The 141,410-nt window shown below is 47.6% G+C and overlaps 3 protein-coding genes and 1 long non-coding RNA gene across 10 annotated transcripts; 1 reads left to right on the top strand and 3 right to left on the bottom strand.

Moving 5' to 3' along the window:
- Window positions 1–23,135: 23,135 nt before the first annotated feature.
- On the bottom strand, window positions 23,136–95,418 carry vps13c (vacuolar protein sorting 13 homolog C). 7 transcript variants are annotated; one of them, XM_008402710.3, is made up of 87 exons: window positions 95,287–95,418; window positions 93,548–93,591; window positions 93,305–93,347; window positions 90,667–90,762; window positions 89,602–89,703; window positions 87,005–87,067; window positions 86,633–86,707; window positions 86,412–86,521; window positions 86,268–86,327; window positions 85,486–85,545; window positions 84,676–84,756; window positions 84,522–84,579; window positions 83,208–83,335; window positions 83,025–83,131; window positions 82,766–82,940; window positions 81,947–82,009; window positions 81,736–81,871; window positions 81,567–81,667; window positions 80,871–81,013; window positions 80,609–80,801; window positions 76,917–77,031; window positions 76,704–76,840; window positions 76,424–76,550; window positions 76,233–76,350; window positions 76,038–76,170; window positions 75,878–75,950; window positions 75,701–75,795; window positions 75,467–75,620; window positions 74,896–74,972; window positions 74,720–74,779; window positions 74,491–74,641; window positions 73,774–73,893; window positions 73,596–73,699; window positions 73,341–73,508; window positions 69,744–69,779; window positions 65,307–65,611; window positions 63,147–63,294; window positions 62,969–63,077; window positions 60,610–60,737; window positions 60,383–60,539; window positions 60,215–60,294; window positions 60,071–60,130; window positions 59,441–59,597; window positions 59,243–59,362; window positions 59,071–59,174; window positions 58,579–58,746; window positions 58,193–58,491; window positions 57,937–58,084; window positions 57,542–57,680; window positions 57,348–57,457; window positions 57,110–57,279; window positions 55,732–55,985; window positions 54,996–55,222; window positions 54,829–54,921; window positions 53,772–54,005; window positions 53,558–53,689; window positions 52,427–52,516; window positions 52,155–52,310; window positions 51,803–52,067; window positions 51,565–51,725; window positions 51,364–51,485; window positions 50,986–51,283; window positions 48,585–48,974; window positions 47,627–47,731; window positions 47,396–47,551; window positions 47,194–47,319; window positions 46,992–47,125; window positions 45,799–45,925; window positions 34,426–34,661; window positions 34,057–34,201; window positions 33,809–33,949; window positions 33,648–33,729; window positions 33,507–33,576; window positions 33,327–33,438; window positions 33,137–33,250; window positions 32,879–33,009; window positions 32,718–32,799; window positions 32,491–32,604; window positions 32,329–32,404; window positions 32,075–32,238; window positions 31,950–31,995; window positions 30,449–30,572; window positions 29,228–29,342; window positions 26,452–26,537; window positions 26,246–26,369; window positions 25,011–25,088; window positions 23,136–23,679 (listed from the first exon to the last, which is right to left on the bottom strand). In XM_008402710.3, exons 1-87 carry the CDS (start codon window positions 95,384–95,386, stop codon window positions 23,578–23,580), a joined length of 11,220 nt encoding a protein of 3,739 aa, XP_008400932.2. In that variant the 5' UTR covers window positions 95,387–95,418; the 3' UTR covers window positions 23,136–23,577. The 7 variants fall into 7 exon arrangements, 6 of the variants coding, with proteins under 6 accessions (XP_008400932.2, XP_081461845.1, XP_081461846.1 ...); XM_081605719.1 differs by having other exon boundaries at window positions 57,110–57,276; XM_081605720.1 differs by lacking the exon at window positions 69,744–69,779.
- A 5-nt stretch (window positions 95,419–95,423) lies between these two features.
- Window positions 95,424–105,273, top strand: agrp (agouti related neuropeptide). Its single transcript, XM_081605722.1, has 5 exons — window positions 95,424–95,512; window positions 100,530–100,837; window positions 103,465–103,684; window positions 103,856–103,953; window positions 104,033–105,273. The coding sequence occupies exons 3-5, from the start codon at window positions 103,546–103,548 to the stop codon at window positions 104,219–104,221; spliced, it is 426 nt and encodes a 141-aa protein (XP_081461848.1). The 5' UTR covers window positions 95,424–95,512; window positions 100,530–100,837; window positions 103,465–103,545; the 3' UTR covers window positions 104,222–105,273.
- Window positions 105,274–112,481: 7,208 nt separating this feature from the next.
- On the bottom strand, window positions 112,482–115,274 carry LOC145551217 (uncharacterized). Its single transcript, XR_014087057.1, has 3 exons — window positions 114,522–115,274; window positions 114,040–114,450; window positions 112,482–113,968 (listed from the first exon to the last, which is right to left on the bottom strand). It is a non-coding gene; the product is annotated as an uncharacterized LOC145551217 (long non-coding RNA).
- A 6,223-nt stretch (window positions 115,275–121,497) lies between these two features.
- On the bottom strand, window positions 121,498–123,361 carry LOC103460505 (chymotrypsin A-like). Its single transcript, XM_008402707.3, has 7 exons — window positions 123,264–123,361; window positions 122,977–123,080; window positions 122,533–122,612; window positions 122,390–122,468; window positions 122,138–122,318; window positions 121,814–121,947; window positions 121,498–121,723 (listed from the first exon to the last, which is right to left on the bottom strand). Exons 1-7 carry the CDS (start codon window positions 123,358–123,360, stop codon window positions 121,562–121,564), a joined length of 837 nt encoding a protein of 278 aa, XP_008400929.2. The 5' UTR covers window position 123,361; the 3' UTR covers window positions 121,498–121,561.
- Between the last annotated feature and the right edge of the window lie 18,049 nt (window positions 123,362–141,410).

Here is a 141,410-nt window from a genome sequence, read left to right as displayed (position 1 = left end):
TCCGGACCACTGGACACACGGTGAGACGCAGAACCACTGGACTCCTCCGCAGCGCAACTGGAGACCGAGCTATGCTTCGGTGGCCCGAGGCTACGCCGCGGATCGCAGCAGGAGCTCCGGTCCTCCATACCAGCGCTTCCAGAGCCAGCACCGTCCCCATAGCAACGGCGGAAGGTACCGTCCACGGCAGAGGGGCTTCCAACAAAGCCGAGGACCACATCCTTCTGGCCGAAACGGAGGATTCTGGCAACAACCTGACCGCTCACAGCCCCGCAACCAGTACCGCCAGCCACGTCCTCGCTCCCGGGGCTGGGATGGGAACGGAGGACCGCGGCAACAGAACCGGTGGCAACAACCGAGACAGCAGCAGCAGCGGAGGCAGCAGCGGGGACACCAGCACCAACAGCAACAACGTCCCGCACCGCAGAGCAGACCGAACCGCACCGACCAACAGCAGTCCAACGACCCGGACTTCACGGACAAGGTCAGAGCTCTACACAGGCTGCTCAAAGCCACCCACCACCTTAATAATGTGTCCCAGAAAGACCGTGATCCGCCGGCCATTCAGCGGATCACCACCAACCTGGCAACCTCAATCAAACCTGCCAACCCGTCCATCAAAACACGGGATTTGATTGATGGGAATGCTAGGAACTGGGCCTTCAACACGATGTGCATCTTGAGGCAGCACTACGAGGAGGTGAGAGAGGAGGAGAAACAACGTCTCCGGTCCATGGGAGGAGACATGCTACAGCCACTGGAGGTTGCTTTGAAGTGGGCCACACGCAACCTCGGCAGGAGATTTAATCTGGGAGTAGCAGACGAGGTGCAGGCCTACCTCCTAGCATCTGATGATGATGAGGATGCTCCTTCCTCCTCCAGATCTCCTGCCTCCTCCTCTTCTTCCTCCTCCTCCTCAGCCAACCCATCTCCTCAACCACCAGATGCAGATGTGGGAGGATGTCCAGAACAAGCTGCAGAGGAAGAGAGTGAGCCTGTTGAACGTGCTTCACAGGATCAAGCGGCGGGCACAGATGATGGGGACTATGACCTGACTCACCGGTCCCCCTCCCAGCCGACAACCTCTCACTCCTCGCCCCCATCTCCACTCCCTCCCCCCCAGCCTGTCATGTCAACCACAGCTACCATGACAGAACCCATCCAGAATATCTGGTCACCCTACACATCTGATGGAGATGTCAACAGTCCCCCTCATCCATCTGATGACGTCACTCCTCTGCCCCAACGTCAACAGGCTCCCCCCAGAGAGACCACCTCTGTCCCCCCGAGGGAGCCACAAGCATCTGTTTCTCCGCCACCACGAAGGAGGACCCCTTCGCTGGATGATGACATCACATTTGTGGCCGAGTTTATAGAGGAGGAACGGCAGAAATACAGGGCTGCAACTCCGGGTCTGACCACCGGACCTTCTCCTCCTCTCTCCTTGACCTCTGACCTGGCATCTCAAGGACGGCTGGCTTCACTGCGACCAAGGCAGGCTCCCATCCAAAGGAGACTTCAGGTCAGCACCCAACGCAAGCTCACCTTTGGTGTTCCGGCCTCGATCTCCTCCTCCCGCAGCACTGCAGAGCCTGCAGTGAACCAGGCCATGATGGCAGCAAGGCAGGAAGGTGTCCTGAACAAGACCAGGAACTGGGCCCTCAACCTCGACAGGAAGTACGTCATCGTGGGAGACTCCAACGTGGCGAGATTTCCCAGTGTGAGCAGCCCAGACCTGCAGGTTGTCAGCTTCTCCGGTGCCAGATGGAGACATCTGACACACCTTTTGGGGAGGATGCCGATCAACGAGGGTGTGGAACGCCTGATTCTTTCCCTGGGAATCAATCATAGATCCCAGAGGAACAAGGAAGCTTTGGTGAGAGAGATGAAGGCAGCGGTGAGAGCAGCCAGGACCAAATGTCCAAATGCGGATGTGTTTGTTCCTGAGGTCAACTTCTCACCTGCTCTGCCTCAACAAGAACAGGCAACTCTCTCTCACCTCAACACCCACATCATGCAGCTTCCCGGCTACATCCCTGCACTGAGGAAGTCGTCCTTCACGGTGGCCAGGGACCATATCCACTGGACCAAGGCCACTGCATCACGTCTGCTAAGCCACTGGGGTGAGTGGTTAAAATAGATTGCCCTGAAAGCCTTGTTGAAAAGGAAGGGCACCCTCAGATTGTACAGAATAATATTTGTAACCTTTCGAAATCATTTGTTTTGAGTGATGCACAGAGTTCTCTTTTGAGCAGAGGTCTAACTTTCATTCCTAGTCAGGTTGATAATAAACAGATAACCAAAATGCAAATGAGGTTTGAATTGCAAAGGTATCACAGACGAATAAAGTTGGCAGTATATTACAAAGATGAGGTGTCTAATGACAGCAATAAACAACTACCTTTCTTACCTGAATCCAACTGGTCTCCTCCAATCACCGCTCTTCCTCCTGAGGTGGAAAAATTAATCTCTAAGGACCTAAATTATCTAGATAATGATTTTAAATTTTATAAAACCATACCTAACCTAAGTATAGAAGAAACTCAAGCACTAAAAGAATTAATGAATAATAATAACATTATAATCAAACCTGCTGATAAAGGCAGTGCTATTGTGATTATGGACAGAGAACAGTACCTATGGGAGGGCTACAAACAATTACATAATGAAACATATTATAAGAAATTAGATACCCCAATTTATAAAGAAACTGCCCCCCTAATAACTAAAATAATAGAAAGCTTGCACAAGAAGAAGTTTATTAATGCAAAACAAAAGTCCTATTTACTTGGTCCTCCTGAACCCAGAGCAAGGAGATTTTATCTGCTCCCAAAAATACATAAAAAAAGAGAGGCCTGGAGCAAGAAAAATGAGATCCCCCACGGAAGGCCAATAGTCTCAGACTGTGGGAGTGAAACATATAATACGGCTGAATTTATTGATTATTATTTATATCCTCTGTCCATACTACACAAGAGCTACATTAAAGATACATATGACTTTATTGAAAAAATCAAATTAATTTCTCTACCTCAGGACTCTATTCTATTTACAATTGACATCGACAGTTTGTACACCAATATTGATATAGATGAAGGAATTAGTTGCATTAAAAAAATATTTTTGAAATATCCAGATTCGAGGAGGCCAGATCGTGAATTAATACAACTATTAGAGATCAACCTGAAAAGGAATGATTTTATATTTGATGGAAACTTCTTCCTGCAAATTAAGGGCACAGCCATGGGTAAGAAATTTGCACCTGCTTATGCAAATATTTTCATGGCTGACTGGGAGGAGAGTGCTCTTAACACCTGCAGAAAGACTCCCCTGTTCTACTACAGGTATCTGGATGACATCTGGGGGGTCTGGACTCACTCGGAAGCAGAATTTAATGAGTTCCTCCATCACCTAAATACACATAATCCATCCATAACGGTCAAGTCTAGCACGAGCGTTAAAGCCGTGGACTTTCTGGACACAACCACATTTAAAGGTACAAATTTTGACACAACACATAAATTGGATATTAAGGTTTTTTTCAAAGAAACAGACACACATGCCCTTTTATTTAAAACAAGTTATCATCCAAGGCACACTTATGCCGGCCTCATTAAGTCACAACTCCTCAGATTCCACAGAATATGCACGCAGAAAACAGACTTTGAGGAGGCAGTTAAGATCCTGTTTTCTGCACTTACCAAGAGAGGATACTCCAGAACCTTCCTCAGGGCATGTAGGAAGAACTTCCTGGAGTCCAGACCCCCCGATCCATCTCCAATGATTCCTCTGATTACTACTTTCACCACTTCAGCAGGTAAATTTGTGTATAACATCAAACAGAACTTTGCTAAATTCCAATCAGAAGCCTCTTTACTACAAAACTACAAAATAATTGCGGCCTACAAAAGAAACAAAAATTTGAGGGATTTCCTCGTCAAAGCTGAAGTAAAACCTCTGGAGAGGCCTAAGGTGAAAGGTCAGAGTGAATTTTTCAAACAGTTGAGTTGGGTACAAAATAAATTCAATAACACAATTTTCAAATTGGACCAATTAGGACACCCTAAATCAAAAAATTGTGTTTATTTAATCACATGTCGGATCTGTAAAATAAATTATGTGGGCGAGACGGGAAACACTCTCCTCACCCGTTTCATCCAACATAGACATAATATACAAAAACAAAAAAAGACCCATGTGCCCCTAACTCAACATTTCATCAGACACGACTGGACCTCTGTCTCGGCCCTGGTGCTGGAATGTAATCCAGCATGGTCTCCAGCCCAGAGGAGGAGAGCTGAAAGGCTCTGGATCCGCAGGCTGGACACCAGAATCCCCAAAGGTCTTAATGAGAGGTAGATTCCGATGTGGATCTTCCCGGCGGAACGTGCCAGTGCACCTGGGTGGGGAAGAGGGTGAGAGGAAGAGGGTCATGGGACCAATACTTTGGTTCCTGACCTTTGACCCTGAACCCAAACCCTGCTCCAACCCGCAACTCACGTCCTAACCCTAAGCACTGATAATGTGAAAATTCACACCATTAGTGTGAAGACTAAATTACACTGAAAAATTTGGCCGAACCTCTACTTCCACATGTCTTCACATGCACTTGCACTTAATTTAAAGGGACCACCTTCAAATTGATGTGGAGATTGTACTCCTACAACTTCACATCCACATTGTGTGGACATCAGCACATGATGGAATTTCACTCCCACACATTAGTGGTAGAATATAAGACATTAAAGGTTACAGCCAAAATGGCTGGTGACAGACCCAAGTTTGCATGGAAACATGCGAATTAAACTATATTCTGGTACAATGAAATTTTATTGCTCATTTTTGTTCAGAAATGTAAAGTCTTGTTTGATGTGATGTCTTAAATATATAATTTACTATGCTTCTTAAAATTATTTACCAATATGTGGATACAAGTACTTAGATAGTAAAAATGTTATTTCTCAACAAAATTTAACTGTTATGTTGTCTACCCAGATCCATTAATGTGTATAAAAGTGAAACCATAAAGAAGTCACCATTCAACTTCTTAATAGTTATGAATTTTATTCGAAGAATAAAGTCTGAAATCACAACAGCTAAACATGAACAAAAGCCACAAAATAAAATTTAGAAAATACAAAAATGTACCTTTAGAAACCACTGCGAATCAGTTAACAGTTCCCATCTAATCCTCCCTGCATTTTCGCAAGGCAGGAACAACAGATGTGTTCATTTTCATACAGATACATTTTACTAAAGAAAATGGGACCAGTTTATCAGCTATCCATGTTTTTAATTTCAAATTGCCTCAAACTGGTTTTTGAACCACAGAGCTTTCCTGACCACTGAAATGACCCAGTACATCAATCTGGATTTTGATTAGAAAAATTAGCACACTTCATAGAATATTTTCAAACTCTTATAAAACAGACATGAGCAGTTTCAATGCCAAAACATCTGTTACTCAATATTTTCAGATTAGTTTTCTACTTTGGTTATGAAGTAAAACATGTTCAGATGAATATATGAAATACAGATGAATATATGAAATACACTCTTAAGAATGTGATCTAAGGATTAAACTAATTTGAATTAAATTGGGATCCATCCATTTTCTTCCACTTATCCAGGGTCAGGTCACAGGGGCAACAACTTCAGAAAGGAGGCCCAGACTTGCCTTTCTCCAGCCACTTCTTCCAACTCCTCCAGGGGAACCCCAAGGTGTTTCCAGGTCAGCCGAGACAGTCCCTCAAGCGTCTCCTGGGTCTTCTCTGAGGCCTCCTCCCAGTGTGATTGAAGTGTTCTGTTGATTAAGTTATACATTGATTAAACTATGAGTAAATCCAACCTAAATTGAGGCCTATGTAGTCAAATCAGTTTAATTATGCTAGTTTTAATTCTAGCTTTAACTTTAGCACATGTTGAAATATTAGACTGATCCCATTTCAAATAATGTCCAAAGTAATGAACATTGAGAATTAGTCTTGTAGGGGTATTATAAATGTCATAAAATGTGAGAATTAAATTGTAGGGTGGTTTTATTAGTTTACTCTTCTAGAACAGCTATTGCATGATTCATAGATAAATCTACAAAGATATTTACTAGATTTAGGGTAGGGAATTTTTCTAGAGCGCTAGTCTGTGAAAAGCGATTGGGTTACTGGGATTAGATGGGGAAGATCAAAGATTGACAATATAGAATATGGGTTTGGAAGGCTTGGTGATGGGTCATTTGTCTCAGACTCTGCAGCCAAGGTTTAATGAGATTGGATCTTTAAATCGACCAAACGTGAGGAATGCATTACAATAAAATGGATGAAGGTTATTAGTGTAATAATCAGTTTGATGAAGCTACCAACTAAAGCAATGAAGAGGGTTGGGGGAGATTCCACAACACAAGTTACACCAAGTATTGATACATTTACATGGTAAAATGGTATTGTAATGTGCCACTACCAATGATATCTACTGTTCATGCAAGAGCCAGAAGACACCTAACAAAGATGTCAAACTGATACAAGTGACCATCTCACAACCAATTATTGTCTGTATATATAAAACTCCAAGATGTGTGTAACTGACCTTCTAATGAGTTTCAACCACACAAGTGGCAAGAAATGGACTTTGAGGGTACCAATTACAGATTTGGCTTTGGCCAATAGCTGGCTGCAAAGACCTCTGTGTGGCAAACAAAGAGCATCATGCAGTTTTGCATGGAAGTAGCCAAAATTGTCTTGGCTTAGCTTGATAACTGACTTTTCAGAGTGGGAATTGGACCCAGACATTTTACTCCAATAGAAGAAGCACCCAGTGAAGGCATTGCTTCATGACCAAGTCCACGGAACGGCTAATGCCCATATGCTAAAGGTGGCAAACTTGAAAAATGCAATGCAGAGTATAAGTGTGATGAATTAGATTGGGGTGCAGTGAGGAAGAAGTCATAGGACCAGGTTGAGAGATGGATGAAAAAAAGTTGATTTTAATGAAAAAGCTATAATAGATCCAACACACAGGCTACACAGTTGAGCAGAGAGTAAAGCTCTCACACTGGTAGCACTGGCTAACAAGGAACTGGAACTACATCTTAAAGAACCTGACAAGGAACAAAGAAAACATGTGGGTTTAAATACAGAGGGAGAATAATGAGGGAATGAGACAACTAGGAACAATCAAGGGGAGGACAGGAGAACATGGAGACTCACTAGAGAATTAAACAAAATAAATAAAATCCCAACAAAAAGCACATCAGAACAAATTGAGTGCAGTTTTATTTGCAAGGTGCTCTGCTTACAGGCAGATTGCAATTGTTACAAGGCTGTTTACAGATAAGTAATTATGATCTATAAGACAAAAAATAGTTTGTAGATCAAGACAATTAAATGCTTCAAGTGTCATAACATTCAGAAATTGAAATCAACTGTTAACAGCAGCAATGCAATTTACTTTGAGGGATTTAACTTTAGGGACCTATGTCTTCCCATACCCATTAGTAGTACTTTGAATGGGCCACATTGCTGAAAGTCACAACTACTGTATCATTTTGTTTCTGAACTCAGAAATAATGCTAAAGAAAAGTTTTGGATTTCATTAATTGTGAGAATGTTTTCTGCAATTTAAATTGAGTGTCCTCATATGTGGACATAATTTCTCAACTACATCATGTAAAACAAATTTTACATTTGGGCAGATTGGGACCTAATGATGGCAAAAATCAAAGGATTTAATACTACAAGAGCTCAGCTCTTAGGAGGGTAAGGCTGTTTAGCAGACCTTTAAGCTGAAGATTTCCTGAAATTAACATTCATTCCTTTTGCGGTTGGGAGTGGAATTGTAAGATTGAAGACAGAATACCAGTTGGCGTGCATGTTTGTGTGTGAGGCTATTCCTCTTAGAAGACTGGACTGCATTTAAGACTCCTGAGTCCTAGAGTCACCTTTCCCACGTGCTGTTCCTATAGGCGGAACCTGGGAAGGCTGATACGTACCGTGCCCCTGGTTTCAAAAACACGCTATCCGTTAACACCGCAAGGTGGAACTAGCATGCCCAGGAAGCAGAAGCATTCTCCGTTGATTCTCTTTTGGTCTGGTCTGGGTTGAGTGCCGACGGTCTGCTTGGTGGGGAACTGACTCACCTTTGCCACCAAGCTAGCAACCAGCAGAACTCAACCATGTTGTTACAGCTCCCCATGCTACAGTGCCACCAAGAGGAATGAACAAAAGCAAAGTGTTACCACCCAGCCATCCTCCCAAGGAAGGAGAACCTGGACCAGCCACAGCAAGCTGCTGCCTTCCAGGTCTCTAGGTACCTGCTGGGATTCATCACCCCAGTATGAGTAAAGAGTCATTCTAGTGCCATCATACACCGCAAGACCTCTAGAATGATCAGTATTATGTGATCCAAAAAGAGTACATGACCACATTAACTTACCCAAAGCTGCCACCATGGGATGTCATCTATGATCAGCAGGCAGCAGTTCAACAAAATGCACCCCATTCTGAATCATGGTGCCGATTTTCTACATGTTTCCAAGTTCATTCTAAGTCATCCAGTTCAACAGCTGAGCTCATTCTGATAACAATAGTATATGGTTTGTTAAGGTTTGCAGCAAAAACAGTTGAACTACAAGCTACAATTTGAAGTCCTACTATGCAATGCATTCTGGGAAATGCTGACAGACATTTTAAAGCCCATTTCTGATGTTCAGAATGGCATTTACAAACATTTTTGGTAAAATAGCAGAGGCTCAGAGATGGCATTTTAAAAGTAAAGAGTGATTTATTTCCAGCGTTAAAAAACAAATAAAAATGGAATAAAATCTGGTTAAGTTGAAGTAAGAGGCCACTGAGGGTTAAAACCCAGCTCTATATTCCTAGCCAGACTGACTAGAGAGAAAAATTAATGGGAGTCTTTAGCTCAGTCCACCAAATGTGGTGGGCACATGCAGAGGGGTGGACGGAGCATAGAAAACCAAGTTTGGTGAAAAGAGCACTTATATTTTTGGAGTTGTTTTGAGTGAGCAATTCTTCAAATGAATGGAGGTCAATGGCAGTTGTGTCAAGCAAAGGAGCCATACCGGCCAAACTTGGAGGGTATGTGAGGCCCCTTCCACATATTCTCTGGGCCAAGATTGTCCCCCCACCATTTTTATTTTATTTTATTTGCTGTAATGTGCAAGTGGGCTTCATCCTATATGCCTAACCCTCCACTAGATGGCAGCATATGACTGTCATTGAAAATGGAGCTCTCCAAAAAAGCCCAATCCAGATCAAAACCTAATCAAATTAAACAGACCGACAAATATTAATAATTAAAAAAACATTTATTTTACAACAAATTACAAATGTTATTATATTACAACATTGCATGATATTAAGTAAACAAGATATCCATGTATATATATTCAATCATGACATTGCAATAGGCTGTAAGGACAATAACAGCCCATCTATTTGTAAAAGTATTTTTAATTTCTGTTTTCATGTATTTGTACATTTGTCTGGAGCCCACAGTATCTCCTCTTACGTTAAAGTCTCCTAAAAGAAGTAAGATCTTTCTGATTGTTTCAAAGATTCCATCTTTCTGACGACCTCAAACACCATTTTCCTCTCACTACTCTTCAGAAAACAGACAACCCCTGTAGCCCCTCCCAAGGACCAGATTCAGATTCTCACATTCTCATCATTTTTGAAATAAACTTTATCTGATTATCTGTTCTCCTGGTGGTGTTCTGTATGTGGGTAAAGAAACTGGAACCCAACATGACATTTACAATATCTTGCAAAAGGAATCTGACCTCTTAATATGTTCCATTTTCTCAGCTCTAATCCACAAACCTCAGTGTGTTTCATTTGGGCCATCTTTATCCAACAGGAAGCAATGCTAAAGTTGAAAATGGCTGTCATGTCACAGCGATACAGATTTCACCTGAAATGGCAATGCCTGAATCTAGTGGACGATAAAAGGAACAGCAAGCTGCCCAAAGAAGAACTTTTTTGGGTTGAAATCACACAAAATGTCCTCCACTGCCATGGAGGAATTTAAAGGTCCTAAATTCATGAATTAAGAGACGATACACAAAATTCAATTCTCTCCGGCTCACAGACAACCAGGAAGACTTAATGCACATCTGCAGATTAACACATTACATTTTCATCGTCTCAGAATCCAAAATGTCTTGTCTCTTGGTTCTGACTTTGAGTATTTATATCGTTTCAGTCCTAATGTGTGTATTGGAAACTTCTGACCAATGGCGTTCTGATTCTTGCTTCTGGCTCTGTTTTACACTGGGTGTGTGTTGGAAGTTCTGAGAATTCAGAGGCTGACCTCGTGGAAGTTAAATCTGCTCCCTCAAAGGACCATTAGTCAAATTGTTAGTCTAAATAAAGATTATTTTCCTATTTTCCAGTTCAGCCCGACTTCTTCGCGCGCAAGCAGGAAGGACATTTGCCAGAAGTTTCTTGCACAACAACTTAAAACAACAGATTGACCCAGTACATTTGACACAGTACATTCCTTTTCAGTAAAAACATCTTAATGTGAATCAACATAACTTTTAACTATTAACATAATTATATTCTTCTACACAGCAAAGAAGGTCAGCTGCCTTGGCCTTTTGACCAAACATTTTACACACACTCAAAGCCAAAGTTTAAAACAAATGCAAAAGGAAAACATCCTGTACCATGGTTAGTCAACCGTCTTGTATCCAGGACCAGAAGAAAAAAAATGATCAGCAGCACAAAACAAAAACTTTAATTGCAACAACACAATTTAAAGTCATACTGAACTTTGGAGTACAGAAAAAAGAGCAATTACACTAAAACTTCAAAAACTGAACTTTTTACTACACCACAGTCAAAGAAATTAAAATTAAAATGTTAACTGATAAATTATCGAATAGAACATTGTCAACATAAGACTAAACTATTTCTCTTGGGGGGAGGTGAGCAAACCTCACCCATCCAGCTAAGATCATCCCCTGGCCGTCCAACCCAAACGAGTGCTGCCTCACCCCATAGTCCATGTAGATCTCCTCTCCCAGCTTGATGTCTCTTGTTGTTTTTATTAGGAGAAATGGGTCTGCCAGGTCTGGGAACTTCACTAAGAGTTTTGGACAGAAAGGTTTATCGGCCTGCCAAACAGAGCGTTATCTGTGGAGCTAAAGGAAATAAATACATTAAACACATCACCAAACACAAACATGGCTACCCCGAGATCAAATACACATACCCTGCTCAGCTTTAGGTCTCTGCTCTGAGCTTCCACAGGATGCAAGGTTATTGCTTGTTTCCTATTCTGGAGATTGGAATTTTGATTGTGGAGTCCTTTTTTCATCATGTTATTTTATTTCCTTTTTAATTTCTTTATTTTCTGACATGAAGCTTGATTCAGCCTTTATTCCCACTTGTGACCCCTGCCTAGCACTGGAACGGTTCAATCAGATGAGAACTACAAACATGTCCGCAAGTTTTACCCAGAATGCACTGCAGTTACTTGATTGCTCCTCTGAAGGCTGAGTGCTGTTTTTAAAACTCTGCTTTTTCACCAATCTCTTTTAATTCTTTGTTTGAAAACTCCTTTTCCTGATATGAAGCTTGATACAACTTTTAATTTCACTAATGAGCTTCTGCTGAGGACTGGAACTACTGAGGAAAATAAAATTAAAATATGCTAGTTTTAAACTTAACCATATGTACAATATATAAAACTGCGACAGACTGGCGACCTGTCCAGGGTGACCCCGCCTCTCGCCTGGAACGTTAGCTGGAGAGGCACCAGCAACCCTCCCGACCCCACTGAGGGACAAGGGTGTAAAGAAAATGGATGGATGTATAAAATCATCAGCGTTTTAAAATAAGAACATTGGGTTCCAAATTGCCTATATGTTACTTTAGGTTTAATGCAGGAATCAGTTTTTTAGTGAATCGCTCATAAAGGAAACAGATGCTCGGCAGTTCAGATAAAAAACAGGATGGAAAAGATACGTTCTGTCTGTTCAGTCAAATTCTTTGGTGATTTTCTAGGGGTAAGGAAGACACTTAAACCTGGAGAAAAACAAAACAAGGTCAAGGTGAAAAAAAAATCTTTCTGACAACTAGGGTCTTTGTTCAAATGTTTAGAAAGGGAGGAACAGGAGAGATTCCAGATGTAACCGACATGAGAAAACCCTGTTTGAAAATGACCTTTGCTCTCTCTGACTTTTACTCACTCTGGACCTTTGCTCTTTCTCTCTTCATCTTTGGTTTTGAATAGGTCTCAAAGAAGGTGACAAAATCATTTAGACCATCCCATCTAGGTAATTTGAAACTGCTTAGAGTGGAGCTCCAGGAAGAGAACCAGGCATGGAGCTAATGATCTCATCTCTCCTCAGGTGAGGAACCACAAAACAAACCGGGCGTTCGGAGCTGCCCAGCTCTTCCTGAACCATACAGAGTTCAGCTGGTTTGTCCGATGGCTGGGGATCCGCAGAACACTGAACCCATGATGCAACTTCCTGTTCTTCAGCATCAACCAGACACGGATCACGAAGCTCAGCTGGTACTCCCAGTGTGCCTGGAGCTCAATGGGACTTCCAGGACGCCCGACGGTCACTGATCTCAGGACAGCAGTAGCGACACACGTGGGTACCACATTCCTATTAACAAGTCAAAAATCACCAGTGTTTTTAAAACAATTTTATTCTGTTTTACAGGCAAGGGATGCACACAGCAGCGAGGTCAGAGGCCAATTATCCAGGGTGAAGTGTCATGACACCAGGACTGCGGACAGATTCTATGCTAACCATCTCACTGCTGAACAACTGGCGGACATCAGAAGCAAGTTTGACAGAGCCAAAGCGCCCCAATCATCTCCAGGCACTGGGACTTCAGGGACAGCAGTCCAACACCACCAAAGCCGGCGGATGATGACTCTTCTACGGACCTAGCTTCATCCAGCAGTCCTGGGGATTCAGAGAGAAACAGAGCAACACAATTAAACAGTAAAAAAAAGTTCAATAAAGAAATTAAATGTGAATCACTGCATCTATTTCATTACCTGGGTTTTGGGAACAGCTACAGGCAGAGAGAACCAGGCTGACTACCAGGCCTGGAGATCAGGGCCGTCTGGCGCTCCATGCCAGAGAACCAGGCCTTCAGGGCCATGCTGCCATCAAACCTGACCTTACGGTCATGATACAATAAATTTTAATTGCAAGAATGCAGTCATTGTTACAGCAGAATAAAGATGCAATTTTATAACAATGTCTTAAAATTACAAGTTGCTTTAATGAGAAATAAATATTCAGATTGATCTGCTGTAACCAGCTCAGTCCATGTGGTTCTGACATTTTGTCAGTAATCAAGAGGATGTACATTTCCACCTCACCTGACCAGGTAAGCATTAAGGTAAAAATAAAAAAATAGTTCAAATACTGTATACAAAACAGAAGAGCAACTGATAGAAATACTTTCTATATAAAGAAAAGCAAAAACATTAATAGCAGGAGAAAAGTTGTTGGCAACATTAGCTCAGCCAATCTCTCCCTCCAGGAAGCCACCAAGCTGAACTCCTGTCCAACTCCAACTACAATAAAGTTAAAAAAGGAAAGAAAACGGTAAGTTAAAATAACAAATAATGCCAATTTAATCATTCAGATCTAATGCGTTCTGGAATCTATTATTGACATTTTACAAATTTCACAAATCAATTAGAAGGTTTCACAAATGTTTTATCTATTCTGCTGTTAGTACAGAATAATCTAGTTTGGTTTTGTTGAGGAAAAATGACTATTTTTAGTGTTTAACACAGTTTAAACCTTTTAGAACGAATTTCTTAAGTTTGAACAGGTTTGTGTGAGTGATTTAAAACCCGAAGAACTTTTGCTGGGTTAAGCATTTAAAGTACAAAGGAGAATAAAGATCTGCAGGAGAGCTTCGGCTCAGACCCCTGGAGTCTTATCATTAAAGACAGGAGGTCATAAATTAACATATGCAGGAAGGTGGAGGACAGAATCACTTGAATTACTGTGAGAAAGGGAACTTTGGTCAGTTCATGTAACCAGGATGAGAAGTTTTATAAAACTAACATCTGACATGGTGAAAAAAACCGAACATAAAATGTTTTAATTAATTTGTAAGACATTTTTCTTAGTTATTAATAACATGTTTTGACTGAAAAATTATATTATCTTGTTTTAGAATTAATTTAGTTAATGATGAATGTATTTGAAATTGTATTATTTCTGTATTAGAATCAAAGGAAAATGTTTTGTTTAGTATTAGAAAATACTTAGGTTTATGGTGAATGAATGTCTTAATTCTTATTTGTTTCTAATTCCTAATTAGAAACAGGAATTGTACTTCATTATTTTCTGTTTATTATCTATTGCTTTTGGTTTGATATCAGGACTAAACTTTGGAGATGCTGAGTGCAGAAGAACAAATTGGGTTTCTGGAGAACTTTTCATTGAATTAAAATACAGTATTAAAGGTTTGTTCCTGGCAGAGCAGAAGAGAAACCAGAATTTCACAGCTACCTGTGAGGTTCATTCATCTGTTTCTCTTGGCCCAGATGGCTGTAGAGCTGGATAGCGTTAAGAAAATACATTTAAAATAAGTTAGTTTTAGAATTTATCATGACTTGATTGAAATAGCCTAATATAGTTGCATTGTTGTGTTTTTGTCCCCACACGTGGCCACGCGAGAGAACCCGGGATCAAAAAGGAAGAATCAGAGCCAGAGTTTTGCTAAATTTAATTGTAATATAAAAATTCTTCCTTAACAGTTTGAAATGTCTAGGTGGTGTAGTTTTTAAAGTACAACACATTACAAAAGCTCAAGATAGTGAAAAATTAAGTGTAATCGCCCTTTAGCTATTTTCCAAATTAGATGCTACATTCGGAAGCTAACTTCAGCTTCGACTGATAGCTTGGGCACAATATAGACAAATATGTTTATATAGATATATATCTTTATCTATCTATACAGCATAGATATGTAGATTGCACACTGCACAGATAATCAAAACCCTTAATATTTACATAGCACCTTTGTAAGCTTGTCTCTGTTAGCTACGTCAGACATATGAGCCATTATGGTGAATACAAACGATTAACTTACTTTCGTAGTTATTGTGAAGTTTTAACACATCCAGCTTAAATCCTTTGTTGTTGTTGGAGCGTCTGAATAATTCTATAGGCATCATTAATAGTCCTACAGGACTGAGGAGCCACTGTTAACATACTGTTGCCTGTGAACCGGAACCATTCTATGTGGCAAAAAACTGCGGAAGTGCTAAAATGGAAGTCCGTGGCATATACCCCATTCATCTCTTTGAGGCTGAGGGCTCCCCACGAATGGTTCTCAGCCCCTTTAGGTACCTCAAAGGGCATGCACTCTCACTCGAGCGATCATTCAGTTAGTGGTGGTATGTTTGTTACCGCACTAAGAAATACACGTTCAGCTTCCGGAGGAACCTTTGACTGACCGCACCCCACCGCTGTGAAGCACCGAGGTAGTTAACCCTGAAGTCTCCGACCACTTCAGCCTCGGAGCGAGAAGGAGCTGCCCTGAGTCTCTCCCACAAAGTTTGGAGGTTCAGCAGGAAAGGTTAACACATGAAAATGTGCAGCATCCAGACGAACATTAAAACACTTAATATAAGTTGCTGCTTTGACATGATCACAGAACTGACAAAACATACGTACAAAAATACTCAATAAAACATAAAATATTTGAAAATCAGACACCAGAAAAAGTGAATCACAGCAACGTCATCAGCCGGTGAAACGCTGAACTGATGCGGTGAAGCTAGGAGTAGCAGGAGCAGAGCTGCGCCAAAAGCTACAAACACTGAAGAGAAGAAGTAGAAGAAGAAGAAGAAGAAGAAGAAGAAGAAGAAGAAGAAGAAGAAGAAGATTTTTTTTTTGATTTTTAACAACGCATTTATTTTACAATAATTTTAAAGACAGAGTGCATTTTTTTTTCACATAGCCATCATTTTCCAAGGAAATTCAAAAGAAAAAAAGCAAAAAGAAAAAACAAAACAAAATAAAACAAAATAAATAAATAAATAAGTTATGTTAACATCTTGTTAAAAATTAGTTCTCTGCTATCACTGATGTTACACAACGCACCATTAAAACCCCACAGTTGTAAAAAACTATTAAAATCCCCGGTGGCTCTGTGGAAGTAAAACTCCAATCTGATCCTTGCTTTTACATTACACTTCCACAGAGCCACCACATCGATCTGAGGTCCTGCCTGCATCTTGTCTCGTCGAGTTATATAAATAGCCATTTTGGCTTCGGCGATTAAATAATTTAAAATGCGGGATTTAAAACTGGTGGCTCGGCTATGATGCACACCGTAGATAAAAACGGAATTTGTAAAAACCATGTTAAATAGGCTAAAAAATCTCATTAAAACATTAAAAAAACTGGTTAAACGTACACAATCTATAAAAACGTGAAAAACACTCTCAGGCAACTTGCAGAAAGGACACTCGTTTAAAACCTCAGAATTGAGTACTGATAAAAACGCGTTGGTGGCAATCGCTCCGTGGAGAATCCTCCACTGGAGGTCGCCGGTCCTTTTCTTAATTGGGGGTTTATATACAGTTCTCCATTGTGGTTCTTGTCCTTTGAGCTTGTTACTCCACACGTTGGTGGGTCTATTGTGAAGAGTCCTTTTGTTTATCACTTTCACACAAGATCGGTACATGATCTTTGAACCTGTTTTACACAGGTCCAGTTCCGCCATCTCCAGCAGGGGGCCGCTATCCTGCCCGAGGTTGGCCTCCATGATCGTGTCCGGGAACGGGTCGCTCGGGTCAGGTGGGTGTTCTCCTTTTGTGTGTAACCGCAGGAGCCGCCTCTCCTCGGGTGACAGTCTCTCCTTGACCCGTTCCAGGAAGCGCCTCACCAGTCTGGCGGACCGGATCCCGAGCAGTGGGCCAACCTCTTCGGAGTTTGAAAGATCCGGTCCGGCCACCCGTACCAGCCGCTGTAGAGTCACTGTCCCTGACCCGGACAGCGCCTCTGTCAGGCCTGGTGTACTGCTGTCTTGGGCATCCAGCCTTGCTCCATGCACCAGTGGTTCTGCTAAAAGCCAATGCAGAGAGTTATGCGTTTGTGCTCTTTTTAATTTAAAAAGAGCGCAGGACTTAAAAACACCCTGATAAAATTGAGGTAACCCCTTTAGCTTTAAAAGACTAAAATCGGTTAGAAACAGAGCAGCATCCAGTCCCAGGCAATTGACGCGTCTGAGGATGCAGCTGGCCACGTCTTTCCATACAGGGGATCCTGTCAGGTACTTTTGTATAAATAGAATGCGAAAAGTTGCGGTTCTGCTGGCCAGGTGGACAAGACCCTGGCCCCCCTCCTCTCTAGTTAAAAACAACACAGACTGTGGCACCCAGTGTCGACCGCTCCAGAAGAAATTTACCATCTCTCTTTGTACGTTTACCAGCATGCCCGCTGGTGGGTCCAGCACACACAGTTTGTGCCACAGTTGTGTCGCTACCAGGTTATTTAAAATCAAAACTCTGCCTCTGTACGACATTTGGGAGTGTAACCACTTCCACTTAGCCAGTCTTTCTTTGATTTTCTGTTCTATATTCTCCCAATTCTTCTTTACAATGTCCTCGTTTCCCAAAAAAACACCCAGGTATTTAAAGCCATCTTTTTTCCATGTAAGGCCTTGGGGGAGAAGCGGGAGTCCTGTAGTCCACTGGCCGATGGCCAGGGCTTCGCTTTTCCCCCAGTTTACTCTCGCTGCCGACAGTGTGGAGAACTTTGTCGTGATCGTGGTTAAAATACTGATGTCTTGCTGGTCTTTTATAAAAATAACAACATCATCCGCGTAAGCAGATAAAACAATGTTATTATTAAAACCAGGTAAAACCAAACCATGAACACACGAACGTATTTTCTGGAGGAGGGGTTCCAGGGAGAGAGTGTAGAGCATCCCTGAGAGGGCGCAGCCCTGTCGAACGCCTCTACACACCCTAAAAGGAGCACACAGGCTACCGTTGATCTTCAGCATACTCTCAATGTCACTGTACAGTACCTGGACCTTGGCAATGAGACCCTCGCTGAACCCGAACCCCCTCATGGTTTTCCAGAGGAAGCCGTGTTCAACGCGGTCAAATGCCTTTTCTTGATCTAATGAAATCAAGCCCGTTTGTAAACCCAATGAACCGGAGACTTCCAAAACGTCCCGAATCAGGTAGATGTTATCTACCATGGACCTGCTGGGGACGCAATAGGTCTGGTCCCGGTGGATGACCTGCTCCATAGCTTTCCCCAGCCTCGTGGCCAGGGCCTTGGAGAGGATCTTGTAGTCCGTGCAGAGGAGGGACACAGGGCGCCAGTTCTTTATTTCCTGCAGATTGCCTTTTTTTGGCAGCAAGGTAATGACTGCTCTGCGGCAGGACAGGTGGAGCGAACCGGTAGTGAGGCTCTCGTTGTATACTTCGAGGAGGTCCGGGGCCAGAAGGTCCCAGTAGGCCTTGTAAAACTCTACGGTGAGCCCGTCAACGCCAGGGGACCTCTGGCCCTGCATGCCGAGGAGGGCTGCGTGGAGTTCTCGAAGCTCCAGGGGGCGCTCCATCTCGGAGTTGGTCTCCTCGGAGACCTGGGGTAGTTCATCACAGAACTCCCTGAGCAGCTTTTCATCCTCCCTGTATTCGCTCCTGTACAGTGACTGGTAAAACTCCACCGCCCTCCCCCTGATCTCACCCGGTTCGCTCAACTGTCGCCCCGTGTCCGACAGCAAGGAGTGGATTTGCTTCCTCTGCCCGTGCTTCCTCTCCAAGTTAAAGAAGAAGCTAGAGGGAGCATCCATTTCCGTGATGTTCTGGACTCGGGACCTGACCAGTGCGCCCTGGACTTTGTTCTCCAGCAGGTTGGCTAATGTTAGCCTTTTGGATTTGAGAGCCTCAAAATGCTCTCGATTTCCTGTGGATACACAAAGTTGTTCTAAATCCACAATGTTTATCTCCAGATCTCTGATAGATCCGGTAATGTCACGAGTGACGTTGAGAGTATGCTGTTGGCTTAGGAGCCTGATCTGTACTTTCCCATGGTCCCACCATTGTTTTAGATTATTAAATTCGGATTTTCTCTGTCTAAAACCACACCAAAAAAACGCTAAAACCTCCTTAAAACCCCGATCTTGTGTTAATGCTGAATTAAAATGCCAGTAGGCGCTTCTGGGTAAAATGTTCCTAATAAAAACACTACCTAAAAGCAACGAGTGGTCTGTGAAAGCTACTGGTAAAATCTGACATGTTCTAAACACATTAAAATTGTGTTTAAAACAATAAAAACGATCGAGCCGGGCTAAAGAGATTCTGTCTTCACTGAGGTGGGACCATGTGTACTGCCTGGCGCCTGCGTGCATCCTTCTCCAGACGTCCACCAGGCCATTGGACGAGACCAGCCGCCGCAGAACACGTTGGGCCGCTGGATGCGGCTCTGCGTGATTGCGGTCTAAAAACTCGTTCTCAGTACAATTAAAATCTCCACCTATAAAAACATACTCTTCTGACCCACAATCATCCAGCCTTTCCCCAATTTTCTCATAAAAACGCCTCTTCTCTGCATTGGTGGTGGGAGCATAAATATTAATAAAAACTATACTAAAACCATCAAACTTTGTCTTTGCTAAAAGACACCTCCCTTGGACAATATGTTCTATTTCTATGGAGTTTGGGGTGAACGCTCTGGAAAAGAGGAAGCCCACCCCTGCACTCTGGGAGGTGCCATGACTTAGAACAACCTCCCCCCTCCACTCTCTGACCCAGTCTGTCTCTGTTACTTGATCGCTGTGCGTTTCCTGTAGATAGATTATATCGATCTTCTTCTGATTCAACATTTGATAAATCAATGCTCTCTTTTCAGCCTCTCTCGCCCCGTTTAGATTCAATGATGCTATTTTAAAAGAATCCATGTTGGGTAAAAGGAAGCTAAGAACAAGAACATAAAAGACTATAAAAAAAGATGATAGAGTGCCACTATACATCATTAAATCAGATTTGTTTTCTCACCTTGGTCATTATTTTCTTTAATCTGAATATGTCTCGGTCTGAGAAACCTGATGTTTCTTTGTTTCTAATGTGACCTTTGGCAGAGAAATAAAATATTTTGAGGTCAGGGAAGTAGCTTTCTATTTTTATCCCTCTGAACCCCTTGGTGTCCCTCAAAAAATTCTTGAACACTTCTACTGGGTACCTTGGTGCTCTGCTGTTTGTCTGGGTAGCCGATATGTCGCTACTGTCTGAGATGTAGCTCTCAGCGTCGCTGCTGTCTGACACCTCGTTTCTTTCTTCATCTAGCTTGTGAGCCTGTTTGCTGGCTTTCCCAGTCATTAACGCACTCCTCCTCTTGCTTCGCCTTTTTAAAGGGGCTGAAGCTTCCATTTCCATGTTTTCCTCTGTTTCCCCTGCCACCTTTTCCGTTTCGATTTCGCAAAGCAAACCTTCACTATTCTCACCCTTGTCTTTTCCTCCCACCTTCGCCTCTCCTTTCTCTCCCTGGTCTCCGAACCCTAACTGTTCTTTACTGCCCCTCACCTCCACCTGTTGTTTTCCCTGCACACCACCTTTCTCTCTCACTTCAATCTCACCACCACCGTTCATCCCACCACCGTTGCCATTCATCCCCTCACTGCACTCCACCGTGCTCTCATCCTCTCTCACTCCTTCATTCATTTCCACACTTTCACTTACCACTACCTCAGCTCTCCCTTTTGTTTTTCTTTCTGTAGCGGGGTCTTCCACAGCCGCGCTGGGTTCCCCCGCAGCCACGGCTGGTTCCTCCGCAGCCGCCGCGGATTTCTCCGCGACCGCTGTGGATTCCCCCACCGAGGCCGCCGCGGGTTCTTCCGCCGTAGCAGCAGATTTTCCCCCAGCTGCAGCGGACTCTCCCTCTGCCTCACCCTGCGGGTCTTCCGCCTGCACGGCGGCGGCTGGTGTTTGCTGGGCTGGAGCCGGCGGTGTTTGTTCGGCTCTTTTGGGGCACATTTTTGCAATGTGCCCTTCTTGGCCACAGCCGAAACACTTCATACTGGAAGATGTTGCAAACAGTATGTAATCGAAGTCATCGACTCTTACCTTGAAGCTTAAGTTTAACTCCTCATCTCTCCGGTTGAGTATCATGAAAAGTTGTCTCCGGTGGGAGACAACATGCTTCAGGAGAGGAGACTTGCACCCTGATGGTACTTTTTTTACAGGCGAGACCACCTTTCCGTGTCGCGACAGCTCTTTCACAAGGAACTCGTCGCTAATAAATGGGGGGACGTTCGACAGAGTTACCTTTGTTGATGGTAGCGCGAGTGGGGAGACTTGCAGGAACAACCCGTTAGCAGTCACCCCTACCTCCACCAACCGTTGGGCCTGCTCAACTTTCTCTACGAACAGCACCACCGCACCATTCATCCTGGCCGCAGATCTAATTGCGCCGTGTCCGATCAGTTCCCCGACCGCCAAACACACTTCCTCCACGCTGCACGGAGTACCGGCGCCCACCTTGACGCCGTTCTTCCGTGTCAGCGTGGAGAAAGCACCACCACCGACCACCACCATGGCGTCAGACGCCGGCCAAGCCAGGCACGCCTGACGGCCACACCCAAAACGAAAAAACCACCCAAAACCCCTAAAAACGTGACACAACAAAACCTTAAACCGAAAAACCGACTAAACACTTACCATAAACCACCAAGTGAAAAGATAACAGTATGAAGAAATACAAAGATATAAGACAAACACTCGCTCTCTCTTTCGCTCTTCTTCCGCTCTCCACTCACCCTCCTCTCACACGAAGAAGAAGAAGAAGAAGAAGAAGAAGAGCTGCCATCGATACAGTTGTAGCCAAGCATGATTTAATTTTACACAATACAGTTTTACCAAGTTGCTCAAAGTCTAAACTGGTATTGTTGTGCATTTAAGGTGTAAAGTTTACCTTCAAGCAAACTCTCCCCTTTTGTAAATATTTCTGCCAGCGCCCCCTGCCGTCCTCTGAACGCCCCCTGAGGGGCCGCTACCGCCCCGTTGAGAAACGCAACTCTAGATCAACATTTAGTGACATCTAATTTATACTTTTTTTCTCTTTCCTTAGGTTTATTGTTTTATGTCCTTCAAATTCATGTAAAGCACTTTGAACTGCCTTGTTGCTGAAAATGTGCTAAATAAATAGAATGACCTTAATGTGAAACAGAATTCGTCTACGGTTTGTTAATCGGGGTCATTCTCTGAATTCGTTGCATTTTGTGTCCAACAGGTTTCATATAATGCAAACCACATTTTTGGAGAAAATCAGGAAATGTAAATATCCATGTGTCTTGGTAATTTAACATGCAAATCTATTTTAAAAATATTTTTGAAAAATGTTATGGGTTATTGAAGCGTAGAGATCAGCCAAATGAGCATGTCCCCACTGAATACAAAACAAATAAAAATAGCCAATAACTGCAAATTATTTCTAATATAAACATTTTTATGTCTACTTTAACCCAAATAAAAGAAAAACACGCTTTATAAAATAGCACTTTTTAATCCCATCCCTTCAGTTTTGTTCAACCAATCCCTCCTTTTTATAAATAATAATAATAAATAATGGTTCAGTCCAAATTCCTCTGCACCCTGGAAGTGACATCACTAAAGAGTCTCTTCCTGCTCACACAGAGATTTAAATGTCAGGAAAGTTTCTTACCTAAATCTTCAACCCCATAATGTTCCAACCCCAAAACAGTTGAAGCCTGTAGCCGTTTTTGTACTTTAACCGTTTTGTTACCTTAGGCTGTCAAGTCAGCCAGACCGTTCAACCCCGTTAGTCTGGTCAATTTTTACAATGGGTTCAACTCCGTAAAGCAATACATTATGATTTTTTTTATAATAACAGCAAATATTAAACTAATATTTGTTGGAGTATATGCAAAGTTTAAAGAATGATTAAAAAACATTGAAAAGCCTGATTTTATGTGTATTTTCATGATTTATGAGAAGCGCTTTTACAACAAGTTGGCATATTTTACCTATCAGTCTAATTATTATGATTCAGAAACAAACAGAGCCCAAAGTAAAGTGCTTTAACCTGAGATGTTCAGGCCACTGCAGGAAAGAACATCACTGCATGTCAAAAACTCTGGACACTCGCATTAATAAATCATTTACAAGTTTATTGAGTCCTTCTTTTAAAAATTTGTGGAGAAGTTTTCTACATTTATGTTTATTTCAATGAAAATGACAAAGTAAGCATCAGTTACTGCAGTGGTGATGCAAATATCTTGGTGCAAAGCGCTTTGATGGATTCATTTTAAGGCATAAAGAACTGAAACCTGCAGGCACAAAGCAGGGAAAAATAACCCACAAGCTACAAATAAAATATATTCCACCCAAATGACTGAAAACATTTACATTATCATTTACTTCAACATAATTGTTCAATTAATTTTAACTAAGAATGTATGGAACAATTACATTTTTCAGCAACAGAAAACTTCACCCAACTTTTCCTGCTTTTATTCTGAAACAAACTGCTTAGTTTACAATAATGTCAGTAACTGTGCTCCATAGAAGAGCCACAGACAGGAAGTGACATCACTGCTTCTTGCTGAGTCTCAGGAAGCGCTGGGACTTTAGCCTGACCATGTGGTGCTGCTTCTGGGCGTCCTGAGCGTCCCAGATGGCTTCATGCAGCTTCTGTTGGTGAGACCAGACATCACACTGAAACACACACTTCCTGATCCGTCTCCATGGCAACCCCTCTGAGGACTGCACCTTTCTCTCTTACATTCACAAACTTTATTGAGATTTGATGTAAAAAATGTAAAAAAGCCCAATAATGGAACTGGAAGGAAAACTACGCATCGTTTTTTCAGAAATGAAACTAAATGTTTGTTGTGAATTTAAACACTTTATTCAGAAACGTCTCTGATTCAAGACGACTTAATAAATTACATCTTATCTGGTTACCTTATAAATTCCAGATCTATGTCTGATCTTTCTGTCTGATCTAAAATCCTTGAGGAAATGATTATGTGAGCATATAAATAGTAATAAACTGTTGAAAGTTCCTGATGTTTTTCTCTTGGCCTCACATAAAGAACCGGTTCTGGTTCTGTTTGATTTTAGTGCTTGTTCTGATCCAGTTGACCACAGTATTACCTTAGAAAGGCTCGAAGAGCTCTGTCCTAGTTTAGAACCACACGGTTCGGTCCAGAGAGCCTGGATACTTTCTAGACGAGGCTTAACCCTTCGTCTCTGATGAAGCTGAGGTTATCCTGAGCTACCTCTGTAGTCACGCTGTTACAGGCTGCTGCAGGACGAACTGACCACTTCTCTTCACTCTACTACTTTCTCCTACTACTCTAGAATTTTGTGTTATTAGATGTTATTTTAACTTATTTTCAGGTGGTTTTTTCTCTCCATAGAAGGTACACCTGGTCTGGTGTTCTGTTCAGATCTGGTACCTGAACGTTTTCCTTCTATAGATGATGCATCTGATCTCAACTCTCAAAAACTATACAGATGGAAAACTGGAACGTTTTCATCAATATTACAGAAACATCTAAGTTAGTTTAGTTTTATTTCTTTTGGACTAAAAACTAGACCAATAATACTTGGTAAGATTTTGTGTCTGGTCTGTTTTTGGTCTCTTAATGTTTCCTCGTGGATGTTGCTCTGCTTTTCTTCCACGTAGAAAGTACTCCTGGGTCAGTGATGTTTCCTGTTGTGTCTTCTCACACCTTCAGTCGGTCATGGCAGATGGCTGCTTGAGTCAGGTTCTGGTTCTGGATCTGGTTCTGCTGGAGTTTTCCTGTCCACTGTCACTACGTACATGTTTTATTAAACTGAACTAGATTCTTCATTGTTCTATGAACGTATGTTACTAACTTTAAATCTCCGATAAACTTGTTTCTGTAGATAAATTGGTTCCTGCTGTAATTGTCTTGTGATCAGCTGTTGGTAAAACGGATCAGAACTGATGGATGTTTTAAAGTTAAAGATTTCTCCTCTGGGATTAAACTGACCTGGGCAGATTTTGGGTCTTTGAACTGGATCGTTCTGACGGGCTCCGGGTTTTTAGGAAGATTCAATTTATGGATCTCCTGAAAGAAACAAGAGAGACAGGAACCAATCAGGCAATGGAACCTCCAGACAGGAAGTGATGTCACTGTGTCTATCTAACCTCTGTTTCTTAAATATTGGGACGTTTCTCTTCTCTGTAGCACAAATAACATACATGAAGCTAATAATAATAAGTGACGTCAAAGTTTATTTCTGTAGCACATTTCCATCAGCCTCAGCGACTAAAGTTCTTTACAACAAACACATCACAGGTAAATTAATGATAAAACAGAACATTTAATTTAGTAAAAATAAGAAGATTATAAAATTGGCAAAGATTCCAAAAGATACTAGTGACTAAAAACCAAACGGCATCGAGTTTTAGCTGCAGCGATGTCCTTCCCTCCTCAGCAGCCAGAGGGAGACGATCCACAGACAGACGGTACCGGCTGCAGCCGAGCTCAGGGCTCCGGGTGGCTGTGGGGCTGCTGGAGCTCACTTCAGCACCAAGGACCCAAAACACTTAAAACCATCAATAAAACCTTAATGTGACCCTAAAGCAGCCAGTGGACGGAAACCGGGTCACAGATTCACGCCTCCTAGTTTTGCTGCAGCTTTTAGTTTGCTCTGCTGAAACCCTCAGTACAAACAGTTACAATAATCTAAACGGCAAAATCAGATTTTATCTTAGCCTCAGCTGAAAGAAACTGGCTTTGATAGCAGCGCTAACATGCTAATCAAGTTTAACACAGGATCAACAATCACACCCAGATTTTTCACAAGTGGACGACAGAAGGAGGACGGAGGACCAACCAGGCCGTCACGTCCAAGAGAGGACGGCACCGACCAAACGGGCTCAGCTTTTCAGTTTGACAGGATGAGAGAAACACAGAATCAAACAGCAACACGGGCGATCCCTACCACAGTGTAAGATTTACAGATTCCATACATTTTCTCACGCTACATATCTGCTTGAGATGCTGTGAGATCAAACTTATGTTGATCTTGCATCTTTGGCCTCCTAACAAAACTGACGACCTTCAGGGCAGGACAGCTGAGAAACACTGATCTCTGAAGCTGAGCAGAAGCTGCAATGTTCAGCTGCTCTGTAAGTTCAACCAGCTTAGACTCCAGGCTTAGGAGCCACAGACATGTGCAGAGGTGAGGTTTAGCAGCAACATGCCAGCAGCACCGTTACCTTGCAGTAAATCTTGAGCTCTGATCCGGAAACCGCTGGAGGACGGTGGAAGTTCTCAAACCAGCATTCCCAGTCAGTAGTGAGGTGACCCAGCAAATCGAGCTCCTTCACACAGAACACGCGCCTACACAACGACAAGCAGAACTGCGTCACACAGCGCTACCGAGCGAGGCTCTGTGTGCTGCTGGCCGTTCGGGCGGCTCCACCTGTTGGTGACGAGGATGTTGGACTTCCTGTGGCCCGGAGTCGGACTGCAGCTTCTGAACACTTCACCGTCCAGATGTTTGATCCTCTGCAGACACAGAAACACAATCAATCCTGCAAAACGGTTCCTGTTGCTGTTCAGCAACAAGCAGAGTCACTGAAGACTCACTTACCAGGAAGGCAGCTTACCTCAACCAGTTCATCTCCCAGTAACCAACCAGTACAGCCCAGTTCACTCTGCTGCTTCCACTGAAGCAGAGAAGCGGAGCAAACAGGAGCAGTTGATCAGATCGTCAATGAACCGATCGTCAATGAACCGATCGTCAATGAACCGATCGTCAATGAACCGATCGTCAATGAACCGATCGTCAATGAACCGATCGTCAATGAACCGATCGTCAATGAACCGATCGTCAATGAACCGATCGTCAATGAACCGATCGTCAATGCTTCTCTACTAAACCAGTTTTGCTGCTCTACAGGTTGCAGGTGCTGCAACACAATGTCAGCAACTTCTGCTGCTCATCAGCCTGGGAAGGGTCAAAGTTAATTTCTGAACTACTTTGAGTCCATCATCCTCCAGAGAGGGAGACTCTCGGACATCCCAGCAGGGTCAGAGGTCAGAGGTCAGAGCATGAAGCTCAGAGAAATGACCAGAAACCAAAAGCTCCACCTCAGACTCTACAGGCCTCAGTTAGCAGGTTAAAGGTCAAAGGTCATGTCACACTGAAAGCCTCTTCTGTCTAGGCACAAGATGGCCACTGCACTGAGGTTAGCAGAGACGAGACAGAGTCCTCTGGACAGACGAGACCAGAGAGGAGACGTTGGACAAGATGGAGAAAAGCAGAAACAGCAGAGTAGTGGAGGTATTATGATCGGGGCTGCAGGTTCTGAATGGACCGGGATCTGCTCTATAGACCAACATTTTCTAGAGTCTGTCTGTAAAGCTGCTGATCAAGAAAGAAAAAAGAACCAAGATGTTGCAACGTTTAGAAGCATCCTGACCCCAACAGACCAGGGTCAGTCTGAACAGGCCGTTCTTTGGATTCAGGTGTGTTGGTGCAGGGATGCATCTGGAGGACTGGACTTGAGCACCCCTGGTCTAGTCAAAGTCCAGCCGTCATCCAAACTGAAATGCTTTGCTGGGACCTTCAGAGATCTCAGCAGAACCAGCTCAGAGTTCTGGAGCTGGAGGAGCTTCAAGACTTTATGGATTATGGGATGACAAAATGCTTGATAGAAGAAAACAAGTTTGACATATTTTTATTAAACTTTGAACACAAACTGATGACAGAGCCAGTTTCACAAGAAGGTTAACGATTCGATCCAATACGACCCCGTGGAGATTCTGACATTAACATCTAATGCTTTAAAGCGACAACATGATGAATTTATTTATATAAAAATAACTCTAGAGTTGGCTTTAAATGAAATATAAATGATTATAAACCAAAAGTAAAAAGCAAAGAGTTTAGAAAAAATAACAAGATGGGAGTAAAAGTGTTTGTTTTGCATGCATGGAAATCTGATCTCCATTTAATATTCATATTTCAACATTTATAAATATCTGTAGATTAACGAGGATTATATCAAAGAACCATGAAACTGACGGGGTTAATGTTCATCACCAGCCACGTCCTCCTCCGGCTGCAGGAAGCAAACAGAAGAAGAAGAAGAAGGTTAGGATGATTCCACCTCAAATCACAGCTGCCTGGTGAAGTGAAGCCAGTGATTCATGATGAGGACAAAGAGCAACGAGCCGAGGAAGAGGAGGGGAGATGAAGGTCACGGGAGCAGAAATGCAGAGGAAACATTGATAGGATGATTTACAGGTTCTGTCATTGTTACTACTAGTCAAAAGAGTCAAAAAAGGCTTTTGACTAATACTAGTAGTATTTTTCAGAGTTTTCTAGATTATTACTAAAGTTTCTCTGACTGTGATTCAACATGTCAAACAGATTTTTTCCAAACCAGGTCGAGGTTCTGTAGAACCGTGATGATGAACTTTTTTAGCAAGCAAATACACTGAGCAAAACTATAAAAGGCCCGTGTCAGATACTGTTGCCATGTGGAGTTAAATGAACATTTTATTGTTCAGAACTAATATTTCTCTTGGTTTGTGTATAATTTTCAGTCCAGCCTGCTGTCAGTGAGCATCAAGACTCAGTTATTTACTCAGTGCATTGTGGGACATGTCCACTGGGTGATCAGACAAGATGAGACAATAAACGGCCCCAACATGTCGCGTCACATCATAAAGCCTCAGATGTCGTGGAGCCGTTGGCCTGTTGGACGTCCAGCAGAGCAGCAGCTGCCCGGCTCAGTGCCCGTTATCGGACCGCCGGCCGTTTAGGAGCTGCTTTCCAACAGACTGCAGATCCTCGTCTGACCGACTCGCCACATCGGCTCGTCCATCGGAGGATCGGCTCAGACCAGCGACACACAGCTGATTGGTCTGAACAGACGCCTACGGGAAGCCAACTGGGTCAGAACCAGACTCCTCATCCTGACCCGGTCATGACTGTCAATCCGCTACCCTAACCTTCAGTCCTCGGGTTTCCTCTGAAGCGAACGGCTCTGTTCTGGTTTTTCTGGACCTTTAACTGAATTTTTCTTCAGATTTGTTGGTTTATTTCAAAGTTTTTAACTTTAAAAACTTTCCGGAGAAGGAACCTCTTGACCCGGTTAAAGCGTCGGTACCGTCTGCTCCTCTAGGTTCCCTCTGACCTCATGCAGGAAAACATGCCTTGTTGCTATGGAAACAGAGAAGAGTCTAACCTGGTAGAGGTCGAAACCCTGCGACTCCGTCAGGTCATAAGGTCGGATGATCCCGTCCTCCCGGATCAGACGGACCGGCCGGAGTTTGGTCACCTCCTCTGTCGCCTCGGCCGCTCTGACACACACACACGCACAAACACACACACCTGAATGAGCGGTTCAGAGTGGTGTGGAGTCGCAGCCCTGCTCTAGCGGACTGACGGTTCTGATCCTGACTGGACTCTGAGCCGAGCCCAGTCATGCTGCAGCTGCTGCTCTCAGGTAAGGGCTCACCTGGTGGGGCCTCTGCAGGGGCAGCGTGAAACTTCAACAGGTTATTTATGGGTCACATGACAGATGGACCCTCCAACCAGGAGAGGAGCCATTAATTCAGCTCCTTCTATCTGATCTCAGTGGGAATTTGTTCACTTTGACATCATCACTATTTTTATCAACATTTAAATTCATTTGCACAAAATCTCAAGATTTGCTTTGGAAACAGAAACTCCTCAGAAGCTCCAGAAACATTTATGCACCAAAACTTTTAGTAGTTCTGCAAAACGGCAACAGACAGAGCAGCTGTTAGTGAGAACCATGCAACCCAGAACCAATCAGAACCATTCAGACCCGTCGGACCGCCGTCCCCTGAGGTCAGACCAACACCGGTTCTGACTGCAGTGAACATCGGACCATCCATCGGGTCGTCCAGGAGCATTTCAGCCTCGTTTCGGTCGATGGTTTTAATTCGTAGGGAAGTCAACGAAGAAGAAAAGGTGCTGACAAGTTTTCATGCAGTTGTTGTTGTGCTCCGGCAGGCGGGACAGGAAGTTCTCCTCAGGGGGCGTGGCCAAACAACATGCTGACAGAGGGGCGGAGCCACAAGCGGCGAGTTGGACCCGGTGCACAAAACACGATGCTGACTTACCGTCAGTGTGCAGCATCACTTAACATGCAAACATCTGCAGCTGGTTAAAGCTCAGCTCCATCATCAAGTCAAACAGCAACTTGATTAACAACCTGATTGAGCGGCAGCCATGGACAGAGCTCAGCTCCAACAGTTCAGGTGGAATACTCACACCCCAAACAGCGAAGAACACAGAGAACAGAAATCCCAACAACCACAGCAGACAGAAAACAAAAGCAGAAAAATGTGAAAATTAGAGAAGAACAGAGACAACAACAACATTTAGACGCCCACAGGAAGTTCCCAGAGGAAACGCATCACGAGCCGCCGAACCTCACCTCTGGATGCCCTGCAAGGTGCTGCTGGCCATGTCCACGATGCCGCCGGTGGGCCGCGCCACCACGCCCACCAGGCCCTTCCCGATGCCCTTAAAGAAACCGGCCGCGCCCTCCTTCTTGGCTCCTGGGGACAGAAACACAGGGTGGCTTCAACCGGAAACCGGCAACAAGCAACAGGACAAAAAACACGCGGTGGGTTTTTCTGGCAACCAGGTGCGAGTCGGCAGCCAGAGGTTCTGAGCAGTTTGGTTTCGAGGATCTGCTAAAAATAAAGCAAAGAGTTTTGGATCAAAGATGTGAGAAAATCTGTTGGCTGAGTAATCGGGAGGGTTTCAGTGATGTGGACCCGATCCATGAGGTTCTGATGGGTCGACAGAACAAGGTCAGGTGGATCTGCTAAACAAGATTGATGTTGTATGTAACCCATATTTAGCCAGGTGTCTCCATCTCAAGGAGATTAAAAATCGATTTTTCAAGAGAAACCAAGACTGGCAGCAACATCCATGAATCAAAACCCAAAGAAAATACAACAAATAAGACAATAACAGCACAGGAAGCTTAGAGAGTGAAAACAAATTAGAATACTAATTCATATTAATCAAAGCATTTACCAAAAAATGCCTTATTTACAAGCTGAGGCCTTAAAAACCATCTAATTCAACTTAAAACTTTTCTGCAGGATTTTCAGTGTGAACATTAGAAATGGTTAATAAAGTTAAATCATATGGGTAATCACATGCTTGATGAACTTTTAACTGTATTGTAGCATAAAACAGTGACAACAATTAGCATTTGGGACATTTTTATCTAAACTGTTAATATAGATTATAAAAAGAAGGGGACCTGGGACAGAACCTTGGAGAACACCCCTGGATACTTAAAGGCAGGTGGAAGAATGACCTTCCACACTGTGACCTGCCGGACAATTTGTTTAAAAACCAACTGATTGGAGAGAGTCCGATGTAGAGAGACTTCTCAGTAACATTTCGTAATCAGCTGAATAAAAAGTCAATAAAAAGTGCTGCAGTGTTGAATTTTTATCTACAAAACCGATTTAATCATTTAACACTTCTAAAGTTGCCGTTTTATTTATTACTATTATTTGAAGTGACAGGGAATATTATATTTTCAGAATCTGGATCAAATAATCCAGAAGATTACATGATCTAACAGGTCGTGACCCTGGAAGTTCGGATGGTTTTAAAGAACCTGAAGGGCTTCCAGAGTCCAGATGAGTCAAAGTATTTTAGAAGAGAACATCTAAAAGATCTGGATTCTGGGTTCGAGGAATCCGGATCAGGAAGTTTGTCAGGTTGCAATCAGAAAACAAATGTTTCTGGGATTTCATGGAGAACACTTCAAAGCTTTAATTCATTCATTAATCTTTCATAAAACTTGTATTTTCTTTTATTTAGGGTCAGAAATCCTAAATTTGTTTCTGTTCTCCTGAAAATGACTTGAACTTTGTGTTTCCAACAAATAGGAGCCATCAAACACATACCTTCCACTGGTTTGGTGACAATGCCAGTAAACCCACCAACAACGCCCTGCAGAAACACGGTTTGTTACTGAGATGCATCAGATCACTGCTGGTCCAGCAGAACCAGAACCAGAACCTCTCCAGACCTTCAGCAGTCCTTTTCCTCCTTTGGCCAGACTGTCTTTGAAGTCCTTCGCCGGCCGGTTCATGTCCTCCCGGCGTTCCTGCTGGAACTCCTTGTCCATGGTCATGGCAGCCAGGCCTTTTCCCATGGAACCTGTGATCTTGGAGAACATTCCTGCAGCGCCACCTACAGGAGAAACACCCATGTTGGAAGCACCGACCACAGAGATCAGGACCCGTCACAAGTTAAATCAACATCTTCCTCCAAGGCTCTTACCAACAGTTGAACCAAAAAGGCTGCGGACCCCGATCGCCAAACCTTCAGCAAACTCCTCTGGACCCTGAACAGCTCCCTGGCAAACACACAGAACCCCCCTCCATCAGAACCTCCTCCTGGGTCGGGTTTAATGTGGATCTTGCAATAAACTAGATGTTTTACCTGGAATGGTTCATAAAAAAAGGCTTCCACGCCTTGGGACAGGCCTCGGATCACTCCGAACGGATTACCCAGCACATCCAGGCCAAGAACCAGAACATACATCTGCTTAAGAAACTGCAAAAAGAAGAGAAGTCCAGAAGTTCACAGCACACACTTTGGCAGGACCCGACCAAACATCCCAGGCTGAACAGTTAGAGGATCAGGCTAAGGAAGGGTAATGATGTTACCTCTTCAGAGTAGTGTCGGCCCACGGCCCACATCAGATTCTCTTTGCTGTAGAACTGGTACCTCACTTCAAAGAAGGCCAGTCTGACAGAAACACAGAGGAGAATCAAAATCCGGACAAAGAAACTACTTCAGCAGCCATTTCTGCACAGAGGATACTTACTTGAAGATGATATCGTCAACGTTGGTCAGAGTAGCACCGATGCTCTTCAGCACCAGGTTCAGGGACTGAGTAATGGGGTTCTTCTGGACAGAGTCACCATCACTGGAGCCCAGAGACAGACTGAGGTGGAGCTGGAAGGTAAAGCGGGACCAGTGAGGGCTTTCTGGACATCCTCCAGAAACAACTCTCAGGTTGGAGGTTCTTAACATATTAGATTAATTCAGTCTCATCCAGCAAAGAGAGCAGGACTGAAGTTACCTTGACAGGTGAGATGTGAAAATGCTCAAAGAAGCTGAGTCCTGACACGTCGGACAGAGAGGCGTCAGTCGGCTCGGCCTGAAGGCGCTTCAGATCTCCTTCGATGAGTCCCGACTGAAACACAAACAGCTCAAAGCAACATCTCATCTGCGAAGTTTAGAGAAAATATCCAGTTTCTGCTTCTCTTCACCTTCTTCCCATCATTCTGCAGGTTAGCAGCTGAGCTGAACAGGGCTGCAACAGCATCAAGGAAACCTTGGTCGATCTTCAACGCCATCTCCTGAACTAGAGCCATGAAGTACCTGAAGCACACAGGAAGGTTAGAAGACTCACCTGAATCCAGGTGTCACTCACAGAACCTGGTTCTTACTTAATCTGGGTGATGTTGCTGTGCTGGTTGAACCTTGTGATGACAGACACATCGATAAAGGGTTTCGGCTCTGAGGAGGCAGAACTCACAGTTAGACTCGCTGCAGTAAGTCTGAGGCTTAATGGGAATAGAAAGACACACCTGAGTCCAGAGCGATGGACTTTGGTGGAGGGACTGGATGGAAGATGATGGGGAAAACCGCACCAGGCAACTGGTTGTCCACCTGGAACCAATAAACCAGTGTTTGAGTCTAGGAGAGGGAGGTTCAGTCCAAGTGTGTGTCCAGGTGAGTGAACGTTTACCTGCAGCCAGTGCAGTTGGGCTCTCAGGCTGCGCTGGTGCAGTGACCTCTTGAACTCCACCTGGATCCCAGACAGGAAGTTCCTCCTCACAGGGCACGAATGGGGTTGGCGCATCATCATGATAGCTGAACTGAGGTTCACCTAGCGACCGGTGACATCACAAACTTACAGTCAGCTCGTCAGACAGAAGTCTGGGTCAGATTAACACATATGGACCCCGGACGGAGTTGCTTGTGGTGACCTCTGACCTCCAGGTTGCTGTCCAGTCTGACCCAGCCTCCCTCCGTCTTCCCACTCAGCTGACTCTGGTAAACCTTCTCCAGCAGGTTGATGTTCTTCTGACTGAAGGACTTCCAGCGATTCTTTGGCTTAAACTCCCAAACCACGCCGGAGCTGTGAGGCAGAATCGCAGCAGAGTCACTGCATCCGCAGCGCTGGACGCTCAGGACTAACTAATGACTGAAAGGGTTAAAGTGCCTGGATATTTGTTGTGGCTTTACCATATTTATTTTAAAAACGCTTCAAGAATTATCATAAAATTATTCAAAAGTTTTTCTAATGTGTTTCTGGAGGTATCTGTGCCTCCACTGTTCAGTCAATGACATCATGGAGTTTACCTGGTGATGCCGATGTACGCGATCTCCTGCCGGTTGCCGTTGTTGATGAGCGACAGGCCGAGGTTCTGCAGAGACACTTTCAGTTCCTGCTGAAATTGTTCGAGCTCCTCCGACTGCCGAGCCTTGGTCACCACGCCGGTGTCCTCGGTGAACAGCAGCACCCGCTGCCGTCCATCCAGGAAGGACACCCAGTGGATCTGAGCCTGGCCATCATAGGTAAACTGACTCACATCATCCTGAAGGAGGCAAAGCGAGACGCTCTATGAAGCGGCTGTGCTGGAGGTTTTAACGGCATCCACATTTACAGGCAGCTGGTTGTGGAACAGAAAGGACTGAAGGGGTTAGGGTTAGCTCCTGGGAGACAGGAGGAGCTGTTCCTCCTCACATCCCTGAACGGATTTTACGCAACAAACAAATCAGCAGTTGGACCTTCCAGGAACTCTCAAGACACAAAACATTTACTGTTAGCTGCATGTTGCAAACACCTCTGGGTCTTCAAGAGATTGATGGATTTTTCATTTTGCTTTGGCCATACTTTACAAAAACATGTAGCAACTTCAATAATACATACTGCCTCATGAATTGATTAGAAGTACTTTGCTCATTTTGTGGCTGCAGAAGCTTCAGGTAAGTGAAGAGACTATAATGATGTACAGTTGTGTTCACTGTTTTTGTTTGACTTTCAACTTCTACACCTCAGTACGTTTCTAGAGGTTTAGTAAACCAACAGACCCAACAGGCCTGATGTTCATGCTGCTGATTCTGTGAGACTGAATCATTTACTGAAAGGGGCGTGTTCAAAAAATAGCAGTGCTGAGTTCAATCAATGAGGTCATTGATTATAGGAAATACATAGGTGTTAAGCAGGTGACCCTTATGTAAGATTCTAGTCAACTGATGCTGCTGGATGTGCATTTGAACAAAGTAATAGGGGTCGCTCATGACACTGTTCAGAAGAAAGGTATTATTTAACTAGAAATTTTCTGAAGAAATTTAAATGGGGCCAGCAGAAGTCCATCGCTTTGGACCCAGCATTTTAGCCACAAGCTCACACATCCGTGCAGGTCTGACTTGGTTCCCCACCAGAGCGCAATAACAGAAACGCTTGCCAGGTCCATCACCATAATGCTACAGCTGACTTGGTTCAACACTACACTACAATGGCTGAACCCCGTGCTCAGTGAAATTCAGTCCCAGACTGACGACTATAACCTTCGCACATGTGGTTCTCACTCACGGTCCGAAATAAAAACATGAAGACAGTCGGTAATTGTTTATTTAAAAAAAATTTCAATCTTCATGCAAAGGATTTTAATTCACACTCAAAAATTCAGAGAAATAATTATTTTATCTAAGTATAATATGAATAGTCACAGGAAATATGTATTCTTCCCACAATGTATTGTGAGACCTGTCTCTGCGCCTGTTTGTGAGACTACTCACTGCCTCTCTGGGACCTGTTGCTATGGTAATTAATTATCTGGACCTGGGCTGGCTCTCTCTGTCAGACAGTATGCTGGAGACAGAGTTTCTATACTTGGGAGACACCCAGCATCGGTCTCAAGGACCCTGACACAAAACCAAAAGTCCTAGCAACATTTTTAAAACATTTTACGGGAGCAGGCATATGTATCTATGTCATGACCGATTTTCAGACCAATAGGCCGATATTTGTGCCTGTGAGGGGGAGTATAAGAGTTTTGGAGTCAGACCTCCACAGTGCTGTGTGTGTTTCAGAGAGAAAGATTGCCAATTCTGTGAGACACTCAGCCTCGATTTTTCTCATTGTTTCTCAATTTATGTCGTCATTTTAACTCGGAATCCCACTAAAAGTAACAGCTCCCTATTATTTTTAATAATAATAATAAAAATGGTATCAAGCTGAACGTTTTGATACCATTTTTGTGGGGTGCACGCAGCGGTACGGGTCGATTAACGGTGATGGAAGAAAAATAAATAATAAAGAGACAGAATTGTCCTTTAAGTGTTAAAGGACAATTCAAATGTTACTTCTGACATATCCTGGCATAACTATTCAAAGATGTATCACCAATAATCCGGCAAATGTGATTCCTCTGGATTGTGACGGAGAACCATATGAGTGTGTAGCGGAAACAATGAAATACACAAGACTCAGACCAGATTTGGAATCCACTCCTTTGCCTGACGCAGAAATCACATACTTCGTTGACGGGTCATGTTTCAGAGATCACCTAGGAAACCACGCAGGTTTTGCAGTGGTACAACAATTAGGTGAACATTTTGTAACCGTCAAAGCTGAAAGATGTGATCCAACCATGTTCTGCACAACTCGCAGAACTTAAAGCATTAACTGAAGCCTGTAAAATGGCTAGGTCTAAAGTCGCAAATGTGTTCACTGACTCAGCCTATGCCCCTGGCGTATGCTTTTTATTTGCCGCAATATGGAAACAAAGAGGGTTCAAAAGAGCAGACGGAACCCCAGTGCAACACGAAGCACAATTGAAAGAGTTGATTGCTGCCATGATGCTTCCTTCGAAGCTGGCGGTGATCAAGCGGGGGGATGCGATCTATGTTTTTGCATCCACCTGAATAATGTGTAGTTGCGCCACTGTCCAGTGGTTGAAATGACTGTGGTGCTTATTATAATTGGACATTAATGAAAAGGGTGCCCAGATAGCACACGATGTTAAATCAACGTTGAAAAATAGTTAGAATAGTTGATTTTTGGTTGAAGTCGACAAATGATGGTGGATCAACCATCAAACTACCATCCAGCTCTAACCAAGTAACCAAAGTTGAAACTGTGTCATTGAATCAATGTTGTTTTGTGGTTGAAATCTAATGACTGAAATGCTGATGTCTGATCAACGTCTGATCAATGTTGAATCAATGTCAGCTGTTTTGCTGCACCCCCTCCCCCCCTCTGCTCCTCATCAGAGCTCTGGGTCAGAGCATTTTATTACTGAGGGGTTGTTTTAAATTAAGCACTGCAGAGGATAGTGGGTGATGATTCATTTATGTACATTTTCTTACTTGTTCATAAAAATTCCTACCAACTGTTTGTGATATATTGACACAAAAACATCTACAACGTACTACAAGGAGTGGAGCGGTCCACCCCACCATTTACATGAGTGGGATGGCCCAAACACACAGCTGCTTCACTGTTGGCAAAATATGTTAATTTAATGTTGAATTATTATTACGAAGGTTGCATGTATGGTTGAGGTCAACAACTGACGGTGGATCAACTATAAAGAAAATAGTTGAACCAACTTAATTGAATTGCTTCTGTAGGTAACAAGCAATTCAATTAAGTTTATCCAACTGAATTTATTAAATTTATCCAACTTAATTAAGTTTAACCAATTCAATATATTATAATCATCCAACTCAATTTGTTAATTTATTTTTAACAAATTTACTAAGTATGTTTAAGATAACAGATTTAAGTCAGTCTTACTCAAATCATTTAGTTTACTTAAGAAATGGTAAATAAACTTATATAACACTTTTCCAGTCATTTTGACCACTGAAAGCACTTTACACTAGAGTCACATTCACACATTTATTTAATGCACAGATCAGTTGGGTTTAGGTGCCCAGGGGTCACAGTGACATGAGGAAGCTGGAATTGAACCGTCAACCTTCCGATCACAGGACAACTGCTCTACCCACAGAGCCACAGTGGCTTAGTAGGGAATCTGTCCCTGGTTAGCTTGAGTCATTGTGTCAGACAAGGGATACAAACATGGTATCAAACTTAATTATTTCAAGTAAAGTCAAAGTGAATCCAGTGTGTTTCAGCTCTGGTCCTCCAAGCCCTGCAAGTTTTAGGCATTTCCCTAATTCAGCACACATGATTTTAATTGATGTCTGATTAACAGGGTTTTGCTGAACTGAAAACACGCAGGTCAGTTTGATTGAGGACAAGGTTTAGGGAAGAACTCATGATCTAAATGTTCAATCAATGTAAGCTGTTTTTCACACCCCTCTACACACACCCTTTCCCCCCACCACCCACCCCTCACTTGGGTCCATCTACCCCCCACTCTCCTCCCCCTTTCCACTCTCCTCCCCTCCTCCTTGGGCTCCGGGTGACACAATTTTAATTTTAGGTGAGGGTTTTAAATTTTCCCATTTTATTTTGTTAAAGATTTTTTTGGCTCTAGTGGCCTTTATTTAATAGTTAATTGACAAGAAAGGGGGTAACGAGAAAAGTGGGAAGACATGCAGCAAAGGTTGCCAAGGCCAGGAATTGAACCTGCGACAGCTGCGTCAACGACTGAGGCAGGGGTGGGCAACTCCATGTAACTAGATGTGTCTCTACTTCAACACACCTGAGTCAAATAATAAGGTTGTTAGCAGGACTCTGGAGAACCTGCCTGAACAGAGGAGATGATTCAGCTATTGGATCCAGGTGTGTTCTACCAGGGAGACATCTAAGAGTTGCAGGACACCGGCCCTCGAGGACCAGGATTAGCCCACCCCCAAGGCCTCCATGTGTGCAATCTGTGCAGTTTGTTGCACCCCTCCTCACCTCATCTTCCCCTACTCCCTCCCAAACCTGCCCACACCCACCTGCTCCTCCCAGCCTTCCCCTCTTTACCCCCTCTCATCCCTTCTTCCCTCCCCCCATCCTTGAGCTCTGGGTCAGAACATTTTATTACTATTTGGGGGTTAATCATGTTTCAAATTATGCACTACATGTTGAGAACATTGGGTTGTGATTCCTTTATGTACATTTTCTTACTTGTCTGTAAATATTATTACTGACTGTGCATAATGTGTTGACACAAAAACATCTACAAGTCTCTACTAGTTGTACAGTCCGACTCCCCCTTTTTACACTAGTGGTTTGTCCCAACCAAACAGCCACTTTGCTGCTGGTTTGTTTGCAACCAGCTTCTGAATTGAATTCTCCTCTGAGCAGTTTTATGGTAAGTTTTTCAATATTACTTTGATCTTAAATGTGTTTATTGAAAAATAAGGGCATTGTTTTGTGCCCATAGTAATCCTGGTTATTTTGGGGCAAAACAGATATTTTTAGTAATTGAGGTCATGTCTCATTTTGTATTATTTTCATCCTGCCCACCACTCCAGGCCTAAGTATGAAATCCTGTGAGATTTTGTGGGATTTGAGTTTTTAAAATAGGGCGGGGCCTATTTGTTTGGTCTGGGAGAGCATGTGGTGGACAAGGAAGTGTAAGGCTGGCTGCTCCAGGTGGGCTTTAAATTGTTGCGATAGTAATCACTTGTTTTTAACGTTTTATTATGATGTGCTTAGGGACGTGCTTAGATGTGTCTCTGTTCCAGAACAACTGAGTTAGATGATTGCATGACCGTCTGCAGCCATCAAGAAGTGCAAAAAGTTGTTAATCATCCATAGATTAAATCCAGGTGAGGCAGAAAGGAACCCCTAACCCTGTTGCTCAAGGTGGTTCCTGATCTCGAGTGAGAGTGTATAACCCTTTGAGGTACCTAAATGCGGGCAAGGAACCAATCGTGGTGGGCCCGCAGCCTCAAAGAGTGAACCCACAAACTTAAAACATGTAAGGCAGGTGAAACACTGAACTAAACCTGCTAATGACTGATTCAGTCTGTTGATCCTTGAATTGGTAACTGGTTAAACTGAACTGGCCTATTGTTACTGGTGTGGGATCTTTATCAGCACGTGGACATTTAGTAATGAATTAAATCAACGTATTTGGAAATATTTGTAGTTGATAATTAAACCAGCTATTTGATGCAAGTTTATTCTGTATAAATTATAATTTTTCCAACTTCAGTATAAATCACCTTTTGCTCTGTTTATCTGTCTCTGGTGTGTTAAATAAACCCTGATCCTCCCTGAGTTTTATCTTTAGGTTTTCTGATGAACAGCCTTTATTTTAAATATTGATTCCCTCATTTTAACATGAGTGCAGCATCATGAATCCAACACTAGACTTCAGCTTCATAGGTAAATGTAGTTGTATAAGTAAACATTAAGATGAATATTAATTTAACAGTGAGTGTACATGGGGAACTATATGGTTTGTATTTGTTCTCAGACCTGTAACCAGTACACTGGTTAATCTTTCAATGTATTTCAGAACTTTTCAAATGTTTTGTATTTCTAACCTTCCTCACTTTTATTTTTGTTTTCCAGCCGTTGCTCTGCAGTTTGACCTAAAGCTGACTCTTGAGGACTGCAGTAAAACTGTCGAAGTGGCTTCATTACACACCAGAATGAGAGGAAGACATCACAAGGAATCAAAGTGACGCCAACCAGAGTCAAACTGGGGTTACCACAACTTGTACCGTTTCCCTGGTTCATACAGTACAAAGCTTAACCTCATGGACTCTGTTCTTCTGTGGACAATAGACTGTTATTCTGACAGTCAAAAAGGAATCAAATATGTTTAAAGATCTGTCCCTTTTCTTAAATAAAATGTTATATCAAACCCATGTTGTCATTTTTAACCTTTTGTACACAGTTTAGCCATGATCTGCCAATAATATAGTGTTTAACACCAGTGAAGAAACTTTTAGTGGTATGTTATGTTACCTATCAGACCTAAAGATGTACATAAATCCTTTCATTCAATATGAAATCAACTCAAATCTGCATGCAGATCCACATTCAGATGATGGTTGAATCAACATTGACATAATGTCAGTTATGGTTGAAACCCTGACGTTGATTCAACATTCAAGTCACCGACCACTTTCAACGTTGATTCAATCATTTTGTGCTATCTGGGTGGTGACTCACGTTGTTCAAGATATTAAGGATATTAAGTATTAAGGTTTTTTGTGGTCTTTTTGTTGTTGCTGTTGATGCATGGATGACCCTTCAGTTCCTTGTGAGTCAACCTATTGTTGGATAAGCCATAATATGTTAGTGGTAAATTTTGGAGACATAGAGAATGTCATGAGTAGTGAATTGAACTAAGTTGCTGGAGCCACCAGATGTAAAGGTTGTTTAGGAGAATTTTCTACCTATCGTTACTCTGTTATGGGTTCTTTATGGGACAGAGTTCTAGGAGGAGGGGAGGTTTTGTGTGTGTATTTTGGGGAATGTACGATCTCTCAATGAAAATTAAACCTTTACTTACACAAAGGCCCAAATTAACTACCAATATAAATATGGTGCATAATCCCAGGTGGGAAACTGGAGCCGCCATCTTGGCCAGACATCTATGCAAAGAGCTTAACCAATGGATCATTTAACATGTATTCACAGAATATTAGGGGTATTAATTCGCCAATTAAAAGGATGAAAATGCTGACATATCTAAAGAGGCAGAAAACAGATATTGCATTTATTCAAGAAAGTCATCTTACAGACATGGAACATTTAAAACTGCGTGCAGATTGGATGAGGAATGTTTTTTATTCATATTATTCACTATTTAATAATCAAAAAGCTAATATACTAACCAATAATGTTCTATCTACTACATTTTCCTTATCTAGAGGTTGTAGGCAGGGCTGTCCCAGCTCCCCTCTGCTCTTTGCACTTGCAATTGAACCTCTAGCTGCTGCTATCCGATCCAACGCTTCTGTAACTGGAATCAAATTTGGTGCAAATGAGCATAAACTCTCATTATACGCAGATGACCTTTTGTTATATATAACCAAGCCATACAGCTCAACCCCCCCTCTTTTAGAATGCCTTAAAGCAGGGGTGTCAAACTCCAGTCCTCGAGGGCCACTGTCCTGCAACTTTTAGATGTGCCTCTGCTGCACCACACCTGAATAGAATAATTAGGTCATTAGCAAGGCTCTGGAGAACTGATCTACACAAGCAAGAGGTAATTAAACCATTTCATTCCAGTGTTTTGTACCTGTGGCACATCTAAAAACTGCAGGACAGCGGCCCTCGAGGACTGGAGTTTGACACCTGTGCCTTAAAGCATACAGTGCAGCCTCAGGATACAAATGAAATTACAATAAAAGTGAGATTCTATCCTTAAATGTGCAGGATGATAATATTAGAACTCTTACTAACCCATTAAAATGGTGTAACAACGGCTTTAAATACCTGGTTATCCAAGTGGGTAAATCAGAGGATTAAATATTTAAACAAAATTATACAAAGTTAATGGAAAAAACTAAACTTGATGTTCAAAGATGGATGGATCTGCCTTTATCACTCATAGGCAGAATCAATACTATTAAAATGAATTCTTTGCCTAAATATATATATCTGTTTCAATGCCTTCCAATAACTGTTCCCAAAAAGTTTTTCAGAGAGCTTAACAAAATCATAAATTCCTTCATATGGCAAAAAAAGAACCGCAGGGTTAAGATAACTTCACTACAGGCTCAGTATTCAAGGGGTGGATTGAATCTTCCAAATTTTAGTCATTACTACATCGCCTCTCAGTACAGACCGATTTGGATCTGACTACATGCAGAGAAAAGCGAAGCCAGATGGGTCTCAATACAGCAACATGAGATGAAGCATGTGCCCTTAAAGGACATTCCATTCATAGGCGATAGAAGAAGCTTGGCAACACAATAATTCTGAACACATTTACCGCCTGGCAAAGTCTCGCTCACTTTTAGATGTAAATATTAATTTCCTTAGAAGAACACCCTTGTGGGGAAACCCTAATCTTTCAAGCCATATTGCTGATTCAACATTACAGGGTTGGAGAAATAGGAAAATTCAAGTAGTAGCTGATCTGTATATTAATTATACGCTTGCTAACTTTCAACAATTGAGTAAAAAGTTTGATCTTCCTAAAAACAATTTTTTTTAATTCTTACAGATCAGAGGTTGGATTAAAGAGAAGTCTAGTGAGACATTTCCAGCAATCCCGGTTGAAACCTGCTTTGAATCATATTAATGTCACAAGCTAGACAGTTCAACTAAAGGATTGACGTCTCTATATACGGTATACTTAATGGAACACTACCAATACGTCAGGCGGCCAAAAAGCAAAAATGGGAAATGGAAATAGGATGTGTTTATGAGGAAGAGGATTGGAGTCGATTATTAGAACAGTCACAAACCATGTTCATTTCTACAAACCACAGGCAAACTCAATTTAATATATTCCATAGGACACATTACACTCCGGGCTGCACAGTGGCGCAGTTGTTAGAGCTGTTGCCTTGCAGCAAGAAGGTTCTGGGTTTGATTCCCGGCCCCGGTCTTTCTGCATGGAGTCTCCATGTTCTCCCTGTGCATGGTGGGTTTTCTCCAGGTACTCCGGTTTCCTCCCACAGTCCAAAAACTTGACTGTCAGGTTAATTGGCCTTTCCAAATTGCCCCTAGGTGTGAGTGTGTGTGTGCATGGTTGTGTGTGTCTCTGTGTTGCCCTGTGACAGACTGGCGACCTGTCCAGGTGACCCCGCCTCTCGCCCGGAACGTTAGCTGGAGATGGGCACCAGCAGCTCCTGACCCCACTGAGGGACAAGGGTGCAAGAAAATGGATGGATGGATGGATGGATGGATGGATATTACACTCCGTATAGATTGAATAAAATGGACAAAAAATTTCTTCCAAATGTCAGAGATGCAAGGTGACCAATGGGGACCTTCTGCATATGCTATGGTATTGTCCAATAATAGGAAACTTTTTGAAACACATGATTGAGATCACATCAAGAGTTGTGGGACATCAGATTGAACAAGAACCCAAGGTGTGGATTTTAGGAGATTTAACAACTATTAGAATAAATTATTATAAGAAATACTTTATTCTTCTTGCAAGCACAGCAGCAAAAAAAATGTATTTAAAAAAATTTGAAATCTGAAAAATCGTCATTAATAAGACAATGGATTGATGAGTTGGTGTCTTACTGTAAACCGGAAAAGATTCTTTATAATGTGAGCAGAAAACAAGCAGCATTTGGGGCAACATGGGGCCCCTTCATGGAAATGTCATCCTCTATGGATGTGACTGGCCGGGATGCAGTGACTCTTATGGATTAGCTCAAACATAAGCTGGCAGTACTATGGTTGGGTAATCATACTAACTGGACCTTTACTATCCTGTAAGAGAGACGCAGGGAGTGGATGGGGAGAAAGAAAAAAAATTAATAATGACCGATTTATTGACACTTTAATAGGCACGACCAGTTGTGTTAAATAGTTGTCAGGTTATTTTGAAATCTTGCTATTGTGTTTGTTTTTTCACCCACTGTTTCGTAATAATGTACCAAATATAACTGTTTGTCATGTATTTGAAAATGAACAGAAATAAAGCTGTTAAAAAAAAGAAGGAATCCGAGGATCCGAGGTTTAAACCAGGAATTTATGATAAAAGTTTCAAACAGTGGGCAGATAAAGGTATTACAGAAATGTGTAAATTGGTTGAAAAGGGCAAACGGCTGAGTTTTAATAATTTAAAGATAAAATTTGGACTGGAGGACCAAGACCAGTATAGATACTTGCAGATAAAAGATTATTATGAGAAAGAGATTAAAACCAGCATAAGAAATTGAGATATTTCACCATGAAGGAAATAAGTTTCGAGTTATTTCAGCACTGTGTCAGGGACTGATGGCAGATAGGAAGACATCTGCTATATATTAAAGAAGAGGAACTGAAGGAACATATAAGGGATGATTTAAAATCTGTAAAACTCGGAGCACAGCCACCTGCTCCTGTGTTTGGAGGGAATTTAATTGGAAAAACCTGATTAGATTCTTTATAACCCCAAAGATCAGGAGCAGGATGGTGTCCAGTTCACAGCCATGCTGGAGACTCTGTGGCCAGACTGATGCACATATTCTGGTCCTGTCAAAAGTTAAACACATACTGGCATAATGTTTGTCTTATTTTGAAAAACATATTGGGATATGGAATACCCAGATCATGTAAAAACTCTACCTGGATGAATATCTGTTAAAAATATTAAAAAACATCACAAACAGGAACCACCGACGGCGGAGCGATGAGGAAAAGATGATGTTATTTTCATAACCAGTTAAAAATGGACATGGATGACAAACATTTGTACATGAAGGTAAATGTATTGATACCTCTCCACTGTATCTGCTCAAAGAAATGTTCAATAAAAAATAAGTAAAAAGAGAGAGAATTGTCTTGAAGCTACATGTAACGGTTGTCCTGGACTGAATCCCAGAATTGATCGACTAAATATTGGTTTATGATTCTCAGGAAGGTTAAATCTTCAAGGATTTCTTAGATTATACATTATGTCAACACCGCTATTTTTAACATTATATCTCTTGACTTTCCGTAAAATATTATGTTCAACTACTTTTTCCGATTTTCTTGTTTTGAAATAGGATGTGCAGTGTCCTCGATGCATTTGTTTATTAAAATACACTTTATTTGGTGAATTCTTCTGAAACACACTGCTCTTATTATGAACATAACTGTATGTCTACCGTCCAGACGGCACTGAAACAGTGTGCAGCACTGACCTGCAGCAGGTCCAGCTCCCCTGAATGCTCCTTGCAGCTCCAGCAGAGCTTGCGGGTTCCTGCAGGGTCGTCCCAAGCAAAGCGTCGGGCCTCGCAGGGTTCCAGCTTGTGGATCAGCTCTGAACCACTGCAGGAGTCAAAAATATAGTTTCAGGGTGAGGAGGAAAAAATTGGCTCAAGCATCAAGTTCAGTTTGGAGCTAATTTATCTGCAGTGGGGCGGGCGACGGACTCAGAGGACCTGGTTGGTGTTTAGTGGTTAAAATGTTATCAGGCGGTTAGTAGAGAAAGATTTAGAAACCAGGGGAGCATCAGTTCATCGGCCTCTTCTGCCTGAAGCACTCGGCATTCTGGACGGGAGTAAATCAAATCACACGACCTTCTTCCTTCACTCCAGACTCCAATGGTTCTCTGAAGCCTTTCCTGCAGTCAGCATCTTTCTGCTGGGTCTGAAGCTGTTCAGCCCTGATCAGCCCAGGTCCCGACACACTGAGTAGAAACATTTCCACTCAGTGTGAGTTTTGCTGCTGTTTTTTCTTCCATCTGATTTCAAAAGTTTCTGTAATAACCGATCACAACAATCATTCAGGTTGTTTTTCTGACTACATTTCTTCCTCCAAGACGACGGCTATCCTTGCAATTTTCTACCCAGTTTTAGTTTCTGCATCTCCCTATTTGTTTCCTCTGCTTGATGCCAAACATGGACATGAAGACGTCACCGGGCCGAACCTGGGAGCAGACCAGCTGGTCAATGTCTGAAGAAGATCTGTGCCTGACGGAGGGCAGCAGACGGAGGGCAGCAGACGGAGGGCAGCAGACGTCGAGGCAGCGATTCCTGGGCTGCTGCCCCCCCACCTCCCCCTTAGACTTCATTTTAATAATAAAAGCCTCTAAACGCCTTAGAACAGTTTCCTGCCTGAGCAGATGCTCAGGGTCGTAACAGTCTTATCAACAACTGTCACATGCTCACACTGGATACTAATTACACCACCCAGAAGGTTAAAGGTCACAGCGTTACGGAAGTACAGATGAGAGAAGAAACCTGTCAGATAGCATCATCTTAATCTTTTCTGATTCGCTGCAGCAACCTGGTTTCTTTGGGCCGTTGTGTCAAACCTTCCTGTGATAGGGTTAGGTGTGTGTGTGTGTGTGTGTGTGTGTGTGTGTGTGTGTGTGTGTGTGTGTGTGAGTAACCTCTGCCTGTAGCTGATGGTGGCCCAGGGCGTGTGGTTGATCAGCAGGGCGGGGGCGGCTCCGTCATAATATTCACTGAAGCTGATGATGGTGGCGTGATTGGAGACGTTGATGTCCACCATGATCCCTCCACACTGCAAAGAGTCTCAGGTCAAAGACTGGAAATGCTTTAAAGGTTAAAGGTCCAGAGACAAACACTGACCATGTCCATGCTCAGCAGGGTGCCGTTGTCTTGCTGACTGAAGAAGAAGAACTTGGAGTGGGACAGTGATCCCACCACTCGGACACAAAGCTTCTCGGAGCTTTTCTCCGGCCAGAGAGGGAGGCACTGCAAACCAACAGCAGGAGATCGAAACCAGGCCAGGTTCTGACCCAGACCGGGTTCTGCTGCCGGTTCTCCTCACCTCGGTGGACGGAACGTAGTGCCACCTGGTGGCCGTCTGGCTGAGGAGTTCTCCCACCTCCAGTTCGTATGAAGACTTGTTGACCAGCGTGTAGAACGGACTGAAGGAGACGATTCTGGTCAGGTTGAAGCTGCTCATGTGGATGCTGACGCCCACCTGCAGGGGGCGACAGGAGGAGCTTCACAGAAGAGCCACTCAGAGCTAAAACCAGTAGGAGACAATGGGACGTACCAGAAAGTCCATGTTGGTGGAGGGACAGCGGACACAACCGTAGCTTCCCACTGTGTCCAGGGAGAAGCCGTCAGAAAAGGAGCTGGTGGAGATGCAGAGCTGCAGCTGCAGAGCGACCACACAGTTTTAACGCGCTCATGCTGATTAATATGCACTGTTCCTTATGAAATAAATTCACATGCAAGAAGAAGATGCTAAAATCCAAACCCAGATGGACGCTCAGGCTGTGTAGACAGAAACGTCTTTACGGTCAGAGGAAAACCTAAACTGAGCCGAATTAGATTTAGTAAAAAGCAGATCTGATGGATCAAAACCATCCAGTGATGGAGGAATTATGTCCAGTGACTGATTGACCTGGAGCCGATCAATCTGATAAGTGAAACCGGACCGATATTGACAGCTGATTATTTCCACCTTGTTGCTGTGTGTTGATGTAGTGAAGGGTTGTGTGAATTTTAACTGAGGCAAAAAGAAAAGATCGTTGCATCACTGTGACGAAATGGTGGAGAAACACACACACACACACACACACACACACACACACACACACACACACACACACACACACACACACACACACACACACACACACACACACACCAGAGGGTGCGGGACGGTAACGTGAACCCAGGAGGCTCCATTTGTTAGCAGCGGTTCTGCACATGTTACAGTCTAATTAGCTTCTTCCAGGTTCTAATATCCTCAGGTTAGTATATTAAATGACAGATGGGCTTTAAAATAGCAGGTCAAATACAGAAAATGATCTGTAACCTGTGATGTATTCATACAGGTACATATCAGTGATCAGCCCTAACTGCAGTATAAATATTGGGTAAATAAATAAGAGAGAAAAACTTAAGAACGAATATAGAAAAGTCTTTACATTCAGCTGAACAGCGATGGGTTCGTGGCTCTTTAAGGCGGTCTGATGAAACTCCGCCTTCACGGCGACTCTCACCTTGTTTTTGGTGAACAGATTTGATTTCTTGAAGGAGAAGAGGACGACGTCTCGGTACTCGGCCGGATGCTTGAAGACGGCGTCCTCTGAGCTGTACTGAAGCACCCGGCTCGTCTTGTTGATGATCCAGTACGGACTGAAGAGCGACAGCAGGACGCGGCTCGCTGTCTTCGTCACGTGAACGCTCACGTCCACCGTCAGCGCCGTGTCCGCGTCGCAGGTCAGGCACACGGCGAAAAACTCCGGCAGTTCCCGTTTAATCTGGATGTGTCCGTGCCAGCCCCGGCCCTGGTACTGGATCAGCGCCACAGACATGATCTCGCCCGACACGCGGGCGTTCAGCAGGTCTGAGGTGCTGCCCTCCTGAATCTCAGAGACTTCAGCCGAGTTCTGCGGGACACCAGAACAAAACACAGGGCAGATTTAATGAGCCGTTTCCTTGGATGAAGTGAACCCAACATATTCCAACCCAAACATGACGGAAAAGGTAAGTAAACTTTATTGATGCAGCACCTTTCAGACATAAAGATCACAGAGTGCTTTACAAAAAGGAAACATCAGCAATAAAACAATCTAAAATGAATGAACAGAATGAACCAGCAGCCAGTCTGAAGCCTTGAGACTCTTTAAATGCGTCAGTCGCCTCGGAGCAGCCACTGAAGGAGGGAGCCGGTCCAGAGCCGGTCCAGAGCCGGTCCAGAGCCGGTCCAGAGCCTGGACGTTACTGTAGCGATTTATATCAGGCCCAGTGGGCGCAAGTACAATAGAAAGAGGAGTGGGCCCAGACCTGAACCCTGGGGCCCCCCACAGTGGGCCCAGACCTGAACCCTGGGGCCCCCCACAGTGGGCCCAGAACTGAACCCTGGGGCCCCACAGTGGGCCCAGAACCGAACCCTGGGGCCCCACAGTGGGCCCAGACCTGAACCCTGGGGCCCCCCACAGTGGGCCCAGAACTGAACCCTGGGGCCCCACAGTGGGCCCAGAACCGAACCCTGGGCCCCACAGTGGGCCCAGACCTGAACCCTGGGCCCCCCACAGTGGGCCCAGACCTGAACCCTGGGGCCCCCACAGTGGCCCAGACCTGAACCCTGGGCCCCCACAGTGGCCCAGAACTGAACCCTGGGCCCCACAGTGGGCCCAGAACTGAACCCTGGGGCCCCACAGTGGGCCCAGACCTGAACCCTGGGGCCCCCCACAGTGGGCCCAGACCTGAACCCTGGGGCCCCCCACAGTGGGCCCAGAACTGAACCCTGGGGCCCCACAGTGGGCCCAGAACCGAACCCTGGGGCCCCACAGTGGGCCCAGACCTGAACCCTGGGGCCCCCCACAGTGGGCCCAGAACTGAACCCTGGGGCCCCACAGTGGGCCCAGAACCGAACCCTGGGGCCCCACAGTGGGCCCAGAACTGAACCCTGGGGCCCCCCACAGTGGGCCCAGAACTGAACCCTGGGGCCCCACAGTGGGCCCAGAACCGAACCCTGGGGCCCCACAGTGGGCCCAGAACTGAACCCTGGGGCCCCACAGTGGGCCCAGAACTGAACCCTGGGGCCCCACAGTGGGCCCAGACCTGAACCCTGGGGCCCCACAGTGGGCCCAGAACTGAACCCTGGGGCCCCACAGTGGGCCCAGAACTGAACCCTGGGGCCCCACAGTGGGCCCAGACCTGAACCCTGGGGCCCCCCACAGTGGGCCCAGAACTGAACCCTGGGGCCCCACAGTGGCCCAGAACCGAACCCTGGGGCCCCCCACCCACAGAGGGCCCAGAACCGAACCCTGGGGCCCCCCACCCACAGAGGGCCCAGAACCGAACCCTGGGGCCCCCCACCCACAGAGGGCCCAGAACCGAACCCTGGGGCCCCCCACCCACAGTGGGCCCAGAACCGAACCCTGGGGCCCCCCCCACAGTGGGCCCAGAACTGAACCCTGGGCCCCCCCCCCACAGTGGGCCCAGAACTGAACCCTGGGCCCCCCCCCCCACAGTGGGCCCATCCAATGGACTCGATGACAGCAGCATACGCTTCAAAAGATCAGTGATCTGATGGGTAAAAGAGACCACAGGTCAGAGGTCAGAGGGTCCAGAGATACTGGCTCTGATGTTGGCAACTTTATCCGTAAAAAATGTAAAAACCCATTACAATGAGGTGTTGAAGACCTGCTGAGGTCATTGTGAAGGGGTGAGGAAAAGGTCACCTGGGATGTTATTCTTTCAACCGACGCTCTACAGATTGTTCAGGACTTAAGAAATGTTTTAATGTGGTTCAGGGAAAAGATTTAGTGAAAGGTGAAACTCTGGACTTCCTGCCCCATCGACATTTCAACCCCTAACCCAAGGAGACTAAAGGAACCGGGCCATTCATTCATTTACTCGTTGGATCGATCAACAGGCAGACAGCCGGCCTACCTCCATGATGTAGCTGACGGTGTACGGCAGCAGGTTGCACAGCGCTGCCGTTGGATGCAGGTGGAGGATGTAGGCGGGGTCCCAGTCCTCCTCACCGCGGCTGCTGATGTGCCGCAGGTCGTCAGGGACGGCCAGCGTGCTGACCATGAGCGGCAGCAGGTTGCTGTCTGACGCAGGACACTGCAGGACGGACTGGACCTCAGAGCTGCAGTGGACCTGCTCCTTCCAGGCCACGCAGCTGGAAGACGGACCGTACAGCCCGTCCAGGCGACCCGCTGGACGCACAAACAGCTGGCACCTGCCAGAAAGAGACGACAGGACACGTTCAGCTCCGTGCCGTTTGACAGAACCAGCTGAGAACCCCTCGGAGAGCCCCACCTGTATGCTTCTAGATCAACATGAAACTCCCGTTCCGGCTCCGCTGTGCCGATGCTCTGCAGGGTTCTGGATGCTGGGCAGTATTTCAGGATGGTGAAGGGTTCTGTGAAGTGGTTTATAATCTGCAGACACAGATGGAGACGGTGGGCGGCCTACAGCAAGTGTTGGTTACAATGAAGTGGGGAGAGTTTGGGTTCTGACCTGCAGGGGGGAGCGTACGGTGATGATCTTGTTGCCTTCAGCAGCATCAATCTGCAGCAGCACAGACACCGCCTCCTGCAGCATCGGACCTCGAACGTTGTAGAGACGTCTGCCAGGATTATCCACGGCGATGTTGGAGATCTCGCTGTACCCAGAAGGCACTGCAGGTTCAGACAGACAGCGTCACTACAACTGTCAGGACTTAGAGGAAAGGCAGCGATCAGAGGGAGTTTCAGACCGATGGTGAGGTTAAACAGGCCGCTCTCCTGACGCTGCAGAGCTGACAGTTTCCCTCTGATTGTGGATTCAAAGGCAGAGTGCATCAGGTCCATGCTCTGATCCACCGGCAGCTCGTGAAGTTTTCCTTGTGCCACGGATCCGACCGGCCTCAGGTTGGCGCTGTGCTGCACGATGATTGGAATGCCCAGAGCATTTCTCAGGGTGAAGGGAGGTTTCTCCTTCAGAGTGGAGTCGAAGGCTGAGGCTGCTCCTTCGCTGAATGCCTGAAGGAGAACAAACAGCATTAAAGGGTATTTCCACCTTCAAATGCAAACCTGCCAAACAGCACCCCCTGCTGGACTGAGGTGTACCTCTGCGAGCTTTTGGAAGACGCTGAGGCTGGACTTGGAGAAGGTGATGTTCAGGGTGTCTTTGGAGCAGATGCTGATGGCAGTTTGAGGTTCAGGAAGGAACACAAAGTCATCTCCATGCACAGGACTCTTGTCCATGACTGGATTATTCTTAATCTGTGCAGAAAAAAAGAGTAACCCAATCAAACTCTCAACATAGTGGACTGATCGGAGCCCCGATCAGGGCGGCGGAGCAAAACGAGTCGTGCTCAGTGTGAGGAGAGATTCGTTACCTCCAGCTGCAGGTTCCAGCGGCGCCGGCCGCTGTCCACTCGCTCTATTAGCGGTTCCCACACGGCGTGGATCTCGTTAAAATAGTTCACCTGCAAACAAACAGACTGTTAGCTTGTTTCCATCATCAAAGAAAATAACTCGAATCTGAGGGTTCCTTGTAGCAAAGCAAACTGAACATCATTGGACTGAACTACAGATTGATCAGGACTGTAGAGATGTTTTAATGTGCTTCAGGAAAACCATTTACAGAAACATGGAGCTCTGGACTTCCTGCCCATCGACATTTCAACCCCTAACCCAAGGAGAGGGTAGTGTTAGGGTTAGAACCGGGTCATTCATTCATTTACTCGTTGGATCATCATTGGAACTGAAACCCAGATCAGCAGGGATCCTTTAGGTTTCAATCTTGTTGAGATCTAGACCTTTACTCTGAAGACTCTTTTCAACTTTATTTTGAAAGGGCTGGGATTAGTCAGCCAACACAATGAGATCAAGTCTCTTCCTTGGACATTATCGTTGAGCTTTATTTTGATAGTCCAATTCTTTAGATCAGTGGTCTCCTGTGACTTCCTCTGGAATTAATCAGCCTTATTAACATTGGCTCTGCTAATATCTATATTGTTTATTGTTTGGTTCTTCTTAACCTTTACATACACAAGTAAAACCACAAAAAACACAAAGCTGAAAGAACTAATCAGCTGATAAAAGTAGTTCAGAAATAGATCAACAATATTTAAATTCCTGTCAATGACAAGAAAGCAAAGCTTAGACTGAGAAGTGTAGGTCGAAGCACACGCTCATTGTGTTATTTTCCTAAAATATTGTAATTCTAATGAGCTGATGTTGGAGTCAGGTGAAGGAGAGAGACAGATACAAGTTGTAGGACAACTGAAGCTGCTGGTTCTGAGTTTCTTCTTTTAATGTTCCAATAAAAACTCAGAAGTTCAACATTTTGGGTCAAACTTAGAAACATGTATTTTTGTGAATGTAATGAAAAAAATCAATGTTGCTAAAGTTGATTCCACTTCATTTTCCATACATGGTGTGTTTTAGTTCTCATCTCTGTCTGAACTGAATCACTGTGAAGTTTTTCATAATAAAAGTCCCTAAGCTGCATGAAGCTGCATCACCTCCAGCGTCAAGTCGGCCTGCAGCTGCAGCAGAGACGACCAGTTCTTGGCCGCTCCATTAAGGGACGTCTCAGCCAGCAGCAGCGGGACCGTCCGATGGCCCAAACCCGACTCCAGCGTCACCTGGACCACCTGGAACAGCGGAAGACTCCATGAAGAAGAACGGGCTCCGCCCTCACCTGAGCAAAGCTCCAGACGGTCCGGTGCAGTTTACCTTGACCTGCGCGGTGAAGGTTTCCCCCTCGGTGCTGCCGTCAGACTCCCGGTAGCTCTCCGTGATCTCGGTGGCCTGGTCCACCCCCAGGTACCAGAAGTTGCAGTTGTAGATGTTCATGACGGACCACAGGTCGCCGACCTCCACCGGAGACGCCCGACCCGGCTCGGCCGGCGGCTTCGCCGTCATGCCGGCCGTTATCGTCATCACCGTGTTGAGGATGACCGGAGAGATCTGAGCAGAGCATGAGGCAACACTGAGCTGGAGGACAGTTCAGCACTTCCTGTTTCGCAGTTAGCACAACACAGATGAGTCAGTCAGACAGACTTGGACTAGACCACTGCAACACTTTACCCCCACCCATCAGGTTGCTTTCACTTCTCTTTAGGATCTTTATGAAGAATCAGACCAAGTGACCCTATCAGGAATAAAAATCTTTGACTTTTGGTCAAAATGTCTGATTAGATTAAAGAAACATGAAAAACCTGTTAAATGAATTTCAATGTTTCAATGCAGCAGTGAGTGAGCCGGTCCTGACTGGACGTCCTGTCCATGAGATCCATCAGTTCAACTGGACTTTACCTGACCCAGTTCTCTCACAGATTGTTCGAATGATGGTTCTGACCCGGTTTAATCTCCGTTCATGAGCTCAGCTTCAACTCCACACCTCCAGCTCCTCCTTCTCATTGGTGCTTCCGTCTCCCACTGCTGGAGGACTTCCTGGTTTCTGACCAATCAGAGCCCAGAGAGACACGCCCACTTTCTCATTCACTTCCTGTAGATTTGGTTCTGGAGAAACTGGACCTGAAGGTTCTGTTGAACCCATCAGCACTCCTGCAGAAACAGTCTAGATGTTCTGATGACTTTTTTTCCACACAAGTCATATTTCTGTCTGATGAGAAGAGTGATGCTGTGGGCTCCCCAGAGAGGGAGGGCATCGCCATGGCAACCAGTGACCCAGTAGCTTCACTCAATGTTTCTTTAAAAATGTACAGCTTCCTACTGGAGAATCAACTGAAATGAAATAAATATTACACTGAACATCAGCAGAACCGACCTTAACGATGACTTCCTCCACCGTCACCGAGCCGCTGGCTGGCCGGGTCCGACTGGTTCTGGTTTCCAGTGTGACAGAGCAAGGCTGCAGCACCTGGTACAACGAGTCACATCTGGATCAGAGGAACCGACCCCGCACTGGTGCTGATTCTGCAGATCAGGACTTACAGTGGTCACGGCTCTGTTCTCCTTGCTCTGAATGAACGGGCCGGCCAGAACCTTCAGCTCCCTCAGGTTGGCCTTTACGCTCCGCGACCCGTCCGCCTCCTCCAGCAGGTTGAAGTCACCCTGAAACGAGGCGACGAGCGCCGGCGCGTCCGCCTTCATCAGGTCGGCTACAAACACCACCTCCGGGTCCACGACGACCGCCCGCAGCCGGGTCGTCAGCGCCGCGGCTGCAGAGACAGCACAGGGTCAGGAGGAGCTGCAGCAGAGGACGCCGCCGCTGCTTTCCGTTCGGGGAACCCAACTCACTGAGCTCGGCCCGAGAGCCCTAGTTGGCCAGGGCCCAAAGGGCTGAGGGCCCTGATGCAGGGAGGCCTCAGGGCCCCACAGGCCTGTGGGCCCAACAGGCCTCGGGGCCCCACAGGCCTCAGGGCCCCACAGGCCCCTACCTGCCAAGTTCTCCTCTAGACTTTAAGGTTCATCGGCTGTTTTTCTCTACTGGTTTGTGGCGACTGGAGTTTCCTCTCATTATAACTGACTCAAACTAAGGCTGGCCTATCGGGTCCTACTGGGGCCTATCGGGTCCTACTGGGGCCTATCGGGTCCTACTGGGGCCTATCGGGTCCTACTGGGGCCTATCGGGTCCTACTGGGGCCTATCGGGTCCTACTGGGGCCTATCGGGTCCTACTGGGTCCTATCGGGTCCTACTGGGGCCTATCGGGTCCTACTGGGTCCTACCGGGTTTGGTTTCGCTCCGTGGTTCTGCGATCTGCTTCAGCGGCAGCTTGTTGCTCGGGGCAACAGGGCCGGCTGCAGCCGGACTCGGAGGCAGAGCCTGCAGGAAGAAATCTGCGACTGCCATGAGGAACTCCACGCTGGCACACAGGTAGAGCTTCTGCAGGACGGCCACCAGGTCTCGTTCTACTGGACCCTGGCGGAGCGTCACGTCCACCATGGCCTGGGAGACGTCCTCGTCCCTCTGTCCCACCATCCTGCAGGGACACAGACCAGCAGCAATGAGGTCCAGCTAAACTTCAGCATCAAACTGTAACGTTTTCAGCAAACCAATTTTAACGAGAATCTAAGAATATAAATAACATGTACTGGACACTACAGCGAGTGTTCAGTACTGGTGTTAGACCTGAAACTTCTGGAAGTTCTACATGAGGCTCAGTGAGAGATGAGATGGACCTTTCAGAACCCCAGAATGCAGCCAAACTGCAGTTACTTTGCACATTTAAGAAAAGCTGCTACAGCAAAGTGCAAAAACACAGCGCCGCTCCGTTTCTGCTACATTTGAAGCCCGGTGGACCAGAAATGACTCTAGATGAGATTAAACACCCAAACAGCCGCAGCCCGCCGGGCCGGACCGGCATTTGGACTGACGGAAACGACAGAGCTGGACGTGGATCTGAGTCGATCCTGACAAATTAAAGCCAAAGGAAACAGTGACCCCAGAACAGATCCCTGAGGACCTCCACCAGTTCAGGGTGATTCTCCAGACATTGGACCAGAACCGGTCCAGAGCAGAACCTCCAGTGGAGAGATGCAGACGCCGAGTCCAGCCAGGTCCAATTCAGCCGACACTCCAGAACCAGCTTTAGACAGGACTGCCACTGCACTTCAGCGGACCAAACCGCTGAAGGACGGACGGGTCCAGCTGGGTCCAGCTTGGGTTCTGATTGGAGCAACTCCTGGACCGAGTCTGATGGTGAAAATGCTCCACATGTCAGAACCAAGAACCTGCAGAACTTTCCACGGACCAACCAGGTTTGGACTGACGGACGTCTTCTGACAGAACCGGACCGAAGCTCAGAATCCGGACCGGCCTCAGTTGGGTTTCAACAGCCTCCTTCTGTCTTTACGGGGAAAATGGGTTCTAGACCCTAAAGAGAAACGACGAGCCCAATCGGACCTGCAGCTTAAAAACATGTCAGGCTGTCATGCTGAGGTCCAGAAGAACCAATAGAACCTCGGTGCTGGATAAACACGACTTTCCTCCAGTCCCGTTTGGGGAGGAAAGAAAACTTACAGAACCTCCAAGGAGAGGCTCTGGACCTCTGGTGACCCGGTTCTGTCTGGGTCTCATTTGTTCAGACAGCCATGTGATCGTTACCGTGACGTGACCCGGTTCAGTCCATCTCGCAGGTCGTCCAGAGTGCACGCCGTCAGAACCGTGTTCACCTCCATGCTGCCATTGGACTGGACCCGTCCTGAAGCCTTCATCAGACGCAGAACCAGCTGACCCAGTCTGAGGTTCTGCTGGCGGCCAAGGCCCACGGGCTGCTGGGAACAGGTGGAACAGTGAGACCAACCAGACAGGAACAAGCCGGACCGGATCCAGCCTTACTCACCTGTTTCGGGTCGTCGTGGTACAGAACCAGACCCAGAGACTGGACGTTGAAGGAAAACTTCAGCGTCTCCACGGCTTCATCCTCGTCTCGCTCTCCTCTCCCAGGCTCACCTGGGCAGGTAGAACACAGGTGACTTTTAACTCCACATGCGACCCACACCGGCCCGGTTCCGGGTTCGCCTGCGGTTGTCCAACCTGCAGGGGGCGCCGCGGCCGCTGGAACCTGCAGGCGGACCTCTTTTGGGGCGGCGCCGCCATCCAGACCGCCGGCTTCTGCCAGGTTCTCCGTCAGGATCTGCAATGTGACCCTGAGGTCGTCCTGGCTGAGCTCCAGCTGCACACACAAATAGCGGGTCAGAACCAGGAGCAGAACCTGGGCCTCTTCTCACCTGCAGAGCTAGCCTGGAGTAGTTAGCCTGTTAGCTTTCAGGAGAGGGTGGGGGGAACCAGAACGGACAGAACCAGACCCACATATCAGCGGAAACACCTGATGCTGTGAAGCATGGTGGTGGAGGAGTGATTATGTGGGTCTGTTTTGGAGGCAACCCTGACCTGAACTCTGACCTCTGACCTCAAGCTTTGCCCCATACCTCCGTGGGCCTCAGGTCTCCGTCCAGCTCCACGGCCGCCATCTTGTGGTACCAGGACGCCGCCAGGTTCCTCCTGATGCTGAGCTGCAGGTTCACCGGCCTCAGCAGCTCGACGCTCGGCTTCTCGGACCCGGAGTCCAGCCAGGTTCTGGAGGACAGCGGGACAACGCGGGTCAGGCGCTTTCCACTGGCAAGTCGAGCTCTTTAGGCCTCTCTCAGGCGGAGACCCGGTCCGGTGGGACTCGAGTCGGCTCACCTGGACAGGTGCAGCTCAGACAGCTGCACAGCCATGTTGTCGACGACAGCAGGCAGGGGGCGCTCTCCCGCCGGCAGCACAGAGAAACTGTTTCCCACCGTAATGAGACCCAGGTCCATCACAAGTGCATTATGGGAAGTGGAGGACTGGGGGATGATGATGAGGGGAGCCTTCACCCAGACGTCCAAGGACAGACGGAACGTCCTCTGGGCCAAGACGCTGGACGCAGCTTTCTCTGCAGCCTGCGCCGTCGCCGAGCTCAGCGCCTCTTTGGCTGCCTGGAAGTTGTTGCTGAAGTTCTGAGGGCAAAAAGACAAAAGCTTAGAAAATGAGGCTAACTGCTCCAAGAGAAAACACGAGGACGTCCTTCTGTCCTCCAGACTCACCAGCAGAGACATGATGAACCTGTGCAGGTAGACGACCCGGATGCACCCCACCCTCAGCTTCACCTGGCCGTCCGTCTTAGAGGTGTCGGCGTAGCCGGCGCCCTCGGTGGCGTTGGGAGTCAGACTCATGCTGAAGCTGAACACCTCGTCTCCCACGATGGAGACGGCCTGCAGGACAGGGAAGACCACAGAGACATTAGGGGACACAAGGGGCCGCCTGGCGGCCGCTCTGCTGTCACCAACATGGCTGCTGAGACGGAGATGGAACATGAGAATATATAGGAGACGACTGCTCCGCCTACAGAGACGGAGGCTCTGCAGCCAGATGAGGTTCTGCTTTCTGAGTCTTCAGGATGAAAATAGATGCATGCCACACTTGTCAGATTTTCATTGGCAACTTCTTGGTATTTTGTGGCCGTAGCAGGAGAGTCCTCTATGGAGTGAATCTGGTTTTTGTTTCAATCCTTGCAACCTGAAGCGACCCGCTCTCACCTCCTTGTGGACGGACCTGGGATCTACGTCCAGGACGACGACGTCCCGCAACCGGGCCGATATCCGTGTCTGATCGCCTCGCCTCAGCAGCGAGCTGTCCAACCCTGAGGACGAAATCACAGGTCAGAGGACATGCGTGACGCAGCTGTAGCGTCAGGCTAACGGTCCTCACCTGTGACTCTGATGTCAGCCATGTTGGAGGTCTGGTCACACACCAGGATGTTGAAGGCTCCCAGCGTCATCGTCGCCTTCAGGTCCACCACCTCCGGGTCTGCATGCGAGACCGGGACACCTGTGTGACGCATCGCGGCCTCGGATTAGCTCTGAACGTGCCGCGGGTTCAGCTCAGGCTGCATGGACAGATACTGACCGGACCTGGAAGTCGCCATCTTGTCTTCCGTCTTCAGCCGGACGTCCTTCTCTGCAGGTGGCACGCTGCTGGACGACGACAGAGACATGGACAGGAAGTTGGCGGCGGACAGGAGAGCCTGGGTGTGGAGCAGGACGTCCAGAGACGAGAACATCACCTGAGGACACACCAAGACAAACCCTGAAGTCTTCAGGAGAGACTGAGGACACTCAGAGCAGAAGACCTAAGGAACACTGTAGAGCCCTGATCCAGATTTTTGAGATTTTACATTGATGGACAGACGGATGGACGGACAAATGGATGGCTGGACAGACAGACGGATGGACAGACAGACGGATGGACAGACTATCTGAGCAGCAGGATTTGGTCTAAAGTTCATTGAATCCGACACTCGGAGGTGCGCTGTGGTGGCGCAGGGGTTCAGCACAACCCAAATATGGAGGCCATAGTCCTCAACGTGGCCGTCGCCGGTTCGATTCCCAGCCTGGCGACCTTTGCTGGATGTCTTTCCCTTCTCTCATTACCAACTTTTCTGTCAATTAACTATCAATAAAGGAAACTAGAGCCAATAAAACCTTAAAAAAAAAAAAATCCGACCCTGAACGTCTCGTCAGCCCGGGTCGGACTCACCCGGATCCTTTGCTCCGTGTTCTTGTAGACGGAGCAGAACTCTGGTCCGGTGCGGTCTGCCTAGGGAAACATGGAGCAGAGAGACTCAGACCAGAACCAGAACAGAATCAGAACCAGCCCATCAGGATCGTCGGCTTCTTCTACCTTGCAGAACTCCACCTTGAGCAGCTCGGCGCCGGACTCAGCCGAGGAGCTGATGAGACACAGCGGGTCGCCGCCGGCGTCTGGAACCAGGGGGAACAGAAACCTGAAGCATGACCGGGTTCTACTGGGCAGGTACCAGTAGAACCCAGTGACCAGTTCCAGTCTGACCTTTGAACTCTAGGCTCTTCATGGAAACCTGTCTAATGTAGGTGGTGGCGCTCAAGTCGAACATGCGGACCTTGGTGTGGATTCCCAGCTGGTCGAGTTGGAACACCAGGAACGGCGCCTCCTGCTGGTCAAGGCGCTTCTTGAGGGACAGCAACACCTGCAACAGGAAGCAGAACGGTGGAGCATCGACCAGGAGCAGGTGACCTCTGACCTGGTCGATCCGTCACCTCTTTGACTTCAAAGTCAACCAGAACTTTGACGACGTCGTCTGCAGGCGGTCCTTCACTGGCAGAGGCCGCCTGACCATCAGACCGACGCGGCTCCGGTTCTGGCTGCCCGCTAAGCTCCGCCTTCCCTGTGGAGGTAAACTCAGGTTTAGGTCTTTAAGTAATTATAACTAATCTGAACCAGGAGAATTCCTCTAGTTCCCCTGAACTGCAGCTGCCCCATCAGCTGAAGACGAGCAGCGTTTCATCGAACTGCTTCGTTTTGTAGCCAACATTTCCAGATTGTCTTCTTCAGGCCTGAAGTGAGCAACAATACGAAGCTACTCCTCTCAGTCGCCTCCACTTTAGGACAGCAGCTGTTCTCCAGAACCTCTGGCCTCTAGATCAGTGGTACCCAACCTTTTTATTACCGCAGACCCGTCCAGGCTGCGGCCGGGGGGACGTCTGTAGGTTGGTGTGCCCACTAAAGCCTAGTTCACATGGCACCATTTTACATTTTTTGAACCAATTTTCCCTTTACAACAATCTCAGAACATTCCGAGTTCTAAGATTTCCACTTAATCGTAACCGATCACCTTGTAGTGTGAAGTGTTACAACTGATCGGGTCCAGTCAGTAGAACCGCTCCGATCTAAAATCAGGCATATTCAACACGTTGGATTGTCTAGGCCCGACTATCGCGGCGTGTAGTTTTCCCCGAATGGCAGACAATCAGAAAGCGTGGCAGCGTAAGCATGGAGGGGAATAAACATGCTGAATGTTTATTCATTCAAGGAATATCAACAGAAATGATAAGGAGAAGGACTGGAGCGAAACTGGTACCGCAGTTGATAAACCCGGTAACTTTTCAGCTGTCATTAACCTGCACAGTTATATCGATAAGGTTCTTCATTCAGCCAGAGCGTGGCCCTGATGAGCCACAAGGCAGTTATGGCCAGTAAAACACAACATTATTTCGCACTAAAGCCTGGCTCACATGGCAAGATTGTAAAAGTAGTGTAGGCTGCTTATCCATTACGTTGTGGCCATTGTTTTCAATGTAAACATCAAAACAGTAAAAACATAATCATTCAATTAAACGGTGAGGCTAAATGTAACCACAGAACAGAAAACAATTTAAACAGCGTAAGAAAAATGTTAACTATGAAAAAAAACATATTCACCTCCAAATCATAGAGCAGCAAATAGAGCGGCTGCTCCCGTCGTCTTTCATCCACCTCCTTTTCTTTTTGTTACGTCTTTTATTCAAATGACTCCACAAACTATCACTATTGTTTCTACATCGTCATCCGTGTTTGGTTATTCTAAATTCCCGCCATGTTGGGGGTTTTACTGGATTATCCTCTGGAATCGGGATGTTCTGACTGGAATCGGTTCGTGTTGCTCCTCCTGCCTTGGACACACGAACCGATCGAACCTGTTGGACTTTATCAGCTCTGTGGTCACAGAGGTTTGGAGAATCGGCCGACATTCTGAAATCTTTGTCTAAACCAGACTTAAGACTCACAAGCTCTACTCATCTCCTCTCGACCAAACGCTCTGACTCTGGTCGCTATGGTAACGTTTACATATCCCTTCAAAATAAGATACAGATGTGCCACAAAAACGAACATTTTACTTTGGTGAACATTTTAACTCACGATAATGACTAACGGAGCCCTGAGCTTGTTTCTCTGCAACCAGACGGTCCATCTGGGAGTGATGGGAGACAATAACACCTGAAGTGTTGCTGATATCCACAGCCTGCTTGGTCTCTACGTGGTGAAGCAGCTTGAAGCTTCATTGCCTCATTAGCAGCCGGTCGCCGCATGTTACGCAGAGCGGCTTGTAATGTGGGACTCACCTACCGGTCCGGGATGAATCCATTCTCCTGTCTCTTCTCTGGGCCTTTTCCCCTTTGCAGAGAAACTTTCCAAAGACATCTGATCTGTTTCTTACTCATTTTGCTCGTGTTGGTGTGCAAGACATAACCCGAGAGAATCCAGTTAAAGGCTTTTCAAAATAAAAGATCCTTCAGACTCAGATGATACATAAAACAGAAATATTTCATTATTTTTTGTGGACCCCAGTACCAGTAGGTCCATGGACCGGTACTGGTCCACAACCTGGGGTTTGGGGACCAGTGCTCTAGATGGCCTTGAGTCTCAACTGCTCTTTAGACCATGGAGGAAGGTTTGGCTACTGTCTGAGTTGACTTGGCTCCATGCTCTGGATCTCTGGTTAGAGATCAATTACTGACCTATTTTACTCTATCAAGGTTCCTAGGTCTCTAGAAACAGGCCCACAGCATCACAGATCCTCCACCTTACTTCACAGTGTTGTAGCTGGGCGTTGGGTGAGCCTCCTAGAGCCAAACGTACCTGCGGTTGCTGCCAACTTGACATCGGCGCCGGAGTCTTTACTTCCCTCTCCGATGTTCTCCACCAGGATCTTCATCAGCACGCCCAGCTCCTCTTCCCCTAGACTCACCTGCATGTCCAGGGGCACAGGTCAGTGTCTTAACGAGGACAACGTCCTAATTGGTGCACAGAAACTCACTCTGAGGGAGCGTAGGATGCCCTGGACCTGGACGGCAGGGATTTCGGTCAGCCAGGAAGCAGCCAGGTTTCTGGTGACCAGCAGCTCTACGTTGATTGGCTGAAGGATCTCGATGTCTTTGGGAGGAAAGTCGAGCTCCGGCGTTTTTCTGAAACCACAGGAACGTCCAATCACATTTGATTCTTCCAGGAGGCAGAACCAGAAACTTCCCTTTTCCAGCTTCATTACAGACTCAACTTAACTCAGATAGTTTGAAATATTTCAAGATGCCACTTCCCAAAGTTGCTGCACTACAGAGAAGAAAACATTGGTCTCCTCTGAAAGTCAAACATTCAGGAGAAGCTGACCCTGGAACCACACCACACGTCAAATCATGAAAGCTTCATTCTGGTTTGGAGAAGCTGCTGACTGCTTGGCGTCTGGCCCTTTAACAGAGGCAACTTGGCAACAAAACCCCTCCGTTCTTCCACTCAACTTTCACAATCAAGACTGAATTCAGTCCTGATGCAGAACTTTGAGTTCACCAAACACTGTGACTCTTCCAAGTAGGGCAGCCAGGTCAACTAGGGGAGCAAGGGTGTCAATAGACTAATTTGCAAAATTGTCCTACTTCCATCAGCTGTAGAAATATAGCAAAGACGAAGACAGTCTCCATGTCCTCAGACTATATGCTCTGCAGTGGACATATTCATGAGGTCAAGGACTTCTCCAGAGTCCCTGAACTTCAAGAAGTGTCCAGAAGTGCTTTTAAACTGACCGTTTAGCTCCTAGTCGTTAACTGACCGTTTAGCAACTAGTCGCTGACCGTTTAGCTCCTAAGTGCTAACTGACCCCTTAGCTCCTAAGTGCTAACTGACCCCTTAGCTCCTAAGTGCTAACTGACCCCTTAGCTCCTAAGTGCTAACTGACCCCTTAGCTCCTAAGCACTAACTGACCCTTTAGCTCCTAGTCGCTCACTGACCGTTTAGCTCCTAGTCGCTAACTGACCGTTTAGCTGCTAAGCGCTAACTGACAATTTAGCTCCTAGTCGCTAACTGACCGTTTAGCTCCTAGTCGCTAACTGACCCTTTAGCTCCTAGTCGTTAACTGACCGTTTAGCAACTAGTCGCTGACCGTTTAGCTCCTAAGCGCTAACTGACCCCTTAGCTCCTAAGTGCTAACTGACCCTTTAGCTCCTAAGCGCTAACTGACCCCTTAGCTCCTAAGCGCTAACTGACCCCTTAGCTCCTAGTCGCTCACTGACCGTTTAGCTCCTAGTCGCTCACTGACCGTTTAGCTCCTAGTCGCTCACTGACCGTTTAACTGACCGTTTAACTGCTAAGCGCTAACTGACAGTTTAGCTCCTAGTCGCTCACTGACCGTTTAGCTCCTAGTTGCTCACTGACCGTTTAGCTCCTAGTCGCTCACTGACCGTTTAACTGCTAAGCGCTAACTGACAGTTTAGCTCCTAGTCGCTCACTGACCCTTTAGCTCCTAAGCGCTAACTGACCCCTTAGCTCCTAAGCGCTAACTGACCCCTTAGCTCCTAGTCGCTCACTGACCGTTTAGCTCCTAGTCGCTCACTGACCGTTTAGCTCCTAGTCGCTCACTGACCGTTTAACTGCTAAGCGCTAACTGACAGTTTAGCTCCTAGTCGCTCACTGACCGTTTAGCTCCTAGTTGCTCACTGACCGTTTAGCTGCTAAGCGCTAACTGACAGTTTAGCTCCTAGTCGCTCACTGACCGTTTAGCTGCTAAGCGCTAACTGACCGTTTAGCTGTTAAGCGCTAACTGACCATTTAGCTGCTAATCCTAACTGACCGTTTAGCTCCTAGTTGCTCACTGACCGTTTAGCTGCTAAGCGCTAACTGACAGTTTAGCTCCTAGTCGCTCACTGACCGTTTAGCTGCTAAGCGCTAACTGACCATTTAGCTGCTAACCCTAACTGACCGTTTAGCTCCTAGTCGCTCACTGACCGTTTAGCTGTTAAGCGCTAACTGACCGTTTAGCTGCTAAGCGCTAACTGACAGTTTAGCTCCTAGTCGCTAACTGACCGTTTAGCTACTAGTCTGTAAAAATTGAAGGAAGAATTGAAGAAGATAACCCTTTCAGACAATAGAGTTCCTGAATGGTTTTCTGCAGATGTTTCTTGTTTGACTTCCTTGCAGATCGGATCGATACCTGCAGAGTTTCAGCTGAGTCAGCTTTATGTCCATCTTCTCCACCACGGCCGGCAGAGGTAACCCTTCACCTGGCCGCAGAGCAAAGCTGTTTTCCACCGTGATCAGGCCCAGATCCACCACCAGGGCATTCTGGGAGGTGGAGGACTGAGGGACAATGATGAGGGGAGCCTTCAGCCTGATGTCCGTGGACAGACGGAAACTCTTCTGAGCGAAGTCTCGGACGCTGGATGCAGCTCTCTCTGCGGCCTGAGAAGTGGCGGCGCTCAGAGCCTCTTTAGCCGTCTGAAAGTTGTCAATGAACATCTGGAACACAGACAGCCGAGCGTGAGGCCTTGTGTTTGGCCGAGGCGTTCACTGCATGTATGGAGTATTCAGGTTGGTTCTGTTTAATAAATATGATGACAGCAATATGAACCTTCTGAAAACAGCTAAGAAGCAATGAGTTTAAATCTCTGAAGAAAACAATAAAAAGTCACTGAGCGAAAAGATGCTAAAACTGAATGTTGGCTTTGCAATAAAAGCTGTTTGAAGGTTCATAAAGGAAGCTCCACATTTAGGAAACAGGTGAGGAACAAATTCAGGTAAGAAAGTGAGGTCATTCAGGCCGTGGTCATGTGACAGAGGGGGCATGGCAGTGAACAGGTGAGGTTAATGATGGCAGTTGAGTGAGTTGCATAGCACATGTAGAGAAATGAGGCCTTGGGGTAGTCAGGCATGGAAAACATTCAGTTAGAGCCCCATCGGTTCCTGCTGGGCTCACTACAGATTCCAGTCTGAACAACTCACGGTCCAACGGGTCTGGAGGCACCAGAACCAGTGGAGGCACCAGGACCAGTGGAGGCACCAGAACCACTGGAGGCTCCAGGACCACTGGAGGCACCAGGACCAGTGGAGGCACCAGGACCAGTGGAGGCACCAGGACCACTGGAGGCTCCAGGACCACTGGAGGCTCCAGAACCACTGGAGGCTCCAGAACCACTGGAGGCTCCAGGACCACTGGAGGCTCCAGGACCACTGGAGGCACCAGAACCAGTGGAGGCACCAGGACCACTGGAGGCACCAGAACCACTGGAGGCTCCAGGACCACTGGAGGCACCAGGACCAGTGGAGGCACCAGGACCAGTGGAGGCTCCAGGACCACTGGAGGCTCCAGAACCACTGGAGGCTCCAGGACCACTGGAGGCACCAGAACCACTGGAGGCACCAGGACCACTGGAGGCACCAGAACCAGTGGAGGCACCAGGACCAGTGGAGGCACCAGGACCAGTGGAGGCACCAGAACCACTGGAGGCTCCAGGACCACTGGAGGCTCCAGGACCAGTGGAGGCACCAGGACCAGTGGAGGCACCAGGACCACTGGAGGCACCAGGACCAGTGGAGGCACCAGGACCAGTGGAGGCACCAGAACCAGTGGAGGCACCAGGACCACTGGAGGCACCAGAACCACTGGAGGCTCCAGGACCACTGGAGGCACCAGGACCAGTGGAGGCACCAGGACCACTGGAGGCACCAGGACCACTGGAGGCACCAGGACCAGTGGAGGCACCAGGACCAGTGGAGGCACCAGGACCACTGGAGGCTCCAGGACCACTGGAGGCACCAGAACCACTGGAGGCTCCAGGACCACTGGAGGCTCCAGAACCACTGGAGGCTCCAGGACCACTGGAGGCTCCAGGACCACTGGAGGCTCCAGAACCACTGGAGGCACCAGAACCACTGGAGGCTCCAGAACCACTGGAGGCTCCAGGACCACTGGAGGCTCCAGGACCAGTGGAGGCACCAGGACCAGTGGAGGCACCAGGACCACTGGAGGCACCAGAACCACTGGAGGCTCCAGGACCAGTGGAGGCACCAGGACCAGTGGAGGCACCAGGACCACTGGAGGCACCAGGACCAGTGGAGGCACCAGAACCAGTGGAGGCACCAGGACCACTGGAGGCACCAGGACCAGTGGAGGCACCAGGACCAGTGGAGGCACCAGAACCAGTGGAGGCACCAGGACCACTGGAGGCACCAGAACCAGTGGAGGCACCAGAACCAGTGGAGGCACCAGGACCACTGGAGGCACCAGAACCAGTGGAGGCACCAGGACCACTGGAGGCACCAGGACCAGTGGAGGCACCAGAACCAGTGGAGGCACCAGGACCAGTGGAGGCACCAGGACCAGTGGAGGCACCAGGACCAGTGGAGGCACCAGGACCAGTGGAGGCACCAGGACCAGTGGAGGCACCAGGACCACTGGAGGCACCAGGACCAGTGGAGGCACCAGGACCAGTGGAGGCACCAGGACCAGTGGAGGCACCAGGACCAGTGGAGGCACCAGGACCAGTGGAGGCACCAGGACCAGTGGAGGCACCAGAACCAGTGGAGGCACCAGGACCAGTGGAGGCACCAGGACCAGTGGAGGCACCAGGACCACTGGAGGCACCAGGACCAGTGGAGGCACCAGGACCACTGGAGGCACCAGAACCAGTGGAGGCACCAGGACCAGTGGAGGCACCAGGACCACTGGAGGCACCAGGACCAGTGGAGGCACCAGGACCAGTGGAGGCACCAGGACCACTGGAGGCACCAGGACCACTGGAGGCACCAGGACCAGTGGAGGCACCAGGACCACTGGAGGCACCAGGACCAGTGGAGGCACCAGGACCACTGGAGGCACCAGGACCAGTGGAGGCACCAGGACCAGTGGAGGCACCAGGACCACTGGAGGCACCAGGACCAGTGGAGGCACCAGGACCAGTGGAGGCACCAGGACCACTGGAGGCACCAGGACCACTGGAGGTACACTCAAGGGTTAAACAAAGACGACTCTAAACTCTGCTCAATAAATCAACCCAAGCACTAGATCTGACCAAGAAGTAGAACATCTAGACTCGTTTCAGTCTGCTTTGCCCAACAGAATCCAGTTCAAGTTGAAACTTCCTCAAGCATCAGAGGTTCTGGTGGAGAACAAGTCGGGTTCAGTGCTCGGGCTGCTTTCACTAGTAAACATATGGGATTGTCCGATGTAGCCATCCAGAAATCCTAATCAATCCAATCCATTGGGTGAGCTCCAGTCTTAAAACCTGGAAGACTCTAAACTTTGCTTTTGGTTTTGGACCAGAACCTTTGAAAAAGAACCCGTTTAGTCAATCACTGATTTGAATAAATTGACCTCCCATGCTAAAGTAATGGTAAATGGACTGAACTCATTTAGCGCTTTTCCGATCATTTTGACCGCTCAAAGCGCTTTGCACTCACAAACGCTCACACATTTATACACCGATACGCAGATCGGTAGGCAACTTGGGGTTAAGTGCCTTGCCCAGGGGCACATCGACATGTGGCAGGAGGAAGCTGGAATCAAACCTGCAACCTTCCGATTGCAAGACGACTACACTTGCGATCGGGTGGAGTACTGAAGTAAGTAATGAACCTCTGTAGTATTTTTGATATTAAGAAGTTTCTAGTGATTTCTTTTGGCCTGTATATCACAAACATGGCGTCCAGCAGAGAATCTGACAACGTGATGCTAAGCGCTATCGGTTCCTTCAGGGCTCCACAAAGAGCAGCTGGTCCAAAATGCTGCAGCTACTGTTCTGATGGAAGTGAAAAAGACTGATCATAATTCTACTATTTTATCTCCAGATTATGATCTCAAATTCTAGAAAGTTCCTAATAATCAGCTCCATCAGAGATTTAGCTGGTCCAGATGTTCCTACCAGAACCCCTCGGTACCAGCCTGCTGGTTCCTAGGAATCCAGGCTTAGAATGGGAGGCAGATGCTTTAGTCTCGGTTTACGGCGGCGACACCCTGGATACTTTCTAGACTGGGATTAAAACCCGTCTGTCTGATGAAGCTGATGGACTGGCTCAGGTTTTCTGTCTCTGCAGTTATGCTGCTGGGGACAAACTGACCACTCACTCTGCTACTTTCTCCTACTACTCCCCAGTTATCTGCATTTGCTGTTAGAATTAACTTCCTGTTCTGACCAAATCAGAACCAATCGGCCCGGGTTTCTCTAACAGCAGGTTCAGGATTGTTCAGATCTCCAACCAGTTTTGGGAGTTAGAGCTTTGGATCTAACTGGCTCCACCTCCTGACCTTCAGAAAGAAACAGCAGATTGGAGTCAGATCCCTCATCAGAACCTTAGAGGTCCAATAGAACTTCTGCTTTAGTCGTGTTACGAACTGCAGGTGTTCATGACCAAGCCTGGGTGGTGCAACATCTGCACCATGCAGGTGTTGCACACAGGTTGGTTAGATGCTTCCAGTTTGCTAATGTTGGGATCTCCTTGTGAGTCCGAATGGGTCGAGGTTAACTTGAGCTCAGGACGGGGTTAACCAGGTCACAGGGACCTTAAACCAGATGAGTTTGTAGGAGAGCTGAGGGTGCAGCGGTGTAAAGCAGGAGGTTTGATGCAGTTCAGAGCTGCATGCTGGATGCTGTACCTCATCAGCTGACGGGTACTGAAAGCTAAAGGAAGCCTGTAAGGACAAAACACACCAACAAGACAGAAGACATTAGAGACAACAGGTGAGGAGGACATGCAACAGAGAACAGAGACCAAACATTCAGGCTGCATCAAAATCTGAAAGGTGCCTGCAGGCTGCATTCATCGCTTCCTTCAGCTCAGGAAGTGACATCACCACTACTACTGCTTCCTGTTGCCGATACTGCCCCACCCATGACCCCAAATTACCCCACATTCACCCCAAATTACCCCAAACTAACTACTCATTTGGAAAGGTAAGTTCAGTAACAGAATGTCAGGAACCATTAGCTGCTAGACGACCAGAATCATTTCCTGCAGTGAAACTAGTTCCACTATGTTGATGATTGATTGATTGATTGATTGATTGATTGATTGATTGATGTTCAGAGAGAGAGGCTGCTGATGATCCCAAGAGACAAACATGGAGCTGCTTGGACAAGATATTTTGAGGAAGTGAGGCTTTTAAACCTTAAGCATGGTAGTGGCAGCATCAGGCTGTGTGGCTGCGTTGCCCAACCTGGATGAAGTAAAGCCGAACCACCTGCAGGTTCCAGCAGACGGTCCAGCAAACATCTCAACTAGCTTTAATAGCAGAATCAGGTCCTAACCTTTGACCTCAACTCGGTCAGAAATGTACTATGATTAGAAGCTGGTGCTACTGGAAACCAACCAGTTTACGTGAACTGTCCCAGTTCAGCGCAGCCGAGCTCAGATATCAGTCAGAAGCTGGTTGATGGTTTGTTTGAGGTGCAACTTGCTCATAAACATCTGGTCAAATGCTAACAGAGGAGTATGTATACTTGTGACCCTATGTGAATCAGAGACGAACCAAACAATCTGATTCCACTGTGGGAACAGAACCGGCCCGATTATTCACTAACATCTCACAACCAACGACGTTTAAACCGACCAATCAGAGCGAAGCAGCACAGAGACAGGGTGACTGGTTGCGTTGCCATGGGAACCGATCCAAGTTAAATCCTGCTGATCTTTTTTCATCAAGTCCAGTGGTCAGAGCAGAACCTCCCGGTTTACACACCAAACCTGAAGGGGTGTGTGTGTGTGTGTGTGTGTGTGTGTGTGTGTGTGTGAATAGCATAAATCCTGTGGGGTCCAGACCCCCCCAATCTTGGAAGAGTCTAGAATTGTCCAACCCAAAGAAATCATGAAAGAAACATTGTATTTAAACAATATTAATATAAAAAGACAATAGAAACAAAGAACAAAGTAAATCTGCCATTCATCTAAGAAAAAAATAAGAATTTTTAGGTCCCCCCATTGTTAGAACAATGGTTCAGTCCAAAGTGAAGGAGGCGCAACAGCTGCTGATTGGTGAGGAGCTAGCTGTTAGCTGTTAGCTGTGGCTCTGCAGCACTAACAAAAACCCTCCAGTAAGTAAATGCTTACAGCAAAAGACATTTAACACGTTTTATTTACTTTCACTGCTCAATAGGAAGAAACACATCGACAACAAACAGTTTGTTATTTCATTACTTTGGCTGAATCATGATAAACTGTCACCTTATGCCTTGGAAATCAGAACTAGCTAAACTGCTACATTGCTTTCATAGACTTGGCTCCTTCATCTGTTGAAGGTAGCCAGTATTTATATTATATTTAGCTCTCTAACTCTTACTTTAATAAGAAGAGTTTGAAACTGGAGCGGCTGAGCGTTAGCATTAGCATTAGCTAACAGCTCAGTATGGGAGCCGAGAGCAGAGGAGCGACTACAGCTGGCGGTAAAACAATATAAAGTATGTCTTTATTTATTACCATCTTCAACGTAGAGCCTTTAAAACCTCAAAATAAAATCTGAATATTTTTCTAGAAAACTGGTTCTGACCTTTAAGTTTAAGTTATGACACTTCCCAGATAGTCAGTTCCTACATATTTATAGGTTCTCAGTTATCCAGGACATGAAACCCATCAAAAATAAAAGTTTAAAGCAACTTAAGTCATAATTGAAATAACACATGACTTGTATTGAGAACCACTGCAATAAATCAATATTTATGAGAAATGTTATTAAGTGGAGTTATTTATTAAAACTTGTTTTTATTCAGAGCCTGAAGTTTTTGTAAATGTGAAGCAGAGATTAGATCAGTGACTGAATCAAACTCATATTTATCAGTGATTCTTGAGAAAAGGGACAAAATGGGTTTTAATTTTCTCATAATTTTTTTTCGTTATTCCTCAACCTGATGTATGCAAATATGACAAATAATGTTTTGGAAATGTAAAGATGCTAAGGTACAGGTAAGGTCCCAGTTGTAAAATCTTTTTATTTTTATTTAATTTTTAATGGACCTGACCCAGAACGCTGTCATCACCATCTGACAAAAATAAATATAAAATAATTTTTAATGACCTTATTAGTGATATTTTTACTCATTTTACAGACAAATTATTCTCAAGAAACAAAATAATTATTATTTAAAACAAAAACAACATAAAGTCCATCTGACGGATTGACACAGAACTGAAGGTGACAAACTAGAGAGTAAAATGAAAAACCTGATACATATGAAGTAATGCAATTTATGTAAAATACATTAAAATGAATTAATGGCACATTTAAGTGAGATCTGACAACAATTTCACTGAAAGTCACAAAAACTCTGACGGAGTTGACAAAAAGCCAAACTACCTCAGTTTATATGATGTTATTCTGAAGGAGGCCATGAAATCTTTATATTAAACCAAAATTAAGCTTATTTCACAAAATGTCATCAAAGTTTTGTAAATAGTCAGTTATGGAGTTGACACGTCATGGTTGTGATGAACAACTTAGCAATAAAAAGAAGAAAAAACTAAAGAATAACATAAGCTAACCGGAGCTAACTAGCCCTCTTAGCAAAGGAAGAAACAGGAAGTGGTCATGGGGTCCTCAGAAGTTCTGGTGCCCCCAATAATGCCTGATTTATTTTACATTCTTTTCATTTCTGACGGTGTTGACAAAAACTAGGGACACATTTCAATGGAGTTGGAAAATACATAAAAATGATTTTTAATTCAATTTATTGATACCTTTATAATTATTTATATGACTACTTCTGTATTAATTGTCATCATATATAATTTTAGTATTTCTTTATTGTTTTAAACTATTATAATGTATTGAGTTCTGATCCTGATTTTACAGGCATCATCCACCGACTACAATGTTTAAAATAAAATATATTCTGCAAATACCTGGAAAATATACATTGTTGTGATCACATGACCCAGGTTAGTTTAGTCAGATATTTGAAAAAATTATATTTTGTGTATATTTTATTCAAATTTTGTGCTTTATCCACAGGACCAGTTTTGTCCCTATTCTCAAGAATCACTGGTAAACATTTGAATCTTAGTTTGACTCTGTGGGTCTCAACAGAGTCAAACTGAGAAAAACACTTTTGTTATTTATTGCTACTTGTTGTTCTTAAAAAAATGTCCCCGTTTATGGTCCCCCCAATAATGAGATGGGATTTACGCCCTTGTGTGTGTGTGTGTGTGTGTGTGTGTGTGTGTGTGTGTGTGTGTGTGTGTGTGTGTGTGTGTTGCTGCTGACCAGCAGGGACATGAAGAACTTGTGCAGGTAGACGATCTGGATGCAGCCCAGACTCAAGGTGACCTTTCCGTCCACCTTTGACATGTCTCTGTATCTGTCCCCTTGCGTCGCCCCCGGAAACAAGGACAGCTTGAAGCTGAACACCTCCTCGCCTACGATGGACACGGCCTGTAGAATAGGAGAAGGTTACATCACTTCCTGTTGCTGCTCCCTGCAGCCTCAGCAGATGGCGTCCCGTCCCCCTGTCTTGCTGACCTTCTTGTGGACGGTCTTGGGGTTGGCGTCCGTCACCACGATGTCTCTGAGGCGGGCGAACACCTCAGTTTCCTTCGCCTGCACAAACACAGAGGCGTCGACGCCTGAGAGGAGGCGACATGGCTTAGGTTAGATCGGTCCTTGGACAGGAAGTCAGCTGACAGGAAGTGATTCATACCCTGGACTCTGATGTCAGCAATGCTGTAATGGTCATCGCACACCTCGACATGGAAGCAGCCCAACATGGCGAAGAGCCTGAAGCTGAAGATGCCGCCGCCATCTTTACTGCCTTTAGACTCTGCAGCACACACACATGGAAGCTTAGTGGAAGAAGAAACTGTGTTAGAAAAGCAGCAGTGGGAAAACTGAGGATCAGTGCTGAACAAAGTTTAATTCACGATAATTTGTGGAAAAGATCAACTATAATGATTTTCTGGTTGGTGAAAACATTTGGGATTAAAGGAGAAGTTCTATGTTTTTAGTGCCAATTTAAGGAGAAATCCAGTGAATATGTTACATTCAGCTGGTACAAAAACGCTACACAGTAAATATGACAAAGACAGTTTCCTCATTTAGCGCCTTGAAATTAGGCATCTGTCTCTTTAAGAACCTCCTGCTCTTCCTGAAGCTCCACCTCCAGGAAGTCATCACGTTTTTACTAGCGTTGCTGTGAGCAGCAGCTCCTATGATGATCTCAGCAGCTGATTGCTAATTGCTGCTGGCTAGTGTGAAGGAGCTGAGTGGGGGAGGAGTTGTGGCTGGAAGGCGGGGCTAGGTCCACCCAGGTGTTTTGCCTCAGGGTTGAGGAGGCCATTTCCCCTCAGATATCCATTTTACTTTTGCTGCATGTCGGGGGCAGCTACCTGCACCTGTGCCACCCGGAGTGTGAGTTCACCTGTCCGACTCTGCTGTGTCTTCTGGACCTGCTTCTCAGCGTCCTGGTCCCGCGTGGCGCTGAGCCGCGGTGGCACGGCGCTGTTCAGGTAGCTAATGGTCGCAAGCAGAGCTTTGGTGTGAAGCAGGAAGTCCAGAGAGGAAACTTCCACCTGGAACAGCAGAACCACTTGTAACACCTGGATACCGACCGGCACCTGCCTGGAAACGGTTGAAGCGCTAAAACTCACCTTCAGCGTCTGCTCCGTGTTGCTGAACAGAGTCTGGAAACTGGGACCGTTGGGGTCAGCCTGCAGCGACACAAACAGAGCAGCTAGCCCCTCCCACTTAGCCGTTAGCCCCCACGAGCCCTTTGCTCCTCACACAGTAAATCAGCCCAAGCACACCTGAGGGTTGGTCAGCTCACCTTGATGAACTCCACCTTCAGCAGGTTGGAGTCCTGCTGCTGGGAGGAGCTGATGAGGTGGAGAGGACCGCTGCCCCCTGAAAGGTCAAACACCAGAATCAACCAACGCTGAGACAGGGAACCGCTTCACAAGAGCCCAGAGCCAAAGACCCGGTTCTGGACCCGAACTCTTCTGGGGAAGCAGGTGATGAAGACCTCGGAGTCTTCGTCGCATTTAAAGTGATGAAGACTCCGAGCCGAGGAAGGTCAGCAGCTCCTCTGGATGCACAGCATCTCCAACATTCAGGTGAGACGGACGTGGAGGCGTGGCCAGCTGTAACTGAGCTGTAGAGGGTGAGGTCAAAGGTCACACCTAGGTGTGTCAGATAACATCTGACTTTAGTGTTGGGAGAAGAGTCTTTCTGTCCAACTGGACCCAGAGCAGAACCGGGTCAGAACCTCCAGAACAAACAGCTTCATGATGTGAACCATAAACAGTCGTCTCGTTCCGAACCGTCCGCAGAAACAATCGGGTCGACCAAAACCAAGATCTCCAGAACCTGCTGCGTCGGCAGGTAGCAGCTCAGCTCACCTGGAACGTCACGGTAGTCGACGGCAACGCGCCGGAGGTACGCGGCGACGCTCTGATCGAAGCTTCGCAGTTTCCCCTCGGCTCCGAGCTGAGAGACGTTGAAGGACAGAACCGTCTTCTCCTGGTCCTCCTGCCGGGTCAGCTCCAGCAAAACCTGAAGACACGAGGTCAGAGGTCACTCCACGCTGACCCCAGCAGCCACCTCAGCCCAACCACCCAGCAGCACCAGCTGACCTCTCTAAGCTCGAACTCGAAGTGAACGTTGATGAGTTCCTCCTCAGCCGACCGCTGGAGATCCGTCAGTTTCTCACCGCCGTCTTCTTCAGAGTCTGGAGGATAGACGGACGGTGAGGACAGACGGTGAGACAGCGTCCTGTCCGGGTCCAGGGTCAGAGCGAAGCAGCAGCTCACCTGTCCCGAAGGCGTCCAGGAAGGCGGGGCCGAGACTCTGAGTCAGAGGACGCATCGTCGCCAACGGCAACACCTGAGATGTTTCAATCAGAAGCTACTTCAGATATTTGTTCAGTGAATAATGCAGTGGGGGTTCAGGGATTGGACTAGGACAGCTGACCTTCTCGGTGGGGGTGGAAGGAGCAGAGCCGGCCGTGGGCAGCGGGACGCTCTCCACCAGCTCCATGACGTTCTGGATCTTCTGGTCTGAGATTCTGACATGCATCAGCGGCAGCTCGCCGGACACCTTGAACCTGCGCACAGGAAACGGCTTCAGCATCGGAGCCGGGCAGCAAGGCGGGGTCAGAGGTCTTACCTTGGCATGCGGACGTCCTTCTCCACCATGCACTTGGCCAGGTGCAGCGTGAGGTCCATGGGCCGCAGGACGTGCTGCGCCGAGGAACTCTGCAGCCGCGCCATCTTCCAGGCCTCTCCTGAAAGAGGTTTGCTGCCTCAGATCATCTGCATCAACTGAATCTGAAGCTGACCTGCTGTGTGACCTCTGACCTGACTTGCTGTAGAGCAGCTGGACCTTCCTCAGCCCCATGTCGTACCGCTCATAGGCTCGATCCATGATCTCCTCCAGAGACGAGGAGGACGATGAACTCCGACTGCTCTGGTCCACGCTGTACAGCTGCAACACAACCAGGGTTAAAGCGCCGCTCTGTCACTCAGCAAGAATGGAGCTTTGGGTTTTGACCAAAGAGCCCTGAACTCTGAATAAAGATGTTTAAAACTCAGGAAACACGGAGACATTTCAACAAATTCAGAGGCAAACGAAGCTGACCTGGAAGCTACCGAAGTCCACGATCAGCAGGTCTGACTCGCTGCTGTAAAAGCCGGACTTTGGTACGATCAGGTACGACGGCTTCAGCTCGATCTTCAGATCCAGGACCTTCCGTGTTTCAATGACGTGAGACAAACCTGCAAAGACCAGAACCAAGCAGAGACTGACAGTGGAGCCAGCTGCTCTGATCCAGCGTCTCGCTGCTGGTCTCACCTGCAGCGGTCTTCTCTTTGATCTCCTCCAGTTTGGACAGCGTGGCCGACGTCAGGACCTCCAGGTCCACACCTTTCCCCGTCTTGAAGAACTCCACCATACTGTTGACAGTGACCTGGAGTGGAACATTTTAAGGTTACTTTGGTTACTAACCCATATGGACAGTCTTCTTAAGACGTTTCTCTGGTCTCTGTATTACAATAAAGTATTTCAGTTGTTTCTTTGCTTGCACCTTGAATGTTCCCTTTCCCTTATAAAAAAGATGCGTATGCTTGCAATCTGTTTGGCAACCAAGTAGATGACCAAACTCCCTACGAAGCTTCGGGCTCAGAGTCTTCCAACACTAAGAAACATTCAGATAAATACTGATTAAGATCAATTCTTCCTCTGGTTTTTGAAACAGCTTTTCCTCACTTTGTTAAAGAAAATGTCCACAACAAGGAGAAGCAGGCCAACATGGAGCGGACACACCGTGAAGACCTGGCTCAGACGTGACCTTTAACCCTCAGAATCCGCTCTCCTCCAGGTCCCTTCAATCTAAAGACCCAGAAGGGTCCTGCTAAAAGGCTCCAAATGCCATAATTATATCCAATGAAAGTGAGACGGTTTGTTCTCTTGTCACACAGAAAGGTTCCTTAACTGGCTGACTGTCCCAAGTCTGCCTTTGATTGGCAGAAATTAATCTTTTGAGAACTCCGCCATCAAAAGATCTAAATATTTGCCCCCTAGAGTCCCAGAGTAGCAGTAACCTTGTTAATCACACTAATTGTGTGATAATCACACAACTCTGCCGTAGGGCCAAACGGAGATGGCGTAAAACTCAACTTCACGTTTATTATGACATCTATAAAGAAAGACTACGTAACTATCATTCAACACTAAAACATGCCAGAGAGGCTCTTTGCAGATGTCATAAACAAAAACATTATCAAAGCTCGAGCTTTATTTCCTACTGTCGACAGGCTCACAAACCCTCCTATGACGTTACCACCTGAACTTCAATCTAATGCCTGCAACAAGTTTTCAGCTTCTTCTCAGAGAAAATTCAAAAGATCAGAGGATTAATCTGCACATCGGCTCCAAAGCCAGAACCAAAGCTGGGCCCAAACCAAACAATGCAGGAAAAATGACCCACTTTCAGCTGCTTCACTATAAAACCCTAGAAGAAACGATGAGTCAGTGAAGCTCCGGTTCCGATCCTCACATCTCTTTAAGAAAGTCCTGCCTGTCGTTAAGGATCTGATCCAGATAGTAACTCATCGCTCTCTTCAGCTGTTATCAACCCACTGATAAAATCACTGCTGCAGAATTACAGGCCGACCTCTGACCTCTGATTCATTAGCACAGCTATTGAAAAAGCTTCAACAGTTAAATAACTTCCTAACGATAATGAATCGCTTTGACTCCTTCGTCTGGTTTCCATGGTTACCACAGCACAGAGACGGCCTAGTCAAAGTGTTCAATGATATCCACATAAATACAGACTGTGGGAGAACCACAGTGCTGGTTCTGGTTCTGGTTCTGTTGGACCTCAGTGCTGACCAGGACATTTTACTGAACCGACTGGAGACTTGGGTCGGACTCTCCGGTCCAGAACTCAGCTGGTTTGAATCCTACATAAAGAACAGGGATTTCTTTGTTTCAATCGGAAACTTCTCATCAGAGAGGTCAAAGGTCACATGTGGGGAACCCCAAGGTTCAATCCTAGGACCCCTTCTTTTCAATATCTATCTGCTCCCACTGGCTCAGGTTATAAGATCAGCTACCATATCTATGATACACAGCTCTACATCACGATGTCACCAGGTGACCTTTGACCCCATCCAATCACTGAATAGATGCTGAGAACAGATCAATGTGTGGATGAGACAAAACTGAAGTTATTATCTTTGGACCTAAACAGAGCAATCTAGAGTTACAGATCTATAGTTATGGATCTAGAGCAGGGGTGTCAAACTCCAGTCCTCTGCTGTCCTGCAACTTTTAGAAGTGCCTCTGCTGCACCACACCTGAATAGAATAATTAGGTCGTTAGCAAGGCTCTGGAGAACTGAGGAGGTCATTAAGCCATTTGATTCAGGTGTTTTGTACCTGTGGCACATCTAAAAACTGCAGGACAGCGGCTGGAGTTTGACACCCCTGATCTAGAGTTATAGTTCTGGAGCTACAGATCTAGAGCTACAGATCTAGAGTTACAGATCGAGTTACAGATCTAGAGTTATAGATCTAGAGTCAATGCACAGCTTCAGTTATTCCAACTAAAACCAGCGATCAGCCTGAAACCTGGGAGCAGTGATGACCTCTGACCTCTGACCTGAACCTTCAGAGCCACACACAGACGGTCACAAAGTCGGCCTTCTGTCCCCTGAAGAATCTCCAGGATCAGAACTGATGACTCAGATCAGAGAAACTCATCCAGGATTTTAAACACATTGATTCCTGCAGCAGCGTCTCATCAGGTCTGACCAACAAATCAACCGTCCAGAAGCTGCTGCTGCTGTTCTGACCAGAACCAGGAGGATGGAGACATGACACCAGATCTACATCACCTAGATCTACATCACCCAGATCTACATGACACCAGATCTACATCACCCAGATCTACATCACCTAGATCTACATCACCCAGATCTACATGACACCAGATCTACATCACCCAGATCTACATGACACCAGATCTACATCACCCAGATCTACATGACACCAGATCTACACCACCCAGATCTACATGACACCAGATCTACATCACCCAGATCTACATCACCCAGATCTACATGACACCAGATCTACATGACACCAGATCTACATCACCCAGATCTACATCACCCAGATCTACATGACACCAGATCTACATCACCTAGATCTACATCACCCAGATCTACATCAACCAGATCTACATCACCCAGATCTACATGACACCAGATCTACATCACCCAGATCTACATCACACCAGATCTACATCACCCAGATCTACATGACACCAGATCTACATCACCCAGATCTACATGACACCAGATCTACATCACCCAGATCTACATGACACCAGATCTACATCACCCAGATCTACATGACACCAGATCTACATGACACCAGATCTACATGACACCAGATCTACACCACCCAGATCTACATGACACCAGATCTACATGACACCAGATCTACATCACCCAGATCTACATGACACCAGATCTACATCACCCAGATCTACATGACACCAGATCTACATCACCCAGATCTACATCACCAGATCTACATCACCCAGATCTACACCTGGAGCTCAGAGGACAGACTGTAAAATGGTTCAGAACCACATTAAAGATCTGCTGCTGTGGTACCAACCTTCCTGACCCCTCAGGTTCTGGTTCTGGTTCTGCTCAGCATCCCCAGAACCAGAACCGAACGAGGAGAAGCAGCTTTCAGCTTCTATGCACCACAGATCTGGAACAAACTTCCAGAAAACTGTAAAACAGCTGAAACCCTGAGAGCCTTTAACTGGACTAAACCCGTCCTGGTTAGAGCTGCTTTGAAACGGGATCAGTTTGGATTTAATGACTGAATGTGACGATTTGATTGTTGATTCTCTGCTGTGTGACTTTGTGCTTTTGCTTTGTTATGATGTAAAGCTCTTTGAAATGCTGCTGAAATGTGCTGAACAAATAAAATGTGATTGATAATAGTCAGAGACCAGCTTACCGCATCGTAGATGATCTCCACAGGCTGGGAGTGGATCTTCAGCAGCTGGTCTCCAGAACTCTCCTCAGGGTTCAACTCAAACACCACGGTGAGCAGCGATGATGAAGAATCGCCCACGGAGGCGATGAGCGAGGGAACGGCGCCCTGCTGCTGCAGCCCTGTGACGTACCAGTGCTCCAGCGCCGCCTCCACCCTGCAAGAGGAAGCAGCTGGTGTGAGTCTGGCTGAGGCGGCCAGAGGGTTCCAGAGGAAACGCTCCCACCTGACCGCCTGCGCTCCGGGTCTCTGGGATATCCTGGTGCTCAGGTTGACCATCCGGATGTTGAGGATCTCCGGGACGTCATGCTGCTCTCTGATGGTCACCGACGTTCTGAGCAGCTGGAAGGTGACGATGGCACTGACGTACTGAAACACAGAAGGCTGGGTCACTGGGTCGCCTTAGGACAACGTTTCACTTCATTAAGGTTCTGATCCCTGAGGATGAGGTCTGGGCTTTGACTAGGCTATTGTAACACCATGATCCGATTCTCTTTCAACCATTCTGTTCTAGATCTGCTGCTGTTTGGATCCTGGTTCTGTTCAGGATGCAGTTTGGACCGAGCTTCAGCTGCTGGACAGATGGACTCACATCGGACTCTAGAAAACCTTGATCCGGTCTGCTCAGACAGCCATCTCTCCTGAAACCACATGCATCAGAGCATGAGGAGTCTCTGTTGACCTGATGTCTGGATTCCTCCATCACGGCCCAAGATTTCTAGTTTGTTCTCATCTGTCCAGAGGACATTGTCCCGGATGTCTCATCCTCCATCAAGTAGCAGCTTTGTTAACCTCAATCCGACGGCCATTTTCAATCTACCATTGAAGAAGACGCTTTCTCTTTCAACGCCGACACAGGGCTCCTCCTCCTGTCCTGTCATGAACGTCAACATTTTTCAAACGGACTCTCTAGAGTCTCTACCTGTTTGGGTAAAGCCAGGTTGTGCGAGCTGCCGCTGTAGCCAATAGCTGTGTAGAGTTTTTCCTTCTCCTCAGCAGTCATCAGCTGGTCCAGACCTGAAGCTGAAACAGAAGTTGCTGGTTCAGAACCAAGTCTTGGGTCTCTCTAGAAGGTCCAGATCAAGTCTTACTCTCAGACTCCTTGTCCTCCTCCACCTCCTGCTCCTCCTTCTTAGCCTTCCTCCCAAACCAGCCGCTGAAAAAGCCTCCTCCTTGTTTCTGGCCTCCGGCTTTCTTCCCAGCCAGTTTCTGGCCCGACCGGATCACCTGCAGGAGCAGAACCCTGAAATCAAGCCGGGCCTGTGAGAACACACGTCATCACCTTCATTTGTACAAGATCACCTCCATCTGGGCTTGCTGACGGGCCAGAGTGATGTTGAACACGTCCAGGGTTTTCTCCAGATCCTGAAGCACAGCAGAGACCAGCTTCAGTCAGCGTTTTTTATTTATTACTTATTAGTTCAGCTTCCTTTTATCCATTATAAGATTCAGCAGATCTAATTATTAATCATTTTGTTTTCCTCTAATTTCAGACATCATGTGTCAGAGGTTTTGCTGTAAAGTCAATGAATCAATGCAGGAGACTGTCGCCCCCTGCTGGCCCAGGAGAAGCAAACGCCCCAAGTCAATAACTTTCTTAGAACCTTTGAAAAAATAATCTGTTTCATAACTAGGATCAACTGGAATGGATGCTGGAGTGAATTTAAACGTTGCATTAAATTGTCATTATTTACAAAATCATGCAAAGTTGGCATTTTTAATGGACTTTTAATGCAACTTTGCATTATTAATGTCGTTATTTATTCATAAAGACTTTATGTTTATGACACTCAGTCTTATGGACACCCCTTCAAATAAAGTGTTACCAAAAACACGTGACCAACATCTTGAGAAAAACATCTCGATTTATCCAATAAAAGTCTGAAATGGAAAGAGATCATTTCATGTTTGAGAGGAGAAACAAACTGAGTACGAGACGTTGGGATGGGTTTCCTGAAGTCCGAACTCAAGTTTCCATTTCTGCTTCAGGAAACCCAATTTAACCCAATGTCAGAGGGCTGCAGTGGATTCATAGACCAGAATCATCCATCCCATATCCAGGTGTTATGGGATGTTTGGTTGCTTAGCAATGTGAGTCGCGTCGCCTTGCCGTTTCCTCACCTGGATCTGCTTCTCGGTGTCTGGCCCTGGCTTGTTCTGACTCAGCAGCTTGCTCTTGTAGGCAGCCTTGTAGACCTTCAGGCTCTCCCGGTGCTGCTGAATCTTGGACCAGGACCACATGTGGCTGAGGCGTCGGATGTGGACCTCCATGATGCTGTTGAAAGCGTACCTCCACCTGAAGGTAGCAGGAGACCATAAAGTAACCGGTCTGGTCCTGGTTTTATCTGGGTCTGCTAATGGAGCGGGACAGCAAACCCACCAGACTTTGACGTTCTTACTGACGGGAACATCAGGCCTGAACTTCCTGTAAGGGGCGCTCTTTGCCATTAGATCAATGGACTCCAGCACCTCCACCATGCTCAGGTACTGTGGAGGACAGACAGGTAAAGGTAGTCTCACCTGTTTCCACCTGATCCATCCAGCAGGCTGCGTCTTGCCTCACCTGAGGTTTGGTCATCTCGATACCAATGTTCTGGACCTCCACCTGCAGCTTCACCTTCGGAGACTTCAGCTCTGCCTCCGCATTCGGGTTGATGCACATTTTAGCCGACGCGAAGATTGGCTTGAAGACTAGACAGAGAAGAAGAGACCAGCAGCTCTGACCGTCAGGCACTTGACAGATCCCCAAAAGATCCACAGCATCTCATATGACAAGTTCAGGTTTTCATCAACCCCATGAAATGATGGTTTCATTCATCGTTATGAAGCAGAAAGACTACGATCCTTATTTCATCTTATTTTAGTCTGTTTTCTGAATAAGTAGTAAATAAATTCTAAAACTGAATTAAAATCAGCTGAAAGTAAGAAGACTTATACACACACACACGTTTGCATGGCTATCTTTGTGGGGACGTCCCATTGACTTCTGATATGCCAAACTTTGTTTTATTTCAATCGATCAATCGATCAATCAATTTTAGCTATAACGCACCCTTCATGTCGGAGGCAGCTCACTGGAAACACAGAATAAATGGTTTGAACCATCCAGGGTCACAGTCTGCAGGTGCAACTACCAGAGTTGTGAAATAAAGTGAAACTGGTGGGATTCTCCCTTTTGCTCCCATCTTTGTAAGAGGGCAGGTGGGTATAACAGCTTTTACCTTTTCTTCACTGCCCTGGACGAGCCAGCGGAGTCACTGCTCTATTCTGTGCTCAGTTTCTTAATAAAATAATTATTTGATTCGTTCTTGATTGACTCAGTGTTTCACCTTAAGTGAGACTCATTTATTTCCTCAACGCTTCCATTCATCTCTACAGCCTGATCCTGGTCCCAACCAAAACCCAATTCACACCTTCGTCCTAAATCTGACCCCACAGCTTAGTATGTCAGGAAAATGGTCCCCACAAGGTATTACACACACACACACACACACACACACACACACACACACACACACACACACACACACACACACACACTGCATCAGTGTTTCTGATGTTCTGTCTGGATCACTGAACAATATTCTGACTTCACCATTAAAATGTCTTATTCTCCGTCTCCATGGAAACACTTCTAGTATTTCCATGGAGACGGGCTGAAAGATTTCCACTCGGATGGAAACTCTGAGATCTTCGTCATTTCCTGGACAATCTGGACTGCAGAGCAGCTGAAGCTGCAGGTCAATAGATTCAACCAGGGAGACACTTGACAAATCCTGCTACCACCGCAAACCCTTAGTTTAGGGTTCAAAGGTCATAAGGCCACCAACTGACATCACAAATAGCCAACATTTATTAATCAAAGATCTGAACTCACTGTCCTGATAGTGATGCAGCTGCTGGTCTTTGCTGCTGATCTCTGACCTTAACTGGTCCTGCAAAGGAGAGCAAGGTCAACCGGGGGGCAGGGAGGCTCTGAGTCCACTCAAACAGAAATGAGCTTCATCAGATCAACACAGACTTGGACTGACCACAATGTCCTGCCAAGAGCTCCGGTAGTACATGGGACTGTTGACGTTCCAGTAGGCGTAGAGACTCTCCAGACGGCCCAGCTGGGGACAGACACACCGGGCAGCAGGTATTTATTAGTACTCAGCGTTTCAGCAACAAGGCAGCTCAAAGTGCTTTACACCAAAAAATACATAATAACCAACAATTGTTATGTCCTTTGGCCTCATTATAATTATTTTTTGTCTATTTTTCCTGACTGTTTTGTTGCCAGACTTTAGTCAAATGATATTTTTCAGATTTTTAATATATTTTGGAGTTTGGATAATTTCTTATTTTGGAAATGAATTTGATTGCATGAAGCTGGGCAGCCATGACCGTTGAACATTAGAGGCCATGTGGCCTCCTGGTACCTTTGGTTTTACAGGATGAATGTGAGGAGTTGAAGGATTGAGCACAGGGTGTGATGTGACTAAATAGTCATGGGGTCACCGGCAGGTCACAGGTGACTTTGTTATGATTAGCTCTAGACCTGCTCATGAACAGCAGGTGCTTGAAGCAACGCCTCTGGCAGTCATCCGAGATCCATAGAACCGCAGTTACAGCAGTAACTCTTGTTCTTTATGTCAGACTGGAACCAATGCAGAACAGTTCAGAACTGTTCTGGAACCGGTTCCAGTTCTGGTCCGAATGGAACCAGAACTGGAACCAGTTCAAGTCGGACCCAGCTCTCCAGTTGCTTCGATAGCAAATCAACCGTCTCTTTTTTTCCCTCCAGCTGTGTTTGCATCAACAATCATGGAGTTCAGGAGAGACCGAGTGGAGCATCTCACCTTATAGATGATCTTTGCAGCTTCATTCAGAATGCACAGCTTCCAGTTCTCATCAGTCGTCTGAAGGTAGAAGAACATGGAGAACATGGACCATCAGCAGAGGCAGCGGGACGTCAGGCTGCGTGTGTGTGTGTGTGTGTGTGTGTGTGTGTGTGTGTGTGTGTGTGTGCGTGTATGTGTGTATGTGTGCGCGCGTGCGTGTGCGTGTGTGTGTGTGTGTGTATGTGTGTGTGTGCGTGTGTAGGTGTGTGTGTGTGTGTATGTGTGTGTGCGTGTGTGTGTGTATGTGTGTATGTGTGTGTGCGTGTGTGTGTGTGTGTAGGTGCGTGTGTGTATGTGTATGTGTGAGTGTGTGTGTGTGTGTAGGTGTGTGTGTGTGTGTGTGTGTGTGTGTGTGTGTGTGTGTGTGTGTGTGCGTGTGTGTGTGTGTGTGTGTGCGTGTGTGTGTGTATGTGTGTGTGTGCGTGTGTAGGTGTGTGTGTGTGTGTGTGTGTGTGTGCGTGTGTGTGTGTGTGTGTGTGTGTGTGTGTGTGTGTGTGTGTGTGTGTGTGCGTGTGTGTGTGTGTGTGTGTGTGTGCGTGTGTAGGTGTGTGTGTGTGTGTGTGTGTGTGTGCGTGTGTGTGTGTATGTGTGTATGTGTGTGTGCGTGTGTGTGTGTGTGTAGGTGCGTGTGTGTATGTGTATGTGTGGGTGTGTGTGTGTGTGTGTGTGTGTGTGTGTGTGTGTGTGTGTGTGTGTGTGTGTGTGTGTGTGTGTGTGTGTGTGTGTGTGTGTGTGTGCACCTGCAGGCTGAGCTCTGACAGTGTTAAACCCATCGATAGGGGGCGCTGTGGATCTGACAGCTGAAAAACATCAATGAAGCTGAGAGTCAAGCAGAGCTTCAGGAGACAGAACCAGAATTGGACCAGGGCCGGGTCAGAACTCACGTCATCCTCGTAGCGCAGGTGGATGCTGCTGATCTTCACCTGCAGGTTCTTGATCACCTGGGTGGCGAGTTTCTCCATGAATGTGTCCTTCTTGTCCTCCTGAGGTTTATCTGAAACAAGCAGAGACGGTCAGGAACCGGGTCGACTCCCTCTGGACAAAACCAGAACCGACGTCTCTTCTTAAAAGATCTGCGTCTCTTTAAGGAGAAACATAAACTCACCTGCTTTGTGTTCATGTCGCTTCAGTTTCTTTAGAACTTTTTTGTGCTTTTTGGGTTTTTTACGTCCTTTTGGGACTTTGGCAGCGTTAAAGACAGAACAGCCATTAGAGACAGAAAAGCTGGAAACAGAGAGACAGCAGGAAGCAGAAGAACCAGAAGCTTTGGACCTGATGGACTGAGTGAGCAGAGACACCAATCTGACTTTGGGCATCAGAACCCAGCATCTGGAGCTCTGGCAGTGATGCTGCCATGGACCCAATAAAGCCCAAACCACTTACTGGTCCCTGGTCCAAACCCTGGAGGACAGCTGTCTCCTGTGTGTCTCAGTGTTTCAATTTCTCTGGGTGTTTCTTAGTGTCTCTGGTGTGTTACCATTGAGCTGCTCCTTGTAAACCAGGCTCTCCAGACCGAACAGCAGATCTCCGGTCTGAGACGCTGACAGCAAACGCAGCATGAACAGGACAGACAGAAAGTTAGTGAGTACACCTGCAGGCTCATGCAGCAAGGATGGGTTCCGAATTCAGTACTTTTATTGGAAACGACCGAATTCTGTCGATACTACCGAGTACCGATTCACATACAATCAAACGGTACCATGTTTCAGTATCCAAGCGCATCATTGCGACCGTATCGAGGAAGAGTGGTGGATTTTCCATGCTTGTCCTGAAGGCAGCACAGCAGCGCAAGGACGTGATGACGTCAGCAGCCGCTACTTCAGTAAAACAAGTCAGCATAGCCGTTACGAAACACTAAAAGGTACGGCTCCGCTTTCAAAATGCGATGCTTGTTGCAATATGTGCAACACAAAGCAGAGGAAACATGTCTGGTCAGAGAGAGAAGCTGGTTAAGCTCAAGATTTTCCAAATGCTGAAGAGGGAAGATTCTCTACAGCCTCAGACCTACAACGGCTGCATTAGCCTCCGTTAGCACAGCTGCATGTAGCCAGAAACACGGATGAACAAAAGCTGAACACATTTGGTGATGGCAACATTTACGATGCAAGTGAGGGGAAACGATAAATAGGAAAACATGGAGCTGGATTCTAATTTGTGCAATATGACAAAACACTCCGTTAGTTGCTCTGAAGAGTTTTCACTTGGAAGAAATTTGTCAAATGATGTTACAATATAAAGACGTCTTGATTCATCCATTTTCTTCCATCCTTGTCCCAGTGGGGCCAGGAGGGGTGCTGGAGCCTCCCCAGCGGTCAACAGGCGAGAGGTGGGGTCACCCTGGACGGATCGCTCTGGACAGGTCACCCTGGACGGGTCGCTCTGGACGGGTCGCCCTGGAGGGGTCACCCTGGACGGATCGCTCTGGAGGGGTCACCCTGGAGGGGTCACCCTGGACGGGTCGCTCTGGACGGGTCACCCTGGACGGGTCACCCTGGACGGATCGCTCTGGAGGGGTCACCCTGGAGGGGTCACCCTGGAGGGGTCACCCTGGAGGGGTGACCCTGGACGAGTCACCCTGGACGGGTCGCTCTGGACAGGTCACCCTGGACGGGTCGCTCTGGACGGGTCGCCCTGGAGGGGTCACCCTGGACGGATCGCTCTGGAGGGGTCACCCTGGAGGGGTCACCCTGGACGGGTCGCTCTGGACGGGTCACCCTGGACGGGTCACCCTGGAGGGGTCGCTCTGGAGGGGTCGCTCTGGACGAGTCACCCTGGACGGGTCGCTCTGGACGGGTCACCCTGGACGGGTCGCTCTGGACGGGTCACCCTGGAGGGGTCACCCTGGACGGGTCGCTCTGGAGGGGTCACCCTGGAGGGGTCACCCTGGACGGGTCGCTCTGGACGGGTCACCCTGGACGGGTCACCCTGGAGGGGTCGCTCTGGAGGGGTCGCTCTGGACGAGTCACCCTGGACGGGTCGCTCTGGACGGGTCACCCTGGACGGGTCGCTCTGGACGGGTCACCCTGGAGGGGTCGCTCTGGACGAGTCACCCTGGACGGGTCGCTCTGGACGGGTCACCCTGGAGGGGTCACCCTGGACGGGTCGCTCTGGACGAGTCACCCTGGACGGGTCGCTCTGGACGGGTCACCCTGGAGGGGTCGCTCTGGAGGGGTCGCTCTGGACGAGTCACCCTGGACGGGTCGCTCTGGACGGGTCACCCTGGAGGGGTCACCCTGGACGGGTCGCTCTGGACGAGTCACCCTGGACGGGTCGCTCTGGAGGGGTCGCTCTGGACGGGTCACCCTGGACGGGTCGCTCTGGAGGGGTCGCTCTGGACGGGTCACCCTGGACGGGTCGCTCTGGACGGGTCACCCTGGACGGGTCGCTCTGGAGGGGTCGCTCTGGACGAGTCACCCTGGAGGGGTCACCCTGGACGGGTCGCTCTGGACCAGTAAACCTGACAGTCATGTTTCTGGACTGTGGGAGGAAACCGGAGAACCCGGAGAAAACCCACCATGCAGGGAGAACATGGAGACTCCATGCAGAAAGACCGGGAATCGAACCCAGAACCTTCTTGCTGCAAGGCAGCAGCTCTACCAAAAATTAGATATGTTAAAAAAAACGTTTATTGTTAAGAAGCAACATGCACAAAAGTACCAAATACTGGTACCGTTTCCCGACACCGATTCTCAGGTACCAGATATTGGTACCGAATGGATTCAAGTGTCAAAGGTTCCCTGACCTGCAGACTCATGCAGTCGTGCTCAGACTCCTGTGGGCGACCAGGCTAGTCCAGTCGCTGGTGCAGGACCTCCTAGTATCAATGACCTGTTCTTGTTTGGCTCTTCTGTTACTGTGGGAGCCAATCACAGCCTTCCTGGCTGAGCCAATCACAGCCTTCCTGGCTGAGCCAATCACAGCCTTCCTGGCTGAGCCAATCACAGCCTTCCTGGCTGAGCCAATCACAGCCTTCCTGGCTGAGCCAATCACAGCCTTTTGAGCAGCAGCTGAAAGCAACAATGAAGAGAAAGAGGAGAAAAGCCTCAGACAGCAGCAGGTTGGGGTCGGTCTCACCTCTTCGTGTCGCGCTCTGCAGCGCCTCCTCGATGCGCTGCAGCTCCTTCTGCTTCGCCTCCTGCTGGTAGCGCTCCTCCTTCGCTGCATCGTACTTCATCGCTGGGGAAGACAAAAGGGAAAGCAGCTGGATGGACCTGCAGGAACTACGCTGCTTGACCCCAGAAGAAGAACCAGCAGCAGACCAGACGGTCAGAACTGGTTTCACTGGGTCACTCCTGTCTGCAGGAGTCCAGGTTGATAACTGGGATCAGTTGGAATGCATGTGTGATGGAGATGAAATGATGTCTTTGTAAAGTGACTTGGTGCTTTATATGTAACGTGAACCAGCTGGTGGACTCCTGGTTCTGAGGAAAACCAGTTCAACCCAGAGTCCAGACCCAGTCTCTCCGTTTCTTCCTCAGTGGGACTTTTGGCGTTTAGGGGAACGTCAGCGGATTCTACTGGATAAATGTTGTGTCAGCACAACAAGTATGACTTCAGAACTCTTAAAATGTATTTTGCGGTGCTCTTTGCTATATGAATATCGTGATGACCAGAAACTGGTCCGTCTGACCGGCGCTTGCTTTTCTGTGGTTCATTTAAATTAACGAGTTGATCTAAAATCATCTGTTTCTGCTCAGAATCCAAAACAGATTTCAGTTTTATGACCGACACAGAAAACTAGACTTCCAGCCATAAGGCCCACAGAACAGGAAACCCAAAACACAACCTGATGAACAGGATCTGAAGCTTCAAAATAAAAGCCTCTCAGCCCTAATGTCAAAGTCAGGTGTGTTTCCTTATAGAGACCGAAGGCCACCTCCCAACGTCAGCAGAACACACACACACACACACACACACACACACACACACGCACACACGCACACACACACACACACACACACACACACACACACACACACACACACACACACACACACACACACGTTCAGCATGCTGTCGGCCGTCTCAACAGATGTTTTATTCTGATGTGTTTGTGGCTTGGGGAGAACCGGACTCTGATCAGAACCGGACTCTGATCAGAACCATCCGGCGGATGGATTCTGTTCTGATGGGACTTACTGGCTCCAGGAACCACCAGCAGGTAGAGCCCGTCCAGCGTGGCCACCACCGCGTCGCCGTACAGGTTCTTCCAGGGGATCTTCAGCGTCAGCTTGCCTGAAACAGACAAGATGGAGAGTTACTGAGATCTCAGCAGAACCGGTGGAGTACCGGGCCTGGAGGAGCCTGGGGAAGCCTGGGGGAGCCTGGGGGAGCCTGGAGGAGCCTGGGGGAGCCTGGGGGAGCCTGGGGGAGCCTGGGGGAGCCTGGAGGAGCCTGGAGGAGCCTGGGGGAGCCTGGAGGAGCCTGGGGGAGCCTGGAGGAGCCTGGGGGAGCCTGGGGGAGCCTGGAGGAGCCTGGAGGAGCCTGGAAGAGCCTGGAGGAGCCTGGGGGAGCCTGGGGGAGCCTGGAGGAGCCTGGAGGAGCCTGGGGGAGCCTGGAGGAGCCTGGAGGAGCCTGGAGGAGCCTGGGGGAGCCTGGGGGAGCCTGGAGGAGCCTGGGGGAGCCTGTGTAACGCTTCTATGTTATGTTGTAACCCCGTTACACTTGAAAATGCCTGAAGGTGTGAGCTGGCGTTTGGTAGAAACTCGTAGTTTCGGATCTTGTTCCACTGCATGAACAGAATGAAGGACCAGGAAGGTGGAGAAGTTTCTAAACCGAATAAAAGTTGCAGAATTGACCTAATGGATATAATGAATTTAAAGAATCCAGCTGTTTAACCATTTAAGGCAAGGGTCCCCAAACTACGGCCCGCGGGCCGGATCCGGCCCGCCTCCACATTTGGTCCGGCCCCCTGAACAATACCAGAGAGCATTCAGATTGTTTTTTCACCTACCGTATTTTCCAGACTACAAGCCGTTTATATGTGGACTTTTCTTCAACCACCAGGGGGCGCTTTAGCAGGAAGTGAATCATTGGAAGTCTGGTTACTTGGTGTCAACACTGAGCCACAAGCAGCAAAATGAGTCAGAAACAGATCAGATGTCTTTGGAAAGTTTCTTTGCAAAGGGGAAAAGGCCCAGAGAAGAGACAGGAGAATGGATTCATCCCGGACCGGTAGGTGAGTCCCACATTACAAGCCGCTCTGCGTAACATGCGGCGACCGGCTGCTAATGAGGCAATGAAGCTTCAAGCTGCTTCACCACGTAGAGACCAAGCAGGCTGTGGATATCAGCAACACTTCAGGTGTTATTGTCTCTCATCTCTCCCTGATGGACCGTCTGGTTGCAGAGAAACAAGCTCAGGGCTCCGTTAGTCATTATCGTGAGTTAAAATGTTCACCAAAGTAAAATGTTCGTTTTTGTGGCGCATCTGTATCTTATTTTGAAGGGATATATAAACGTTACCATAGCGACCAGAGTCAGAGCGTTTGGGTCGAGAGGAGATGAGTAGAGCTTGTGAGTCTTAAGTCTGGTTTAGACAGAAAGATTTCAGAATGTCGGCCGATTCTCCAAACCTCTGTGACCACAGAGCTGATAAAGTCCAACAGGTTCGATCGGTTCGTGTGTCCAAGGCAGGAGGAGCAACACGAACCGATTCCAGTCAGAACATCCCGATTCCAGAGGATAATCCAGTAAAACCCCCAACATGGCGGGAATTTAGAACAACCAAACACGGATGACGATGTAGAAGCAGTAGTGATAGTTTGTGGAGTCATTTGAATAAAAGACGTAACAAAAAGAAAAGGAGGTGGATGAAAGACGACGGAGCAGCCGCTCTATTTGCTGCTCTATGATTTGGAGGTGAATGTTTTCATTAATAGTTAACATTTTGAACTGAATAAACATAATAATGACCTTTAGATTTAATAATAAACATTTCCACATATCATCTCCGATATGTCAGCTGTTTGGGATTCCCCTCTGCTCTGACGTCACCGCGCTTTCTGATTGGCTACCGTCACATTCAGCAGGTTGTTCTCGTTCCCAGACAGGAAAAACCCACAGGATGTGATAAAAAGGCCAAGACAACCCAAATAGGGCATAATCAGGATTTAGTGGGAACACCCTCTCCCCCCGGTCCGCGGTAATAAACAGGTTGGGACCACTGACTGATTTAGCTCATGCTAGTAGCAACATGAAGGATCAGCACTTTGACTGTTACAGTTCAGAAACTACCGTAATCAGTTCAGTTAAAACTTGGCAACTTTTTCTTTTTCAACGTAATAAATGTGATATTCAGTTGACCTGTAGTGACTCAGATGTTGGCTGTCCGCCCCTCTGCTGCTGCTGCATGGTGTGGAAAACCGGCAGAGATATCTGGGACTTTTATGTTTACTGGTTTAAAATGAAACAAAACTTTGGGGTTGTGGCTTATAGTCCGGTGCGGCTCATAGTTGGGAAAATACCGACTATAATCCTTCCTGGATTTTTCTGAGAAGAACCCAGAGAGGATTATTTGATTGTGTTTTCAGGAAAACAATATATTTTTACATGTAGACTCTCCTGCAGTCTTTGTGTTTCAAACTGACTCGGCCCCCAGCAGAGAAGGGAAACGTTATGTGGCCCTCAGGAAAAGGTTTGGGGCCCCTGGTTTAAGGAGTCGCTAAATGCATCAGTTTCCCTTTAGCCAACATCCCAGCATGGTGAAGGAAACGGGGAGTTAACTTTGCCCTTCAAAGTATTAAAACAGAGAAACACAAATTAGGTTCAATACTCACCAATCTGTCCAGCTTTTACTTTGAAGGGAACATCAAACTCGCTCTGAAACATAAACAAAGTCAGTCAGAGTCTGGGCCTGAAGGGGCGCCCCATGAGAGCTCCCGCTCTGAGCCGCCACCAGGTCATGTGATCTGCTGCCAGCTACAGGGATGATGATGGTCCATCATCAGTTTGCTTAAGCCAAGCAGCAGCAACACAAAGATGCTGCTTTTCAAAATAAAAGCTGCCTCCAGAAGACTTACCAGAGCGTTTTCCTTCACCCTCAGGTTCTCCAGAACTACATTTCCTGCAGAAACACAGAGAACAGAATCAGCTGGGTTCTGGTCGCAGTCTGTCAGCCGCAGGACTTTGAGTGGAAACAACAACGAGCATCAGCAGCTGAACCCGATCAGAACCGGAGGAGAACCTGCTGGTTCTTCTTCAGGGGATTTTCCATCAATACTAACAGCTGAATGCTGATTGGTGGAGCCTCCCAGGTGATTCGTCAGATGAAGGAATGCAGGCAGACGGGCAGGTGAGGATGGAGAGACGCGTCAGTGTGCAGACGTGTCGCTGGCCTGGTTTTAAGCTCCATATTCACTAATTCAGCTGTGAGGACAAAACCTTTTGAATCTAATATCTGTTTTTATTACTTATTTTTATTTAGTAATGTTTTAGGGTCAACTTGAACCCTAAACATTTTACCAAGATCTTTTCAACAAAAACTGAACCAAACAGCAAACCAAGAAAACGTCAGGCCTCCGAGCTGAGCAGAGCTGGAGGTGGCGCTGTTCGTCTGCAGCGACTGCAGCAGCATCTGCAGCATCTGCAATGCCAGGATGGGAAGACATCAGCAGTGACCTCAGAACAGCAACTGTTGTTGCTTGTGAACCTCAGGAGGGTCAAAGGTCATCTCCAGGCCATCTGGAGTCCATTATCTTCCAGAGAGGAAAACTTCCCAGAAGTCCCAGCAGATTCAGAGGTCAAAGGTCAGAGCATGAAGCTCAGAGAAATGACCAGTAACCCCAGAGCTCCACCTCAGACTGTCCAGGTCTTCTTTACTTCTTTAGCAGGTAAAAAGTTCAAAGGTCATATTTGGTACTGAAGCACAGCATCCTGTGTGATGACCTCCAACCAGTTGAAAAGCACGGTGGTGGAGGGTAATGATGTGGGTCCAGTCAGGCAGAAAGCAGCACAGTGCCACCTCCAGTTGGGTCAGCCCCATTTCCAGACCTTTGGACCCTCAGCCAGGACTTCATAATGAATGAATGAATGAATGAATGAATGAATGAACAAACATTATTAATCCCAGAGGGAAAACAACCCGTCCAAAACAAACCCTTCAGAGGAAGGTGCCACACATGCTGAGGGTTAATCATCAGTTATTCTTATCAGCATTAAACACACTGAACAAATTAACATAAAGCCTGCGTGCGTGTGTGTGTGTGTGTGTGTGTGTGTGTGTGTGTGTGTGTGTGTGTGTGTGTGTGTGTGTGTGTGTGTGTGTGTGCTGATAAACTGCACCATGAACGGCTCCAGCCAGATCTGATCCGGGATCAGTTGGTCTTATTTTTGTTTCCCAGCTGCTCCTTTAAACTCCAGTGAAGGTTTTCAGTCCAGACTTCTTTCCAATAACAGCGGATTTAATGAAACCCGGTTCTTACCGGAAGTTACACCTGAAAGCCCAGTTCTGTTCGGGTCCAGGTTGGTCTTTGTTGGTCAGACTTTATTTCGGGGTATATTTGAGTTGCTGTCTGTATATATAATCCATAATCCGTTCAATTATAGTCGTAGAGTCGCTGTCGTTTCCGGGATTAACGCGGGATCTACTCAATAAAGTTGAGATTCCAACAGAAATACGAGGGATTTGTGTTTTAAAATGAAGCCGAATTAAAGGCTGGACCAAAGTACAGAAACAACCATCTGCCTGGGTTATTACTAACATGCAGTGAATAGTAAAATTAAAGTGTTTCTCTGTTAGCTGCGAGCTAGCAGCACTCACCTCCCCAGATCCCGATCTTCAGCTGAGACTTGTCCAGGTTCTCCACGTAGTCCCCGATGAACCTGTTCAGCAGGTCGCTGACCAGAGACTCGAACACCATGGCTGGAAGCTGCTGACGGACCCGCCGAGGGTCGCGGGCTGCCTGCACCTGACTTCCGGGCTGCGAGGATCGACTCGATCTGGGATCTACAGGCGCTGTCTGCCGGTGTGTGTCAGTCAGGTGACGGTGAGTCAGGAGGAACTGGGAGGATCTCCGCCATGTTTCTCACATGATAATTCATAAACAGAAACAATTAATTTCAATCTGCACTCTATGATGATAATCACTGTACTACGGAAGCCTGGAGCTGCCAAAAATACTCTGCTATCACATTGGGGAAACTTTAATTTTTCAATTAATATAATATGTTAATATAATTGGCACATTTACCATGCTGTAACAAAAACTTTCGTGTTATCACAATATAATATTCTTATTGTAGTAACATGATCAACAAACAAAAACATTAACTTTTCACCTTTTTATGTCATGTAGCTCAATTTTTATTTGGTCTATGTGTCACTTCTAGGCTTCCGTACATTTTAGCTGGACATGGTAAAGCAGGGGTCTCAACCCGCGGGCCGCTGGAGGCAGAGTGTGGTGAGGCTGGGCCGCATACAGGATTCCACAAAAACATTTAAAATATCCTCAAATGTCATCAACATGTAATTATTTCTCCTATACATGAACTGCAGGCTTTGGCTGGACAGACATGATGAGGGTGTGACAACATTTACTGCAGCCTGAAGTGACACAATTCCCATTTTTGTTGTCAAATCGTTTGTTTTTTTGGGGCCGTTCATCCCAAGTGAAAAAGTTTAGACTGCTACATTTTAACACACTTTGATTGATGTAGCTGTACCTTTTTGGAACAACTTTTTTTTTGCTTAGTGTATTTTAGTAGTATTTAAATAGTATTAAATTACAACTTTTAGTATAGAAGCGTAGTGTGGATGAAGCTCCAAATGTCAGCCATGACGACACACAGATGTATAAAACATGATCCAGGAGTGGCAGGAATGTTGCAGCTACCAGTTGACTTTAGCTTTAAGAGAAAAACAACCATTTCGGTAATAAAACCCAAACTTCATTTTCAGTGTTTGTAACAAATTGGCTATGTGATTTTTAAAAGAAAACTCTTTATCTAAAATAAAGCCAAGATATTTATAATTACTGACAAACTCAATTTGTGTCCCTGCAGCAGTGGAGGGATCTCTGATGGTTTGAAAATCCATTGCTTTTGTCTGATCCACATTCAGAACCAACTTCAGCTTGTAAACGGGTTTGAACTACAGTAAAAGCAAATCACTAAATCATCTGCATAAAAATGATAAAAACCGTTTGACAGATTTTCACACAAGTTATTTATACAAATAGAGAATAAAAGTGGCCAAGAACTGAGCCCTGTGGGACACCATTTAAAATGGTACGAATAGAGGAAGTGAAACCGGCCAATTGGACTCTCTGGTTCTGATCGACAGGTAATCAGCTGCCCACATGGTGGCTGGATGTGAGAGAACAATCCTGTGTAGAATATCAATTAAAAGTGTGATTTAGTGTCAGATACATCAATAAACAGCAACTCAAAGCTTTTTGTTGGGCCTGAATATGATCATTAATAACCTTTAAAGTTGCAGTAACAGTAACCAGACTATTCATTTTATAAAACACAATTAGAATCTAAAAAAATCTTCAGTTGATCTGAAACTAATTTTAATTTTTTTTTTATCGGATACATAGTTTAGAAATTGGTCTGTAATTATTTACCTGTGACGATTCTCCACTCCTGACTGGAGGCAAAACGAATGCTGACTTCCAGACACTCAGGATTTTATTAGAGATTAAACTTAGATTAAGATATGAGACGGTGGCTCTGCTACAAACTAAACTGCTGCTAATCTTAGAAAAGAGGCTCCAGATTTTCTGGTATTTTTAATTCTCTGAGAACCTCAACTGGACAAATATGAGGAAATTAAAAGTGGTGAATTTACAATCATTATTCAGAAACTGCTCATCAGTATTAACATTTGGGTCAGAGGAATTTAAATAATCAAATAGAGAACCAACAGAAATGCTCATTAAAACAATTTAAAGCTGCTAATTTATCAGAAACCATTTGGCTTTTATTCCAAACTAAACCTGGAAAGTCCCTCAGTGGCTCCTGATCAGCCGTTTCACTGTGTCCAACATTTCTTTGGATCATTTACATTTTTTGTGAAGGAAATAATCTGACTTTGTTTTCTTAATTAATAAAGTTCATTTATTTCTCAATTTCCTAAAACAAATCCAGCTCTTCAGTTTTATTGTTCCAGCCCAGCTGCATCTCTTTGTTTAAGCAGATCCCCAATATCTGGGGGAAACCAGGGGTTAGAAAACCAGGGGTAATAAAACCAGGGGCAATAAAACCAGGGGTTAGAAAACCAGGGGTGATAAAACCAGGGGTAATTTCACCCTTTACCCTCATTTTACGTCCAGGAACATGTTTATTTATTAGTCTTAAAAACTCTTCATGCCAGGTTCGGTCAACATTATGAAAAAGAGACTCTGTTCCAGTTCAAATGTAGCAACTCATGAACAAAAGTGTCACTGAGGCCGTTTGCAGAAACTCCCTGTATATTTATGCGTTTGTCATAATTAAATCTAGTGATGATTTTAGAGGGCATTTATTAGGGGGGTAGTTAATTAACTGGGTGATATTTGAAGAATCAGTTTTTCATCCATCTCAAGATGCTGTCAACCAGTCTAGACTTAAATCTAACAAAACTAATTCATTTTTATTTAGGCCAGTTGGATATTTGGACAGAAAGCAGCAGGTGGTCAATGAAACCCTGTAACTGCCACGCTGAGTTTTAGTGAATCCAGTTTTCAAAGCTAGAAACTCAAATTGTTTTGAAATAGCTTCAAATAGCCTCTAAAATGTTTGTTTAGGTTTGTATAGTTTTGACCCTGATTGGACTAGAGAAAAATCTAAAATAAGTTTAGAAGAACAGTGGGAACCCGAATGGTGGAAAATTACACGAGAAAAACTCGGGACGTTTGTGGTCCAACTTTAAACCTTTTGGTCGTGACTGAAAATGTGTGAAACTCTGAAGATCCTGAAAAACAACAAAGTCGCTGCAGAGCCTGGCAGTGGCAGCATCATGCCTTCGGGCCTCGGTGGAGCTGGAGGGTCCATCAAACTCCTCGGGTTAGGGTTACCCTAACCAGCCCAGATCATAATACCTCCACCACTGTGCTGTTTCTGGTTTCCTCCAGCTTGGTCCAACATCTCCCGTCTGGTCTCGTCTCTCCAGAGGACACTGTCCCAGAAGTCTCATCTCTGCTAACTTCAGTTTGGCGGCCATCTTGTTTCCAGAGAGAAAAGGTTTTCTCATTCAGCCGTTCCAGACTTTATTATTATTTATTTTAATCAGGTTTTTGACTTTTGGCCTGTTGACCTCCTCCTGTTACTATGACGACAGTCCAACCACTTCCAACAGGAAGGGAACGAAGTAAACATGTGCATTAAGCTGGTTTCCATAATCAGTGGTCTGATTAAACCTGCGCCGCCTGCAGCTCCCGCTTCTCGCCGCGTCTGTGCTGAGTGCAGCTGTGATGTCATCAGCATGTCACTCTTCAGAGAATCGGCGCCATGTTTGCAGATGGCAGCTAATGAGCTGCAGGAAGCAGCAGATTGGCAGTAATGGAGGAAGCAGCCGAGCTAATGTTCTCCAATCACAGCAACGGAGAGAGAGATTACTGGCTCTAATGAGCGCGCTCAGTCCGAACCGCCGTCCTCACAACACGCAGATCAGCTGACAGGACGACATGTGACTCCTCACAATGAAGCACATTCACATCCCCACATGCTTTGACCCAGAAACAAGAACCGGTCCGGCCTGCTGAGGCCCAGAACTGGGTTCTGGTCCACACTGATCTGAACTGATTCCTGGGTTTAGAAGCTGGACTGGATACAAATCCTGGGTTCCTATCAGTCAGAGAAGAAAGTAAAGCCAGATTTCATCAGCTGCAAAACTCAAACAGCAGCTTCATCAGTTCTAGATTTAGCTGCAATGAACTGGACCAGAACTCTGGACCAGAACTCTGGACCAGAACTCATCCCTTCATCTGTTCTCATCCGCTCCAGCTGCATCAACAGTTTATAAATGGTTTTTAATTATCTCACTGACTGGCAGCCATTTATTATTATTCATATTTATTGGTATTATTACCAAACAGTTGAAGCCATTTAACCCTAAAACGGTCCAGATTATCCAGAATCTGGACCGTCTGGCTGGTTCTGAAGAGTCCCAATTGAAAACTGACATTTTGTTTTTTACTTCCAGATCAGTTTGAGTCTCATCAACTATTTTTTTTGCTGTGCTTGTCAAACCGTTTTTATTCTTTTTATTTCCTTCCAGACCTCTCAGGTCTTCTGGTTCTGGTTCTGGTCTGCAGAACCAGAACCAGGATCAATCATGGAGAAGCAGCATTCAACTTCTATGCACCACAAGTCTAAAATAAATTTTCTGAAAACTGCAAAACAGCTGAAACCCTGAGTGTGTTTAAATCTGACACCAGCTGGTTCATTTCACCTGCTGCAACGTTTCATGTTTTCATAAAGCATCGACTTCTCTTTCATCGTTTATACCGTATCTTGATTGTCTTCATGTCTGGAAATCTTTTAGCTTTAAGTGATTATAGCTTTGACAGCAGATTGTTAAAAAAAACTTGATTTGATTTGAAAATACATTCATCCCTTTTTCTTTGTCAGAAATATACAGAACTGTCAAATAATTCCTGTTCATTAATGCAGACACATCTCATTATTCAATTAAAACCTAACCGTTAAAGCTAACCGTTAGAGCTAACAATGAAAGCTAACCATTAACGCTAACAATGAAAGCTAACCATGAAAGCTAACAATGAAAGCTAACCATTAAAGCTAACAATGAAAGCTAACAATGAAAGCTAACAATGAAAGCTAACCGTTAGAGCTAACCATGAAAGCTAACAATGAAAGCTAACCATTAAAGCTAACAATGAAAGCTAACCGTTAGAGCTAACCATGAAAGCTAACCATTAAAGCTAGCAAGAGCCTCGCCGTTTGGGTTTTGGGGTTTCATGGTTTGGGGGTTTGGGTGGATGTTGCTGCTCATGTCGACATTAAGCTTTTTATTTCTTGTATCTTTCTTGTTATAATCTTCTGATTGGTTTGTTTTAGTTCTGGTCTCACGTCAGCGCATCTGGTTCTGACTCTTCAAGCCGGACAGAACCGAGCCTGGACCCGTTGCTCTGCTGGACCGGTTCTGTTGCTGAAGTTCTAGTAAAATTCCTCTCATTTAGCCAACTGGGAATAATAACTAATAACAGCTTTTTATACGGCTGAAGATCTCAAGTTAACTCATGTCAGTAATGTTTAACACGGCGACGCCCCCAGCTGGTCATGTGACCTCTTCCTGTTGATGGGCTTTAAATCAGCTTCACTTCCTCCAGACAGAAACGCAGCGACTCAACCGCCTCAGCCACAAGGTGAGTTCATCATTCTGCTCTTTTCTATTAGGATCCGCTGAGTTGATGATGATGATGATGATGATGATGATGATGATGATGATGATGATGATGGTGATGATGATGGTGATGATGATGATGATGATGATGATGATGATGATGATGATGATGATGATGATGATGATGTGAAACACTGGAGGAAAATGTTGCTTCCATCATATTTTTTCCAAATTATTATTCTGGCTGAAATTTAAGATTGTTTGATTCTAAACAGTGATAATTTTAGTCATCCATTAATAATAATAATAACAATAATAACAATAATAATGATAACAATAATAACAATAATAATAATAATAATAATAATAATAATAATAATAATAATGAGGTGGAGATATCAATCAGAATAAAGCAAAATTTATTTGCAAAAACAGAAACAAGTAAAATAGAATAAACTGATGGATCTGCAGATTGAAAGAATAAAGAAAAATACAATAAAATTTTTTACCCTGAGAAAAAATTAATAGTAATTATAAAAAGGGAAAAATATTGTTATAAAAATCTACAAAAAATATGCATAAAAAATAAACAATTAAACAAATTAACTAATTTTCTATTATAATATATGAAAATATTGCCTTTTATTTTTACTATGAAACTATAAAAAGTTTTAAGTTCTTTCCATAGCGGTAGGAATGTTACAAATAAAAACTATATTATTATCTATAACGATCATCTGATCAGGACTGAAAAGCTAAAAAGATTATTGATGTAAATCTTGAGATTGAAGTTTTTGTCTTTGTCGTCCCCAACAAATTATTTCAAGTTTCCAAATGCCAAACCTGGACATCTGGCTGGGTTAGGCGTCACCAAGATCTGCTCCATGATTATCGTCAGAGACACGACCATCCAGCCCGTCCAGGGGAACGTGCTTAACCCGTACACCCTTAACCCGTACACCCCTCCCTTAACCCGTACACCCTTCCCTTAACCCGTACACCCTTAACCCGTACACCCCTCCCTTAACCCGTACACCCTTCCCTTAACCCGTACACCCTTAACCCGTACACCCTTAACCCGTACACCCCTCCCTTAACCCGTACACCCTTCCCTTAACCCTTAACCCGTACACCCTTAACCCGTACACCCTTAACCCGTACACCCTTAACCCGTACACCCTTAACCCGTACACCCTTAACCCGTACACCCTTAACCCGTACACCCTTAACCCGTACACCCCTCCCTTAACCCGTACACCCTTCCCTTAACCCGTACACCCTTCCCTTAACCCGTACACCCTTAACCCGTACACCCCTCCCTTAACCCGTACACCCTTCCCTTAACCCGTACACCCTTAACCCGTACACCCTTAACCCGTACACCCCTCCCTTAACCCGTACACCCTTCCCTTAACCCGTACACCCTTCCCTTAACCCGTACACCCTTCCCTTAACCCGTACACCCTTAACCCGTACACCCCTCCCTTAACCCGTACACCCTTCCCTTAACCCGTACACCCTTAACCCGTACACCCTTCCCTTAACCCGTACACCCTTAACCCGTACACCCTTAACCCGTACACCCTTAACCCGTACACCCCTCCCTTAACCCGTACACCCCTCCCTTAACCCGTACACCCCTCCCTTAACCCGTACACCCTTCCCTTAACCCGTACACCCTTAACCCGTACACCCCTCCCTTAACCCGTACACCCCTCCCTTAACCCGTACACCCTTAACCCGTACACCCCTCCCTTAACCCGTACACCCTTAACCCGTACACCCCTCCCTTAACCCGTACACCCCTCCCTTAACCCGTACACCCCTCCCTTAACCTGTACACCCTTAACCCGTACACCCTTAACCCGTACACCCCTCCCTTAACCCGTACACCCTTAACCCGTACACCCTCCCTTAACCCGTACACCCCTCCCTTAACCCGTACACCCTTCCTCCAAGCCACACAACCCCATGGCGCCGTGGGGGATGGGTGCAACCATAGGCATGAAACCGTGTCCTGTCTATGGGGGCCACCCTCACCCCTCCGGTTGCACTGAGATCCCCGACTCACTGCAGTCCCTCCGTTCCACCAGTCGGGTGGGTGGGACCCAAAGCAATCATGTCGACGCTGCCCAACCACAAACATGCAGGGGACCAATCAAATCTGCACTTTACAGAAAGTTCAGCAGAACCACAGACCGACCAGAACCTTTTCCAGATGCATCCAGAGTAACTGAGATCCAGTGAATGGAAAAGGAGAAAAATGATATTTGGAGCGTTTTCATTTCTGAAATGTTTCTGAAGGACAAGCAGAGCTGCAGCCAGTCAGTCTAAATGAATATAACTATGCAGCTCATAGTTATAGCTGTGCTGTTTATTAATGTTGTTATCTTTAAATATGCTGGTAATTTATTAAAAGTGTTCTTTTAGCTAAAGTTAATATCCAACTTGGGACAACAGCTAGAAACTCAGCATCAGCTGCTCTTTATGTAATTGTTGTAATTTAGTTGTTAGGGTTGTAATAATTATATTTACTGTTTGCTTGAATTTAAGGCTACCTTGTTGTTGGATTGTTTAACGTGGCTCAAATTCTTCTGATTTCCTAACAGGAAGATAAAACTGCTTCTGTTTCCTGTTTCCTCCTTTCAGAAGCTGCTGTTGGAGCCACCGAGGATTGTGGGAGTTGTAGTGCAGATTTTTCTTCTTCTTGTGTTTGGTGACCGCAGCAGGATGTTGGGCATGCTGCTGCTCTGCTGCGCCTCCTCCAGTCTGCTGCAGCCGGCCGCCTCCCTGGTCCACGGAGGAATCCGGCTGGACGACGGCCCAGCGGCCGCCGTCCGCCCCGACGCCGCCTACCTGGCTGACATCGGTCAGTGACAGACGTCCAATCAGAGAGCTTGAATCCCCCCCTCCAGAATTACTGGTGGTCATGGTTCCAGTTTCAACCTGGAGCTTTGCAGAGCAGATTCGTGTAGAAAACATCTAACGAAACGTTGGACTGTTTCAGGTACTAAGCAGTTTGTCCTTCCTGTGTCTGCAGATAGAGGCCACGCCCCCAGCCCTCTTCAAGATGGCGGTCTCCTTCCTGTGGACTCAGAGGAAGACCGCTTGCTGATGGAAGTGGGCTCCAACAATGAGGTGCAGAACTGTCCTCTGCAGCTATTTGTAATTTTGCATCAAATTGACCCAACTGTGGGTATTTTCCCTTGTCCTGCAGGACTCGTCTGCGCTGCAGCAGCAAGGCAGAGCCGTGCGTTCGCCTCGCCGCTGCATCCCTCACCAGCAGTTCTGTCTGGGTTACTCACTGCCCTGCTGCGACCCCTGTGACACCTGCTACTGCCGCTTCTACAACGCCATCTGCTACTGCCGCCCGGTGGGCCACACCTGTCCACAGAGACCCGCCTGAACCACAGACCACCAGAACCAGAGACCACCTGAACCACAGACCACCAGAACCACAGACCACCTGAACCACAGACCACCAGAATCCAAGAACCACCTGAACCACAGACCACCTGAACCACAGACCACCTGAACCAGAGACCACCTGAACCACAGACCACCAGAACCATAGACCACCAGAACCACAGACCACCAGAACCAGAGACCACCAGAATCCAAGAACCACCTGAACCACAGACCACCTGAACCACAGACCACCTGAACCACAGACCACCAGAACCATAGACCACCAGAACCACAGACCACCAGAACCAGAGACCACCAGAATCCAAGAACCACCTGAACCACAGACCACCTGAACCACAGACCACCAGAACCAGAGACCACCTGAACCACAGACCACCAGAACCACCTGAACCACAGACCACCAGAACCAGAGACCACCAGAATCCAAGAACCACCTGAACCACCTGAACCACAGACCACCTGAACCACAGACCACCTGAACCACAGACCACCAGAACCAGAGACCACCAGAACCATAGACCCACCAGAACCACCTGAACCACAGACCACCTGAACCACAGACCACCTGAACCACAGACCACCAGTACCATAGACCCACCAGAACCACCTGAACCACAGACCACCTGAACCACAGACCACCAGAACCAGAGACCACCAGAACCATAGACCCACCAGAACCACCTGAACCACAGACCACCTGAACCACAGACCACCTGAACCACAGACCACCAGTACCATAGACCCACCAGAACCACCTGAACCACAGACCACCTGAACCACAGACCACCAGAACCAGAGACCACCAGAACCATAGACCCACCAGAACCACCTGAACCACAGACCACCTGAACCACAGACCCACCAGAACCAGAGACCACCAGAACCATAGACCCACCAGAATCCAAGATCCACTAGAACCACAGACCCACCAGAACCACAGACCCGCCTGAACCACAGACCACCTGAACCACAGACCCACCAGAACCACAGACCCACCAGAACCACAGACCCGCCTGAACCACAGACCACCTGAACCACAGACCCACCAGAACCACAGACCCACCAGAACCACAGACCCACCAGAACCACAGACCCACCTGAACCAGAGACCCACTAGAACCACAGACCCACCAGGACCACAGACCCACCAGAACCACAGACCACCAGAACCACAGACCCACCAGGACCACAGACCCACCAGAACCACAGACCCACCAGAACCACAGACCCGCCTGAACCACAGACCACCTGAACCACAGACCCACCAGAACCACAGACCCACCTGAACCACAGACCACCAGAACCACAGACCCGCCTGAACCACAGACCACCTGAACCACAGACCCACCAGGACCACAGACCCGCCTGAACCACAGACCACCTGAACCACAGACCCACCAGAACCACAGACCACCAGAACCACAGACCCACCAGGACCACAGACCCACCAGAACCACAGACCCACCAGAACCACAGACCCGCCTGAACCACAGACCACCTGAACCACAGACCCACCTGAACCACAGACCACCAGAACCACAGACCCGCCTGAACCACAGACCACCTGAACCACAGACCCACCAGGACCACAGACCCGCCTGAACCACAGACCACCTGAACCACAGACCCACCAGAACCACAGACCACCAGAACCACAGACCCACCAGGACCACAGACCCACCAGAACCACAGACCCACCAGAACCACAGACCCGCCTGAACCACAGACCACCTGAACCACAGACCCACCAGAACCACAGACCCACCAGAACCACAGACCACCTGAACCACAGACCCACCAGAACCACAGACCACCAGAATCCAAGACCCACTAGAACACACATATGCAGTTTGCTTCAGTTTGTAATAAAGAGTTAATGTTTGATCATCTCCCACATTTTGTCACTGATTCTCTGCTTCATGTCAACATATTGAGTCCAAACTCATTAAACACAAAACAGGAAAAACGAAAATTTAAATTTATACAAATTATTTACTGAAAGTTCAGCAGAGCAGAGAAAATGTTTTTGTTCAGTCTAATTATGTATTTCTGTTGGCATGAAATTATGACCAAATGAATGAATGAATAAACTTTATTAATGTCCAGGGGAAATAATTATCAGTCCAACGGAAACGAGTTTTAAATTTCCTGGCTGATACAAGCTAATGCTGCCTAAAATCAGTGGTGGGACTTAAGTACAGTTTTCGTGTATCTGTACTTTACTTAAGTAGATTTAATAATGGATACTTTCTACTTTTACTCCACTACATTTTACAGTAAGTATCTGTACTTTCTACTTCACTACATTTCTACAAACTCTCGCGTTACTCGTTACATCCAAGTCTCGTTGCTCTTTCTATCCGTTAAAATGTGAAGTTCAGGGATTTAAGGTGGCGCCGTAAAATCCCAGCAATAACGTGACGTAGTGTCTGTTGTCACCCATCGGCTCCACCTTTACTCGCTGCGGAGCTCCAGACATGCGCAGTGGTTTCCTCTGAGCGGGAGGAGATGTCTGTCTAATGTCAGTAATATAATAGCTGCATAAATCATAGATATGGCGACATGTAAAATCAGCAGCGCTTCGCTTTCACAGACGGTGGGACTTCATCCAACTTTTAGCGTCACTTGGAAGGAAAGCTTAAAGAAAGGTAAGATCTGTGGACGTGATGCTAGCTAAGCTAGCTGTACAGAGACACATGTTGCATCTGATGAAAAACAGTTGCCACTCATGGCTGAATTATTGTGTGGAGGTTTTGACTGAGGTGTCGCAGATATGGGACAACGCTGTGACCAAAGTCTGCAATATAGTGATATGACATTCAGGAACGATCCGATTCTTCTGGACGGATCTTTACTAAGTTCTAAATCAGTGTTTTTCAACCACTGTTCCGCAGTGATCGTCAGGTGTGCCGTGGAAATTATTCAATTTCACCTACGGTACCGTATTTTTAGGACTATAAGCTGCTACTTTTTTTCTAAACTTTGAACCATGCGGATTGCAGCCCACTGTGGCTTTGCTGTGTATTTTTTTCCAACCACCAGGGGGCTCTCTAGCAGGAAGTGAATCATTAGAAGTCAAAATTGTAAATCAAAGAAGAACGGCTAATTTTCAACCTGTTCAGGGGTATTTTTAAGCAGCAGGCATGATGGAGAAATGTTTTCAGACTCGTATCATGCAGCTTTTAAGTTGAGGGCTGTCGATCTGGCTCTACAGGAGGGAAATAGAGCCGCTGCATTTAAGCTCGGTGTGAACGAAACCAGGGTTCGGCTTTGGAGACGGAGGGCTGCGTCCTTAATATATGCAGCAGATTTATTAGGACGCCGCCCTCTGCTGCCCTCTGCTGGGTCCTTATGGAAAATCGAGAGCAGCTTCCAGTTTAAAAAAAAAAAAAAAAAGGCGCTTCTATGGTGCGCTCTATAGTCCGAAAAATACGGTAATTGGTTTTAAAAGATTTTTTGAAAATGAATTATCTGCAAATAATGCCATCTTTGAGTGTCTGCTGTAGCAGTAGCAGCGGCGTAATCATGTAATGTTCTCACCACTAGGTGGCAGCAGGTACAGAGCATTTTACATTAAAACAAGAGAATTAGTGATGCTGAATGTTCCAGGTAGCGGTGAGAGCTTTGAATCTAGCAGTGATGGAAAAGACAGAGAAGCTCAGCAGGAGTTGGAAAGAACATGAGTCCATTTCCCACAACATGTCTGTGAAGTGAGCTTCTCTAGTCTGGTTACTATAAAAACTAGAACCAGAGAAACTGAGATGTGGAGGAAGAGTTTTGTCTTCAGTTTCTGCCAGGAAATCATCTGTTTTCATCCAAACATGCACAGGTTTCACACCAGGTGGTAAAATATACAGACATTTTGTACATGCAACTCTTCATATTGTAACAGTGAATATGAAGTGAAATGTTTCCCAAATATTGTTGCTTCTTTCAGAATAATAATTATTTTCTGTATTCTGGCTTTAAGATGCTTGTGGATTAGTTTGTAAAACACTTTGAAGTTTCTACAACTTCTTTAAATTTAACCCCACAGTGTTGTTTCACTGTTCAGGTGTGTTTTTGAAGTGGACACGTTTAGTGCAATTTGAAATAAGAAATGTAAAATGTGATAAAAATGCATTTTTGTGTTTATTTGATTCCTATTCAAGAGACTTTGATAAGAATGACTATATATGTAATATAGAGTATACAGAGTATCTTTGTTTACATTTTTGGTTGGTGGTGTTCCTCGAGATATTTTTCAATTAAAATAACCTACCTTGGCTCAAAAAAGGTTGAAAAACACTGATCTAAAGGACTGAAGCCTCACTGAGAGCTGTTCTTTGTTCTTGTGTACACTACAGTGCATATATATATATATAAATAAAAAATTCCCTTCTCACCCTCTGTGGGTGGTCTGTTTCATCCTCTGAGCTCGGGTCCTCTACCAGAGGCCTGGGAGCTTGAGGGTTCTCCTCCAGTATCTTGGCTGTGCCTAGAACTGCACATTTCTGGACTGAGATGTCCTCCCATGATGGTACCTCCAGCACCTTGTCTTCTGTTCCCCATTGTCTGAGACATTCGCTGAGCACATCGTCCGTTGAGGCTTTGTCCTTGATGTATTTATGGATCTTGGATGTTTCATCCTGGACAGTGGCTCTCACACTCACTAGTCCTCTGCCTCCTTCCTTACGGCTCGTGTTCAGTCTCAGGGTGCTGGATTTGGGGTGGAACCCTCCATGCATGGTTAGTAGCTTCCTAGTCTTAACATCCGTGGCCTTCATCTCTTCCATTGGCCAACTAATTATTCCGGCAGGGTATCTGATTACTGGTAAGGCATAGCTGTTTATTGCACGGATCTTGTTCTTGCAATTGAGCTGGCTTCTCAGGACTTGCCTTCTTCGTTGGAGGTATTTGGCTGTGGCTCCTTTCCTTGTGACCTCATCAAGGTTGCCATTTGTCTCCTGTCATGGTGGCAAACATCGCAGCAGGAGGGAGGATGAAAACAGTCACGGTGCTCCTTCTTGAGTGTTGCGTCATTGGACAGTGTTCATAGTTGAATGTTGTTTACCGTTAATTGCTATGTTTCATGGTTTAATGGTGCAGACAGTTGTGGTTTCTGACATGGGCAACCGCCCAGGGCGTTATCTTTTTAGGAATGACAAGAGACCTCTGCGGATTGTAGCACAGCGATGAAAGCAAAATTAGAATGAAAGAGTTTGCATTGATACTGGTTAAATTTATTTCAGCTCTAAGTATTTAATATCTAGGTGTTATTATGGGAATGTGGATCTTTCAGATCAATCTGAGAACAAATTTTGATAGGTGCACTTAATTTTATTGTCATTTAGCGTGGGGCGCTGGTCTTGGTCTCTGGTTCGGTGATCTAGACTACAACTCTGCTACGTGGCTCCTTGGTTCCATGTCCTCCCCCCACACCTTCTTTCCACCCCCTTTCAGTTGGATTTCTTTCTAAACAAATGTCACCAGTGAAGTTCATGCTATGTTAGGACAGGAGACGAGATGTTTCCATCCCTGAAATTATGATTCATAGAATCACATCGAAGTCTAAACTGTTAGAGAATAAACACAATAAGAACATGTTTAATCTGTGGCATTGTTTATTAAAATGGCACATTTCTGATGTATTAAAATTCGGCACACTTAATATTAGCGACTAGGTTATGTATTCAGCAAGTACTTTTACTTTTAATACTTAAGTATTTTTAAAAGCCAGGACTTTTTTACTTAAGTACAAATGTTAATGTTGTCATGTTGGGACTTAGCTTTCGAACCCACATGCAAGAACACAATCAGACAGGCGAGTAAAATACAATGATGGTTTATTGAAAGAACAGGAGGTAGATAATGAATACTGGATCAGCGGACCGGCTCGTCTTACTGTCAACAGGAGACACAGAGTTAGGAGGAGATCAACTGTGATTTCCGGGGAATAACTGATGAGTGCTTACTTGGAAGGGAGGTGATGTGGATGAAGTGAAGCGTAGGCAGTGAGCTCGTAGGAGAGCGGTCAGGTAGCTCCCCTTGAGAGGACGACCTGGAACTAAGTCCGTCAGAGTAGTTCTCCGGGGGGTTCGGGTGTGGGTCTCCAGACCCGTGGTCTCCCGAAGGGGAATCCACCGGAGATGGATCAACGAAGGGGGAAAACGCACACACACGAGGAGTGGTGTCTGGCCGGTACCACCGACAGCGTCGGGGAAACACACAGGAGGTTGACGATCCACAAAGGGGGGGAAGGCACACTCACTCAGAACCCAGCAACGATGGGTCACACCAGTTCGGTGGAGAGGACAAGTTTGATCTGGGACACGTGGAAGGTAGGATGGACTCGTAGGGACTGGGGAAGTCGGAGCCGCACCGCCGAGGGTCCCACGAGCGCCAGAATCTCGAATGGACCAATAAATCTGGGGGATAATTTCTTAGACATGGATTTAAGAGGGATATCACGAGTAGATAGCCATACCTTCTGTCCAACGGAGTATGTCGGGGCAGGGGTCCGCCGTCGGTCGGCTAGCCGTTTGTTAACGGCGGACGTATTGTTGAGAGCGGTGATGGCGTCATTCCAGATTTTATGGGTTTTGCGGATGTGGTGCTGAACAGAAGTGACGGAGGTACTGGCTTCGTCGGAGGGTAGGAGTGGTGGTTGATATCCCAGGACTATTTCGAACGGCGAAAGACCAGTGGCAGCGGAAATGTGGCTATTGTGTGCATACTCAACCCAGTGAAGGTGTTGGGCCCAGTCATCGGGGTTGGTGGAGGTGAGGCATCGTAAGGTGGCCTCCAACTCCTGGTTCATGCGTTCTGTTTGTCCGTTAGATTGTGGGTGGTAACCAGAGCTGAGAGCCACTTTGGCCCCCAGGGCGGAGCAGAACTGGCGCCAGACCTGAGAAACAAACTGAGGACCGCGATCAGATAGGATTTCTTGGGGTATTCCGTGGAGTCTAAAAACATGCTTTAAGAGCAACATGGCGGTCTGAGCTGCGGTGGGTAATTTCTTGAGCGGGATGAAGATGGTGGTCATACCTTTAGACGTGGGGAGCCCGGTGACAAGGCACAAGGATGCAGTTTGTGGTCAGTCTCTGTGGCTTGAGAGAGTACAGCCCCGACCCCAGTATCTGAGGCGTCAACCTCCACTACAAATTGTTTACTGGGGTCGGGCTGGATGAGTACAGGGGCCCTGGCGAACCGGGACTTGAGCTCCGCGAAGGCTGCCTCAGCTTGTGGAGTCCAACTGAACGTTTTCTTAGTGGATGTGAGATCTGTCAGGGGGGAAGCAGTTTGACTGTAATTCCGAATAAACCGTCTGTAGAAGTTGGCGAAACCTAGGAAGCGTTGTAACTGTTTTCGTGATTCAGGTTGGGGCCAGTCCAGGACTGCCTTGATCTTATCGTCGGCTGCTTTTACCTGACCGCTCTCAAGGACGTAGCCGAGGAAGGTTACTGACGGCCGGTGGAATTCACACTTTTCAGCTTTCACATAGAGCTTGTTCTCAAGCAACCGTTGTAAAACCTGGCGAACATGTTTCTGGTGCTCAACGAGGGACCTAGAGTAGATTAAAATGTCGTCGAGGTAGACAAATACGAAAACGTTGATAAAGTCCCGGAGGACGTCATTCACCAACGCTTGAAAAAAGGATGGGGCGTTGGACAAGCCGAAGGGCATGACTAAGTATTCATAGTGGCCCATGGGGGTCTTGAACGCAGTCTTCCATTCATCCCCCTCTCTGATACGGAGGAGGTGATAAGCGTTCCTAAGATCTAATTTTGTGAAGATAGTAGCCCCCTGGACGGGCTCGAAAGCAGAGGAGAGCAAGGGTAGCGGATACTTATTCTTCACTGTGATTTGGTTTAGCCCTCTATAATCGATGCAGGGTCTCAGGGATCCGTCTTTCTTCCCAACGAAGAAGAACCCTGCCCCCAGAGGAGATGACGAGGTTCGAATGATGCCGGCCGCGAGGGACTTGTTGATGTACTCCTCCATAGACTGTCTTTCGGATCTGGAGATGTTATACAGCCTACTATTAGGCAGAGGCGCCCCCGGCAGGAGGTCGATGGCGCAGTCATAGGGTCTGTGAGGCGGCAGAGAGAGAGCCTTGTCTTTAATAAACACAGTCACAAGATCATGGTACTCACTGGGGACGCTGGAGACGTCAGGTGGATCCACATCTGCCAGAACCTGACAAGCGGTCGGCGAGGGAACAGCAGACCGGAGGCAGGTAGAGTGACACCTAGAAGACCAGGAGCAAATCCTGGCCTCCACCCAATCAATTTGGGGGTTATGTGTAGTCAGCCAGTTGAAACCAAGGACTATGGGGGAGCTGGACGAGGGGAAGGCAAAGAAAACTATTTCTTCCGTGTGGTTACCTGAGATCAGTAGGCGCAGAGGCTTGGTCCGGTGGGTGACCTGTGGCAGGCTCCTACCGTCCAGGGCAGAGACCCGAAGAGGAACCGGTAAGGGTTCAGTTACAATGGTGAATTGGTGAACTATTTCGGAGCTAATGAGGTTCTGTTCACAGCCAGAATCAATGAGTGCAGATAGGGAAAGTGAATCATGATTGTGGAAGCGTGTAACCGGTATGTTGAGGTGGGGTTTGGTCGTAGGTTGTTCCGGCAGTCTCCCCGCTTTTACTGCCGGACCTGATTTAAACGGACGGGAAAGTTAGCAATAATGTGGCTGGGCTCACCGCAGTAGAGGCAGAGTCGAGAGCGCATCCTCCTTTGACGTTTCTCGGGCGAGAGTCTGGTGTGTCCCAGTTGCATGGGCTCGGGTTCATGAGGGGGAGGAGGCAGTGGTGACTGTTGAACAGCAGAGCGAGCACTAGCTCGAGCCAAACGTGAAGGTGAGCCTTGGTGAGTTCGTTCCCTGATTCTGGCTCGGATTCGATTATCTAGTCTTATGGTTAAATTAATGAAATCATCTAGCGACTGCGTTTCATCCAAAGTGGCCAGTTCGTCTTTGATCTGTTCGTTAAGCCCATGAAAAAAGGCACTCTTTAGGGCCACGGGGTTCCAGCCGGAAGCAGCGGCTTTAATCCGGAAATCAATGGCAAAGTCAGAGACACTCACTTTACCCTGCTTTAGCCCATGTAATTCTCTAGAAGCCGCCGTCTTTTTGGTCTCCTGACAAAACACTTGTTTAAACTCTGCTAAGAATTCGGGGTATGTACATCCACAATTAGATGCCGTGGAAAACCTGGCTTCCGCTCACTCTAGGGCTCGGCCCGTCAATAGGGATAACAAGTATGATATTTTAGCATCATCATGGGGGAAGCTGTGAGGTGAATGGTTGAATACTATTGTACATTGGAGAATAAATCCTTGAATTTTCTTTATTTTACCTGAGAATCCGGAACGGCCGGGTGGATCCGGGGCTGCTGGTTGAGCCGACGAGGAGGCTGAGGAGCGGTTAGAGCTCTGTTGAGAGGAACTCTGTAGGAAGTTAAGAGAGTTCATTTAGTTGGCAGTTTGTCTCAGCTTGGCGATTACCTAGCTCTCTTAGAGCTGCGTCGTGGGACTGGATGAGGGCGAGTTGATCGGAAATAGCCCGTCTGATTGCGTCTGCGGCGGTCGTGAATTGGCCTGAGTGTTCTGTCATGTTGGGACTTAGCTTTCGAACCCACATGCAAGAACACAGTCAGACAGGCAAGTAAAATACAATGATGGTTTATTGAAAGAATAGGAAGTAGATAATGAATACTGGATCAGCGGACCGGGTCGTCTTACTGTCAACAGGAGACACAGAGTTAGGAGGAGATCAACGGTGATTTCCGGGGAATAACTGATGAGGGCTTACTTGGAAGGGAGGTGATGTGGATGAAGTGGAGCGTAGGCAGTGAGCTCGTAGGAGAGCGGTCAGGTAGCTCCCCTTGAGAGGACGACCTGGAACTAAGTCCGTCAGTAGTTCTCCGGGGGGTTCGGGTGTGGGTCTCCAGACCCGTGGTCTCCCGAAGGGGAATCCACCGGAGATGGATCAACGAAGGGGGAAAACGCACACACACGAGGAGTGGCGTCTGGCCGGTAACACCGACAGCGTCGAGGGAGGACACAGGAGGTAGGTACACACGAGGAGTGGCGTCTGGCCGGTACCGACAGCGTCGGGGAAACACACAGGAGGTTGACGATCCACGAAGGCGGGGAAGGCACACTCACTCAGAACCCAGCAACGATGGGTCACACCAGAGCAACGAGGAGGTGGCAGGATAATCTGATGAGGAAAACAACAAGGGGTTAGACTGGAGCAGATCACAGAAGGCCTATTTCTGGAACGAATGTTACCGAGGTAAGCAAACACTCAGGCGATGAGACGAAGAGGTGCTGCTGCTTATATCCGTAGTCCACGCCTCCTAAACGAGCCGCAGGTGTGAGTACGGGTTGAACCCAGCAACTTCTCAGGGGTTCTGCGTGCAGGTGCCATCTGGTGGACACCAGGCGGAACGACGGTTCCATCCATGATTTAAAAAAAAAAATTCGAAACCAAAATAAAGAAAAGACTAACAAAAATAAATGGGGTGTTACGGAGTGAAGCTTCTTCAAACAAAACGGAGGCTCGTATGTCTTTTACTGAACCTTTCTGTTCAGTTCTTTATTGAAGAGAGAAAACGGCGACAGCTGATAACGGCAACAGCTGTTCGTAACCAAGACAACCAAAATATCAACAAAGCAAGATAGTGACAAAACAGAACCAGATACTTAAGCATTCTTCAAAATAAAAGACTTCTTCTATTCAAATAAATCATGTCTTGCACTTAAATATATTTCACTTCATCCTTGTAATTATATACAATCATGTTCAATTCAATAAATAATAATCATGTAATTTATGCTTAACATATAATTGTAAATCAGTCACTTATCATACTGAACAACATATAAGTGTAAAAAAGTCACAACATGGGGAAAACACAGAACCTGACAAATGTGGTACTTTTACTTTTACTTGAGTACATTTTTGTCTGTGTATTTGTACTTTTACTTAAGCACATTTTTTGAGTACTTTCTCCACCACTGCCTAAAATACACAATATAAATCCAATTAAAATTCGTTATTTTCAGGCACAGTAAAATTCCTGAAGGTCACGAATCAAAAACCTAGCTTACGACGGAGACTGCGCCCATCTTCTGCTTGAACCCGCCACTGGTTCCCTCTAGTGTTTATTTATTAAAAAAATGCTAACTATGAACTCTTTTTGGGAGGAACTACATTACACCGCAGCAGCCTCTATTTTTCTGTGACGCCGCACAGCAAGATCAATCCGCCAGGGCCAAACGAAATGGCGCTGCAGACAATCAAAATAATAAAATACCGCCTTACCACACCGTAGCATCAGGCCGAGACGAATCAATCAGGGCCCCACAGCCGCCCGCTGAGATTTTGGAACCGGCACGAGCCCCCAAATGTTAAGGAAGAATTATTTGTGGTTAAATCTGGCTCTCTCTTCCTGTTGGATCCCAGGTTCTCTCAGCAGGCCACGTGTGGACACAAAAACACAACAATGCGTGATGATGTCACAGAATTGCAGAATTTAATCCAATATGGACAAAGTATGAAGATACAACAGAAAACTGGAGAAAAGCAGAGACATACATTCATTACCTGAGACAAAGAAGATAGAGAAAGGGCAAAGGCGCGTCTTTGGAGAAAGCTGGTGCACAAGCCACCTAAATCAGCTTTTTTCTGAATTGTTCCCCCTGCGCACAAATTTTTATACTTGTAGGCGTGTTTTCCTCTTTAATGTATTCAAATAAGGTGTACCTCTGCTTGACCAACTGGAAGCTATTTTTGAGTGTCTGAGAAACAAAACTTCCCTTTTTTATTACCAAGATCAAAAGACATTTGCTCCTTCGTGTTAAACAAAAGGAGTGGAGAGGCTATCCGGCCTCCTGCGGTTCTAAAGCCATCTGTGCAAAGAGAAACAGAGGAAGGTAATTTCACAGGTAGCTGTGAAATTCTGGCATCTCTCCCGCTTTCTCAGGAACAAACTTTTAATTCTATATCTCCACGAACCCAATTTGTTCTTCTGCACCCAGCACCTCAAGATTTAGTCCTGATATAAAACCAAAAAGTAATACATACAATCAACAGAATAGAATGTTCAAATAAAAATTAAGACAATCATTCACAATAAACCTGAGCAATTTTCTAATAGTTAACAAAACATTTTCATATCACATAATTTCCATTTGATTCTGATATAGTCACAGATAATACAATTTCGAATACATTCATCATTGACTAAATTAATAATTCTAAAACTAAATACAATTTCTAATCAGAGCTTGTTATTAATAACTAAGAAAAATGTCTTACAAATTAAATGTTAGTGGTTTAAAACATTCTATGTTGTATTCAGTTTTTATACCATCCCAGATGTTCACGGAAGATTTCTGATCTCCCGTGAACTGGGTAAATTTCTTTTTTCCAGAGTGATTCAAGTGATACTGCCTTGCCTTCCCGCATATTTTAATTTTATGGCCTCCTGTCCTTTCTGATAACACCACAGGGGTCCCAGCGGAAGCTCTCCTGCAGACCTCTATTTTCTTTGGTACTTTGAATACTTACCCAGCAATAGTTTAGTTTTAAATCACTAACAGAAACCTGTTCAAAATTAAGAACTTTGTTCAAAAAAGTTTAAACCGTATTAAACACTCAAAATAAAAATTATTTCCTCAACAGTATAAACTGGATGTTTTTTATTATGTTTCCAGACAACATCTGTGGTGAATTGGTGCGGAGTTGATAAACCAAGCTGAATTATTTTCATGGGATACCGCTGTCATGTTTTGGTTAAAGGATGCAGCGATCTACGGTGAATGAAAACAAATGAGAAGCAGACTTAGAGTCCAGGAGCCTCATGTACAAAGTGTGTGTAGCGACAAAAAACTCTGTGCACTGCATTACACACAACTCAACATGTGCAAAAGTTTACCATTACATGAAAATGATGGGAAAAGTTAAATCAGATATAAACAGTAAATTCTTATCACATGTAAATGTGCTTCTGTCTCTGCAATGCAGAATGATTCACATGTGAAATTTATCTACTTTCATTCTCACTGAAAAGGAAAATGGGTCGGACCAGAAACTAAACCTTCTTATCTTTTGTGTGGTTCTGAAAGGGCGACCATGATGTCAGCTTTGAACTACTTCGAAATTCATCCATATGCGGTGGAGGCCATCTTTACCGCTGCTGGGTGACGCCTACGTTCTTCTTCTGCTGGTCACTTTGGGGTTATGAACAGTTTTTATTGAAGGTTATAACATGTGTTAATTTTAATCAGAAGAAACATTTAAATCTTTTGACTCATTTTATTTTCTCTTCTGACCGGATTCCTTGATGTCGCCATTGTATCAGCTGAACCATAAAGACAAACGTTTTCCGAGTCCAAACATAACATTTATTAGACAAACAATTAATGAAACTGACAAAACTCAACAAAATCACAAACCAGCATCCAATTCAATATTTACCTCACTCTACAGACATCCACACACCAAGACAAACTTACGGGGAACCATTTCACCGACGCACCGTTCCCCGGAGACAACATCACAGGTAACCTCGGAGCTATCTGAAGTTAAGGTTCCTGGTCCTTTTAAAGGGAGGGCGCGTTTCCCTTCTCTGCTGTATTCAAATCAGGAGGCTGTCCTTAGCCAAGTTCATTTTAACCTAGTTGACTATGTTCCAGTAAAAAACTGTTTCTAAGATCAAAGAAGTGTTATTTTCTTTTGAATGAAGACAGATGTTTTTTTGACCCTGTCTCGAGAGGAAGCTCTACTCTGTTGGCAGGACCATATTGTTTTACACCAGCTGTTAAATCTCATCAAGGTGGTCAAAAGGTTAAACTCACACACAGAGCCACGACCCCCTGTGAATGCCTGCTCAGTCCACAGAGTAACTAGCTGCGTTCTAAATTAGAGAGAACTGCAAGCTAAGTTATTTTAATTCCATCCATCCATCCATCCATCCATTTTCTTCCGCTTATCCGGGGTCAGGTCGTGGGGCAGCAGCTTCAGAAGGGAGGCCCAGACTTCCTCTCCCCAGCCACTTCTTCCAGCTCCTCCAGGGGAATTCCAAGGCGTTCCCAGGTCAGCCGAGAGACATAGTCCCTCCAGGATGTCCTGGGTCTTCCCCTCCTCCAGGTGGGACGTCCAGGAGGCATCCTGACCAGATGCCCGAGCCTCAACTGGCTCCTCTCGACGTGTAGGAGCAGCGGCTCTACTCTGAGTCCCTCCCGGATGACCGAGCTTCTCTCTCTAAGGGAGAGCCCAGCCACCCTGCGGAGGAAACCCATTTCGGCCGCTTGTACCCGTGATCTCGTTCTTTCCGTCATGACCCAAAGCTCATGACCATAGATGAGGGTGGGAACGCAGATCGACCGGTAAATCGAGAGCTTCGCTTTTTGGCTCAGCTCTCTCTTCACCACGACGGACCGGTACAGCGCCCGCTTCACGGCAGACGCTGCCCCAATCCGCCTGTCGATCTCCCGCTCCCTTCTTCCCTCATTCGTGAACAAGATCCCCAGATACTTAAACTCCTCCAGTTGAGGCAGGACGACCCCTCTGACCCGGAGAAGGCACTCTACCCTTTTCCGGCTCAAGACCATGGCCTCGGATTTGGAGGCACTGGGCCTCATCCAGGCCGTTTCACACTCGGCTGCGAACCACTCCAGTGAGAGCTGCAGATCACGTTCCGATGAAGCCAACGGGACCACATCATCCGCAAAAAGCAGAGATGCGATCCTAAGGCCACCAAAACGGATCCCCTCAACACCTCGGCTGGTCAGAGATTCTGTCCATGAAGGTAATGAACAGAATCGGTGACAAAGGGCAGCCTTGGCGGAGTCCAACTCTCACCAGAAACGAGCCCGACTTACTGCCGGCAATGCGGACCAGACTGACACCGGTTATACAGGGACCTGACAGCCCGTATCAAAGGGCCCGGTACCCCATACTCCCGGAGAACAAGGACCCCCAGGGGACACGGTCGAACGCCTTCTCCAAGTCCACAAAACACATGTAGACTGGTTGGGCGAACTCCCAGAACCCTCCAGGACCCTGCTGAGGGTGTAGAGCTGGCCCAGTGTTCCACGACCAGAACCACACTCTTCCTGAATCCGAGGTTCAACTATCCGATGGACCCTCCTCTCCAGGACCCCTGAATAGACCTTACCAGGGAGGCTTAAGAGTGTGACCCCCCTGTAATTGGAGCACACCCTCTGGTCCCCCTTTTTAAACAGGGGGACCACCACCCCAGTCCAGGGGGACCACCACCCAGTCCCGGGGGACCACCACCCCAGTCTGCCAATCCAGGGGAACTGCCCTGATGTCCATGCGATATTGCAGAGTTGCGTGAGCCAACACAACTCTACAACATCCAGAGCCTTAAGGAACTCCGGGCAGATCTCATCCACCCCCAGGGCCCTGCCACCGAGGAGCTTTTTGACCACCTCGGTGACCTTGTCCGCAGAGATTGGAGAGCCCAACCCAGAGTCCCCAGGCTCAGCTTCGAACAGCTTGTTCGAAGTTCTGCCGGAGATGGGAGTTAAAGCTCCGTCTCACAGGGGACTCCGCCAGACGTTCCCAGCAGACCCTCACTACACGTTTGGGCCTGCCAGGTCTGACCGGCTTCCTCCCCCACCACCGGAGCCAACTCGCCACCAGGTAGTGGTCAGTGGACAGCTCCGCACCTCTCTTCACCCGAGTGTCCAAGACATACAGTCGCAGATCCGATAAAAAAAATCGATCATCGAACTGCGGCCGAACAAGGGTGTGCTAGGGTGTCCTGGTGCCAAGTGCACATATGGACGCACTTATGCTTGAACATGGTGTTCGTGATGGACAATCCGTGACGAGCACAGAAGTCCAACAACAGAACACCACTCGAGTTCAAATCGGGGGGCCGATCCTCCCAACCACGCCTCTCCATATCTCACTGTCATTGCCCACGTGAGCGTTGAAGTCCCCCAGTAGAACAAGGGACAAGGGAGTCCCCAGGAGGGGCACTCTCCAGTACCCCCTCTAAGGACTCCAAGAAGGGTGGATAATCTTAACTGTTGTTCGGCCCATAAGCACAGACAACAGTCAGAACCCGTCCCCCCACCCGTAGGTGGAGGGAGGCTACCCTCTTGTTCACCGGGGTAAACCCTAACGTACAGGCTCCAAGATGGGGGCAACAAGTATGCCCACTCCTGGCCGGCACCTCTCACCGTGGGCAACTCCAGAGTGGAAGTACATCCAGCCCCTCTCAAGGAGACTGGTTCCAGAACCAGAGCCATGTGTCGAGGTGAGGCCGACTATTTCTAGCCGGAACCTCTCAGCCTTGCAGACTAGCTCCGGCTCCTTCCCCACCAGAGAGGTGACGTTCCACGTCCCGAGAGCTTCTGCAGCCGAGGATCAGACCGCCAGGGTCCCCTCCCCTCGGGTGCAGTAACACACTGCACCCGACCCCTTTGGCCCCTCCGACAGGTGGTGAGCCCATTGGAAGGGGGACCCACGTCTCCTCTTCGGGCTGAGCCTGGCCGGGCTCTGTGGGTAAAAGCCCGGCCACCAGGCGCTCACCATCGTGCTCCACCTCCAGGCCTGGCTCCAGAGTGGGGCCCCGGTGACCTGCGTCCGGGCGAAGGAAAACCAAGTCCAATGTTATTCCTCATCATAGGGCTCTTCGGGCTGCGTTTCGTCTGGTTCCTCACCTAGGACCTGTCTGCCTTGGGTGACCCTACCAGGGGCATAAAGCCCCAGACAGCATAGCTCCTAGGATCATTGGGACACTCGAACCCCTCCATCACGATAAGGTGGCAGCCCCACATATTACACCAAGTTTAATTCAACTTGGTGTAATATGTTTCAATAGAAATATCCTACGTAAGAGATAGCGCTAATTAAACCATGGATATAATTTGGAGTGAATTTTCTTATTTAAAACACTATTAATTTTATCTAATATTGAACATAAGGTTAAGTTTTTACAACTAGCTTTTTTTAAATGTATTTTCTTAACACATGCCATAAATTTCAGTACAACCTTGACTGTATATTTGTTTTGATTGAAAATTATGCTTATATTAACTTGAATAATATGTCTTAATATCTTATTGGTTGAATGTTGTACAAAATGACAAAATGCTGTAATATCTTCTGTTTGGAAGTAAATGTGTTTGATTTTAGCTTTATTTATGAGGATTGATTGGTTTCACATAAACTCAGTGAGAGATGAAGATGAGGGTCTGCAGGAGATCAAGACATGGCAGCAGGTTTAGTCAGTTTCTGTGTTTTATTGAAGATCAGGCTACAAGTGGAGGCTGACTGCTAAGCATGCTCAGTTGGCAGCGATGGTCTGGTCGATCCAGGCGCGCAGCTCTGTGACGCGGGCGTAGACACCGGGGGAGCTGGTGCTGCAGGTGCTGCTGCCCCAGGACACGATGCCCACCAGAGTCCAGGCTCCATTCTTCTCACAGACCAGAGGACCTCCAGAGTCACCCTGAGGAACAGAGCAAAGAAACCCAACAGGCTGGTGAAAACTGGGAGGTCAAACTGGATGAACAGAACCAGGTCAGAACTAAACTCCCACCATGCAGGAGGAGGCTCCGGCCGCTCCGGCGCAGATCATCAGGTTGGTGATGTTGCTGCCCCAGTATCGACTGCAGTCAGGGTTGGTGAGGAGGGGCAGAGCGACCTGCTGCAGCAGGGGTGGGGTGGTAGCGGCTGAAAAACACAACAGTCACCAGAACGTTCAAATTCATTAGAAACTATGTTCCAAGTCAGGCAGCCCCGTATATTTACTACAGGTCTGAAAAATATGACAGGACCCGTTTTATTAATTATTGTAAAGCTTTTGTTGCTTGCAATCTCTTGACTATTCTCTCAAAGGCTTGTGAGCGTCAGCAGCTGTTACCGTTGTAGCGGGTCAGACCCCAGCCAGAGGTCACACACAGCATGCCTCCAGGGAAGTTATCGGAGGACTCAGCCAGGCACACAGGGGAAACCCGCATGTTGAGCTGGGCGGGGCTGGACAGCTTGATCAGGGTGATGTCGTTATTGATGGTGTAGCTGTTGTACTGGGGGTGTCTGAACACCTGGCAGGAAGTGACATGTTTAGGAGCGGCAGGGTAAGGTCAGAGGATGTGATGTGAACGGTCTCACTTACCTTGCCAGGAGAAATCACCTGGATGCTCTCTGCGTTGGAGGAGCGGTCGTGCTCTCCGAGGACCACACGGTCGCCGGTCCTGCAACACACCAACACTTGGATCTCTTTTTAGGTAACGCAGACCTCAGGTGTGTGATGTTTACCTGATAGTGCAGTGAGCAGCTGTCACCACCCAGTTCTCATTGATGAGAGAGCCTCCGCAGAAGTGGAAGCCAGTGTAATCCTGAAACAGAGTTTGGTCCCGTTTTAACAGCTGTGTAAGTTGTAATAACTACAGCCTGACGTAAGGCCGTACAGGTCAGAGGTCAGTTCAGACACGCAGCTGATAAACAATGATGAGGTGACGGCAGCACGCCAAGGCCGCCGTTTGACGGCAAAGAGAAGCTAGGTTGGCATTTTCCAGTCCTGGAAATAGAGTCCATAGAGTTGTTCAGTTGAAGTGATGATCTGCAGGAGTAGGAGGTAGCGATCCTTGTACCAGGAACGGTTATCAGTTAGGAAATATTTCTATGTCAGATGGTTCTTAAAAAGGAGGTGAGCATCCCTGAAGTTAACAGAATAAAGCATCTTTGCTTGTGTGAGTTTACCTGAAGAGACACCTGCCAGGGCCAGGAGTGAGGCACAGCCTCCTCACCGTTCACAATACGGGCGTAACCGGTGATGACGGGACTGATGGCAGGTGAGCCGCAACCTGATGACATCATCATTACATCATTACCAACATCAATTAGAAACAAACTCCTGGCATCTCAGGAGAAGGACGTGTTTCCTCTCCCTTCAACCCAAGCTGGACGTCTTTCTAAGTTCATGCGGCGTAAGCGGTCTGCAGACACGCTCGTCTCTGAGCGACTCTGCTGATGAAGGCCGGTCTCACCGTAGGCGGCGCCGACGAAGGCGAGGCAGGAGAGGATCCACAGGAAGGCCATGGCTCGATCATGTCCACTCCCTTTGGGCCCACTGCTTTTATACATCAGTGGCGTGACATGATTGGACGGGACAGCAAGGACATCTTATCAGAGGACAGTGGGAGTTTGGACAGGTGTGGGTATTTTTCCACCTGAACAGGCAGGAACACGAAGGTCAGAATGAGACTGAGACCATAAGGCTGGAGGTTAAATTAGAATTAAAATCAAACTGTTACCAAAGTGAAGCCTCAGTGTCTCTGCAGGGCTCCTCTAAGGGTCCAGGGCCCATCTGGACCCCTAGCAAGGCTCACCATCCGTTCTGTAAGCCTCAGCCTCCTGAGGACTCTCCGACCTCCTGTGATGTTGATGTGGTTCTCTGTGTCTTTTGTTTTGAGCCGATCCATGTCATGTCCCTCTTTTCCCTTATTCCTTGCACCTGTGTCGCTCCCTGATTGTTTCCCTTCTTACCCCTCTCTCAGTCACAACCACGCTGCCAGATTATCGAATGCTTTCAGCTAGCAGTGTTCCAGCACTCCCATCTTGTCCTCATTGTTGCAACCACGCTCTTGTTCCCCGGATTTTCCCCGTTGCCTTGCCCTTGTTGGATTGTCTCTGATTGCCCATCTCGATCTTGACCCACGCCTGTTTTGGATACTCCGCTCTTGCCCACTCCCACGGATACCTATTCTGCTCTCTGCCTCATCATCCATGACCTCAGCCCGTCTAAGGATTTGGATCTGGTACTTCTGCTGAACACGCCATGTTTTAATAAATCTGAATTTTCTGCATTTCTGTGTTGTGGCTGATTTTCCGGATCCCTCTAAGGTAGCGGTTCTCAACGTGGGCGGTACCGCCCCCCAGGGGGCGTTTAAAGGACGGCAGGGGGCGCTGGCAGACATTTTTACAAAAAGGGGGCGCTGGGATGCCTTTGGGGGGCGTTTAGTTGAAGGTAAACTTCACACCTTAAATGCACAACAATACCAGTTTAGACTTTGAGCAACTTGGTAAAACTGTATTGTGTAACATTAAACCATGCTTGGCTGCAACTGTATCGATGGCAGCTCTTCTTCTTCTATTCAGTGTTTGTAGCTTCATGGCTCCGCATCAGTTCAGCGTTACACCGGCTGATGACGCTGCTGTGATTCACTTTGTCTGGTATTTATGTAGCTACATATGTTTTGGCAGTTCTGTGATCATGTCAAAGCAGCAATTTATATTAAAAAATGTTTTATTCCCGTTTGAAAGCTGCCCGTTTCCATGGAAGAACAACAGAAAATCGCTCTTATAAACATGTAATTACTAAAATCACGATGCCCTCACTGTGTATCCCTCTGAAAAATAAACCCATTTAAATAAAGATATCCCTCCATGGTGATACCACGATAGAGAGCATTCATTTTACGAGGGTTAGGGTTAGCGTATAGCGTTAACACCGGTGCTGCAAGTGGTCCGACATGAAACGGGTTTGATGGAACAACACAGCACTTTTATATTTCAATAATCAGAATGCCGAAATTGTTTCCGTTGTTTTAAAAGTCTGCCTTTTCCCCATCGATATGCTTCCCGACCGCCCTGCACCTTCGGGAGAAAAAAAAAACCCGCTGCGCACATTGCACAAAATTCTGAAACATGAGAAGCGGGCAAAACGGAGCAACAAACTAGATGTGAATTATTAGATTAGATGTGAATTAATAAAAACAGAGAATCCGACGCTGAACAGTGAAAAATCAACACAAGATGTGAAACATGATGATCAGGCGGCGCAGCAGGTGATGAGTGAAGATTACTGATGGTCAATAAACGATAAAATAAATGTAGCAACAGGAAAGAAACTAAAGTGGACATAGCAATAAACCAAGAGAGGATAAAACTAATCAAATGAAACTAAATGGAAATGAATGAAGAACAAAATGCAAGAATAAACTAAGAAACTAAAGTAAATACAGAGGAATAAACTGGTATGGCAAGACCTTTCGAGCAATAATTAATACAGAGACTGTATGGCAAGAATAAACAGACACTATTTCCAGATAAAAGGTAAAATTATATTATTGAAATGTCATGAGCAGGAGCGCAACTACACATTATTCAGGTGGATGCGAAAACATAAATCGGCGCCCCCCCCAAAAAGGAGCGTAGAAACATACACTTGCCTCCTCCAGACACCAATACATTTAGGTAAAACTCGCTACATTTACCCCGTTATGTGCGCGAGGTGAAGCAGCGTAAGGCGCTGAAGTGTACGGGAAAACATAATCGGTGCGCCGATTCAAAACATCGACAATAATGATAGTAACATTAATAATAAAATAATAGTCAGTGCAAAGTAGCCTACAAATTCTTTGGTGGGGGGGTGAGGGACCTGGATTAGGGCTAGGGGGGCGCTGGCCCGAAAAAGGTTGAGAAACACTGGGCTAAGGAGTCATGACTCTGAGTGCCTTTGTCTCTGCCTTCAACCTCCTTTGCTTCTTTTTTTGGTTTCTGGCTCCTTTGAGTCTTAGTTAAGTTCCCTTCGTGTTAATTAGCCTTGTTTTGTGTTTTGTTATTTTCCGCCTCAGTATTTCAACTTCTGTTTTTATGTTTGCCATAGTAAATGGACTGAACTTATATAGCGCTTTTCCAATAATTTTGACCACTCAAAGCGCTTTACACTGGAGTCACCTTCACCCATTCACACTCACACATTTATACACCGATACGCAGATCAGTAGGCAGTTTGGGGGGGAAGTGCCCAGAGGCACATCGACATGAGGCTGGAATCGAACCTACAACCTTCCGATCTCTACCCACACAGCCAGTCACCCTTTGCTGAATCCTTCTGTTCAGTTCCTGATCTACTCTCTGATCTTCCATCTTCCTCCTTCCAGTGGTACCTATTTTCTGAAGGTTTTCTGTATTTGGGTCCTTTCAGATGTAACAATATGTACCTGATGTTCTGCAACATCTTTCAAGAAGAAGAGCATGTCATCCAGATGGATGAAGAGAAGATGTTAGTCTCAGGGAACATGATTAACAAGGTCCTGGAAAACAGCAGGAGCATTTAACAACCCCATGATGAACAGGCACCCCAAGTGACCCACAGGAATCTTAAAAGCTGTTCCATTCATCTCATTTTCTGAAAAAGACAGTAGGAGCTAGAATTGTTTTTATTGGCTTTAATATGACAGATTATCCCTGCAGCTGGGGATTTTTCTACATTTTTCTCCATAGCATCTCTTTCAAGTTTAGACAGATTGTAAACGTCTGCTAGGTGCTAAAGTGGTTCCTGAAAGAAGATCTGTGGGACAGTCAGTGGGTCTGTGGGGTCCTGGTCTCACAGACCCTGGGTGCCCATAAGGAAGGTCCATAGGAACAGAACTGGTCACTGCAGAGACCATTTGATGCTTGGACTGTGTTTCTGGAATTACCGGCATCCTAAGACAACAAAACTTGGTCTCATGTCTGATGAGTGACAGCTGAGAGACTTTCCATCCACAGACGGGACTGAAGGGATCGGAGAGGTTTGGTGGGAATTCAGTGCAGTTTCACTGGTTCTACATTTTGCTGGGATCCATGAGAGTTTGAACAGGGAAATAGTTGTTTATGTGTTAAGCTATCCTTTGATGTTTATATGGTTGCTTGTTGAATTGATGTCTGCTTTCTCTGTGCTTTTTGGAATAATATGATTATTGCTGACAGTGCAGCTGTTCTCAGCTCAGCCTCCTAAATGTTGACTCTGTTATCGCTGTGTCCACAGATCACTGACACGTGGGAAAGTGCTGGGAGTAAAACTCTTAATTTAGCCAGAATGCATCCACAATTTCCCAGCACTGTTTTAGAAAAATTATCAAATGACCTTCATCAAAAAGATGAGAGATGAATAGCTTCACGTCAATATTAATCAATTCATCCACATAACAAATGTTTTTGTGATTCTGCATCTTCAGCGATAACTAGACGTCATCCTGCAGGAAAAACTGTTTCAGTTTCTTGTTACATTTTTTTTACCTGCTTAGTTTCTGAAAGTTCAGTTGAGGGCATAGAGAGCATGTGAGCCAATCAGAGAGCTTTGTGTCAGGTCATGTGACCCATGAGAATGGCTTCTGCCTCAGCTCTGATGAGCAGCTGACACCAGAGCCAACGGCCGCTCTGATTGGCCGCCGGCTTCAGAAGTAAATTGCTACAGAAAATCATCATCATCTTCACCGTCACAGGTCTGAATGGTCCAGAACGCTGCTGCTGGAGTTCTGACTAGAACCAGGAGGATAGAGACACCACCCAGATCTACACCACCCAGTTTTACACTACTCGGTTCTACACCACCTGGTTCTACACCAACCATTTCTACACCACCTGGTTCTACACCACCCGAATCTACACCACCTGGTTCTACACTACTCGGTTCTACACCACCGGGTTCTACACCACCCGAATCTACACCACCTGGTTCTACACTACTCGGTTCTACACCACCCGGTTCTACACCACCGGGTTCTACACCAACCATTTCTACACCACCTGGTTCTACACCACCCAGTTTTACACTACTCGGTTCTACACCACCGGGTTCTACACCAACCATTTCTACACCACCTGGTTCTACACCACCCGAATCTACACCACCTGGTTCTACACTACTCGGTTCTACACCACCCGGTTCTACACCAACCATTTCTACACCACCTGGTTCTACACCAACCATTTCTACACCACCTGGTTCTACACCACCCGAATCTACACCACCTGGTTCTACACTACTCGGTTCTACACCACCCGGTTCTACACCAACCATTTCTACACCACCTGGTTCTACACCAACCATTTCTACACCACCCGAATCTACACCACCTGGTTCTACACGACTCGGTTCTACACCACCCAGTTCTACACGACTCGGTTCTACACCACCCAGATCTACACCACCCGGTTCTACACCACCCAGATCTACCACAAATCTGAAACAAACTTCCAGAAAATTGCGAAACGGCTGCAGCACTGAATGCGTTTAAATCCAGACTGAAGCCAGCAGGTTGGAGCTTCTTTGATTTGTAGAAAATGGAACATTGATCGACACATTGAATGATTTAAATGATGAATTTAATCAAATCAATCAATCAAGTTTATTAGTATAGCATCTTTCTGCAACAAGGCAGCTCAAGGTGATCATAGAGACACATTAAACATCAGATTCTTCATTTTTTATTGGTTGTTTCCAAATAGTTTCTAACCAGCTGGTTTTACTCTGGAACTCGCGGTTTCAGTTGTTTTATAGTTTTCTGGAAGTTTATTCTAGATCTGTGGTGAATAGAAGCTGAATGCTGCTTCTCTTTATTTGGTTCTGATCTGGTTCTGTTCAGATAAATCCTGATTTTTTTTTACATTTTCTCCACAGACGTTTGCAACAAGCAGTTATACCAAAGTGAATCAGCAGAGGGCAGCAGAGACAACAGACGAGCAACAGATTCATGTGAAACTGACTGATTATTCAGAGCTCAGAGACAGGAAGTGACTTAAAGTCCTGCAGAGGATCAGATGAGGTCCGACATGTTTGACTGAGGAGGAAAAGACGACCAGATGTTTGAACCGTCCCCTGAAGTATCAGGGAGTCGTTTGATAGGGTTGTGTTTCCATCATGTATTTAATTGCTTTTCATGGTTTTGTCATATTTGATCATGGATTAATCGATGTTGTGTTTCCCATCAGAACCAGGTTATTCTAATGAGGTTTCAGGTTAAACTGTGAGCAGAAGGCAGACAGCCAGAGGACACCCTGAGGACAGCCAGAGGACACCCTGAGGACAGCCAGAGGACACCCTGAGGACAGCCAGAGGACAGCCTGAGGACACCCTGAGGACAGCCTGAGGACACCCTGAGGACAGCCTGAGGACGCCCTGAGGACAGCCAGAGGACAGCCTGAGGACAGCCTGAGGACGCCCTGAGGACAGCCTGAGGACAGCCAGAGGACAGCCAGAGGACACCCTGAGGACAGCCTGAGGACAGCCTGAGGACGCCCTGAGGACAGCCTGAGGACAGCCAGAGGACACCCTGAGGACAGCCAGAGGACAGCCAGAGGACGCCCTGAGGACACCCAGAGGACAGCCTGAGGACACCCAGAGGACAGCCAGAGGACAGCCAGAGGACGCCCTGAGGACACCCAGAGGACACCCAGAGGACACCCTGAGGACACCCAGAGGACGCCCTGAGGACACCCAGAGGACACCCTGAGGACAGCCAGAGGACGCCCTGAGGACAGCCAGAGGACACCCAGAGGACAGCCAGAGGACAGCCAGAGGACACCCTGAGGACAGCCAGAGGACAGCCTGAGGACAGCCTGAGGACACCCTGAGGACAGCCTGAGGACACCCTGAGGACACCCTGAGGACAGCCAGAGGACACCCTGAGGACAGCCAGAGGACAGCCTGAGGACAGCCTGAGGACACCCTGAGGACAGCCTGAGGACACCCTGAGGACAGCCAGAGGACAGCCAGAGGACACCCTGAGGACACCCTGAGGACACCCTGAGGACAGCCAGAGGACACCCTGAGGACAGCCTGAGGACACCCTGAGGACACCCAGAGGACGCCCTGAGGACACCCAGAGGACACCCTGAGGACAGCCAGAGGACGCCCTGAGGACAGCCAGAGGACACCCAGAGGACAGCCAGAGGACAGCCAGAGGACAGCCTGAGGACAGCCAGAGGACAGCCTGAGGACAGCCTGAGGACACCCTGAGGACAGCCTGAGGACACCCAGAGGACACCCTGAGGACAGCCAGAGGACAGCCAGAGGACGCCCTGAGGACACCCAGAGGACAGCCTGAGGACACCCAGAGGACAGCCAGAGGACGCCCTGAGGACAGCCAGAGGACACCCTGAGGACACCCTGAGGACAGCCAGAGGACACCCTGAGGACAGCCAGAGGACACCCAGAGGACAGCCAGAGGACAGCCAGAGGACACCCTGAGGACAGCCAGAGGACAGCCTGAGGACAGCCTGAGGACACCCTGAGGACAGCCTGAGGACACCCTGAGGACAGCCTGAGGACAGCCAGAGGACACCCTGAGGACAGCCTGAGGACACCCTGAGGACAGCCTGAGGACACCCTGAGGACAGCCTGAGGACAGCCAGAGGACAGCCAGAGGACAGCCTGAGGACAGCCAGAGGACAGCCTGAGGACAGCCTGAGGACAGCCTGAGGACGCCCTGAGGACAGCCTGAGGACAGCCAGAGGACACCCTGAGGACAGCCAGAGGACAGCCAGAGGACGCCCTGAGGACACCCAGAGGACAGCCTGAGGACACCCAGAGGACAGCCAGAGGACAGCCAGAGGACACCCTGAGGACACCCAGAGGACACCCAGAGGACACCCTGAGGACACCCAGAGGACGCCCTGAGGACACCCAGAGGACACCCTGAGGACAGCCAGAGGACGCCCTGAGGACAGCCAGAGGACACCCAGAGGACAGCCAGAGGACAGCCAGAGGACACCCTGAGGACAGCCAGAGGACAGCCTGAGGACAGCCTGAGGACACCCTGAGGACAGCCTGAGGACACCCTGAGGACACCCTGAGGACAGCCAGAGGACACCCTGAGGACAGCCTGAGGACAGCCTGAGGACAGCCTGAGGACACCCTGAGGACACCCTGAGGACAGCCAGAGGACACCCTGAGGACAGCCAGAGGACGCCCTGAGGACAGCCAGAGGACACCCAGAGGACAGCCAGAGGACAGCCAGAGGACACCCTGAGGACAGCCAGAGGACAGCCTGAGGACAGCCTGAGGACACCCTGAGGACAGCCTGAGGACACCCTGAGGACACCCTGAGGACACCCTGAGGACAGCCAGAGGACAGCCAGAGGACACCCTGAGGACAGCCAGAGGACAGCCAGAGGACACCCTGAGGACAGCCTGAGGACACCCTGAGGACACCCTGAGGACAGCCAGAGGACACCCTGAGGACAGCCTGAGGACAGCCTGAGGACACCCTGAGGACAGCCTGAGGACACCCAGAGGACACCCTGAGGACAGCCAGAGGACACCCTGAGGACAGCCAGAGGACAGCCAGAGGACAGCCAGAGGACACCCTGAGGACAGCCAGAGGACACCCTGAGGACACCCTGAGGACAGCCTGAGGACACCCTGAGGACACCCAGAGGACACCCTGAGGACAGCCAGAGGACGCCCTGAGGACAGCCAGAGGACACCCTGAGGACAGCCAGAGGACAGCCAGAGGACACCCTGAGGACAGCCAGAGGACAGCCTGAGGACAGCCAGAGGACACCCTGAGGACAGCCAGAGGACACCCTGAGGACAGCCAGAGGACACCCTGAGGACACCCTGAGGACACCCTGAGGACACCCTGAGGACAGCCAGAGGACACCCTGAGGACACCCAGAGGACACCCTGAGGACAGCCAGAGGACACCCTGAGGACACCCTGAGGACAGCCTGAGGACAGCCAGAGGACACCCTGAGGACAGCCAGAGGACAGCCTGAGGACAGCCTGAGGACACCCTGAGGACAGCCAGAGGACACCCTGAGGACAGCCAGAGGACACCCTGAGGACAGCCTGAGGACAGCCTGAGGACAGCCTGAGGACAGCCTGAGGACACCCAGAGGACACCCTGAGGACAGCCAGAGGACACCCTGAGGACAGCCAGAGGACACCCAGAGGACAGCCAGAGGACACCCTGAGGACAGCCAGAGGACAGCCTGAGGACAGCCTGAGGACACCCTGAGGACAGCCTGAGGACACCCTGAGGACACCCTGAGGACAGCCAGAGGACACCCTGAGGACACCCTGAGGACACCCAGAGGACAGCCAGAGGACACCCTGAGGACAGCCAGAGGACAGCCTGAGGACAGCCTGAGGACACCCTGAGGACACCCTGAGGACAGCCAGAGGACACCCTGAGGACAGCCTGAGGACACCCTGAGGACAGCCTGAGGACACCCTGAGGACAGCCTGAGGACAGCCAGAGGACACCCTGAGGACAGCCAGAGGACACCCTGAGGACACCCAGAGGACAGCCTGAGGACAGCCAGAGGACAGCCTGAGGACAGCCTAAGGACAGCCTGAGGACGCCCTGAGGACAGCCTGAGGACAGCCAGAGGACACCCTGAGGACAGCCAGAGGACAGCCAGAGGACGCCCTGAGGACACCCAGAGGACAGCCTGAGGACACCCAGAGGACAGCCAGAGGACAGCCAGAGGACGCCCTGAGGACACCCAGAGGACACCCAGAGGACACCCTGAGGACACCCAGAGGACGCCCTGAGGACACCCAGAGGACACCCTGAGGACAGCCAGAGGACGCCCTGAGGACAGCCAGAGGACACCCTGAGGACAGCCAGAGGACAGCCAGAGGACACCCTGAGGACAGCCAGAGGACAGCCTGAGGACAGCCTGAGGACACCCTGAGGACAGCCTGAGGACACCCTGAGGACAGCCAGAGGACACCCTGAGGACAGCCAGAGGACAGCCTGAGGACAGCCTGAGGACACCCTGAGGACAGCCTGAGGACACCCTGAGGACAGCCAGAGGACACCCTGAGGACACCCTGAGGACACCCTGAGGACAGCCAGAGGACACCCTGAGGACAGCCTGAGGACAGCCTGAGGACACCCTGAGGACAGCCTGAGGACACCCAGAGGACACCCTGAGGACAGCCAGAGGACACCCAGAGGACAGCCAGAGGACACCCTGAGGACAGCCAGAGGACACCCTGAGGACAGCCTGAGGACAGCCTGAGGACACCCTGAGGACAGCCTGAGGACACCCAGAGGACACCCTGAGGACAGCCAGAGGACACCCTGAGGACAGCCAGAGGACAGCCAGAGGACAGCCAGAGGACACCCTGAGGACAGCCAGAGGACAGCCAGAGGACAGCCAGAGGACAGCCAGAGGACAGCCAGAGGACAGCCTGAGGACAGCCAGAGGACAGCCAGAGGACAGCCAGAGGACACCCTGAGGACAGCCAGAGGACAGCCAGAGGACGCCCTGAGGACAGCCAGAGGACAGCCTGAGGACAGCCAGAGGACACCCTGAGGACAGCCTGAGGACACCCTGAGGACAGCCAGAGGACAGCCAGAGGACACCCTGAGGACAGCCTGAGGACAGCCTGAGGACACCCTGAGGACAGCCTGAGGACACCCTGAGGACACCCAGAGGACACCCTGAGGACACCCAGAGGACACCCTGAGGACACCCAGAGGACGCCCTGAGGACACCCAGAGGACACCCTGAGGACAGCCAGAGGACACCCTGAGGACAGCCAGAGGACAGCCTGAGGACAGCCTGAGGACACCCTGAGGACAGCCTGAGGACACCCTGAGGACACCCTGAGGACAGCCAGAGGACACCCTGAGGACAGCCTGAGGACAGCCAGAGGACGCCCTGAGGACAGCCAGAGGACACCCTGAGGACAGCCAGAGGACAGCCAGAGGACACCCTGAGGACAGCCAGAGGACAGCCTGAGGACAGCCTGAGGACACCCTGAGGACAGCCTGAGGACACCCTGAGGACACCCTGAGGACAGCCAGAGGACACCCTGAGGACAGCCAGAGGACAGCCTGAGGACAGCCTGAGGACACCCTGAGGACAGCCTGAGGACACCCTGAGGACAGCCAGAGGACACCCTGAGGACACCCTGAGGACAGCCAGAGGACACCCTGAGGACAGCCTGAGGACACCCTGAGGACAGCCTGAGGACACCCTGAGGACACCCAGAGGACACCCTGAGGACAGCCAGAGGACACCCTGAGGACAGCCAGAGGACGCCCTGAGGACAGCCAGAGGACACCCTGAGGACAGCCAGAGGACAGCCAGAGGACACCCTGAGGACAGCCAGAGGACAGCCAGAGGACGCCCTGAGGACACCCAGAGGACAGCCTGAGGACAGCCAGAGGACACCCTGAGGACAGCCTGAGGACACCCTGAGGACAGCCTGAGGACAGCCTGAGGACACCCTGAGGACAGCCTGAGGACAGCCAGAGGACACCCTGAGGACACCCTGAGGACAGCCAGAGGACACCCTGAGGACAGCCAGAGGACGCCCTGAGGACAGCCAGAGGACAGCCAGAGGACAGCCAGAGGACAGCCAGAGGACACCCTAAGGACAGCCAGAGGACAGCCAGAGGACACCCTGAGGACACCCTGAGGACAGCCTGAGGACAGCCAGAGGACACCCTGAGGACAGCCAGAGGACAGCCTGAGGACAGCCAGAGGACAGCCAGAGGACACCCTGAGGACAGCCAGAGGACAGCCTGAGGACAGCCTGAGGACAGCCTGAGGACAGCCTGAGGACACCCTGAGGACACCCTGAGGACAGCCAGAGGACACCCTGAGGACAGCCAGAGGACAGCCTGAGGACAGCCTGAGGACACCCTGAGGACAGCCTGAGGACACCCTGAGGACAGCCAGAGGACACCCTGAGGACACCCTGAGGACAGCCAGAGGACACCCTGAGGACAGCCTGAGGACACCCTGAGGACAGCCTGAGGACACCCTGAGGACAGCCAGAGGACACCCTGAGGACAGCCAGAGGACACCCTGAGGACAGCCAGAGGACGCCCTGAGGACAGCCAGAGGACAGCCAGAGGACAGCCTGAGGACAGCCAGAGGACACCCTGAGGACAGCCTGAGGACAGCCAGAGGACGCCCTGAGGACAGCCAGAGGACAGCCTGAGGACAGCCAGAGGACACCCTGAGGACAGCCTGAGGACACCCTGAGGACAGCCTGAGGACAGCCTGAGGACACCCTGAGGACAGCCTGAGGACAGCCAGAGGACACCCTGAGGACACCCTGAGGACAGCCTGAGGACACCCTGAGGACAGCCAGAGGACACCCTGAGGACAGCCAGAGGACACCCTGAGGACAGCCAGAGGACAGCCAGAGGACACCCTGAGGACAGCCAGAGGACAGCCTGAGGACAGCCTGAGGACACCCTGAGGACAGCCTGAGGACACCCTGAGGACAGCCTGAGGACACCCTGAGGACACCCAGAGGACACCCAGAGGACACCCTGAGGACACCCAGAGGACACCCTGAGGACACCCAGAGGACACCCTGAGGACAGCCAGAGGACACCCAGAGGACAGCCAGAGGACACCCAGAGGACAGCCAGAGGACAGCCTGAGGACACCCAGAGGACAGCCAGAGGACGCCCTGAGGACACCCAGAGGACACCCTGAGGACACCCAGAGGACGCCCTGAGGACACCCAGAGGACGCCCTGAGGACACCCAGAGGACAGCCTGAGGACAGCCAGAGGACAGCCAGAGGACGCCCTGAGGACACCCAGAGGACAGCCTGAGGACAGCCAGAGGACGCCCTGAGGACAGCCAGAGGACGCCCTGAGGACACCCAGAGGACACCCTGAGGACAGCCAGAGGACACCCTGAGGACACCCAGAGGACGCCCTGAGGACACCCAGAGGACGCCCTGAGGACACCCAGAGGACACCCTGAGGACAGCCAGAGGACACCCTGAGGACAGCCTGAGGACACCCTGAGGACACCCTGAGGACACCCAGAGGACACCCAGAGGACACCCAGAGGACGCCCTGAGGACACCCAGAGGACACCCTGAGGACAGCCAGAGGACACCCAGAGGACACCCTGAGGACACCCAGAGGACACCCTGAGGACACCCAGAGGACACCCTGAGGACAGCCTGAGGACACCCTGAGGACAGCCTGAGGACACCCTGAGGACAGCCTGAGGACGCCCTGAGGACAGCCAGAGGACAGCCAGAGGACAGCCTGAGGACAGCCTGAGGACAGCCTGAGGACGCCCTGAGGACACCCAGAGGACAGCCTGAGGACACCCAGAGGACACCCAGAGGACAGCCAGAGGACAGCCAGAGGACGCCCTGAGGACACCCAGAGGACACCCTGAGGACACCCAGAGGACGCCCTGAGGACACCCAGAGGACACCCTGAGGACAGCCAGAGGACACCCAGAGGACGCCCTGAGGACACCCAGAGGACACCCTGAGGACAGCCAGAGGACACCCTGAGGACACCCAGAGGACACCCTGAGGACACCCAGAGGACACCCTGAGGACAGCCAGAGGACACCCTGAGGACAGCCTGAGGACAGCCTGAGGACACCCTGAGGACAGCCAGAGGACAGCCTGAGGACACCCTGAGGACAGCCAGAGGACACCCTGAGGACAGCCTGAGGACAGCCTGAGGACACCCTGAGGACAGCCAGAGGACAGCCAGAGGACAGCCAGAGGACACCCTGAGGACAGCCAGAGGACAGCCAGAGGACAGCCAGAGGACACCCTGAGGACAGCCAGAGGACAGCCAGAGGACAGCCAGAGGACAGCCTGAGGACAGCCAGAGGACAGCCAGAGGACAGCCAGAGGACAGCCAGAGGACACCCTGAGGACAGCCAGAGGACAGCCAGAGGACAGCCAGAGGACACCCTGAGGACAGCCAGAGGACACCCTGAGGACAGCCAGAGGACAGCCAGAGGACACCCTGAGGACAGCCAGAGGACAGCCAGAGGACACCCTGAGGACACCCTGAGGACAGCCAGAGGACAGCCAGAGGACACCCTGAGGACAGCCAGAGGACAGCCAGAGGACAGCCAGAGGACAGCCAGAGGACACCCAGAGGACAGCCTGAGGACACCCAGAGGACAGCCAGAGGACAGCCAGAGGACAGCCAGAGGACAGCCAGAGGACGCCCTGAGGACACCCAGAGGACACCCTGAGGACACCCAGAGGACGCCCTGAGGACACCCAGAGGACGCCCTGAGGACACCCAGAGGACACCCTGAGGACAGCCAGAGGACAGCCAGAGGACGCCCTGAGGACACCCAGAGGACACCCAGAGGACACCCTGAGGACACCCAGAGGACGCCCTGAGGACACCCAGAGGACACCCTGAGGACAGCCAGAGGACACCCAGAGGACGCCCTGAGGACACCCAGAGGACACCCTGAGGACAGCCAGAGGACACCCTGAGGACACCCTGAGGACACCCAGAGGACACCCTGAGGACAGCCAGAGGACACCCTGAGGACAGCCTGAGGACAGCCTGAGGACACCCTGAGGACAGCCTGAGGACAGCCTGAGGACACCCTGAGGACAGCCAGAGGACACCCTGAGGACAGCCTGAGGACAGCCTGAGGACACCCTGAGGACAGCCTGAGGACACCCAGAGGACACCCTGAGGACAGCCAGAGGACGCCCTGAGGACAGCCAGAGGACACCCTGAGGACAGCCAGAGGACGCCCTGAGGACAGCCAGAGGACACCCTGAGGACACCCTGAGGACAGCCAGAGGACACCCTGAGGACAGCCTGAGGACAGCCTGAGGACACCCTGAGGACAGCCTGAGGACACCCTGAGGACACCCTGAGGACACCCTGAGGACAGCCAGAGGACACCCTGAGGACACCCAGAGGACACCCTGAGGACAGCCAGAGGACACCCTGAGGACAGCCTGAGGACACCCTGAGGACAGCCTGAGGACACCCAGAGGACACCCTGAGGACAGCCAGAGGACACCCTGAGGACAGCCAGAGGACGCCCTGAGGACAGCCAGAGGACACCCTGAGGACAGCCAGAGGACACCCTGAGGACAGCCAGAGGACGCCCTGAGGACAGCCAGAGGACACCCTGAGGACAGCCAGAGGACAGCCAGAGGACACCCTGAGGACAGCCAGAGGACACCCTGAGGACAGCCAGAGGACAGCCAGAGGACAGCCTGAGGACAGCCAGAGGACACCCTGAGGACAGCCAGAGGACACCCTGAGGACAGCCAGAGGACGCCCTGAGGACAGCCAGAGGACACCCTGAGGACAGCCAGAGGACAGCCAGAGGACAGCCAGAGGACACCCTGAGGACAGCCAGAGGACACCCTGAGGACACCCTGAGGACAGCCTGAGGACAGCCTGAGGACACCCTGAGGACACCCAGAGGACACCCTGAGGACAGCCAGAGGACACCCTGAGGACAGCCAGAGGACGCCCTGAGGACAGCCAGAGGACACCCTGAGGACAGCCAGAGGACACCCTGAGGACAGCCAGAGGACGCCCTGAGGACAGCCAGAGGACACCCTGAGGACAGCCAGAGGACAGCCAGAGGACAGCCAGAGGACAGCCAGAGGACACCCTGAGGACAGCCAGAGGACAGCCAGAGGACACCCTGAGGACAGCCAGAGGACAGCCAGAGGACAGCCAGAGGACAGCCAGAGGACAGCCAGAGGACGCCCACCCAGCTCCGTCATACTCTGGGTCAGTCGTTATTCAGTGTATCTATTTTTCCTTATGATGACGTTGGTTTAGTTCTGTTGTGAAATTAATTGTCGAGGTTTCCAAAGACCAAATGTTGATCTTTGCTGACTACAATATTTAACTTTACATTTGGTAACTTATTTCATTTGCTGCCAGTGTTAATATCTGCTGTCTTAAGTCCCTTTTGTGTGATTTTACAAGACATGAAATGAAGAAGATTGTGATGAACTGTATGATTATCCTGCACATCAAATGATGGCAGCGATTCATCTGGAGGCTCCGTTGCTCGTCTCTCCTTCAGCAGCTCGTCTCCTTCTCCTCAGAGCATCGACAGACACTAGAGAGACGCCTTAACAGAGACATGAATAAACCCAACACATAAGAATCTCAATAAACTAGAAGATCATACAAAAAGCAAAACAAATCCAAAAGTCAGATACTTGAACTAACCGAGGGAAATGAATTGAAGGAAAGCAACAGAACAAAGAGTCCAGCCCAGCAGGGCTGCTGTGGCTCAGTTCACATTTACTCATTTATTCTATACACGACAGATTCACAACAAAAGTCGTCTGAAATAAGTTCACCAGACAATCTGTCAAGATGCTTCGGAGCCGATCCGACTATGGACTCAGTGAAACATTTCAATACATCCAGTCGAGTTCAGTTCATCGTTGTGAAGGAAACTGGGTGGCCGTTGCTTTGCCTAATAAAGAGACGAGGTGAAGCACTGTCCAGTTTTAGGAGTTAAACAGAAACACCTGGCCAGGTGCAGCTCCAGAGAAAACCACAGGGGCAATCTGGAGATCTTCCTCCAGCACTGCCACATTACTCAGTAAGCTGTCAGGATGCGACTGTGCTGATGAGATTAAAGCCGGTGGGGCCAGACGGGGAGGCTGCAGCAGAGACGGAGCGGCCCCATCCATCTCTGGGTCTCAGAGCCGCTGCAGCACCATCAGGTCTTCATCAGGAACCACCAGGAAGACCACAGGCTGCAGATAAAGTCCAGTTTTTTATTTAACATTTTTTAATTTTGACATATTTTAACAAAACATCCCTAATCCACACAAAATCAGACCATCATAAGACAGTTAAACTCAGCAGTGGCAGGTCTGTCATCAACAGTTTTTCTAAAATTTAATTGAAGAAATTTTAGTACAGGTCCCATTTCTTCTCAAACACATTGACCGTCTTCATTGTGATGTCAGTCTGTCCACATGTTGGTCCCCCAACCACAGATCCAATGTGAGCACAGAGTCCTTCTTCCAAAATCTCAGAATCAACCTTTTATTAATCACCGTACCAAACAAAACAGCCGTTTTCTCCCGGTTAGTGGCTGATTGCACAGAACCAATAACCAATAACTGGTTCTGGGTCCCATTGTTTTCCAAAAATTGTCAAAAAAGTGAAAGATTGTCTTCCAAAGTGAGTGAAGCTGAACACGACCAGGAGTGTCGCGTTAGCAGCCTGACAACGATTATCGGAGACACGCTTGTAAAGACAGTGCTCAGGTTCTGGTGGGTCTATGTAAAGTTCTGAGCTGGATAAGAGTCTGAACAGTCCTGCACATTTCATCAGATCGCTGCTGTCCCAACTCATCCTCCCATGTTTCCTGATCCTGGTTGTGTCTACAGATGTGCTATTAAGGATCTTATAAAAGTTTAGCACTGATTGATGGGATCAAACTTATTTACTTCCTCCAGTTTCATGTTTCTTTAAAGCTCCAAAATCCGCTACATTTTTCCTGACGTAGTCCTGAACCTGCAGATAACGGAACAAACTTGACGGGAAAAGATGATGGTCAGAACATAACTGTGTAAAAGTTCCACTAACATGCAGGTCACCTGTCACACCGACGCCCTTCATCCTCCACATCTGGAAGCTGAGACCTGGTGCAAAGGACCGATTTTCACAAACAGGAGTATCAAAATTAACCTCTGGAGCTTTTAGAATCTGCTTCTTCATAGTATTGCCAATGACAAAACTATTAGTATTAAGTGATTTACTGACTTTAATGTTAAGGAGGGATGTATTACAACAATGATAACCAGGCAGGACAGGACCCATCAGATCAGACTGGGCCCTTCCTCCACAGGTCAGGAGGGGTCAGTGGGAAGGGAGAACCCACCCTCCATCCTGGCTTACATGAGTGTTTTTGGAGATTCTGATACTTTTATAGCTCCAAATAAAGGGAATAATAATAGAATCTAATCATTATTAGATTAGATCTAATGATTAGAATCTAATAATAATAGAATATAATTATTATTAGATTCTATTAAAACATGGGACAGATTGAAATAAATGAAGAAACCAAACCAACGCCTCCATTTTAATGGCGCTGATCCTACCAGCCATGGATGCAGACGATCCTCCAGACATCACAATTCTGCTATTAATATAAAGTGAAGACTTTTGCTCTGGCAGTTCAGATGTAGGAGATGTTCCGTTTTTCTTCTACTATCACAAATATGTGAAGGAATCATAAGCTACCTTAAATGGTGTGGACCTCAAATACAGCAGATCAGCTTGACGGGAGATTTTAGGGGGTTTTGCCTAATGCTGGCAGCCAGAGGTTCAACATTGACTGAGGAGAGAAACGGAGAGGAGGCCGATGAAAAGCAACGTCCTGGTGCAGCATGTAGGAGGGACCGCAGTGGACCCAGGCAGTAGAGATAATCACAATGGTCTGAATGATGAAATGACAAAAATACAAAGTTCAGGCTGCACAGATGAGCTGAAGCTCAAACTGGTATCAACTGAACAAATGTAGAGACATGCGACAAACAAATGACTGGATAGACCTGACAGAGAGACAGGCTGGATTTAAATACACAGTAATCAGGGGAACGAGACACAGCTGGGAACAATCAGGACACCAGACTCAGAGGAACCTCAA

The sequence above is a fragment of the Poecilia reticulata genome, chromosome 3 (assembly GCF_904066995.2).
Source record: "Poecilia reticulata chromosome 3, P_reticulata-male-v2, whole genome shotgun sequence".
Classification (NCBI taxonomy): Eukaryota; Metazoa; Chordata; class Actinopteri; order Cyprinodontiformes; family Poeciliidae; genus Poecilia; species Poecilia reticulata.
This window is presented reverse-complemented; position numbering and strand designations above follow the sequence as displayed.

Bases quoted from the DNA above. Each gene is read 5' to 3' on its own strand.
- vps13c (XM_008402710.3), bottom strand. From the start codon at position 95,386: ATGGTGTTCGAGTCTCTGGTCAGCGACCTGCTGAACAGGTTCATCGGG. The intron at 76,171-76,232 runs GTAAGACCTCTG...TCCTGTGCGCAG, and splicing joins AAGGACGTCCGCATGCCAAG to GTTCAAGGTGTCCGGCGAGC. The intron at 53,690-53,771 runs GTAAACTGCACC...CCGCTGTTCCAG, and splicing joins CCTTCACCGCGCAGGTCAAG to GTGGTCCAGGTGACGCTGGA.
- agrp (XM_081605722.1), top strand. From the start codon at position 103,546: ATGTTGGGCATGCTGCTGCTCTGCTGCGCCTCCTCCAGTCTGCTGCAG. The intron at 103,685-103,855 runs GTCAGTGACAGA...CTGTGTCTGCAG, and splicing joins CGCCTACCTGGCTGACATCG to ATAGAGGCCACGCCCCCAGC. The intron at 103,954-104,032 runs GTGCAGAACTGT...CTTGTCCTGCAG, and splicing joins AAGTGGGCTCCAACAATGAG to GACTCGTCTGCGCTGCAGCA.
- LOC103460505 (XM_008402707.3), bottom strand. From the start codon at position 123,360: ATGTATAAAAGCAGTGGGCCCAAAGGGAGTGGACATGATCGAGCCATG. The intron at 123,081-123,263 runs GTGAGACCGGCC...TGATGTCATCAG, and splicing joins CTTCGTCGGCGCCGCCTACG to GTTGCGGCTCACCTGCCATC. The intron at 121,948-122,137 runs GTAACAGCTGCT...TGTGTTTTTCAG, and splicing joins GGGTCTGACCCGCTACAACG to CCGCTACCACCCCACCCCTG.